This window comes from Euprymna scolopes, chromosome 38 (genome assembly GCF_053919585.1).
Source record: "Euprymna scolopes isolate OS-2025 chromosome 38, ASM5391958v1, whole genome shotgun sequence".
NCBI lineage: Eukaryota > Metazoa > Mollusca > Cephalopoda > Sepiida > Sepiolidae > Euprymna > Euprymna scolopes.
Window position 1 is genome coordinate 45,067,135 of NC_136519.1, and position 144,179 is coordinate 45,211,313.

The following is a 144,179-nucleotide window of genomic DNA, read 5'->3' on the forward strand; positions in this document are numbered from 1 at the left end:
AAGGCATTTGATAAGACATGACTAATCGTCCAAGGCTTTGATAAGAAGTGTTATTTACCATATGGTCTATTCACATAAAACCGTTTGATAAAGATATGACTAATCGTCCAAGGCATTTGATAAGATATGACTAATCGTCCAAGGCTTTGATAAGAAGTGTTATTTACCATATGGTCTATTCACATAAAACCGTTTGATAAAGATATGACTAATCGTCCAAGGCATTTGATAAGACATGACTAATCGTCCAAGGCTTTGATAAGAAGTGTTATTTACCATATGGTCTATTCACATAAAACCGTTTGATAAAGATATGACTAATCGTCCAAGGCATTTGATAAGATATGACTAATCGTCCAAGGCATTTGATAAGATATGACTAATCGTCCAAAGCTTTGATAAGAAGTGTTATTTACCATATGGTCTATTCACATAAAACCGTTTGATAAAGATATGACTAATCGTCCAAGGCATTTGATAAAGATATGACTAATCGTCCAAGGCATTTGATAAGATATGACTAATCGTCCAAGGCTTTGATAAGAAGTGTTATTTACCATATGGTCTATTCACATAAAACCGTTTGATAAAGATATGACTAATCGTCCAAGGCATTTGATAAAGATATGACTAATCGTCCAAGGCATTTGATAAGATATGACTAATCGTCCAAGGCTTTGATAAGAAGTGTTATTTACCATATGGTCTATTCACATAAAACCATCATGTGGTCTTTTATTGCTTTCGTAAAAGACAGTAAAAACATATTTTAATGTCATGCTACCATGCTCTCTGGCATTACATCCTCATTTTATGGGGATTATTCTTCCAAATAATAACCCCTTTTGAAAGGGAGCTGTATAATATATGTTCTCTCATAGTGATACCGATGGCGACATTAGAACACCATAGAATTCTGCATCTAGTCTGGTGCACTTCAGTATTTGCTGGGGCTATACAGCTCGAAGCTGGAATTGGCTCTCCAGACACAGGCTTGGTGAGATGATAAGGATATCTAGGTTGTCCTAGTTACCAGGGTCCCTCATCTCGGCGCTGCAGATAAAGCCATACGGAAAGACAAGCCAATACGGTCGGAGCTACCTGAGCATAGTACTATACTTGAATAATTGTCTTATCGTTTAGGAATCGAAGCGGTGGTGTACTTTCTGTTTTCTTATCATCGTTCCATCCTCGTGGGTATTAACTCCCTTTTTTAATTGATATGAGAGTCTGTTTGATACTATCTGCTAACGTTTTACTACCACGTTTATGATGTTATTATGTGTTCATTTACTGTGATGAGCTCTCAGGCTAACAAAAATATGCGAACGTAAATATATTCCATTGTATCATATAAATAATCTCTATATATAAAAGAAAAATGTGTGTGGTTGTGTGTTTGTATGTTTGTGTGTTTGTGTGTGTGCATTTTTCTGTACGTCCGGCAATTGCTTTTTTGTAGTGAGTTCTCCGAAGGATTACTATGACTTTGAACATTTTATAAATTCCTTAGATTATAATATCTACGATTTTCGAAACGACGTCGTAAATATCTTTTATTTTAGCAACTTTATCTTACAAAATTCGCGCTGTGAATTCGTCTTCTCTACTGCTACTACTGCTATGGCGTGATCTAGAAAACCATACGTTGACGTTCAACTGCTTGAGTTTTAAACGTTTATTTACGACGGTTCTCAAGTCCCTGAATTCGTGGCGTCATGTTATGTTACTAAACTATTAATTTCAAGTCCTAGGGTTCGAGCCTACGTCCTTTCTACAACTATTTACGCTGTTTTTTTGTTTTTTTTGTATTTGTTCGTTTTTTTTCCCAATATTTTAACAGGGTTATTACTTCGCTTATTATTTAGTTTCCATTTTGTTTTGATCTATCCCACCCCAAACACACACACACACACACACACACACACACCTGGTAACACCCGAGCAACGTCGGTGACACACGCTAGTTTGTTTATAAAACAAGCTTTAGAGAAAGTCAGTAGAGCTGTAAGTTGCTACAAAAGATAAAAGCGAGAACTGATAAATTAATGTCATCGTCAAACGTCCTGTGAAGTCATAATTGACAATGATGCCACGACAACACAAATACAGAATGACGGGTGTTGCGCATTGTCTGGATCTAAAAATATATTTATACAAAAAGCAGATAATTGTATCCAATATGAACAATACTAACTCTCTCTCTCTCTCTCTGCATATATATATATATATATATATATATATATATCTTCTCTATATAAATAAAATGAAGTCATTTTCACCCTCTGAGTTTTACCTTAATAGGATTAAAACTCAAGACATTTCATGCAAATGTAATATGCACAAAGGTGTGCTTTAGGCCTATTACCTCTACACTTGCTTGATAATCGTACATTCCTATATTTTTCTGGGGAGAGTTAACTGCCAAAACCTGTACGAATCAATGGAAGTTGTAAAATCTTTTCTCTCCATTTAATTCCTCCTTTTCCTGCTCCCCATTTACACCGCCGCTTCGTCGTTCACAAGGAGCTAATACAAAAGCACACCGGTTAAGGGATTTGTAGCTACATACAAAAACTGAACTGTATCCTACTACGGGAAATGCACGACGCATAATTATACATTGCTTATTAACAATTTATTTGGAAACATTATTACACTAGGATAAATAAACGTTTCTCTCCTTTTCTTTTTCATTCATTAACATATAATACATACATCATTTCCTTTGCATTCCGTTTCGTTTCGTTTCGTTCGCTGCTTTCTTTTTCTGTTTACTTTTTTTACTGCTTTACATATTAATTTTTCGGTTAACGCATTACAAAATGTAAGACGCCAATTTTTCTCTTACAGCAATTACGAACAAATTAATCTCGATTAGTAACAAATCAATTTAGGTGTGCTTTAACATATTTACCGACTCACATCGAGAATTACTACATTTAAAAATGTAAACAATGCATTTCTATATGAATCTTAAACACCGACGTTCCGGTTTACTGCGTATTGTATGTTTTCGTTTCGTTTCTTTTCATGATCCCATTTTTTCAGATTGCATTGCGGTTGTAAACATCGTTACGATATAACTCATACCAAAATGAATTTCACTACTTACGCTATTTTTAGCGCGAACAAGATGTTTTCTTTTTGGTAATATTTACTGCATTATATTATGAGTTGAACTTTCTAATTATATTTAAATTATACAAAGAATACTACAATTTATATCGAAATAAATTTGTATATTGCATTTACTTTAATTCAAAAATTAACTGAATTGGTAACCTCCCACAGAAATAAATTGTCATCATTTTCTTTCCCTCATGTGTACAATCACTTTCTTCCCTGGTGGAAATTACGTTGGATCCTTAATCTTCAAATTCCTATTTCCGTCACCTAAATTAATTAGTGTGAAAGGAGCTTAGGAATTTCAGCATAGAATGATATGCCGGTACTTTATTACATTACGACCAAACCATCGTTCACATCCACAAGTCAACTTCGATAGGTTTCCGGGTATGCTAACACCGTTACGGGTTATCTATTGCGAAAGCCTTTCTTAACAGGAGGAGTTCTGGGGATTCTATTTCGAGACCAGTTTTATTGGAAATGTTTCGCTTATTTAATGAGAACGAGAAAGTTTTACATAGAACATTTTTGGTTATTAAAAATAGACAATCACGTGATATATTCATTAGGGTTTAATATGGGCGAGCCCATCTGATAACCACAACAAACCCAAAACATTTATTGTATAAAAATTTATCAAAATATAAGTGGACAAACATTTAGTGTATAAACATTTATCAAAATATAATTGTGACAAACATTTATTGCATAAAAATTATCAAATTATAATTGGACAAACATTTATTGAATAAAAATAATCAAATTATAGTTGGACAAAAATTTATTGTATAAAAATTTATCAAAATATAATTGGACAAACATTTATTGTATAAATTTTATCAAATTATAATTGGACCAAAAGTTTATTGCATAAAAATTTATCAAAATATAATTGGACAAAAATTTAGTGAAAAATTTGCGTAAAAAATTAGACTTTTAATACAACAATTTCGTAATGAAAGCAACATCGGATTTTTATGAAATAGTTTCTTTTATTCTCGGACAAAAAAATATGACGAAAAGATTTTTTTTGAAATTAAACAACTATATAATTGAAAAAGAATCATTGAAAACTTTGCGTAAAACATTTAAACGTTTAATAAAACAATTTGGTAATGAAAGCAACATTGGACTTGTATGAAATAGTTTTCTCTTCTTTTTTTATTCCGACAAATAAATAATTGAAAACGTTATTTTGAATTAAAGCAACTTTGAAAGGTCAACAACAAATTCTTTTAAATGGTTGCTTTTTTTTTCTTTTTATAACGGGAAAGTGGTTTGTTTTCTTATAAATGTTTTTTTTTGTTTTAACGGCAATCGTACTACACTTTAAATTTCGGGTTTATAAAACAAAATTAAAACGGAGCAAAATTTAAGTTTCCCTTCCATTTTTACAACAACTGAACAAATAAGGGGAATTGATTTACTTGGGTGTTTGATTAGAAGCTGAGCACTTATTAAAATTATTTTAGTGTTGAATTTTTAGTATTTTCGTTACATTTGCTACTTGGCAATCGCTGGTAGTCCACTTCAAAAATTCAATACAATACGAAATTAAACAGAATGGTACTCATGCAGAATTCCCCCCCCGATTCAATTTCATTCAATCGAATCAAACTAAGCGTTGTTTAAATGCTTAAACACTAAATCAACATTTTATTTATTTATTTTGCATAATTAATTAATTAATTAATTAATGATGATGGAGTGTGTTTTCTGATTATTTTCTTTACATCTGTTGAGAAAAAAGTAATTTGTACATTATCTTGAAAAAACGTTTCACTACTTTCACCTAACTATTTACAATGTTCATATAAAGCATTTTTTCTTTATATAATAAAAATTCCGTTTGAAAAAAGAAACGTATACTATCAATTTTCTTTTTTAAAAAATGCATGTTTTCCTGCAAAAAACAATTTATGATAAAAAAGGAATCTTTTTCTGAGGAAAAAAAAATTGCAGAATATATCAAAAGTAAATAAACAATACAAAATGCAATTTTTCATGAGGAATGTGTCCCATTTTAACAAACTGAACCAAAGAAAAGCGTAGCTGGGTACGGCTAGTGTATTTATAAATTCTAGTTTATATGTAAAAATTTCAGTGTGTGGAGGTGCGTGTAAGTATGTTGGGTGAGCAAAAAAAAAAAAGAAGCAAAATTGCGGACAAAAAAAAATAAAAATAGTAGGAAAAGGAGGTTACCAGAATGAAACGGCCTTATCGATGCAACTTAACATCGCAATTGCGACGCCACAGGCGATCGAAACAATGTGTTTTATGCGACGTCTATGAAACGAGGTTTGAAGGACTTGCAAAAATGTCGACGGAAAAGTGGCCTCTCTTTGTAAAAAACGGCTGAGTTGGCGGTGAAGAAATTAATGTCTTTTGTCGATTATTCGATATATGTCGTGTGATACCCCGTGCTTAAAAACGATACCAATTTTGACACGGTCCGATGCTTCTGGCAAAAGTTTTGGACAAACATACAAACACATACATACACACTTACAAAAATTTTGCCCTTAAATGTAGAATAAAAATCCTCTTCTTGTATGAAAGTCAAATTTGTCGCCATTTGTATTGTGTCAAATTATACTGGAAAAAAATCTAATTCATATAGAAGATGTAAGATATCGACAATAAACACAGGACGACGCCAGTAATAAGTTGTAACATAAATTTACGTCAATCCAGATAGAAAGGATAAAGGGTTTTGTAAGAAAATGACTTACTTTCACTCATATTAATTAGGAGCAAAAGTGTAGTATATGTTCTGATCTTAAACTTAATTTTTACTGTCCTCGATCAGCGAAGAAGAATTGTTTTTTTAGATTTAGAATTTTAACCTGATTACAATACCTTATTTGAGTAAGCTTATGTGTTCCCGTATTAAAAACAAACCTCATGTTTAATCCAGCCCTCGTACTGTAACGTTTTTCAGGAACCAACACGTCGTATTGTTATATATTCGTTATCATCGAGGTTATCCTTGAGGGGGACCAAATTGAGCTTTCGTTACATTTGAATATGTTATATAGAGTTCTTCATTTAGGGCACTTTTTATGTTTGGGTGTATACACTATATAACATCAAAGATTCCGTGTGATTGTCTCTAATATAAATGGTTGTATGTTTGATTATCATAAAGGGAATCGTGTGTGAAGGAGATTCGTGTGACATGTAATTTCTGAACCTACCTCTGCTTCTCGCTGTTGAACCATCTGGAAATTTCTCATCCTGGAGGGAGACTTGATACCTGTTTAACGAAGATTTATCACTCCAAGACGATGAATGTGTTTTATAGTTTTTTTTAGTTCACTTTCCCCAGAGGTTCTGCAGAAGTGGAAGTGAAATCGGCTTTTGTGAGTTCTTCTTCACACACGTCAGCGTTCGTCTCCCCCCTCCCCAGTTAAGAGGGGGAGACCACGGAAAAACGTCCGTCTTCTTCAAAGCTCAAATCAAATCTCACAGATCTAGCCAACCACGTCATACGTAATTTGGTCAGCTGATCTTTGGTTCTGGTAAACGTGTCTACCTCCACGTTTACTCACCTCTCTCTCTCCCTCTCTCCTTCTCTATTCTCTTATAGAGACACATAGAGAGAAAACAGAAAGAGTAAGAAAGCCAGAGAGGGGGGGGGAGATGCTACTTTACAGTATGCTCAGTTAAAAAGGAGACAAAGAAATATGAAAGAACTTCAACTCGTTTTCCCTTGTAATCACGGTCTTTAATTTCTTTATTGTTACGACCGGGACATTGCCCACGTGATCCTCTTCTCGAAAGTTTTCTCAATCGTCATCCACGTCTCTAACGTAATCTTGAACCTTCTTCCGTCTCTAACGCAATCTCTTTTTTAAGTCTTTATTTTTCTCTATCAGTGACGTCATTCTGCAGGCCTTTGCGCCCGCGCGTCTGCGCTATGTAACAGTGCGAAGGTAATGAATAAAGACTGCTTTTTCAAATGGTTACATTATTATAGGATGGATTTTACACCAAACAAAGGTACGTGGATATTATCACCGCCCCTACACAAAGATGCCGACAGCGTATATTACCGCCATTAGGGCGTTACAAACCAATATATTTCTGTTTTCAATTATTTATGCAATGCATTCCTGTTTTAAATTGTTTTATTTTGTTTTTTTGCCGCTCTGCTTTTAACAACTTGTTCGCATTTTTCAAATTATAACACAAATTGAGACTGTCGTCTGTAATTCAACTGATGAAAGGGGAATAATATAATAAAAAACGAAACAAACACACAAAAGAGAAATAAAGAAAAAAACAAAAATGGTCAATTGACAAGAAAGCTGACAATTAGGTAAACAGAGAAGCCGTATTTGAAGATTGCTTGGTGATGTAATACAATCCAGTGCGCATGCGTGAAAAACACTTTGAATGATTTATTAGATAATGCCGTCTGTTTTCGCCTTTAATAAAACGTTGCCTTTGCATTTCCTTCATATATATATATATATATATATATATATATATATATATAGATATATAGATATATATATATAGATACATATATATATGATGAAAATAATGGAAATAGTATTCCGACAAAATAGAAAAAATAAAAAGGAACCAACCGTATTATGTGTTCATCAACGTTTCGTCTTTATTTCGTTGCCTAGGATGTAACGAGGATCAACGAATGTTACATGTTCTGGAGTCGATGAAATCGTCCATCTTTTCAATCAAATCTATTGATTGCCTGCTCTAGTTGGGGATCCGCCGCCGTGCACAAGGAGGAAGCCTCATATACTCTAATCCCGCAGTGATGTAATCCGCAATACTTTGTAATGTACATTGCACTATATAGTACGTACTGTTAATTTCATAAAATTATGTTTATATAATGTCTTGAATGAAAGTTTTAAATGCAAAAGTAATATATCAAATGGTCAATTGCGCTCTAAACAGAACAAGCATTTCGAACGCGCCCCTGTCATATAAAATGCGTTCATCTTCTGCTTGTGTGGTGTGAGAACTTCTAAAATTCATGTGCGTTGTAAGGCTGTATAAGGGCGTTAACTTTGGTAAAAATCAGATTCTTACTTTCTAACTGTATTATTCGATTATCGATTTTCGATTATTAGGGGACGCATTTATAAACAAAACTTATTTACAACAGTTGCAGACATGAAGGTACATCTGTGTGAGATAAAAAAAAATATCCGCCCAACCGTTTTGGAAATCATGCAGAACAAATTTAAATGAATATACACATAGAAAAAGTGCATATATATATATATATATATATATATATATATATATATATATATTTAGTAATGTGATTGATAATTTAAAAATCAAAATATAATTAAATTAAAAATCCGTTTCATAAGAAGGAACAACAACAAAATCAATTATTTGTATGATCGTTTCGGAAAACAGTGTTTTTATTGTGGTAAAAATCACTTTACGGACAATAATTATTACATATAGATTTTTTATCAAACAAGGTTTCCTCATCAGCAAATATTGGGAAGGGTTTTTATTAAATGTAAAAGACACCATAAATAAACCTAGCATTAAAAGTAAGGCAGATGTATCTGGAAAAAAATAAAATAAAGGTATGGATTTAAAATTGATAAGAAAATTAATATGGGTTAGAGATAGAACAGAAATAGAGTAATATTATAAATATAAATTTGGGTTAAGTACAATATTATACATACATATATACACAAATACATACATGCATATACATGAAAAGTACACACATATATACATATACATAGATATACATACATACATAAAAACATACGTACAAATATTTACCTTTTAATTTTTCGCCTTTTGAAATCAGGAACTATGGTTAAAGTACTCATATAGATGCTTGCTATAGCTTTTCAGCTTATGAATTATGAAAATGTAAAAGACTGCATATGAGTGCGAAGAAAAAAATCAGCAGCAACGAAGGATGGATGGCTAGCGAAGATATAACATGGAGAATATCGTACTGTTTACCAGTACATGAATATGGTTGTAGGGGGGGCAGTTCGGAACAACCAAGAAAATTTAATGGCGGTTATCGGTCAGTTTTACGCTGACGGGGTTGATGTGAGATTTCTGTATTTCCTGCCTCAACAGTGACACGCACATAAAGAAAGTAGAAAAAAAAGGAATAAAAAAATGCACTACTCCATGTCTCCAAAGAATACATGCGTCACGGGCCGCTATTCACGGGCCGCTATTCATGGGCGCTAGGTTGGCCACCCTCTCTCGAGCTCTCTCTCAATTTGTATAATTCATTGAGGGCCGCCGCAAAAAAAAAAAAGAAAAATTGACTCCAGATGTAATCTTGGATTTTTATTTATAAGATTAATTATTAAGTAAGTTCCGAATAATAGAAAATGTTATTTTTACAGTTATAAACAAGAGAAAAGGGGGAAATGTATGCAGTATTTATTTTTTGAACATGCATTCTGCTTCCACAAAAAATCAACAGGATCCTTTTTCGACAACTGATTGTATCTTCTCTTTTAATCGGGCGGTCAGTGAACGGAGGGGGGGGGGCGTAGCGTGTGGAGTGGACAGCCCCCAACTCAGCCTTATCTGGGATTTCCTACTCTCGACTGACGAAGTACCGCTCTGCGCATCATTTTCTTGGAAGATAGCCGCGTGGGGTTTGACGAGTCTTGGCTTCTCATCCAGCCAATCCATCTTAATTACGTAGAACTCGGATACGCCCTGATTTGTAAATCAGCTAATCTATTTCTGCATATCAATTACGCAACTTTCCACACATAAAGTTACTTTTCCACACACACCCGGTAAAATCCTGAAAGCCTTGCCCTTACAATCATATTCAAGACAAAACATTACTATTTGACACAATGTAACGATTATCGTCACAAAAGAATATTATTATTAATATTCTCGGAGTTATTTTTTTCTTTTTGAATTTTGCGTTCCCAATCAAAAAGTTTGGCTCAGCAAGACAACTTGGTTATAGCCCGGAATTGCTTACATAACAAAATCTCTCATTCCGCCCTAATTAATCCATTACTGGAATAATTTCCGATCATCACCGGTGGTTGGGTAAAAAAGAGATTAATCGCAGAACAGTGGGGGGGGGATAAAAAAGCGCATATGCAAATTAGGAAATCTGCCCGCGTAGAAAAAAGAAAAAAAAGGAGAAAAGTGCATCATGTGCTCGAGTCTAGCAAAGTGCACAGCGCAGTAAATGGACATGTAAAGCCGAAGACAAGAATGGACTTACTGTGGCAGGCATCCGGGCTGAGGAAAGAGAAACGCGCGTCAGGCTTGATTGACATGTGGCAGCGAGATATTTTTAAGTGGTGTCGAGACGGGAAAGTAACGTGTTATAAAAACTTTATTTTTACAAATGATTAAAAAGGAAAAAATGCTGACCCTGATTTTTAAATATTTATTTCCAGTTTTATTTTTATGAATGACTAAAATAAAGTGTAACGCAAATTTATGTTACATGACTAAACACATCTATCAAATAAAAGATGAGGAAAAAATTGTATATAACTCTATTATATCATCAAAAGAACAAGGAAAAATTAAAATATGAACAGTGGGAAAAAAGAAACCTCTTTAGGTTATTGCATTTCGAAGCTAGATGATTTTTATTAGAAGAGGAGCAGAGGTGGAATTATACACATGCAAATATATGTAAAAACTGGCTTCATAACATTTAGAAATATTAATGAAAGAATAAAACTATTTCCTAGCATATTAATTTGTTCTTCCACTCTATTTTCGTATCTAAATAGTATTATGCCAGTATTCATCTATATAGTTGGAGTATTGTTGGAGTTTGTATTATTCTGGAACCCCTCCTCTTCTGTTGGGATTGCTTTTTCTTAATTCCCACTTTTAACTTTATTGTTCCGATAATATAATCAGATTATATATAATTTTTAGACCTAATCTGTCATTTAATATATATATGTGTGTGTGTGTGTGTGTGTGTGTGTGTGTGTGTGTGTGTGTACGTGTGTGTAAGGGGAACGACGAGGGAGGGAGGGAGAGAAAGAGAAAGTTAAAGAGGGAAAGATAGAGGAGAGTGTTTAAGTCAAAACGTCATTAGTAATTCCGAATAGTTGAATTCAGGTTCGAAAAAATATTCAACCATAAAGTTTGTTAAACAGTTATTCTCGTAGCTTGATTTGGATTTTTAAGGCTATACCTTGCATGAATATTCTTTTTCTTTTTCGGACTGTTATTCTCATCACCATATTTTTTGTTGATTTACCACGTTTCGACGAACTTATCGTCCAGCCAGATTATAATTTGGTGGAAACATATGACACAATAACTATGCAGATGATGGTAACATAACGCAAAGAAATGAATACTCAGATTATGAACCCCACTACCAACGATTCTAAAAAATAATATATAATATAACTAGTAACTTTTGAAATAGTTTTTAATATACCTTATTCATCTTTAAAAATTCTAATTAATATAACGTTTTCATTATCTAGTTCTAATATTGAGTATGTAATAATGTACATTTTTACTGAGAATATTTATGTATTAATTTGTTTCACGAAACTTCTCTTGATTATATATATATATATATATATATATATATATATAGAGAGAGAGAGAGAGAGAGAGAGAGAGAGCGAGAGACAGAGAATATAAAATATATGCGCATACAAAAAAATAGATATTCAAATCGATGTCTATGTCTGGCAGTGTAGATAGACAATAACAAGATCCAATATATATATATATATATATATATATATATATATATATATATATATATATATATATATATATAGCGTGACTGCCTCAGGCAGCAGTACAGCTCCCATTAGAGGAGAATGAGACCACCTAAACACTGAGTAAGCCGAATAATTATGCTGATATTGTCTGTTAAGCAGTATTGGGTGTCCGGACAGCGGCGGGTAACCTAGCTGAAATGATGAATTTATTGTGTTTTTTTTTAAATAGTCATATACCTTACTGCTTGAGAAAAAGCAGATGTCATTTGAAAAGCCATGACAAAATATAATTTCGTTCTTGGCCTGACGAACTCCAACTCAATGATGTATCCCTTTTTACATACGAGAGGTTAGAGTGTCAACTTTTCTGGGTGTGTGAATGAATTTGAGTTGTGGTCCCAGATGCGCGGGACTATGAAGGTTTGCAGGGTTGCACACACCCAATGAACCGGGAATTCCCCGGATTCACGTATCCAGCGGTAATTGGTCTGTGGAACAGCCTACCCTAACCCATCAGCTTCCAATATAAGCACATGCCCATGTCAGAAAGGAGCAGATTGAAGTAGTGTCGCGACAAGAACACTAACCCAAAGAAAGCCGCCACCCTTCCGTCAGCGTCGCCACCGTAGAGAACGAAGAATAAGATTTCTGGTGCAATCCAACTGAACAATTGTATATAGGTAAAACCCCTGATACTTTCGTGAATTAACTTGTAGTAGACTAGACACCTCTGTGTTTGTTTCCTTTTTGCCTGCATGAGAAGCTAATTAAGTTTCAGCGGACGCCGGCATCGGGAAGTGACGACAAGGCCTACGACGCCGAAGAATTCTGTAAGAGCTCCCGGTAGCAAACATAGTGTAGTTTTTGACGTTCACTATACATATATATATATATATATATATATATATATATATATATATATATATATATATATATATATATATATAAACGGCATTATTTTTAACCAACCTAATGGAAACGCATTTACATTATAATGCCAATAAGTGTCACTGAAAGGAAGTAATGGAGAAACCTTTTTAAGCCATGATATTTCAAAGGTATTTTTTTATCAGTAGCAAAGGAGAAATAGACGACATTGTACAAAAATAACGGTAAAGAGACAACACCGACTTAAAAAAAAAACGTTCATATTTAAACGGAAATAATTACGGAGATAATATTCGAGAAACAAATTCATGAAGTAGAACAACAAGAAATAACAAGAAAAGCATTAATAATGTATATTACGAAATATATATTTTAAAAGACAAATTAAGTACCGAAGTAATAAGAAAAAATCAAGGGAAAGAAACGATGAGAAAATTAATATGTAAACCAATCATTTTGTTTTAATTAACGTGTACACTATGATACTTCAATTAAAAGTCAAATATGAACAGGTAAAATTATAAAGGAATAAAAGGCGCATCGAATAAGGTATAGGTTGTTTAAACAGTTACATTCAATTTAGCTTAAATTTGCAGTATTTGGAAAAAATACAAGTATGGACTTACACATCTATCGAGATTCGAAATCGGGTCCTCATGGTAAGAAGCCTAAACTAAAAGTGCATTTTCACCTAAACGAAGCACGTGTCAGTGCAAAATTATATTTAAAAAAAAAACAATATACATTCCTCTCTCCATTTGGGGGGGGTACCAAATTGGTAAAAGGGGAAATTATTCCCAACTCGCATTTAGGTAATAATGCACTTTCGTAAATATAATTGAACTAGTTCAAAAACGTATCGTAAAAAAAAAAACACAAATAAATATATCTACGTAAATCGCTATATATACAAACAGTCCTGCGAAATGGTCCAGTGCTAGGACTTTAGGCTTCTTACCATGAGGTCCCGATTTTGAATCTCGTTAGATTTTGCAACTTTGATGAGTCGTAGACGACGGAACACGTGTCAGTGGATAATTATATAAAATAACAAACGATGTACATGCCGGTCCCCATTTGGGAGCACCGAATATGTATTAGGGAAAAGAAGTCCCGATTCCTAATTTAGCTAAATTCAGCTGCTCTGATGAGTCGTAGATGACTAAATATGTGTCAGTTGATAATTATATTAGATATATATATATATATATATATATATATATATAGAGAGAGAGAGAGAGAGAGGGAGAGGGAGGGAGAGGGAGAGAATAAAATGATAACATGCATCTAATATAAATTATGTTATCTCATTTTCTATTCCATTTTTTTTAATTTATTTTTCCGTCTATTTTCTCTTAATAATATTTTCTTGTTTTTTATTAATATTTTCTTTTCTTTTAATTCGTCATTTTTATTTTCACCATGCTTTAGTTTTATTTTATTTCGCGCCGTTTCATATCTTTCTGTTTTTCTGTTCGCTCTCAATATTATTTTTATCTTTCGACTTTTTTTATATTTGTCGTTTTATTACTATCGACTAAATTGCTACAATCGGCGACACACTGTTTGCAAACAATAATTGAATGACTCTAAGTCAATTTTATTGTTTCTTCTTGATATTGATTCCAAAGAAAATACAATAAAATATGTGTCTTTTTTTACATCATTAATTTTCATAATTGGTATCGTTAAAAATGAAAGCAAACAAAACATTTCTCAGAATCTCAATGATTATTTTTTTTTTGCGAATACGGTAAATATGGCGCCTATTTTGCCAAAAAAGAACATATAAAAACTAACGAAAATTTTGCTAAAAAATACATAAAAACTAACGGAACATCTTCCAAAATAATGAACATTCGTGATAAAATTGTATAACTTAATCACTGTTTAATTGTGTTTCACCGAATGAAAGACAACGTACGAGGTGAGTTCTATAAGTCCAAGACGTTTTGTAAAGGCATTTACGAGAAAATTCAACATGTTATTGCAATACATGCAAGAAGATAACTGACTAATTTTTATGGTTGCAGGTTACAATGAACAGATACAGCAGGAATTGGAATACACCCTGCTAAAGCCTGATTATCACAACTGGTGAATTTTAAAAATTTTAATCTGGATATGAGTGTATTTAGAAGAATGATATGCAATAAATTTTTGTTTTAAACTTGTAAAAAATGCCAAAGAAAATATGGGATCCTTCATGCTGATTTTGGACCATCTTTCATGAATCGTGCATCAGTTTTTTTTTTTTTTTTTAATGGCATAAAAGATTCAAGGTGTAAGAGGTGACGAAAGTTGTGGGAGGAGTAAGGAAGTCAAAACACCAAACGTAATTGGTCAAATAAAAATATTCACATATATAAGGATCGGTGCGTGTCCATAGAGACAGCAATTACACAGTTTGATGTCAAAGTTGGAACTGTGCACAATATTATTCGCGACGACACTTAGGATTTGGAAGATTTGCGCAAAGTTGTCTCAAGATTGCCCAGAGAAGATAAGAAAGAAAGATGTAGTCATTACAGTAAAGAGGATGTTCGAGCTGATCAGTGCAGATTCCTATTGTTCATACCTTGCTCCCTGTGACTTCTGGTTATTCCCTAAGTTAAAGGGAAACCTTAGAGGCTGTTGTGATGAGATAATTGAACAAGTGAAAGAGGCTGTGGCCAGTGTCATTGACGCGTTCACACAAGTGGACTTTCATGGGGCCTTCGACAAGTTGTTGGAACGGCGCAATAATTGCATTGCAACCGGAGGAGATCATTTCGAAGGGGACTAGAGTTTCGTATGTGTACTATCAAGAAAATTTCCTATACGAATAAAGGCTGAAAACTTATTAAAGGCACCTAATATTAGACAATAAAATCATATGAACAAACGCAGGCATGAAATAAGTTAATGGACGACTAACAATAATCATTCATAGACGATGAAATGCCCTACTTTCTTTTCTTTCAGCCAACACTTGATAGCATATGAAGCAGAAGTAATAATTAAAACCATTCGCTCTTCATATTAATATTTAACACATTATTTTATAAGCACATATCCACATTAATAAGAAAATATTTATTCTATAAATAGTGATACGTATTCCTATTATTTGGATTCATGTACATGCAAAGTCGGGCTAAACTGCTAATATATATATATATATATATATATATGTATATATATATATATATATGTGTGTGTGTGTGTGGATTGAAATACATAATACCCGGGGTTCGAATCCTAACAACAGTCAAGCTACGCTTAAGAGGGTAGGGCCCCGAAACATGCGTGTATGTAGATTTCTGTTTTTAAAAAATAATAAAGAAATGAATAAAAAATACATCCAAATAAACAATGGGACACTTTCAAAGAAAACATCGGATCCCCAAGGTGGAGGCGTTAACCTTAATATCATTTAAAAATCCACAATATATACATTTATATATATATATATATATATATATATATATATATATATATACTAGCTGTACCCGGCCACGCATTGCTGTTGCTCAGTTTGTTAAAATGGAACACATGTGAAAGTAGAGAAAAGTTTGATTCTTTTTTTCAAGAGAATGTACAAATTATTTTTTTAACAGATGTTAAGAAAATAAACAGAAAAATACTTCCATCATTAATTATGCAAAAAAATAAATAAAATGTTTATTTAGTGTTTCAATATGCTTATAAATTACGATAAAACTTGCTGAGTATGCACTGTTTTACGGTTGTTGTAAAAATGGAACGGAAACTTAAATTTCGCTTCATTTTAATCTTTCTTAATTTTTTAATTGTGCCCCCCAAACGAATATAATCAAAAAGGTAACATTCAACAATTGTACTTTATGTATATAAAACAGAAAATATTTATTAAAATTTTTTTTTTTAAATTAATAAATAATTCCATTTTTAAACGAAAAAGTCAGTTTACCTAACTTACTGTATTAATGCTATTTTTCAAGCAAGAAAAAAAAAGGTAAATATCCAGATACGTTACTACAGAACACCGACCACTCTAATTTGTTTTTCTTATAGGTAATTGAGGTCGCTGACAACGAATCTGATAGTCAAACTTGGGGCAAATTTACCGTTTGCATGGTATTTACCCCTGAACCCACGAACTTATTTCCACCATTTTGCAGCTTCCGTTTATGCTACGCGTATGCACGCTGTAGCATAAACGACGGCTTCACCAAGCAAACTACGTTGAGGGGAGGGGATTTTTTTCCAGGACATAGAATTTTCTAATTTTCAAAAATACATTATAGCGCTTTTTGGGCGGAAAATTTAAAATTCGCTGAAAAAGAAATAAAATAAGAAAAGGAAAGCACACCAAGTTGGAGTAGGGGGTAATTTATCTGGGTTTTTTTTTTTGTTTTTTTTACCTGGAACATCGAATTTTCAAATTTTTCGTAAGTAACGCACCGACATTTACCAATTAGAACACCATTTAAGATTTTCCGAAGATTTTACTTTGTACATTGGGGGCGCGAGCGGGGGGGGGCGGATGTGATAGGTGGGCGCGCACACAAATTAGAGTGGTCGGTATTCTGTAGTAGCGTATCTGGATATTTACCCCAAAAAATATTTAGGTTTGGCTATAAATTCCTAAACTCATTTCACCCTAAATAATTTAGGTGACTGAAATAGGAATCTAATTGAATCTTTAATTTCCTGAATATTATGCTAGAATTCATTTTTCTTCGAGTTATATCGAATACATTAATACGGATTTTAGAGGCTTTTTTTCGTAATGTTACTGTAAAAATTATTTTTTATTGTTACAAATTACGATGCTTTAAAAAAAGAAAAAATAAATTCTTGCGTTCTTTATTTACTACTGAAAACCATAACTTTAGTAAAGGTATTTTTTGTTTAAACAAAATAAAACATGTTCACTAAGAGTTAAGTAAAAATAATTCGTTCATTTTATTCTGCGATCATTATTTGAAAAATACTGCAATTTTCATTAAAATTCGTTAATTTCCTGATTTTTGGTGAATTTTTAAGTAAAGGGAGGAGTCAAAATGTGTATACACTTTGAGCGTCGGCATTCATTTTGCGACCACGTGTGGTTAATTTAGATTAACGTCCAATCACATGGTTACATTATCAATAATCATGTAATTTAAACCCATTGAAAATTTACCGATATTGTAAACACATTCTGTTTACATTAAGCCTGTGGTGTTTTTTTTAGTGATGCAATGAGGAAAGATAGGTTACTTTTCTACCTAACTGGATATATTTTTCGTGTTTTTATTCAATGTAACATGTTTATTCAGCTCGAAAACCATACAGTGTTTACCGATGTATTGGAACATTCAAGATGGAGTCTGATTCTCTCTTTAACACGATAAGTTTTGGAAAAGATGTTATAAATAAAAAACCGGATAAAATACTGTTAAAAACTCGCTCAATACATGTTACTGTTAAATAGGTTGACATATATTCGGCGGGTTTTTAATAGTATTTTGTATAGTTTTTTATTTATAACACCTTTTTCCAAACTTACGGTGTTAAAGAGGGTGTGAGACGTCATCTTGAATTTTCAAATACATCAGTAAACACTGTATGTTTTTCGAGCTGAATAAATATGTTACATTGAAGAAAAACACGAAAAATATATCTAGTTTGGCAGAAAAGTAACTAACCTTACCTTTGATAACATTTATTTGTTATATATTTGTTTTTTGACAACTTTTTCGAATCTATGTGTACAGTAATACAAACCCCTTCGGAGGTTGGAATGCCCCCCCACCTAAAATGTACTTGGAAAAATCGATTTTATAGTGAGATTTAAGAATGGTTAGTCGAAAAAAAGGTGAACAAAAAAACAAATAATCAATAAATAATTGTTACCAAAGGCAATAAATGCTACTTTTTTTTTACTTACATGAATGAGTGTATTTTATGTTTTAAAGTATGTTCAATCGCTTTTCGGGTTTTCTTTATTTTTTAATAATCTAATTCGGGTGTGTGAGTGCCAAATATCTCCAGATTTTCTAGAATTCCCCGCTAGATTGCAAACGAAATCTCCAGATCTAGCAGGAAAACCGCTAAATTGTAACACTGGTCGCGTGACAGGAAGCGGTAATAAATAATTGTCCCTAAATAAAAAAAATGGCCTCTCGGTACAAAGAAAAACACCTATTAATCATAGAAAAATTAAGTATAATGTTATAATTAAAAAGAAATATATAAAAACACACATGGATATAGTAAACATATTATACCAAAACGTGGAAGCCATCCGTCCAGTGTTTTTTTTAGACAATTAATTCCGAACGAACCAACATTTACATTTTTATATATATAGATGTGTGTGTGTGTGTGTGTGTGTGTGTGTATAGAGAGAGAGAGAGCGAGAGAGAGAGAAAGGGGGGAAGAGCGAGGAAGGGAAAACGAGACAGAGAAAGACAGAAATATAATATTAAATAAGAAATGAAGAATGAAAGGTTTACATATAAGTTTATTATATTAGAGTAATTAGGAAAAGTAAAGCGGAAAATTTAGAAAAAAACTTTTGGGGCGTAGCCTTTCAAAGGTAGATGCTCCTGATTCAAAGCGGAGAAGAGTCAGAATTATACCAAATGCAAGTCTAAAAAAACTGTCTTAAGAAATATGGACATAATAATGCGAATAAGCGAATATGATTATATGGTAAATAGTAATAAAAAATAGAATATATATATATATATATATATATATATATATTCTATTTTTTATTACTATTTACCATATAATCATATTCGCTTATTCGCATTATTATGTCCATATTTCTTAAGACAGTTTTTTTAGATATATATATATATATATATATATATATATATATATATATATATATATATATATATATATTCCACGATTTAATAATGGGGAATTATTAAAGAAATCCAATAGTAAAAAGCAAAGGAAAAACATGGAAGATAGATGAAAATGTGGGGCCAGAAAAACGGGGATTGAAGCGTTAAATAGGGGATACGGAAGTACACACATGAATACATAATTATAAAACATAATACAATCTGAAAGTAATGAAAATGATATTAGAAAAATGATATGGAAAAAAAGTGTTCGAAAAAAGTTAACCAAAATAAAATAAAAATAAAATGGGGAAGTTCCATTGAAGTCTTCTGTTTGCGGCTTTGGAAAACGAAAAATATGGCAACTCTTTACAAATGCAACAAGGTACAAAAATTTGGATCATATAGTTTAGTACAATTCTCGTAAATTCTGACAGTATTTGTATAGTATAGCAAAAACCTTTGAATAAACGGTAGAATCTTGTGAATTCATGTGACAACTGAAAGATTCAGGTAGATATTCTCAAAACGGGAAGGTAACTACTGGAATTCCAAGAATTAGTAGGTTTCAATCCTGTCAATGTAAAAGTGTATCGTCGGATATGAAATTTGCTGTATCAGACAATAGGCATATATCAGACGTCTTCCAAAATACATATATCTGTGAGTGTGTTTATGCCTATTTAAACAGTATGCTTTCATTTATATTAACATTTTTGGTGCTTATAAAGCGAATTGGTGTTTGAGTGCTTGTCAGTTGGTCAATTTTTTTGAAATGTTACTTTAAGCAAAAACAACAATACTTACGAAATTAGCATGTTGAAAATAGCAATATATCTAAAAATTACGAAAATCCATTGAGTAGAACTGTTATTGTATTTGTAGTAAAAGAAAAATCCATCGCTATGGCCTTCAACAGTGTTCTAACCGTTAAAGTTAAGAAAAAAAGATATCTATGTCCCCTGTATTCGTAATCTTCAAGATGTTTACATCTAGGGAATATACAATTTCCCCCCAGTTTTCTGTAAAAATTACTTTTAACTATAAATGATATAAACTCGAAGAATTTCCTTCATTTCGGGTGTACTACTACCTGTATTCGACATGACAATTAATTAGTGTTTTTTTTGTTAAAAACCATATATTTGAACAATTATCTGACAACTCTATCTTAACAAGCACCCTATTTTTAAGTACAGCATGTTTATTCTCTTTAAGTATACAATTTATCTTCTCTTTATTCTTCTATTTTTTTAAATTTTGTTTTATTTTCGAAATTCAAAAAATAAATAAATATTCCATATACATTACGAGTTGTTTTGATTTTTTATTGTATTATACCACGAATGGAGAGGCGACTGAAAAAAAAGCAAATTTCAAATCAAGTAACATCGCATACGAATCTAGTAAAAATATTTGAAACTGTTTAACGTAAATGCAATTTATTCTGATACGCTAATTTCAGTGATGCCTTCAGGCAGAAATTGTAAAGCTCTTATCTGGAACTTACACTGGTTGATTGTTGATGTTGAACAAATTGCATCAATCGTTCTGAGTTTATTTTTTGCGTATTTGTTTTCTTTGCGGTCATTTTCTAGTCAGTTTCTTTTTTTAGGGGGGGGGTCTTCGAATTATCTTTTTCGTCCTTCCCCCTCTTTTCTTCATAGTTTACTTCTGTAGTTATAGTCAGCTTCGTAATCCTTCTCTAACTTTCCGCATCGCTGTTACCGATATCGCTGAGGAGGCAACATTTTTCCTTTGCTATTTTTTCCCACGTCTATATCTCCAACGTGCGAGTGCTATTTCTTTATTACGTTTTACTGAAAAGAGCTTTTTGCAATTATTTTTTATCAAGAATTATTGTAAACACCTTTTCAATCTTTTTTTTTAAAGAATTATTTAAAACACTTTTTTACAATATTTTTTTAAGGATAATTAAAAATGCTATTTTTCACTCTTTTTAAGAACTAGTTAAAACAGTTTTACTATATTTTTTATTAAGAAGTAGCTGATGTACCTGTCGTTGCCAAGTTGTTTTTGATATATTTGAATCTTCCGTCCCCCTACATAATTATCTTATTAATTAAACGAGACATTAATTCTAATGGCATCTTTTTAAACATACTCAGGTAGTAGGAGCAGCTGGTGCGTTTTATTTTCATAGAAGTCTCGCCAGTAGGCCTAATCGTCTGTTTTAGTTTAATTTTTTTTATATTTTAGGTTTTTTTTTTCATTAAAAGATAATGTAAAAATTGCAATTGTTATTTTATATATATTTTTTTATTATTATTACATTTTCACCTCAAACAAGGCACATTGCCACTTTGGTGTAGGGGGCTACTATCAGGGGAAACATCTACTGGGGTACTATGTAGGGATTGGGGCAGCGAGATGTTGGTTCACGTTGCACTTGAACTTATGCATGTCAGTACAGTTGGGGAAGCAGTGACCTGGAATGGAATTCCAAAGTCTAGCTGTTCTGGGGAAGAAACTACTGGAGTAGAAAGATCTTTTACATCTAGGGATCTCTACAGTGTGGGGGTGGGATTTTGCAGCCTGTCGGGTCTGTCGAGGGTGTTCACGTCGTGGGGGCACAAGTGCTTGCAGTTCTTCAGAGCATTCACCATTATAATACTTGTAGAACAGGCAGAGGGATGCAACGTTTCGACGATGGGACAGAGGCTGAAGTTTAGATGCCAGTTTAGGGCCTATCAGATTTGCGACTCTCTTTTGAACCCTGTCAAGGAGCGAAAGACTAGTAGCCGATGCACCGGCCCAAATATGACAGCAATACCCCATACATGGGCGAATAGTGGCCTTATAGAGGTACAGGATACTTTCGGGTGTTAGAAGTTTTCTAGCACGGTAGAGAGAGCCCACCTTCCTTGCACCGGCCCTTGCAATGCCCTCGATGTAATTGTTCCAACTCATGTTTCCTGTGAACGTTAGGCCAAGGAGCTTGAGAGACGTACTCTCAGATAAAGAGTCGTTGGCCATTGCTATAGGTGGTAGAGAAGGTTTCTTGTAATTATTGAAGGAAACCAGTTTTGTCTTGGTGGCATTGAACGTTACCATCCATTTTTGTCCCCATTCCACTACTGATTGGAGGTCATCCTCTAGTGTTTCTGCCATTACTTTAGATATAGGTTCATTTGTTTTCCTGTCGTGCCTGCTATAGAGTGTGGTGTCATCAGCATATATACCCATCTCAGAGGCAATTTTGTCGGGGAGGTCATTTATGAATATCAGGAACAGCAGAGGTCCAAGGATAGATCCCTGGGGCACTCCCGCATTTATATCATATTGTTTAGATGTACGACCGTCGAGGACAACCTGGATTTTTCTCTTATCTAAGAAGCGCATATGTGAAAATTGTAAAATCTGAGTTTGCTTTAACTATTTAATGCATGATATTTATTAAAATGGCTTTACTGAGCTATTCTATTAATGAAAAATAAAAATATAGTTTCTAGCTGTGCATATCCGAACACTGGTAAATATTCCTGTAGCATTAATGTCGATTAACCTCTACATAAACAAAATGTTTGGTGTCACCTCTAACAGGTTTGTAAATGTAGAATTTTCAGTTATTATAATGGCTTCCAGAACATTAGTTTTCACAGATATTGCTAACCGTGTGCAATTACACAGTATTTGTGGATAAATATTTCTTAATAATATAACTGGAGATCTTTCCTTCAGTATCAGTTTATGATGTTGTATTTCAGCCAGTTGTAGTGAATTCCACAGGAAATTCTACTGTCCGATCTTCATTAATAACACAATCAATGGATTGGTAATTCTTACAAAATATCATAATTGATTATCCCAGCAGAATATTTTCTAGGGGCTAAGCTAACTCTCTTACGAAGCAATCCTGCATTGTGAATTTTTAGGAACATGTGGGAAGACTTTAAAAATCAGATCACCAATTGAATTTACCGTCTGGACACATGGTAATTAGCGCATTGCAGATATTTATTCCACTAGTGTAAAAGAATTAGAGAATATTTATTGAGCCAGTGTTAAATAAAATGAAGTGATTTAAAAAAAAATAGCTGATCATATAAATAAATGTGTTCTCATAATAATATTCTCCAAACTGAAAACCAAAAGCGTGGTTACCAAGCAGTATTACAGAAGTGTCGGATTTTCATATCACATTTTAAATTGGAAAGAAATAATTAAGGACCGAATCCAACGTTCGATTTCCAAGGACATCAATATTTTGTTTGATAGATAAACCACTTATTGCAGACTATAACGTTTTGTTAGACCTATCACTCTTTTGACCATTCTAGGGGTAAATTATAGTAATGCCATGATTAAATATTAATCTTGTAAAGTTTGGGTTGGATGACTTCTTAATACGATGTAAAAAGAAGGGGATTATATTTACAATATTGTTATGACTTGGCAACTATCGCTAAGCACTTCTGCCAGCGCGGGGTGGATGAACAAAATAAATAAAATGTATTGTTTTTTAAACAAAATCAAATTTTATTGAATATCATTAAAATTAACCAGCAAGACAACTTTTATTCATTTTTTAATGATTTTTTCGTGTTAAACTTTAATCGGTTGATTTCAGTATCGTGGCGGTTTTTGGATTGTGAGTGTCGTCTTTTAAAGTTTTCCGAGTATACCAACAACGAATATTACAGTTAAATTTTAGGGTGACCTTCATTTACCAGATATGAAAACATGATATCCACCATAAAAGCTAATGCAGTCATTTTGTTTTTACAACCGAGTAGTAATGCGCATGAGTGTAACTGAAGCAAATGACAAAGCAAATATTTTTCTTTGCGGTCAATCTTTTGAACCTTGACCTCTTGGCAGGTAGAATTTTCTACACAAACCAAGCAAAAACTTGCCCTTTCTCTGAATAATCTTCAAATAAAATTTCAAATGTTTAGACTAAAAATTGACTGAGTAATTTGGTAGAGACCTCAGATGTCAATTTTTTTTTTTTTAATTTGACTCCAATTTTGATCCCTTTACATTTATTTTCTTGGGCTCAAATCAAATTATAAAGTTAGATCCATGTCCAAGTATCTACATTTAAAATTTCAAGTGTTTAGACCTTGCATAAGAGAAGGAGTTTGGTAGAGATTTCAAAGGTAAAATTAGTTGCACATTTATCCCTTAACAGTCAAATTCCCGGCAAAAACCGGTTCAAAACAATTTTTCCAAATCGCAATACTCCTTATTTAAAATATCGAGTCTGTAGACTTAAAATTGACAGCGTTATTTGGTAGCGAAGTGTACACAGACAGAGAGACAGACATTTTCATTTTATAGATATGCTAGCATGGGTGACCGGTGTTGCCCGGGTGTTTGGAGGTGTGTGTTAAGACAAAAAAAGTGGTAGTGGGAAGGGTCGCATTTTAAACGCTACTGATCTAGTGAAAATACGTCGCCTCTCTCGAAAGTATTAGGCAAACCTGCAAACAGACATACATAAATGTATATATTTGTAGCTGAAATTTTCGACCAAAATTGATTAAAAAGCTTGCCCTATCTCTGAATACGCTTTATGTAAAATTTCAAATGTGTAAACTACAAATTATCTTAGTAATTTGGTAAATCCCGCAGAAGTCAATTTTTTTTTTAATTTGACGCCACATATGACCCCTTAATATGTATTGTTTTAGGTTCAAATCAGGTTTTAAATTACATCCATGTCTAAGGAACCTATATCTAAAATTTCAAGTGTTTAGACTCAAAATTGGCGGAGAAGTTGTGTAGAGTTTTCAAGGGTCAACTCTTTGAACTTTGATCTCTTAACAGCAAAATTTCTGGCCGAAAACTAATTATGAATATTTTCCCAAATCTCACTATCCTGTGTATAAAAGTTCGAGTCTGTAGACTGAAAATTGACAGAGTTATTTCGTAGGGAAATGTACACAGACACACAGGACTTTTTTTTATTAATATTTAGTGAACGCATAAATATATAAATTCAAATAATAAAAGAAACACTTTTTATAACTTTGATATTAAAAGTGCATATAAAGACTACTTGTGTTATTTTGTATCTATGCATTTTTTTTTAATTTTCTTGTATACTTTTCAGTAATGTCATATATTATTTCGATAAATCTCTTCAAAATACAAAACCGGAATAACATAAAGAACGATGGAATTAATTTTATTCACGGCGAACTATTATCCTTATCATTTTCTCAGTTGTTTTCACGACATTTCGACCAGCTATTCCTCTCGCCTTCGTAAGGTGGTAACAGCGACGGGAGAGGAACTGACCCTCGTCAAAACAACCAAGGAAAAGATGAAGATAATAGTCCGCAATAAATAAAATTAATAAATAATACTCATCTTAATAATGAATTCCAATTAAAATAATACATAGCGATGGAATTGTTTTGCTTCTTTGCCGATTCTGGTATAATGCCGCAGAAAATTATGGAAGACGTTAGGTGATTATCATCGCATTATAATCGCATTATAATAGCTTATAATATATATAATTTTTTTTCTTTATGTTTCACAATTTATTTCGTTATCCGTTAACCCGTTTCTTTGTATTATATTTGTTTTAATTTATTCATTATTAATTATTCATTATTAATTATTTATTATTTATTATTCATTATTTATTATTTATTATTCATTATTTATTTTTCCTTATTCATTATTCATTATTTATTATTCATTACCTATTATTCAGTATTTATTATTTTTTACTTATTATTCATTACGTATTATTTATTATTTATTATTTATTATTACTCCTTAATTATTTATTATTCATTATTTATTTTTCATTATTCATTATTTATTATTCATTATTCATTATTCATTATTTATTATTCATTATTCATTATAATTATTTGTTATTCATTATTTATTATTCATTATTTATTATTTATTATTCATTATTTTTTTATTTATTATTTAATATTCATTATTAATTATTAATTATTTATTATTCAATATTCATTATTTATAATCCATAATTCATTATCTATTATTCATTATTTATTATTCATCATTTACTATTCATTATCTATTATTCATTTTTAATTACTAATTATTTATTTGTAATTATCAATTATTCTTTATTTATGATCTATTATTAATGATTTTTATTAATTTTCGATATACATTATTTATTAATCATTATTTATTTTTTATTTTTCATTATTCATTACTAATTATTCATTATCCATTAATCATTATCCATTATTTATTATTCATTAATTATTATTCATTATTTATTATTTATTATTTATTATTCATTATTCATTATTTTTAATAGTTGTTAATTATTCATTATTTATTATTCATTATTAATTATTCATCATTTATTATTCATTATTTATTAATCATTGATTAGTATTTATTATTAGTTATTTATTATTTATTATCCATTATTAATTATTCATTATTAACTATGCATTATTTATTATTCATTATTTATTTTTTATTATTCATTATTTATTATTCATTATTTATCATTTATTATTTATTATTTATTATTTATTATACATTATTTATTATTTATTATTCATTATTACTTATTTATTATTCATTATTTATTATTTATTATTCATTATTCATTATTTATTATTCATTATTTATTATTTATTATTTATTATTTATTATTAATTATTTATTATTTATTATTTATTATTTATCACTTATTATTTATTATTTATTATTCGTTATTTATTATTCATTATTTATTATTCATTATTTATATTTTATTATTTATTATTTGTTATTTATTATTTATTATTCATTATTTATTATTTATTATTCATTATTTATTAGTTATTATTCATTATTTATTATTTATTATTTATTATTTATTATTAATTATTAATTATTTATTATTTATGTTTTATTATTTATTATTCAAGATTCATTATTTATTATTAATTAATAATTATTTATTATTTATTATTAATTATTCATTATTTATTATTTATTATTTATTATTTATTATTTATTATTAATTATTAATTATTTAATATTTATTATTTATTATTTATTATTTATTATTCATTATTAATTATTTATTATTCATTATTTATTATTCATTATTCATTATTTATTATTTATTATTAATTATTTATTATTTATTATTCATTATTCATTATTTATTATTCATTATTTATTATTTATTATTTATTATGAATTATTAATTATTTATTATTTATTATTTATTATTTATTAGTTATTATTTATTATTTATTATTTATTATTAATTATTTATTATTTATTATTCATTATTTATTATTCATTATTTATAATTCATTATTTATTATTCATTACTTATTATTTATTATTTATTATTTATTATTCATTATTTATTATTTATTATTTATTATTCATTATTCATTATTTATTATTTATTATTTATTATTTATTAGTTATTATTTATTATTCATTATTCATGATTTATTATTCATTATTTATTATTAATTATTTATTATTTATTATTAAATAGTTATTATTTATTATTTATTATTTATCACTTATTATTTATTATTAATTATTAATTATTCATTACTTATTATTTATTATTTATTATTTATTATTCATTATTTATTATTTATTATTAATTATTAATTATTCATTATTTATTATTTATTATTCATTATTTATTATTTATTATTCATTATTTATTATTCATTTGTTTTTATTCATTATTTTTTATTGATTATTTATTATCCATTATTTATTATGTATTATTAATTATTTATTATCAATTATAAATTATCTATTATTCATTATTCAATATCTATTATTTATTATTTATCATTAATTATTAATTATTCATTATTTATTATTCCTTAGTTTTTATTCATTATTCATTATATCATTATTCATTATTTATTATTTATTATTCATTATTTATTATTTATTGTTAATTGTTATTATTTATTAATCCTTTATTCAGTATCTATTATTTATTATTTATTATACATTATTTATTATTTATTAATTATTATTCATTATTCATTATTCATTATTTATTATTAATTATTTATTATTAATTATTCATTCTTTATTATTTATTATTTATTATTCATTATAATTATTTGTTATTTATTATTTATTATTCATTATTTATTATTCATTAGTCATTTTTCATTATGTATTATTAATTATTTATTATTTATTATTGATCATTAATTATTCATTATTTATTATTTATTATTTATTATTTATTATTTGTTATTCATTATTAATTATTAATTATTTATTATTCATTATTTATTGTGTATTATTTATTATTAATTATTCATTATTTATTATTCATTATTTATTATTTATTATTCGTTATTTATTATTCATTATTCATTATTCTCTAATTATTATTCATTATTCATTATTCATTATTTATTATTAATTATTCATTATTTATTACTCATTATTAATTATTCATTATTTATTCCTCATTATTTATTATTCATTATTATTATTTATTATTATTATTTATTATTAATTATTTATTTTTCATTATTTATTATTCATTATAATCTATTATTCATTATTCATAATTCATTCTCCTCTCTGTTTGAGTTTACTTATTCTTATTCCTGTTCAAGCAACCTATATCTAAAATTTCAAGTGTTTTGACCCCAAATTGTCGGGGGATTTGGGTAGATTACTCAAGGGACAAATCGTTGAACTTTGACCCCTAAACAGACAAATTTTATGGCCGAAAACTGATCAAATAGATTTTCCCAAATCTCAGTACTCTATATCAAATTTCTAGTCTGTACAGTTATTGCGTATGGAAATGTACACAGATAGACACACAGACACACACAAAAGTTCAATTTTATAGATATACTAGTATGGGTACCGGCGTTTCCCGGGTGTTCGAGGTTTACGCTGAGCAAAAAAATAAAAAAAAGATACGGTTAATGTTTTAAATTTGACCTCCATTATGACCCCTTGAAATGTATTGTATTGGGCTTAAATCGAGTTATTAAGTTTCATCCATATCCAAGGAACCTACATAAACATTTTCAAGTGTTTAGATCCAAAATTGTCAGAGGGGTTTAGTAGAGTTCTCAACGGTGAAATAGTTGAACTTTGACCTGTTAACAGCGAAATGTCTGGTTGAAAACCGATCGCATCAATTTTCCCAAATCTCAGTACTAATATATCAAATTTCCAGTCTGTAGACTGAAAATTAACAGAGTTATTGCGAAAGAAAATGTATACAGACACACAGACACACAGACAGACACACACATAGAGACATGTTCACTTGTATAGATATAATAGCGTGGGTGCCCGGCGTTGCCCGGGTGTTTTGAGGTGTATGCTGAGCAAAAAAAAAGGTCATTTTTTTTTAATTTGACACCTATTATGAGCCTTAAAATTTACTGTTTAGGGCTCACCCTAAGTTATTAAGTTAGATCCATGTCCAATGAATCTATATCTAAAATTTCAAGGGTTTTTTTACCACAAATTGTAGGAGGATTTTGGTAGAGTTCTCAAAAATCAAATCGTTGAACTTTGACCTCTTAATCGCCAAATTTCTGGCCGAAACCAGATCATATCGATTTTCCATGTAGATCAAATTCTAGTCTGTGGACCTAAAATTGACAGAGTTATTGCGTAGGGAAATGTACACATAGACAAACTGACAGACAGACACTTTCACTTTTATAGATATATAGATAGATTAGCAGTTCGGTGCTTTGTTAATGGCATAAAGAGTGTCTCCGAGAAACATCGCACCCACTAATATTTTTCGCTCCGTATGTAGTACTCCCTGGGGTGAATGGTCATCCATTATTTATTAATTCTATTAATACGAAACTAAAATCATAAACAATTGAAATAGTTGGATGAGAAACTAAATCGATGACTCGATAATTTTAGTTTTATATAATTTCCAATGCATAAACTGAATTTATTCCAAATATGCTTCGGGTGATTTTATCCATTTTCGTTATCGCGGCATCGATTTTTTTTTTTGTATTTCTAGAATTCTTGCTTGTCTCTGAAATTTTAAGATTTTCGATTTACAGGATTTTTTTTTCAACTTTTAATTTCTCATTTTCATGTTTATGTTTGATTATTTTTTTTTTGTTCACTTTTGATATAAATTATGTTTCTACTAGATGAAGTAGACGACTATAACGGACTTCTCATGTTTTTCACTTCTGCATTTCAGTTGAAATAACAAAATATATTGAAATTTGATATTTTGGTTATATAGGGGTTTCATTAAAAGTGAGTCTTAGAAAGAGAGTCTTAGAGAGAGGTTAAGAGAGAGTCTTCAGACAGTCTTAGTGTAGATATGAGATGTAGAGTTCACATTGTAGATATGAGATGTGTATGTCAATACGTTTTATAACACAGATATATAGACATATAATAACAATTTTTCACTTTACCTTTCGGTAGAATCACAACACAAAGACGACGTTTATACAAACACATGATGGGTTTATTTCTTCTCACGACCGGCCGTGGTTTTCATCATCAAGAATTCAAAGCTTCATTCTAAGTTTCACAAGTTACCGTCTCGCTTCTAGACGTTCGAAAAGACAAACTGCAGACTATCGTCTGTCGTCCTCAAAACTCCCTCTCACTCTCCCCCAGTTTCTCCTTACTAAACTCTAAAGTTTTCTAACTATATCTAGAACTTCCCATTTTTCCATGACGTCATACACATGTAAAAACATGTGCCTTCTTACACGTGTTCTGGACATGCGTGTCCAAAACTTTTTCCTTTGTTTTACAAAAGGAATTTTAACCTATATTCTCAGTAACCTATATTTCCAATATGTTGAAAACATGTTTATTAAATTATCTTGTAGCTGCATTCTTTCAATTGAATGTTCATAACAAAATTGACAGTGCACATTCTTTTCTTGAAACTATTTTATCTCTATTCTAAACAATCGTTTGTTTTACATTCCATTTTCTAATTCTCACACGTAATCTATTTCTAAACCTAAATTACGAGGTTCGAATTTCGCCTATGCTATTTCATTTTCATTTTAACTAAATCTCTCTATTTTAATACTTACATGAAAAGGGGACAGCCCTTATCATGTAACATATTTTAATATCCTTATATCTATTATGATGATCGATATCGGTTAGGGATTACTGGAATTCTACAGCAACGCAATACAACCATTCACCCTTGAATTGAGTATTGTTAAGTACTAACATTTCAGCCCGGCGTTGCCCGGATGTTTTGAGGTGTATCTTGAGGAAAAAAAAAGCTGTCACTATTATGACACCTTAATATTTATTGTTTTGAGCTGAAATCAAGTTATTATGTTAGATCCATTTCTAAGGAACCTATATCTAAAATTTCAAGTGTTTAGACCCAAAATTGTCGGAGAAGTTTGGTAGAGTTCTCAATGTCAAATCGTTGAAATTTGACCTCTTTACAGCGAAATTTCTGACCGAAATCTGATCCCAACGATTTTCCCAAATCTCAGTACCCTGTATATCAAATTTCAAGTGTGTAGACTGAGAATTGACAGAGTTATTGCATAGGAAAATGTACACAGTCACACACAGAAACACACAGAGACACGTTCACAGTTATAGATATATAGATTGTTGCCACATCTGGTTTGTTGCATCAACCACCAGTCTTTCTCTCTCAAACATAGTTTCCCACCTAATAGCTTACGAAATGTCAAACAAGCTCCAATCTTTGCCGTATCGCTACATACCTGAGTCTGTTTTACATATGTAACGTTGCTGTTACATAAAAATAATATGATAGCAACCTTCTGTCTCTAGAGACAATGGCATTCCGCATCTAGTTTGGTTTACTACAGCGTCTGCTGTGGCTAACCAGGTGCATGCCTGGGCAGGTAATCGGAGAACCTTGGTTTGCTCATTTATAAGGGTCCTCCTCATCGCGTTGGAGTCAGATTCAAACGGAAAGGCAAGCCAATACAGTCGGTGCCAACTCGGCAGCAGGAGCTGACGAAAAGATATTACCGATCTTCGCCTATCCGAAACTCCAGATCGGATATTTATTTTCTTAGCCTTTGCTATTTTCAAGGCATCCACAAGGCAGTGGGGCTGTGTGCCCATAAAAAACAATAGGAAAGAAATAAATAAAAAGTTAAGTGGACATTTGTTTTTATTAACAAAAGTTTTTATTACACGTTACTCTTCCGTTTCGACACCACTTAAAATATCTCGCGCTGCCACATGCCCATCTAGAACGGTCGCGTTTCTCATTCTTTGATCGCATGTCGGCCACAGCCGGCCCATTATTGCCCTCGACTTTACACGTTCAGTTTCTTCGACGCGCACTTTACTGTTTCCTCGAGCGCGTGGTGCATTTTTTCCTTTTTTCTTTTTTTGCTTTTTCTCCGCACACTTTCGAATTTGCATATGTGCATTTTTCTGCTACTATTGCTGCTGCTAATCTCTTTCGCAGGCCAGCCAGACTTTGCTGCTGCTGACATATCCTCACGAGCCCATAGGCATTATGCTATACCAATACGTAAATAAAACGTGCCATAATCGTTTCACAGTACTAGTACTAGTGCACCTTTTGACGTAAATATCCTGACTAATTTAAAAAACGACTAAATCTGACTCAATAACTGCTGAGGTTCTTAGAAGCATTATATCCTTTTACTCTAATAGTTCCTCCCTCCTCCGCCTGCTATATTAAGAATTGCCTTTTCCCTGTTTCCGTAACATGCATAATTTAAAAAGGTAATGTTAAGAAATAACTCGTTTCGTAAGTGTCTACATAATCCCCTGTTATACATGATCCGAAATAGTATTCCCTTACGCCTAACTGTCAATATGTCTCGTTTTGGGTGTAATTAGAGTAAAAAGAATAACTTATTGTCTCATGTTATATCAAAAATATAAAAGAGGTTATAAAATACAAAAGTGTAAACGAACACTTATCTGTACGGACTGATTAAACGAAAATGTTGACATTTGTAACTCATTTATACAGTTTATAAATTCGGCGTATGGCTGCATAAGAATAGCTGTTTTACTTGCCATGTAAAGATGAAATATTTCGATTATTAAAAACTCCCAGCCTAACTCGATTGTCGCCCTTTAACTAAGAAGAGCGACCTAGCCACGTCACTTCCTAACGAACTCTCATTATTTCTATCACTTCTTCATGTATATTTATGTAAATAAATGGCATTTCTTTCGCTGATATATAACGGTATATTTCCGTCCTCAGTATGCGGCCTTTTGTCTTTTCAGTTCCTCTACCATTAAATACATCCACCATCATACACATGGGGACGGGGTCGTCTATCACACAGCAGACCATACTGTCCCCAACATCCGGTGACACCGACGTGATATTTCTTCAAATGGTGATCTAACGAACGCTGAACAATTTTCGTTCCCAAAAACATTTAAAACGTTCTCACTGTCGCAATGAAATTTACTGTTATACCGTTAAATAATCAGCGAAATATACTCAAAAAAGATATTAAAAAAAACAACTTTTTCGTCATATTTTAACCTTCACTCTCCAATACGTGCGTCAGTTATATATCGTCCGCCATCTTTCTTTTGCTGCTCGTGGACAATTAGATGTAGACAAAGCACCCTCGAAAGAAATGCAATTTATTTACATAAATGTACATGAAGAAGCGATAGAAAGAACGAGAGTTCGTTAGAATAAGAGTTCGTTACTTGCGCTTGGTAGCTGCGAAAGGCTTACTGGCTAGTCAGGGCGCTGTGGTAGCTTATGCCACCCGGAGCGGTGTTTGTTACATCTTGACTGCTTGAAGGTCCAGCGCAAAAGAGGAAGAAATATGGGGAACAGGAAGTGACATAGCTAGGTCGCTCTTCTGAGTTAATATGCGGCAATCGAGTTAGGCTGGGAGTTTTCAACTCCCACACTCTTTTGTTTTGAATTCTAACAAAGTTTGTCAAACACGTACTATGATTTCATTAATAAATTCTTCTGAATTATATTTATAGTAGTCTGGGTGGCTGGCGTTGCTCGGGTGTTTTAAGATGTGTATGGAGCAAAAAAACAAAACATTGTAATAAGCAGGCAGAATCGAATTTGTAACGCGAAGGCAGAAAAGAATGAGAAAGAAAATCTGACGCTTTGCCATTACTCCATGGCACGACAGGAAGTTCGGAACGTTAGAATTAGGCAAAAATACGATAACTTGCAAAAATAGATCGCAAAAAAATCGACCCCTCCTTGTAGAAAACTGCCCAGTTGAGGATGAAGCATTCAATGTTTTTCGATATTTGTCGTCCCTGACGTCGAGTTTCCAAATGATACCGTGCTCGTGAAAATCCTCGCCTCTGTCGAAATTTTAAGGCATACATACATACATAATACATATATACATACATGATGATTGCAACGTCTAATAATTACAATGTCTTGTCAGACGAGTGCCACTCCCTCAGACATTTAAAGTCCATGAGCCCAAAAATAACTTTTTTTAGTCCTACCGGTGAATTCACATGCTCAAGCAGTTAGTACACTGAAGACGGTCATTGAGATCAATTATTACATGCTTCCATCATTTCAAGCCTTCACGCGTCACAACTTTTCCATTGCCACAGTACCATTTTTATAGAAAAATGCCTGAGGGCGTATCTATGCACAGATGATGATACAGAGTCTTAGGTTTGTACGAAGTTTCTCTCTCGGTTCAAAATGTTCAGCTCCAGCAATAAGCAAGGGCGAGATAGCCAGCAACAAGTTAAAGTGCAGGCTAGCTTAATGCGGGTACTGGTATCCCGTTTATGGTGTTTTTAAATCAGAGAGGTCCTTCTCCTAGAAAGGTTGCCTTCACCACGGCTTATGGGAGCCCTCTCCACCCTAACACACACATACATACACACAAACACACACGGTGCTAATTGGCCGTTGACCCCGAAAAACGGTTTATTCGCCCTTTGGAAGGTCTTTTTTTAAATCCTTCAGGCAGACTAGCCACCCTCCTAACCAAACAAGTCTTCTTGGGTAACCAGTTTAGTCGCCGGTGACTCGAGCATGTGGCAGGTAGTACTGGGTTACATGGTACCAGTAGCATATGACATGACCTGACATACATGCATAAATACATACATTTAAACAAACAAGTCGGATATAAGAGGGTATTATATAAGAAAACGGATATAAGAGTAGTTGTAATCAAAAGGGGGCAACCATAGATATAGTATCAGTGATTGAATTAGAAAACAACTATAGATTTTTAAATGGAGATAACTCAGTTAGATGTGATTCCAAGAGGAGACATATCAATTAAAAGTGATAGCAAGAGGAGGTAAACTCGAGTAGATGTGATCGCAGGAATAGTTTAATCTAGTAATAGAGGACGTCAGGGAGGAATACAGGGAGTAACACTTAATGCAAAACGTCTCAACTGAAAATGATTTGAGGTGAACAAATTGTAGTAATGGCAGGGATCCAAGGACTGTGAATGTAATGAGACTTATATTTAATAAAATTTATCGCACGGGAACCCTTCTCAGATAGAAGAGTTTGAAGAAGAAAGCTCAAACATGTTTGCAGTGGGGAGACAAATAAATTACTAGTGATTACAAGAGAGAACGCCTCAAGAAGAAATGGTCACCCTGAGGCGATGTTGAACAGCATATTTTTCCTAGTCATTCTTGTTCACACCAAGAGACAGGAACAGGTGCGAGTGCGCCTATCTAATCTGTACTTTCATCGAGAAAATTTCCACTTTTAAATGAAGCGAGTTAGACCAAGAAAAATAAAATTGTATTATTTATGTTAAACTGCTAGGCAACTATATTTTTACTTTTACAAACATTTTTACTTTTTACAAGGAAGTCATCACTTACCAAGATCGGATGGGCACTCGAGGATAATATTTATTGAATGTAAGGTAATAATGTTCTAATCATTAATGGTGTACATTGGCTGAAACTTTTATTATTTAAGGGACGGCCCGACAAGAACTTGTTTACATTGGACTTGAAGGTTACCATATTGTATATTTATTTATTTGCGGACTGTTATCTTCATCTTTATAGTTGTTGTTTCGCAAGGTTTCGGCCAACTATTCTTCTGGCATTCGTGGCAGAGTGGATAGAGTCGTTTACGGTTCCAGGTGAGCATTGTCTGAAGATAGTGGTTTCCATTCTACCTAAAGCCGGTCAGAGGATTAGTTAGCCAAACTGTGATGAGACAACAGAAACAACTATGAAAGGATATAATTACTGAGAATACAGTCAAGAGACTCAGCATTCCTATCCGGCGCGGTTAACCACCTGGCGAAAGCCAGAGGAATAGTTGGTCGAAATGTGGTCAAACGACAACTATAAAGATGAGGATAATAGTCGTAAATAAATAAATATACGAATTACTTATCTTAAAGGATTCCAATTATAAAAGTATATATATATATATATATATATATATATATATATATATTGTAGTCGGCCGCGAAGCATGCGAGTGAAACAGTGTTCCACAGACAAGCACTTCTAGGAAAGAATATTTGTACATGGAAGCTTCGTTTACATTTAGGCAAAGATAGACAGTGGGAAAAATTGCTATAGTGATCGTAGCTAGATATTCAAATTCTGGTTTTCAGATTCCAATTGGGAGTTTCCCTTCACCAACGGAGCCAACAGAATCTAGTCTATTTTTAAATGGCCATTTTATTTGTCATTGTTTGAGGTTGTTGCTGGTTCAGTGCATTTCTAGGCGATCCACCATTCCGGTATAGTGTTTACTGCTTACTGCCAGAGACGTCCTTATTGCAGAATGCCAACGAAGCTTCCCAAGCAATATTTAATAGACCGGTGTTCCACTTTTAAGGTCGTGCATTGATTCTCTTTCCTCGTGAGACATTGGGTCGTATCTTCCTACGAGGGGAAGGGAGCAGATAAAAAAGAACGAACTTTCAAACATAAGCGGTCCAAACGAAAAGAATTTCAAACACATGTGTAAGAGTATGTGTGAACGTTTAAGTGACGCAGTGAGCCTTTTTTATAGACATTTAAACGCAAAAAATCGAAGGTCCGCGTTAAATCAACGATAATAGCGATAGAACATCTACTTAAAACGGACACGTGACGAAACGACTGACAGTCTCACAAAGGTCCGCAATGAAACAATACGATTAAACGTAACTTTAAGAGAGATAGAACTTGTAATAGGTATACGCTTTGTCTATTTTCTTTGAGAAAAGTCAATTCAGATAGAATAAATTTTCCAGGGCAATAAAAGGCTTCGCCAAGCCGCGTAAACTTCAAGGAAAAATCTAAAAGTTGACATTTATATCGTTGAGCAGAGAACATTAGCGGATAGCCGTTTCTGCAGATATTTCCACGTATTACATATGGTTATTGGCGGAGTTATCTTTCTTTTTATATATTTCTTCTTGTTTTACCTCTTTTTCTGGTATGTTTTTGTGTGCGGTCTTTCCCTCTTTCTCGTGATGTTTTGGTCGTCTTATTTTTTGTCATTGTTACGTAGACTTTGTATTTTCCTTGTTCATTTTTTTGTGTTTCTGTTCGTTATCTTTTCATTCAACTTTTTGTAGTTTCAGTTATTTTTATTTTTATGTTTATTGTTTACTCGTATTTCATCCCATTTACTTGTTCATGTTCCTTCCTGTTCTATATCCTTTACTAGTTCATCTAATGCATGTTTTTATTGTCATTCTTTTTTTTTTCTAATTCTGTTCTTTGTCCACTTCTATACAACTTCCTTCTCTGCTCTATCTCTTCCGGTTCTTGCTCTTGTTCGTCTTCAGGCTTTCTAAGTTATTTAACTTTTTTTATTTTTGTTTATATCCGCGTAGTTTGGTTCTCCTTCTCGCCTTTACAGTTTTGTTGCATTGTTTTTACTTCTGGAATGGCTGTGTACATTTTGTTTTCCGTGCACTTCTTGTTGTACACATTCATTTTTTTTTTTAAATTTGGATGTTCAGTTTATTCTTTTTGATGTTCGTCTTGTTCTAATCAACGTTAAAGTGCTGTTTATTCTTGTGAATTTTTTTTATCCTTCTCTCTGTACTTACTTTTGATATTGGTCTACTTCCTCGTATTATTAATAATATTTATTAGATTTATCCTGTGTCGTGGTATTATTCAATAACTTTCCTGTATACAAATATTGTAATCCGTCGACGTAGAAATACACACACATTCATTAGACTTCAATCATAACAACATACTGTATCAAACATATTTGATGTTTTCATATGTATATATGTTGATAAACCATTAATATAATAACAAGGCCTCCTTTATAAAAGACTACAGTTTTCATTAAATATCGGCAGTGTGAGCTACAAACAATGAAAAGATTAAAATTCAAACAAAATGAATCAAACAAACCTCCGCGTAAAAAGTAAAAACTTAACAAAATTCGCACATTGAAATGATGAGAGAAACGTAGAAAGTAACCTTTACAGAATAGAACCAGGAATAACTAATTAAACTGAAAGGTAATGGTGTCTAGTTGTTTACAATACGAACTGATAACCACAGTGTATTTTTTTTTAATTTGCACAGGTGTGATATATTCTTTTTTCTGGATCGGAGCCATATAAGATATCTTTTCGGGTCAACTTAACCGTATTTACAATGGCTTATATAGAAATTATTCCAGCATCTGACTGAAACTTTACGAATCTGGTAAAAGCGTTTCACTTGTTTAAACAAATTTAGAATTTTAGTTTATAATTAATAAAATCTAAGCAAAAAACAAGCAGATTATATTTTATTACAATTCAGTAAGAAATAACTAAACAGAAATCAACGTGCTCCCTAATAACGGGAGAAAACAATGGTGGTTCTCAGAATATTTTAATGCTCATGGAACAGATGGGAACCAAGTTCAACACACAAGCGAACACACGAACACAAGACTGGTACAATTATTGTTAACTTAATTATTGCCCTTCAATTCTGGCAATGCCATTCCTTGCCACAAGAGGGCAATACACATCACTTCCGTGTACAGTTTTGTTCCACTTCCTCCGTCCACAGAAAACACATTTGAACTTTCACAAAAGACCCTTGAGACAATGATTCAAGCGATGTTTACTTATACATCTTCACCAATGAACTGTTAAACATTACACTTGTATCCATTTTTGAAATAAATGTACATTGGCTGTAAATATAATTTTGGCGAATTTTGTGTATTCATTTCTTGGCTAAGAACACCATGCGGACATTCTCTAAAATCTATCTAATCCTCTACTTAACAATAAACTCCTTTAATCTACATAGAATGTTGGAATAACTCGTCTAAACTATAGGGAGAAATTTAATGAGCATTTGACTCAGTCGGTCACTAGCTTACAGAGAAATATGCTTTTACCGATATAGAGCAAGAACAAAGTATAACAAAACTTACCCCAATTACATGCTAATTGCAGACTTCCAGAAAGAGTTAGTTAAAAAGATAACTCTGGAAGAAGCACTTTTCATTAGTAAAAGGTATGACGCTTCTGACAACTATTTAGAACAACTTAGGCAGAAACACCAAGTAATAGGAATAGCAACACGTTCTAAAAACACAACCAAATACATGAAATGTTCTTGCCATAAAATTGTCGAGCATTTAGATCATGATGTAACACAGGTCGAAAAAACTACAAATAACAAATAAAAATAATGGCCTATATTACGAAGAAGTTAGAACAAAAAAGGCATGTCACAACATCAACAACGATATAAATGCGACTAACATTAGTAAAAGCAATCCATCCGAACGGTGCAGCATGTAACGGCACGCAAATAAAATGTTATGGTAGTACCAATATGCCACGTATATATTCTCAGCGGATTGGTTAGTGACAATGGACCACAATATTCTAGTAAAGCATTCTAAGAATTCGCTCAAGAATGGCAATTTGATCACATTACATCATCCCCAAAGTTTCCAAAATCGAATGGCTTTAATGGAAAGAGAAACACAAACAATAAAAAGGACATTAAAAAAGGAAGAGCGAGCAGGAGGGAATCCCAACTTATCAAACCTATGCTTGTGAACAACACCAATCAACCTAAATCTTTGAGATCAGACGAACTTTGTAACAACGACATAATAAGAGCAAACATAGTTTAAAATATTTCAATCTCAAGATTTTCTAATACTGATCATATACGTAAAAAACTAAAACACAAAGAGGATATAGAGAAAATGTATTGTGATAGAGCAACTCATTAACTTCCACGGCTAAATTTACGCATGTTGGCCAACCAAACAAGGAATTGAAAACTAGCAAAATATATAAAGAATATGTGCAGATCCGAGGTTATACATCCTTCAAGCACAAGATGAATCAGTCGTTACCTTAACATTTAACAGTAAAAAGACATTCTTTATAATTTGACCGATTGAGCTTCATCTTTATAAGCATCAAACTGCTAAACACAAGTAGACTTCCGAGGTTGCGAGTAGAAAATAATACAGGAACTTGAGGAAACGCACGACTTAAATTTAGATATCGAAGAATATTCTCATAGAAATTAAACACTGATGATTCTGCAACAAATAAGTACTAAGAAGCTGGTAGCATCTGACGGCACGCAAATAAAAGGTTTTAGTGGCATCAAGATGCCATGTAATATTACAATTAAAACTAATATAACAGCACTTTCTTTATTAGAGACGTACAAGGGCAAGCAATTCTAGAACTACCATAGCTAGAACAGTTTAAACGAATCACCCTTTGTTGCACAGTAAAAAAAGTGGATGCACACCAAACTTCTGCAACACCACTGATCATTGGAATCAAAAGTTGATGCGGATGTATCGATGCCGATTTGATAAAATTGGATCTAAACATTGTTCAAATAATTTGCTCAAAAATGGCAATTCGATCACAATCACATCATCACTTCAATTTCCAGAAATCAAATGCTTTTTCAGAAAACAAATCTATACAAGCACAAAAACATTGCTCAATGCAAAGCAAGCCGGAAAAATGTCCAACTTAGCAATGGTGTTACTGCAGACAACACTAATCAACAACAACCTTCCAAGTCTAGATGAACTGTTGAACGACCGCAAAATGCAAGTAAACAGAGTTGCAGAAATTCCAACCCCATGAATTTGCAACACCGACCACATCTGTGAAGAACAGAAAGATAGGATACGCAGAGAATGGATCATGAGAGAGCAGCTCATTATCTACCACCACTTGTCCCTGGACAAGATGTACTCATGTATGATAACCAAACAGGGAAATGAAAAACCATCAATAATTATACAAATACGTGCATATCCGAGTTCATATATCCTTCAAATCCCAGACTGGACATCAGAAAGAAGAAATGCATACCAAATAAGTGCAGCAGAATCACCCATTTATAAACATCTTCATTTCAATGACGGTATACCCTTATTTACAAGCATGTCATACTAACACAAGCAACATCCCATACAAAAGAAATATAGTCAACATATACTATAACAAGAAGTGACCGGGAAATCAATAGGGCAAAAATATATAATAAAGATTTCCAATTAAACAAACATCAGAACGATATTTTGTCTTTTCTATATAGTAATTAGGATGGACTGATATCAAATAATTACTTTCCTACACGTACTTATGTAACCCTTTGGTGTAGAAACACATGGACACATTACATTATTGAAACAGCCTGTCGGAATGAACATGTTTGAAGTTAGCTTGTATATAATGTTAATAAATAATTATTATTACAATAATGCTTCTGTTATAACAACCAAGCATTTTATTACATGTTATTAATGTACTTATTCTTTTTTGTACATGATATTCTTCAAATTCTTGTTCTATGTTATTGTTGTTCTTATTATTTTAACATTACTTGCTATTGAAGGTGGCCCACTTAAAAGTAGCCCATCAAATGTAGCACAGAGGAGGAACATTCTTTTATTTGAATTAACATTGTAGCATTGTTTAAATCATTTGTGGTTTCATAAAAAAAAGGCTGGAAGTGCTCCCTGTTGACATCTATGCATTTCTGGACACGTATAATAATGTTTGCAGATACCGTCCGCAGATCTCTGGTAATTCTCCTGATAGCGTTGATAATGTTCGCTTTTAGTTGGTCTAGATTGTGAGGATAATTTGCATAAACGTCTTGTTTTTAAGTCCCCCAAAGATTAAAAAAGCACATGACGACAAGTCCGGGGAACGTGGTGGTCATAAACCATTTCTTGGTGTTCTCTCTTCCGTCAATATATCATGAACTCGTGTCAGGGATCTGTGAGACATGTGGCATTGTGTGCTCTCTTATTTGAAAAAATGCATTTTGGCTGTTGGTGTCAGTCGTGTAAGGAAAGATTAGAGGGATTGGGCTATTTTTAATTGGACCCTTTAATCTGAAAAAAAAATAAATGAATAGGTATGGATCTTTTAAAGTGAGCCGTTTAGAATGATTAGAGAAAAAGTAGAGGAATCAGTCAATTTTAAGTGGGCCAACCCGTTGATCTTGTTGAGTTATTGCTTATTCTTATTTTTAATTTGTCTTTCTTTTAGTTTACTCTATCGTGTTAATGTTCTTGGTATAAATATCCTTTATCTGGCAGTTCTGATTTTTTTTAGATGAGAGTTGATTGTTTATATTACTTATTCTGATCAAACAAATGTTCTTATCTTGAGTGTTATTTGTGAAAAGTTTCGGTAGGTGTGGTCTTCAACCGTCGTCAAGCATGCGGGTTGTTTTCTTGGAAAAGAAAGGAGAAAATTTACTGCCTCCGCAAATATTTCCGTAGTCTTGGGGTTGGTCTCTGTTTTCACACATACGAAACCGCAGCCCCCCACCCCCAAAAAATGAGATCAACCCTAAGAATGAGAAAATATCTACAGAGCCAGTAACTTGTCTCGTTTCTTTGACAAACAACAACTAACATTCCTGACGACGGTCTAAAGCCACACCGATCGAAACGTTGCACAAATAACACGCAAGGTGAGAACAATAGTCCGGTCAAAAACAAGTAATATATTTTACTTCTTGTTATTGTTGTTCTTTTTCATTTTATTTACTTTGTTTCTTGTAACATTATAGTCCGTAATCTTTGACCATTTTTCTTATATTTATATTATAATAATACTTTTTTTTATTTTCGCTATTATTGTCTTGCACTCAATATTATTGACCTTTGTATTTGTTCTCATCTTGTTTTCAATCAGCCTATTTACTGAGAATTCTCTATACGTTCTTAATCAAGACAGGAGGCTCGACGCGTTTATGTCCAAATGCTTTGTATAAATTCTATAGGTGATATAGAACGCTTAAATTACCAAGCAGGAAGTCAGAGACTACATTAACCAACGGCTCAATAGTTTCCTACGATTTGATTTTATTGATGGGTGGCTACTTAAAATAAATGATCTGATTCAATTTTTACTACAATGGCAACTGGATTGCATAATAACATTTTTTTTTATTACATTTTCACCCCCAAACAAGGCACTTTGGTGCAGGAGGCTACTATCAGGGGATGCAACTACTGGGGCACTATGTAGGGATTTGGGCAGCAAGATGTCGGTTCACGTTGCTCTTCAACTTCTGCATGTCAGTACAGTTGGAAAAGCAGAGACCTGAAATGAAATTCCAGAGTCTAGCGCTTCTGGGGGAAAATACTGGAGTAGAAAGAGCTTCTACATCTAGGGATCTCTATTGCGTGGGAATGGGATTTAGCTGCCTGTCGGGTTTGTCGAGGGTGTCTACTTCGTGGGAGCACAAGTGCCTGCAGTTCGTCAGAGCATTAACCATTAAAATACTTGTAGAACAGGCAGAGGGATGCAAGGCTTCGTCGATGGGACAGAGGCTGAAGCTTAGATGCCAGTTCAGGGCCTATCAGATTGGCGACTCTCTTTTGAACCTTGTCTAGGAGCGAGAGACTAGCAGCTGATGCACGAGCGAAAATGTGCCAGCAATACTCCCTACATGGGGGAATGGTGGCTCAAAAGTACATGATACTTTCCGGTGTCCGTAGTTTTCTAGCACGATAGAGACGGCCTACCTTCTTCACAGCGGCCCTGGCAATGCTTTCAATGTAAATGTTCCAACTCATGTTTCCTGTGAACGTTAGGCCAAGCAGTTTGAAAGATGTACTCTCAGATAGGGGGTCACTGGCCATTGCTATTGGTGGCAGAGAATGTTTCTTGTAATTATTGAAGGAAACCAGTTTAGTCTTGGCAGCATTGAATGTGACGATCCATTTTTGTCCCCATTCCACTACAGATTGGAGGTCATCCTCCAGTGTTTTTTGCCATTTCTTTAGTTATGTGTTCATTCGTTTTCCTGCGATGCCTGCTATAGATTGTGGTGTTATGAGCATATATACCCATCTCAGAGGCAGTTTTGTATGGGAGGTCATTAATAAATATTAGGAACAATAGAGGTCCAAGGATAGACCCCTGAGGAACTCTCGTATTTATATCATATTGTTTAGATGTAGGACCGTCGAGGACAACCTGGATTTTTCTCTTATCAAAGAAGGATTTAATTATGTTAAGTATTCTTCCAGTGATACCGTATGCTTTTTTATTTTCCTGAGAAGACCTTCATGACATACCCTGTCGAAAGCCTTAGATATATCTAGAGCTACCGCTCTGCCCTCCCCCGCGTTGTCCAGTGAATGGTATATACATTCAGAGATTACAGTGAGGATGTCTGAGGTGGAACGGGCTTTTCTAAATCCATATTGTTTGTCAGTCAAAAGTTTAGCATCTGTAAGGTGACGGACTAGAGCATGGTTAATTATGGTCTCAAATATGTTGGCGAAAAGTGGGAGGAGGCTAATGGGGCGATAATTTGATGGGTCAGTTCTTTCGCGAGAATGGTTGAATAATGGTACCACAGAAGCAGTTTTCCAACAGCCCAGAAAGCAAGCTTCATTAAGGCATTTGTTGTAGGGTTGTGAGATAACTGGAGCTACTTCGGCTGAGCACTATTTAATAGCACAGCTGGGATGAGATCAGGTCAAAATGCTTTTGAAGTATCAAGGTTTTTTATGATAGCATGCACCTGAGCAGGGGTGATTTTTAGATCGTCTAGCGTGGCGTCCGTCCGCAAAGGAAAGTCACGCATGGCGTGGTTGGAAGCCTTGTCGGTTGCTGAGCAAACAACCTCGTGATTGTTGGTTAGTGGGGGAATTGTTGATTGCCCATTATTTACTACACTGTTGTAGATTTTCCAGAAGTCACGCGTTCCTAATTTTTGTGCTTCGGTGCGTTTTTTAGTTGTTTCAGTAAATTCTCTCTTAGCTGTAAGTTTAATCTGCGGTATGCATGTTAGCTTTTAGCAATGGCAGTTGGGCAAGTAGAAGTAAACCATTGGGGGGCGTGGGGCTTGCTATAGAATTTCCACATGGGAACATGTGCTTCAATTGCTGTTTTGGACCATCCAGTGTTCCCATTTGCGCACTGTTCAGCAGGAAGAGAAAAAATATTTTCCCATGGGGCATCTCTGATAAGATCTCTGATGGCTTCCCAGTCAGCCATTTTATAATATCTCGTGGTTTTGAGCACTGGCGCTTCAGTTTTGGGTCTAGACTTTAGGGCGATTTCGACCATTATCACTGCATGATCAGCGTTCCCGAGTGGGCTGTCAGCATTTGTTATACCATCCTTGGGAACTGTGGTCAGAAACAGATCTAGAAGTGATGGGTGTTTTCGTGCTGGGAAGGGGAACGGGTTGGAAACGAAACCATTTGTAGTAGGGAGTGAGATATAGCGAAGCTATATGTTGTGCTGTCCGCTGCATCTGTGTGAGTAGAGAATCTAAGCCAGTTTTGTGGTGAACATAAAAGTCACCAAATACATGTACTTAATCGCTAGTGTCGAGGGAGAGTGCTGTGTCTATGCTGTCAGAGACTTTGTTTATTATGGTGCAGTCCTGGATCGAGGTAGAGCGGTAGAGAAAATAAAAGTAGCTAATGTTATGTTGTGTGTGTAGTCTAAAGCACATAAAGGCTTAATCGTCCGTTTCTGGCTTTGTTTCTCTAGTAAGGGAGAGGGTGTTACGAATGTAGACTCCAAGTCCGTGCATATGCCTGCCAGAGTACTTACGGCAGAGTGGGAGATAGCCAGGCATGTTAAAGTAGATACACGGGATGGAGGAGTGTGGGTTAGTTTCGCTTAGTGCTAAGATATCCGGGGTATTGGTTAGGAGACATTCTTCAACATCAGCTAAATTAGTTCTAAGCCCACGGATGTTAGTGAATGCAAGCCTCAAGTTGGATTTGTTTGGCCTGGTTTAACTTATTTTTTATTGTACTCTCATCATGTTTTTAAAGAGTTTCAGTTAAGTAAGGGGGAGCTGAACAAGAGGTTATGCAGAGTATCAGACATGCAACACAAGGAGACCATTATCTTACCTTTCTTTAACTAGTACTGTGGCCTCAGGAAAGCCCATCCGGTATGAGTGCAGGGTCCCTTTCCATGCGCGACATGGCACTACAAACATCCCGATATTATATAAATTTTGATGGATCAGCCGCTCTAAGCCGTACCAAAGAGTTAGGGCAGATGCACTACCAGTCGGAAACAGCAGCCAGGAACTGTCAATCCGGTACCCGCAACCCATCAGAAGAAGGTCACCCTTATCTAATTGCACAGGCATGTGTGGTACTTAAGCACTCCCAAGTGCCCAGTTTTGAGGGGTGGGATGTGTCGGTGATGGGGAAACGGCATTCATTGCCCTAGACAAGAAACAAGATCTACCACTTAGTGTTTTGTCGAGTCGCTGTGATAGTGTCTCTGAGCCTGACTAATAGGCAAAAAAGGAGTATGGAAGCCGGGCGATAGACAAAGCCTATCTACTCCTTAATCAATTTAGGTTTGCAGACCGGTAATTTTTTGAGTTACCAGCTCTAGGAAGGTTGTCATCCAAGACTGGAGAGGCCTCTCTCCCCTTTGGTTTAGTTTAAGAGTTTTCCTTCCCCTAAACGGGTGATCTGGGAAGATCTACTGGGTCCATCAGCCCTGAGAGGGTTTGCTCCGCGCCTGGGTCCTAATCCAGGTATTTCTGCGACCCCGCGTGGTTAGTTAATGTTACAGGGTTAGTTTGTTGAGGTTATATATCTAATGGATAGTTACCCTCCTCAAAGTGATTTAAAGACATGCAGTGGAAGCAGTTATATGAGTAGGCTTATTAGAAAGACGTTAGTGCGGATTAAGACTTTTATGTTCAGATTTTTCCATTTTTTAACTTTATGTTAGTTTAGGTACAGGATAACGTTATAATGTGAGTAGGTATTGGGTTTTGAGCTAAGAATTTTGCCCAGTCACTGAATATTTAGATTTAGGATATCCGTATATATTTCTGTATTTGATTTAACATTGTATTGCATGTGAATAAAGTTTAGTAGTAGTAATATGAAAATATACTTATGACAAGGAGGCTATACAGAAATGCTCATGTTTCATTCTCGAAGAGAATTATGATCAGCAATTTTCGTGAATCATGGTTTACCTTTCTTTCATTCATGTGTTTTTGCTTAATTTAACTTCTGTACGTTTATGTGTATGGAATACTAGCATTTCAGCCCGGGTTTTTGGAGGTGTATGTTGAGCAAAAAAAAAACGGTCATTTTTTTTTAAATTTAACCAATATTATGACCCCTAACGATTTACTGTTTTGGGCTCATAGACAGTAACTACGTTAGGTCCATGTCGAAGGAACCTATATCTAAAATTTCAAGTTTTTAGACCCAAAATTGGCGGAGGAGTTTGGTAAAGTTCTCAAAGGTTAAATCATTGAACTTTGAACCTTTAACAGCTTAATTTCTGGTTGACAACGGATTACTAAGATTTTCCCAACTCGCCATAACCTGTATATCAAATTTCGAGTATGTAGGCTAAAAATTGGCAAAGATATTGTGTAGGGAAATGTACACAGACAGACAGACACACGCACACAGACACATTCACTTATATATATATATATATATATATATATATATATATATATATGTGTGTGTGTGTGTGTGTGTGTATTGTTAAAAAAACAAATCCACACAATTACTCCGGTTATTAACTTCTAATGAATGAAATTTAAACGTCCGAGTGTATCATACTTTACGTAATATATTTTAATACTTCTATCTAACGCGGGGGGAGGGAGCGCCCGACTTTGCCCGGTCGTAAAATACGCTTAAATATGGTATTCTAATAAGTCCAGATCTCGTATGTCTATAATCCTATAAATTTGGGGGGAGGGTGTATTCATATGCATATTAAAACTTTTTTCTCTATTTATATACAAATATAATACAACTTCGTTAGATATGGGTCGTGGAACTGTATTCATCTACAAAAGAGCTAGCAAATTTGCATATTCTTTTTAAACATTGATTTTATTTAATTTCATATTAGTTATTTTCAGCTTTCTTATAGGGTGATCATGTTTAGGTAACTATTACGTGTAATGCAGATATTCTACATGATTAATACTTGCGTAAAATTTATAGTAAATACTGACCTCATTCTGTATATTTTTATGCATGCGCATATATATTTGTAAAAAAAATCTTGTTTACCAAACTCTTCCGTCAGTTTTTTACCTACAGGCATGGAACTAAATATATATGGTATTCAGACCCAGATAAACTTTTATATTTTGAGTTTTAGTCGCGGAAAATCAGTGAAAAAGTGTGAAAATTAGCGAAATAGAATTTGTCCGGTGAAAGTCGAACGACGGCATTACAGAATATGCATGCGTAACGTAATGGCTATTGATCATTGTTTTATTGTTTAGCCTTGCAGCAAATACGTCTTCATAGCTCAGACATTAGAAAAAAGTAAATCGTAAGCTAAAGGTTTTGGTTTCGATTCTCAACGGTGGCGCACAAGTCATTTTTCCACCTTTTAAATCCTCACTATATATTGAGGCCAATATAATATAATAATAAATACGAAGTCTGCATTATTCAAAATATCATATTTAAGTGTATTTTACGATCGGGCAATGCCGGGTGGTTAGCTAGTATCATAATAGAGTCGTGATTTGCAAGGTATAAAAAATAAGTACTTTGGTGCCATCAGCTAGGATCAAAACCGAAAGTTTAAACATTCAAAGCAAGTGACGTTACCACTGTACCAGTGACACGTAGATAAACTCATTTAAATCAACTAAAATGAATGCAAAAAATGTTTAACGATTTTCATTTTGAATTATGACCCGTTTTTGATTTTTAAAACTATTTTAACCGGTTAAGGACTCATAAAAGAACGGCCTGTTAAAAATTCTAATATTTTGAGGCCCCTAGTCCCGCTTTGTCACTTTCAGTTTCGGAAAAGACAGAGTTTGAAAATATGGAGATAGACAGACAGACATAATGAGTTTTATAAATTAGATGTACGTTTATGTACATCTCTCTCTCTCTCTCTCTCTATATATATATATATATATATATATATATATATATATATATATGCATGTGGGTGTACGTGTGTGTGTATGTGTGTGTGTTTTTATAAATATAGCTATCCACAAAATCATCAGTTTGGCTAGACCTACTTGCGGCCCCAATGAATTTCATTTGGCGCTCAACAGTTAAAAATATAATATAATATATATATATATATATATATATATATTTATATATATATATATATATATATATATAAAGAAAGACAGGCAGACAGACAGAGACAGATACAGAAAAGGATAGACAGATGTTTTCAGGCTAAAGCCATACCCCCCCCCCCAAAAAAAAAACAAAAAAACACAGTCGTTTTATCCTATCAAAAAAAACAGTCATTTTATCATATCACCTACAGACGAGACGTTATAAAAACAAATAGTTTTATCAACATATAAATCTTCAGCTTTGAATAAAACACCGAAAATTAATCAGAAATTGTTTACAAGAAAAATGTTATTCTCGGTTTCATCTTTTTTCAGTTGTTTTATAAACAGAAAAGATAAAATTTAACACAATGGTAAAATATCCGCCATCTTTTGAAAAAATAATAACTGGACACAAAAAGTCGGGTTACACTGTATGTGTTCTATTCATAAAGAGATAAAAACTGAAGAAAATGTGCTCTCATGTAAATACTCGTCTAAATGAAGCAATTTTAGGAACAATATACATTCCTACAATGTATACAAGAATCCTACATGGCAAAGGGCCGGAGGATTTTTTTACAGACAATAACTGCCTGAACAATAACATCGAAGACATATATATATATATATATATATATATATATATATATATATATATATATATATAATGTAATTCATTTTAACAGACAAATTGATGAAAAAGAGTACCCGCAACTGAGAGGTACCAAAGTGGTGCCAGCTACGCTCGCATGTTTGTGCATGTTAGATACAAAATTAATTAGAAACTATCCGTTTAAACTCATCAATAACTGTAGAAATATGAATATATAATACCAAAGCGGATACAATAACAAAGTAACCAAACAATTACCACTACACAATGAAGTTCACCGTTGAATATTTTCATACATTACTACAATTCTTATATATATTAGTCGGATTTGTAAATAACACATCTACTTTCAATTAACCAATCAAAATTGCAAATTCATCAACAACTATGCTTAGTACTGTTTCAGTCTTCAAGATTTTATATATATATATATATATATATATATATATATATATATATATATATATATATATGGAGAGCCATGATGCAATATACTCTTTTGTTTTTAAATCCCCGAAACAGTGTTTCATAGTAAACAAATAAACACTATTAAAACTATTAAAAATAATTCTTATTTGTACTATAGTGAATTCGAGAGAGCAAGTGTATGCAGTGATTGCAGGTGATTGAATGACTTACTGACTAAATGGTTTTCTAACGAACGATAATTTTTTTTTGTATAGTTTTGAAGGTTAAAAACTTCCAAGACTATATATATATATATATATATATATATATATATATATATATATATGTCTTGGAAGTTATATATATATATATATATATATATATATATATATATATATATATATATATATATAAGCGGCCATAAATAACCTCCACAAATATCTATTTTAAACAAACATTCGTCCACTACTTTTATAGTGCTAGTATCGTTCAAAACTATATATATAAAGAAAGTCCGCACATGCCACTTTTTCAGAAAACGCACATTTAAGCTAAATTGAATGTAACTGTTTAAACAATCTATACCTAATTTAACTCGCCTTTATAATTTAATCTATACCTAAGTTAATTCGCCTCTATTATTTTACCTATTTATATTTACGCTTCATTATAGTATCCTAGTGTTCACGTCAATTTTTTAAAAATTCAAATCGAGAAGGCAAAAAGAAACTCCGCAGCAACAAATGAACTTAAAAGCAGCTTAAAATATCCACTTTTTAGCATCTCTAAGCGTAATCGTTTTTATTCCTAAGTTATATAGCGTAACATTTAGTCCATATACTTCGAGTCTTTTTTAGTGATCGTCAAAGGCTCATTAATCTCAACCTGGATGTAACTTTAGAACATTAACACAACAAAATACAAAAGAAACAAAATCGTCTTGTTGATATTGGGTACCATAGCCCATTCTGCTACGTGAAAGACTGGAATTTGGGGGACATACCTTGAATTAGACTATGGCAATACTCCGGTGAAAAGAACTTCCTACTTCTTTTTAATATTTTGTCAATGTCCTTCTAGATTGGAAATTTTATCATTGCCTAGCTCTTGCTGGATGTAATACGTTTTCGATAGGATTCAGGTGCGGGGACTGTATACGCCAATCAGCACACGGAATGCCAGGCTTTTCGGGGAACCTTTATACATTGCCAGCTGTGTGAATAATAGGATTTTCCTGAATTGAGATGGGATCATCATCCAAATTCCGGTCAAAGTAGATAAAAAATGTTCAGTCAACATTCTAATGTACTTGGTCGAATTAATTCAATCTTGCAAGCTAAATATAGGCCTGGAACATTGGCACCAATAACACCCCACAAACTTAAATGAACGTCCACCGCTTAGCAGTGTTGAAACTGTGTACCCAGAATAAAATTCGTTGCCTTTCCATCGACTGATGCGCTGCCTAACATCACTGTCTAACCTATTAAACTTGCTTTAATCGCTAAAAATCACTTTCGACTAATTTGAAGTGTCATGATCTTTAAAGCATCTGACAAAGTTCAGATGGCGATTTCTGTTTTTTTACAGAAACCATTGGTTTGCGTTCTGCAACTCACAAGTAAAATCCCCCCAATCAATTCTTAACTGTAGAAAGATAGCACTTTTTAACAAAGTTACCATAATGTTTGATTATGGGAACCGTTTCAAATCTGTTTTTGAGGCATCGGATTTTGTTAACATTGCCTTCCCTGTAAGTGGTAACTCTAAGTGGTTGGTGCTTTTGCACAATCATTTGTACCATTTTCTCATTACATTTCAATCTGCGGCCAAGTTCTCGCTTAGAAAAACCAGAAAGGTTAAGAGTAATGAGGTCCTGACGATCACTAAAAGAAAGTCGAGCCCTTTGGACTAAATGCTACGATCTAAAACTTGAAAGAACAACAATAACGATTAGAGATGCTTTGTTGACTAAAAGGAATGCTATTGTAAGCTGGTTTAAAACTCAATTCTTGTTGCAGAGTTTCCTTTTGTCTTTTTGATGTGCAGTTAATTTTTTTCATATAGACATGACAACTAGGATACTTCAATTAAAAGTCAAATATGAACATGGAAATTTACAGTGGAATAAAAAGCGAACAAAATACGGCATTGTTTGTTTAAACAGTTACATTCAATTTAGCTTAAATTTGCAATTTTTGAAAAAAAATCACAAGTTCGGACTTTATTTTTATTCTATTGGATATATAAGGTTAGTGCAAAAATAATTCCATTTTTTGACATTCATCTTCATGAAAAAAGAGGACATTATTTTTGAACCAGCCTAATATTAACACACACACACATACGCACACACAAACAAACACACTCACACACACACACTCGCTCACACACACACACACTCGCTCACACACACTCACACACACAAACTGCATCTTAATTAAAATATAATGAACGTGTTAACCATCAAGGAGAAACTATTTACTTCTTGATGGGATCTGAGATATATCGGCAGGAAGAAGGTTTGGCTAAGGGATCATCATTATCTTCGGTACGGGTCAATACTTGGATGATGGAATATTTTAAGGGAATGGAATCACCACTAAAGCCAACAATGTAGTTGCGATATATGGGTGATAGATTCATCAGGAGGATGTTCAAACATTACTAGACCATATGAACTCTGTTCGTCTAACTATACAGTTCACGATGGACAAAATACACAACAACAGATTACCCTTCCCAGATGTGTTAATACCTCGCACTGCACAGGGGTTTATGTAATCTGTATACCGAAAATTAACTTCAGTAGGCAGTACCTAAACTTCAACTCCCACCATCCATACATTGTGAAGAAATGAATCAGTCTTTGCATACAACACCGACCAAAGCAATATCTAGTAACAGTAACGCATATCAAGAGGAGATATTTTAACCCTAACCCTAACCCTAACCCTAACCCTAACCCTAACCCTCCACCGAAACAACTATCTAGAGAGCATGAAATTAATTTCAAGAAATCTAAACCAGACACCAAAAGACATCACTCAGAAACTCACCACATTTTGTATACAATACATGAAAGCTTTACGGAAAAAAAACCCAAAGAATATGTAATACATACGGCATTAGGACAGTATTAAGAAGCCATTCAACCCCTCAGAAGCAGCTAGTGTGAGTCCAGCTCTCTACAGAACAAAAAATCATGACTAAGAACTGTGTATATGAGATCCCGTGTAAATGTGGAAAACTATGAAAAGGTGTTACATGTCGTCCACTAAAAAGTGTGATATCTGGAGAGATTTAAAAAAAGGTTATGACTGACTATGTCTGGGATAAAGGAAACCATCTAAAATTATAGAATAATAGATGGGGATGATTGTGCTGAGTAACACCACTCAAAGAAGCATCATACACGCAGGACTACAATCAATTACTAAATAAACCTAGTTTAGAATTTAACACGATATGGAACCGTTAATTATAGATAATAGATAAACATACAGGGTACAATAAATAAACGATAATATATATATACATATATGTATATATATATATATATATATATATATATATATATATTACAATATGTAATAATAATTATTAGCAAGAAAATGTGATATTTACAAATATAATATATTAATAAATAAATATACTTTTAAGGGCCGAAAACTCGTACTAGGACTATTCACAGGGACTGTGGCGCCATGGTAACAGTAGTAAAAATCAATTATTAACGTGATATTCTCTTGGAGGTTGAAGGTTCAATTCTCAGCATTGATGACCGTAAAATACTATTGTGAATTACTTATCTACCTGCTGACGGAACAAGAACATGAAGTAAATAAAGTGTTCCGTTCGAAATTCCGTCCAAATTCCCAGAATCGACAGAAACATCTTAGAGTTTGACAAGATACACCTAAATAAAATCGAAGGTTATCGAAATCTAAATGTTGTAAAAATAAGACCAGTAGTCTGATGAATCCAAATAATAAAAAAGTAGGCTAATAATATTAATGTCAGAGTGATAAAAAATTAACTATATATATATATATATATATATATATGTATATATATATATATATATATATATATATATATATATATATTTCAAACATGGCAGTGTGTTAAGATATGGTAAACTGGCGGTTGTAGTTGTTTAAAACTGTTTTAACGCTTCACCGCTCACTAATTTTTCGATCACATTTAAAACAATTATTACAGTTTATAGATAAACTTCTTATCTATAGTGTGAGAAAAGAATTTCAATTGTTGTTCAGTAAAACAAAAGTCATGATGAATTTACTGGTGTACACAATCACAAAAAAGCGTAAGGAGGTTTCTGACGGTTTTATGGCTGGTTTCTATAACAATCACGTCGTTCAGCGACTGCTGTTTCTACTAATTCACCGCTATCGCGAAAAGAGAAGTAACAAGTGAAACAGAGAGAATTATCGAATGAAAGGGAGATAATTGGTTGGAATTTATTGAAAGAAAACGGGTGCCGTACATTGTTATTTCATATGTGCATGTTATGTTTATGAGGGTAAAAATAAGACTAATTTACTTAAATATATGTGGTTGGCTTCTAATTATCAAGATATACACTTTCCTGATACTCATTCTCTCGGAGTTCCTCACTTCAATTCTTATAAATCGACAATACATCGGAAATATCACTATTAAGTTATTAACCCAATTTTCCCTGTGGCGCACTGAATTTTTTCTATAGCGAATAATTTTTTGATTTTTCCTTTCTCTTCTATCAGAGAATGTATGCGGGATATCTCTGTTTTAAGAATCTTGGACGATCCCCAAAACAGAGATATCCTGCATACATTCCTCTCTCCAAAAATATAAAGTTATATATTTTCTTTCTATGAATTTACGGCATATTTTACATTTTCCCTCTTATTACTCTGAGTGATTTTCTTTTGGTATTGACTCTTTCTGTCCTCTATGTATCCTAAAGAGCTCTCGTGTCTTCCAACGTCTGCATTTTTCATTTATTACACCGAGACTTATCATTTTCCCGAAGCCGTTATTTGCAGCTAGCTTTAAAATTAAAAGCACACAACATCGCATATTCCATCTGTATTTTCTTACAGGTGCACACAGTGTTGGTCCCTGGCAAGTAACTTTCTTGATAAAAATGTTATGGACAAAAAGAAAAAAAAATAGAAACGTTCTCTGTTTTGACTCCTCCCATCCGAAAACTTCTGAAAATACCCGTTTATGTAATTTGTCTTCTGTCCCCCTCCCAAAAATTCTAGCTTACTTCTGGGCCAACTATTCGCATTTATCATCGTTTCATTTGTATTTTCTTATAACATGTGTTTTTCGTTTTAATTGGTATTTACTTAATCATGGCATAAATGTCCGTCGACAAATACAATTCATTATACATACATTTAAAAAAATTTACAACAATATTTGTTCAAGCATCAAAAGATCATATAACATGGTCTTTTCCAAAAAGGGTACACCATTACACAGGTAAACTAAATCCAGGTGTTTAGATCCAAAATTTGCGGAGGAGTTTGGTAGAACCTTTTAAGATAAACTTTTAAAGTTGGACCTATTCGAAGTTAAATTTTCGCCCAAAAATTGATTAAAAGCTTGTTCCATGTCAAAATACCCATTATGTAAATTTCAAATGTTTAAACACAAGATATGCCCATTAATTTGTTAGAGACCGCAAAGTTCAAATCTTTTGACCTTTAACCCCTTGGTAGTAAAATATTTCGGTCATAATCTGATTACAAAGCTTGCGCTATATATGCATACAGTTTATGTAAGATTTAAAATGTTATGAACCAAATGTTGAGAGGTCATTTTTTTTATTTTGACCCCAGTTTTGCACCCTTAATATTTTTTGTTTTGGGCTCAAATCTAGTTTTGAAAAATTGACCATGAGAACCTATATCTCAAAGTTCCTGTGTTTAGACCCAACATTGGCGGAAGGGTATGGTAGAGTTTTCACAGGTCAAATTTTTGAACTTTGACCCTGCGACAGCTAAATCTCTTGCTTGATTCCCAAATGTCAATACCCCTTATGTTAAATCTCGGGTCTGTAAACTGAAAATTGACAAAATACTTTGGTAAAGAAATGTACACACAGACAATTTCACTTATATAGATATACAGATTCGCTAGTGGTGTTTCTTGAAGTTCAAGTGCTCGTTAGGAAAATATTGAGCGTCGCACGAATTCCCAGATCCAATTTATTTCAACGATTGCATTTGTTTTCATGTATAATATTAATATTAAACATATAATCACAACCATAATTGTGCAGGCTTTTTTTCATTTACTTTAAATTTTACCCAAGAAATAAATGTATATATATCAGTCAAACACAACCGTGTTTACAGATAGGGTTACTAAATTTCAAACAATTATTACAGTTTATAAATCGCCTTCTATAGTGTGAAAAATATTTCAATTTTTGTTCTGTACGACAAAAGTCATAATGAATTTAGTAGTGTTCAAAATCGTAAAAATATGTAAGAAGGTGGACGAGGAGAAATCATGGATTACAATTGAAAAATGCGAGCACGGAAAGTAATATGCTTAAGTTGAAACATGGAAAATAAAGGACTAGTCGTTAAAACTGAAAAATAAACAGGCAAGATATTGTAGTAATAAAACATAATATATTTTAAACTTAAAATTTTGCAGCAATAACTTTTTTTTTAATTCAATTCATAACATTATATAATTAATTCTTAATGCTTCAATATTTTAAGTTATAAATTTATTATATTTTATTGCGAGAATATCTTGTCCTTTTCTTTTTTACTGTTAACGACTAGTCCTTTACTTTTCCATGTTTAAGCTATAGCTTTTTTTTCAATAAAATAAAAAGCTATAGCAAACATCTAAATGACTACTTTAAACAAAGTTCCTGATTTCAAACAAAGAAAAACTAAAAGATTCATCTGCCTTACTTTTAATGCTAGGTTTATTTATGGTGTCTTTTAAATTCAATAAAAATCCTCCTAAATTTGCTGATGAGGAGACCGTGCTTACCAAAAAAACTATATATAATTATTCTACATAACTTCATGTATACCACAAATAAAAAGCACGGATTTCCGAAACGATCGTACAGATAATTGACTTTGTTGTTGTTCCTTCTTATGAAACTGATTTTTAATTTAATTAAAATTTGATTTTTAAATTTTTAAATTTTTTTAAATTTTTAAATTGAAAATCACTTTACTTAATATATATATATATATATATGTGTGTGTGTGTGTGTGTGTGTGTGTGTGTGTATGCTAGTTGGGCGCGCCTGGCTAAAATACGCTTAAATATGATATTTTCATTTGTTCCGATTTCGTATATATTATTATAGAGTCTTGACTTGTAAGGTTAAAATATGTGGGAGTGATCAGCTATAATCGAAAGCGAAACAGTAGCTGGTGACGTTACCACTCAATCAATGTGACACGCCTTTGAACTGATTAAAAATAAAAAAAAAATAAAAGTAAACTAAGATAGATGTAGAAAATGTAAAATACTTGTTTTTTTCATTTTTTTACTTATTTTTAACTCCTTAAAAATATTTAACCGGTTAAACATACATAAAAAGAACGGTCGGTAAAAAGTCCAATCATTTGAGGGCCCCTGATCACGCTGTGTGACTTTTAATTTCAGAGCTGATGGAGTTTTAAAATCTGGAAACCGGCTGTCAGACATACAGTCAGACAGATGTACAGACATATATTTTATATATTATACTGGTTGGGGAATAAATACTGTTATAAAATAAAGAAAACATTATTTATCCAAACAACATTATTTATTATAAAATCCAATTACTGAAACCTATTAGCGAATACGGCAGGAAAAACAGGGCATAAGTATTATTCGAAATGCTTCCCTCGAGCGATCATTACACTATGAAGTGTGTGTATATATATATGTATATATATATATATATATTCGTGGCTTAATTTTAAATTCTGAAAAAAATATAGAAGCATATGTTCGATTTAAGAATTTATTGCTTGACAAGGGAATATATAGAAAGGATTATTTTAATTTCCTTTATCCATGGATTTTCAACAATGGCTCATATCATCGGAGGAAATGAAATGCAGTTAGCAAAATGTTCAGTTGCTAATGGACGCTATTTTACTTTTCAGCACAATTATTGAAAATATTTTTTATCTCACTCATATATATATATATATATATATATATATATATATATATATATATATATATACAGGGTGAACAGAAAGTCCTTGGACCAATTCAAAAGTGGTTTATTAATAGAAAATTACAAAAATATAAATTAAACATGAATGAAAATTATAAGTTAGGAAACCAAGAATAAATTCAAATTATTTATTTTCAATGTGATGTCCCTTCCTTTCGATTAGACGTTCAATTCTCTGTCTGAAGTAACCTACCGAGGCACGCAACGTTTCCTGAGGTATTTTAGCCCATTCATTCAGAAGAGATGTCTTCAAAGCCTCAACACTTGGATGAGCAACAGAACAGACCTTTGCCTCCAACAAAGATCACACCGAAAAATCCATGGAATTCAAATCAGGCGATGCAGGAGGCCACATCTCCTTACTCCAGAATCTTGGAAAATGACGTTGGCACCAGTCCTGAGTTTTTCTGGAGTTTCAGGTTACGATAATCCTTTTGCTTTATGAACATTCTGTTTTGTTTTTTTGTTTTTTTTTTGTATTTTTTAGGTGTTTCTCTAAGTTGAATATTCTGGTGGATGCAGCCCCTTTTCATACTTCCCCAAAAGAACTTCTGTTAAAAATTAGTGTCTTTTTGTTTCAGAACATGAACAAAAAAAAATGGCCCAGGAAAGAAATTTACAATTTATTGCACAAAAAGCTGCATTACACAAAATGCAATATAAAGAGCAAGATATTTACTTTAATAAAAACTTAGTATGGAATGGAATTGCCCTTAGATCTTTTTAAAAGATCAATTCTTTTTATCATGCTCTCAACCAACTTGGAGCACTGTGAAGAGGAGATGTTATTCCATTCTCTTTGTACTGCTTCCCATAATTTGTCTTTGTTGGAAAAAGTTTTTCTAACTAATGCACGAGATATTATAGCCCAAATATTTTCCATTGGGTTTAAATCTGGGCTTTGGCCAGGCCAAAACATCACATCAATTGAATTATCAGTAAGCCACTTCTTTGTGACTTTAGCTGTGTGTGCAGGGGTATTATCATGTTGAAAAATAATGTCATTGTTCATTTCTAACTTCTGGATGTTTCGTAATAGACCTCTTTCTAATATTTGAATGTATTCTTTGGCATTAATTGACGCATCACATCTGATAATTTTCCCAACTCCTGCAGCAGAAAAGGTCCCCCATACCATTATTCCTCCGTTTCCATGTTTTACTGTGGTTTTTATGCAATTCGGTGAAAATCTTTCTCCGGATCTTCGGATGCAACGTTCAGGGGCATCACTGGTAAGGCAAAATCTTGATTCGTCCGACCAGAAAACATTTCTAAACCAATCCGCATCTTTCGTACCATAACATGATGCAAATGTCTTTCTGTCGTTGATGTTCTTCTTAGTTAACAAAGGCTTTTTTGCACATCTTTTTGATGAAAATTCCATTTCCTTCATCCTTCTGGATATTGTCACTCTAGAAAGAGAATTTCCTTTTGCTTTTTCGAATTGTTTGCTATGGTCAACATAAGTTTTTTTTGCGATCCTTCAAAACGGTCATTTTAAGCCTGTGATCGTCCTTCATTGTGGATGCCCTGGGGCGACCAGAACCAACTTTCCTGCTCACTGTGCCTTCAATTTCGAACCTTTGCCCAATTCTCTTCACAGCTGAAAGAGATGTTGCCACCTTTTCTTCTTTCAAAATGTTGAAAATCTGCTTGTAAGTCAAATTTGCCTGTCGTAATCCTGCAATTCGGTTTTTAATTTTTTCGTCAAGATGTCGTCTTACTTTTCTTGGACTCATCTTTAATACTAATAATCTGAAAAATACTAAATAACAGCTAATTATTAGCAAACAAGCGATAAAAATTTTAAAAATTGTTTTCTTTCCAATTTCAATCATGGCCCATTTTTTTTTGTTCCAATTTTAATCATGGCCCATTTTTATTGTTCACGAGTGTATGAGCGTGACACTTGTGACGTAAAGAAAATAGTTTTTTTTTTTTTTTGACATAACAGAAATATTTCTATGAAAGTATATTAAAATGAAAAATCACGCACGGATCACTCAAACATGAAAAAAAAATCCCCCTATTCGTGTAAAGTTACATATGTTTCCAAATAATCGCTCAGAAATCCAAAATTAAACATGATTTTCCTACGAATCGAACGCCGACGAAAGTCATTTAGCAGCAAAAACGGACGTGGACCTACCGATGAGAAATATAAGAATGAAAATCCCATATTTGAATCCTTCAACCAAGTTATAAAAACTTAAAATCTAAAAAAAAAATAATTTATAAAACCTGTAGTAAAAACATAAAATAAATCCTAAATAAATGAAATAAAATAAAATTAGTATTGAAACAGATTAGTAAATGTGTCAACAAATTCACCGTTCTCACACAACTATTTTTTATCTAGAAATGTAAACAAAAAAACAAAAAAGAAGGAAGGAAGGAAGAAAGGAAAAGGGACAAATAGAGAGTAGTAGTATTAGCAGTAGTAGTAGTAGTCTTGGATTAACTACAATTGTCTTTATGTTTCTCAACGGGTTAAAGTTGTTTAGTTGTAAGAAAACAGCGACAGTATAGTTGTAATAAAGAATAGTTGCAAAACACCCCCACTCTTCCCATGTTAAATAATAATTTCGGAATACTAACGTTAATATTTCAGTGCGTAGGTCAAAATCTGCAAAAGAAGCGATTTGAGTTTATTTGTTTACGTTGTTATGGGTTAATGTTTATGCGCGCATACGCAACCGGATTTTGTAAACCGGAACGTGTGTTACATCACTCGTTATAAGGTCATTTGAGTTTTATAATTATATATATATATATATATATATATATATATATATATATATATATATATATATATATATATACTAAAATATTTTACCTGTTCAGCTAGTTAAATTCCTTTTTAGATGATTGGTCTACAGTGACGTGTTGGAAAAGTCCCAATGCAGATAAAGAAGATAATCTGATCTGCCTCGGTTTTTATCGCTAACTAACATTTTTTCCTTTTAGATTGATTGAAGTTAATACCAGCTTTTTATGATATTAACCGAATATTTGGGTACTGAGTTGGACCATATTTATCGGATTACGACACGTCGTATTTTTGTTTATACGTAAGACAGAAAAGTAACGCGACTTATTGATTGGCCAAAGCTCTTAAGAAGAAAACGCACCCAAGCTTAGATAGACACGTGGTTTTTAAGGAAATTCTGGCCAAAATCCAAATTAAAGGAATTCGAGCAAAGACACAATGTAACTTACGATATAGCAAACTGATACTTGATCAAGACAGTAAAATAAATTCACACACACACACACACACATAAAAAGAGAGAATCTCTCACACACACACGCACAGAGAGAGAGACACACACATACACACACACACACACATATATATATATGTATATAAGTTAGAATATGTGTGTGAGTATGTTATGACACTTCTCAACCTATATGTTAAACGAAGTTTTGTCCTATAGACTTTAAATTTGATATATAGGATATTCAGATATCTGAAAAAATGTCATTGTTTTCATCCGGAAAAAAGGGGCGTTGCAGGATCAACATTAAAATCTTGATACGAGGCAGTGACTGAATATTTTCTATTTGCTAACTATTTAATGACTGCACACACATGCACACACATACACACACATATATATATATATGTGTGTGTGTGTGTGTGTGTGTGTGTGTGTGTGTGTGTGTGTGTGTGTATGTGTGTGAAAAAATACTACCTTAAATTTACTTTTTAATCTTAAATTTAGGCGTGTACTCAATGATAATCGCCGGAAGAAATTACAACAAAGTAAAATGGAAACTTTTAAAGGTTACAGGAGTCATTGTTCAGTGCATTTTTTTTCGTTCCCCGTGAAACAATGTTCTCTTCGGAATAAATGAACTGCGTTAAAATTAATTTTTAGTTCATTCTTTTATTTACATTATAAGTTACAAGCGGGCGGTAACAACTGCTAATAGGCTAGACTTACCTTTTTTTATTTGACATGTAAGGTGAAAAAACAGAATAATCACAGCCATAATCAAACCCCCATGTTAACAGATACTTACGTTTTTACGCTGGCACGGTACATTAATTTTGGCTACGGCTATTTACTGTGACGGCAGTGGCTCCCTACTAATAATCGTACTTTATGTTTTGTGCGTTTTTTTTTGTGTTCAAAGACATAATTCCACAGGGCAACGCCGATACACTAGATCCTTCTAGTATGTATATATATATATATATATATATATATATATATATATATATACATTTTTAACACGAAGGTCACCACATATTATTATTAGTAGTAGCATTATTATTATTATTATTAGTAGTAGTAGTAGTAGTAGTAGTAGTAGTTTGTCCATTGATTGCTATAAGTTTATTTAGACCGAAATCCGTTTCCCGGCCTCATGTCATTTTCGTTGTGTGTAGATTTTATTGTCTTACTATCAATGTCGGCTATTTTTCAATCCACCCATTTTGCAATAGTTCATTTTAGGCCTTTTTCGCCTCAATACACAATTCGAGGACATCTCGTCTGGAGACATTTTTCTGATCGTCTCTCTACCTTGAGTGTTAATAACTCTTAGGCCTTTTATGTATTCCCTAATACATCGATCCCACCGATCGCTATAGAGCATTTACTCTCATTATGCCTGTGGACCAAAACATATAACCCCTATTCTTAACCCATTTCTTAAGTTTTCAGCCCCCAATTACGTAAAATACCTGTTCTATTATACTGATTAACTCGGGCCCCCAAGTAATGGATTCTCAGCCAACTTTACACAGAACATTTGAAAAACGTCACGCATGTTCTAACTATAGTCCTCATTTGTAAGCATCTGCTTCAGCTGCGCAAAAATCGTTCTACCTAGCCAATTAGCTATCGTTTCGCGAGGAAGTATCAGTTTGCTCAAGAATACAAAACTTGCATATATGTCAAAGAATGTTAATGTTTATCTTGTTATCACGTCAAGTTATCTTGTGTAGAGAATTTTCACTACAGTTCTCATTGGAGACCGCATTTTACTTATTAACTTTATTACGTGTCGGCGGCATTCTATCTTATCCTCCCTTTTATAATCTTCCTTTGGATTGATTCATAACATATACCATGTTTGCCACGATAACTGTTTGTGTCCTGTGCGGGTGCGTGCCAAGTACATGCATGCCTAATGCAGATAACAGATCATGGAAGTAGTCATTCTACGATGACGAACAGTATTTTTTTTTGTCTTTTTTACATATGAGTCGTCACGTAGGCCACTAGAGGATAAGAATAAACGAGTGTAATTAGGCTGGTGCGAAAGCGGCTCAGTGATAGTTTTTGGTGGGGATTGGACAGAATTTGATTATTTAAGCGGACGGGATAGCAAATCTAGTGTTTATTGCATTTGAAGACGATCATATTGTAAAGTTCCACAGGCGTTCAGTTTTAGGAAAGAAGCTTTGTTTATAGAATTTGCGTTTATATTTGAACACTGATAAAGAATACGGAAACTTGTTGGCATCGATTGTTGCTTGAGGAAGGTTTTTGTGTGAAAGTTTTAGGAGGGACCAACGAATATAGCCCAGAAAAGCATTTGCACTGAAAATAACGGTAAGACAGTGATATACTCGCGTTGTCTCTTAAGTCGGGAAGAGGTTGTAAGGAGGAGAACAGGTTATCGCCCAACAGATTTCTTTTACAACAATACGCATATGAGTGTGAAACATTCTTTTACAAACATATATAATATTCCTCGTCTGCGTGGCAAAGGAAGGAATATCCTATTAAATTTCCTCCCTATTCTCTTGCCGTTGTCACTCTGTAAATGAAGACATTAAGTAACAAAGAGGATTACGTTATTAACACTTCCCTCGGAGTTTGCTAACGTTTATCTTATTCTCTACATTTCTTCTTATTAAGTTGGTTGCTTCTTCCATGGGCAGCAATAAATGGAATCAACTCCAGTCTCGAAATTCCAGTTAATTTGTTGGTTATACCTTACATAACATGTCAATCCTAAGTCAATGTATCTTTGTTATTGTTAACTTCCTTAACGTTTGTTCACGCAAACGTTTCAACTGTTTATAACTTAATTACCATCCTATATTATTATCGCAGAACCCTGGTACTATTATTGGTTTAAATATTTATCCCAGTTTATTTGTCTTCCATTGAAAATATCCATTTTAATAGAATTGTGAGCATTGTAAAATCCTGCAGCATCATATTCGGTGTATTTGTTCTATTGGGTAATGTGCGCTGCCTGGCATAACAATATGAGACACGCACTCACACGAACACATACACGTACAAACACGCACAACATATACGTTTATGTATATTACATACATAACGAGTCCATATATAAGCCCCAATTACACACACGCGCGTGCACGCACACACACACACACACACACACATATATATATATATATATATATATATATATATATATATATATATATATATATATATATGCGTGTGAACAAATCGAGCTTAGGTATTCGGACGGGGACAAAACATCGTTAATTCACTACCCGCACAGCAGCTGCCGTTTATCGTAATGGTTAGAAGCCTTGATTTTCGTACGGGCGGTCGGGTTTCGATCCTGGCTTCAATTAGTTTTCTGTTAGCCGCACTGCTAAGCTGTGATATAGCGAAACAGTAATGTATGTGGATGGCTATAATGCCCCTTATCCTAAGTTGAGCATACTGGGAAATGATACACGATATTATAAGCTTATTAAACGATGCTCTTTGTGCTAACAAATCGAGCTATTCGAGGTATTCGGACGAAGTCAAGACATTGTTAATTCACTACCCACAGAGCAGGTGCCGTTTAGTGTAATGGTTAGAAGCCTTGATTATCGTATGGGCAGTCGGGTTTCGATCCTGGCTTCAGGTAGTTGCCTGTCTAGCGACACTGATGAGTCGTGATACAGCGAAACAATACTCTATGTTGATGACTATATATATATATATATATATATATATATATATATATATATATATATGTAGTGAGAGAGTATCCTTTAAAATATAATTTTAAAGATAGTTGATGAGATATCTAAACCAACCGGATTTCTTATTCTATGAAGTGTTTATCGAAGGATTTATTAAAGTTTTCTCGAAGGTTTTATTATTAATGTAATATTGAAAATCTTTTCATAGAAGAAAAAATAAAAGTGAAAAGATATATGTAAACAATTATGTGCCTATTCCTTAGCTGATAACAAAAAAAAAACGTTTGCAAATTATATATATATATAAATATATAAATATATATATATATATATATATATATATATATATAGCCAGTAGAGTTTAGTTTCCTAGGAGTACATCCAATGAAACAACATGTGTCTACCAAAGAGTGCTCAATGAGTGAACAGAGCAGGTATATTAAATGTATTTATACAAACATTAATGGCTACATATGTGCATACATGTTTCTGTAATCACCCGCGTTGGGGGAGTACGTCTTCAGGCCAAGAATTCCCGTCGAGAACTGATATTTCAAACAAAAACCTTCTTCTATTTCGTTTATAAATTTAGAATGTAATACTCTGATTTCTGACATATGTTATTATATATTATTATTGTATCGTTATACACCTTATGTATATCTGCGTCACCATCGAAAGAGTGCTTGCTTAATATGAGGATAGGCCTATGAAGTTCAAGCTGAATTCACTATAAATTTTTACGTAGTATAAATTTTTACGTAGTAAAAAAAACTACAACTTAGAAAAAGGTAGCAAGCGGGTGGGGCCGGGTAATATAACTATGCGTGTGGAGTTTGATAGAAATAGAGAATTATGTAGTAAATGAGTTCATGTCTATTTCTATTTTAAATGTATCATTTGGCGGCAGTGAACATATATATATATGCCTGTATTTTGTGTAAATATGTTGGTATAAGTGTATTTATGTATGCGTGTATGTTTGTGTATGTTTATATGCGTGTGTATGTGTATGTATGTGTATGTATATGGATGTATATGTATATATGTATGTATATATGTATATATATGCATATATATTTCTGAACTATTAAAATAGGCTGTCTCGTATATGATAGTTGTAGCAATGTATATTACAAGAATGTATGGGTGTATGAGTGTATATGTATGTTATATATGTATATATACACCCGTGTGGACTTTAGTGGCATACTGTTTCATATATAAAGGGGTCACCACACTACTGAAGTAAAAAGGCACCTTATTATTATTGAAAAAGGTATTTGCATTTGTGCATGTAGTGCTGTGTTTTCCTGCGTTGTGAGTTAGCGAGTTTCTATGTGTCCCTGCGCGGGTGTGTGTATGTGGGTGTATGCGTGGGTCTGTGTTGGTATCTATATGTGTATGTGTCTCGTATATGTCTGTGGAGATTTGGAGACACGAGTGGATGGGGATGTTGTCTGCGCCTGCAGATGGTCTGAATGTGTGTATGTATTGTGTGTATGCTGGTGCGCGTGTGCGTGTGTGTATATGTATGTGTGTATGTATATGTGTATATACGTGTATATATGTGTGTGTGCTTATATATATAGATGTGTGTACGTGTGTATGTATGTGTATGTATGTATATATATATGTATATGTGTGTGTCTATGTGTGTATATATATATATATGTATATGTGTGTGTCTATGTGTGTGATATATATATGGGTTGATTTGTGGGGACGTGTATCCAGTTGGGGTCCACGGGTTTTGGGGTTCCCAATCGTACAGGCTTATTATTGTTATTAATATTGATATTGGTGGTGCCATTAATATTATTAATATTACAAGAATTATTATTATAAGGATTATTAGTGGGATTAATATGAGTTTTGATATAATAACAGTCATGATGTATGGTACCCAAGTGTGTACATGGATGTCTGGGTTTGAGATTCCGCGTATGGATATTACTACGTATGTAGGTATAGATGTAAACATGTTATAACTGTATGTGGCCATTATATGTCTATGTATGTGTGTATGTGTGTATATATGCGAGGGTGTAGCAAAGTGTACGTATATACGTATATTAATATATATGTGTACATGTGTAGTTTTGATAACTTTCGAGGTTTTATGTTTATTTTTATTTTGTTTGTTTATTTGTTTTTGTTTTGTTTTTATTTTGTTTTGTTTTTTGGCTTTATTTATTTGTTTTATTTACCTTATTTTAATTTTATTCTTGCGTAGTTATAGTTATTGCCTAGTTTGAGTGCGTGTGTGGAAGTAAAATAAAACGAACAGCATATATTCGCTTCTGAATATCTGTATTAACGCGCGCGCGTGTGTGTATGTGTGTATGTGTCTGTGTGTGTGCATGTATGTGTGTGGATGGGTGTAGATTGAAAGACACCGGTCAGTACTCAGTGACCATAGGAAATGTTTTTAATTTACGAACTGCAAAACAAACATGCTACATTCTCAAGTGTCTTATGCCATAAAAACCAAAAGATGGGATAGATAAAAAGAAAGGGAAATGAAAAAGAAGATGTTTATTAACTTCAAAGACCTCACATGTCCTCTCCCCGCTTATGACTCCCACCCAGATTACATTCTAACTTTATAAACGAAATAGGAAAATGTTTTTGTTTGAAATATCAGTTCTCAACGGTAATTCTTGGCCTGAAGACGTAGTCCCGCAACGCGGGTGATTACAGAAACATGTATGCACATATGTAGCCATTAATGTTTGTATAAATAAGTTTAATATATATATACATATATATATATTATTGTTCATTTTCTCTGGCGATGGTAGTAGCATGGGAACGCTGTTGTTTTATCCAATTCACTTGCTGTTATTGATTTTTCCTCTTTTCCGTGCAAATACTTGCATAAATACACGTTTTATGACCTGGCGTATTCTTATACACACACATCCACATATATATATAGAAATATATATTTATAAACACGAATACATATATGCGTGTCTGCATGTATGTATATGCATATACAATATATGTATATATAAATATACATATATTGTATAAATTCTTTGAAAGTACGCTCGTGTTTATAAACCTCGCTTGATTAAGAATGAGAAGTCAAATTTTACTAATACGTATTTTTCCAACTTTCGAAAATAAAAAAAACAGGATTTATGCCCATGGTAAATATATATCTCTTCTTTAATATAAAGTTGAATGTCTATGTTTGTGTGTATGTGTGTGTGTTTGTGTGTGTCTGGTCACGAATAGACTCCTCTATGGTTAACTATTTTAAAAAGCTGATTACATATAATGATAGAAGATGTGTCGAGACACAGGAATGGGTATGTTTGATCTGGCAGAACGATGGTTCATTAAAATTGTGGGGTCTGAGTTCGCGCCTTGTCCACAAAGTATGGAAATAACAAATTAAAAAATATTTTTAAAAAGTTTACAAAGTTTTTTGATATAGATGTACATAATAATAATTTAATAAGCATGTTTTAACTTAAATAGGGATGGTATGATAAAATTGTAGTGTCTGCGTTCGCGCCTGGCCTCCATAGAATGGATATATGCACAAACTTTAATAAAGACTTTTCATATCTATCTGCGTATGCATACTTTGATAATTATGTTTCAGTTTGCAGAAATGTGGTATAATAAAATTATGGGGGGTTCGTTCGCACTTGACCCCCATAGAATGAGAATATGTCACAAAGTTTAACAAGTGTTTTTTTCATAGATCCACAGAATATTGTGATAAGTGTCTCAGTGTGAACAGGTATGGTATAATAAATTATGCGGTTTATCTATTTTATTTTTACTTTCATCATATTTTGCTTTGGTTTTGATACCTCCAAATTAAACCCAAATTTACAACCCTTCCTTTTCATAACCTATCATACTGTAATAAATCAGAGTCCATTTTCTGTAGGCTGTTTTTTAACCCAGTCAACGACGGGTACTTTTGCTAGTATATATATATATATATATATATATATATATATATATATATATATATATATAACTTTAGAAAAGCATTAAATTAAATTAGAAAACATAGACATAGGTATATACGAAGCATATTTTTTTAAACTATACAATCAAAAAATAAAATGATTCGAATATGAAATTATTAAATTTATGAATTTGGAATGTTCTCCAACATCGATCATACGTAGAAATAAAACAAAATACTTAAATAAAATACTTAAACAAAATACTATAGTCTTGATTATGCATGTACATACTCGTATACACTTTAAAAAGTACACTATATATATACACGTGTAAAAAAAAAAGAGTGACAACAGATTTATTGCATTTGTGATATGAAAGTTTAAAGAGTAATCTCCCTTGAGGGATATCGATATTTGAAATTTAATACGAAAATCGTTAAATTCAAAGAAATGGAAACATATACTGAAATTCAGAATTTTAACCAACCTATACACTGTAAGTACCACCAAAAACAATAAATAAATAAAATACGTCATCATCATTATTATTATTATTATTATTAGTAGTAGTAGTAGTATTATAATTATTATTATTATTATTATTATTATTATAATAATAATAATAATAATAATAATAATAATAATATGTTAATGTGGAGAAAAAAGAAAAGAAGAAAATCGAAAATCACTAAAACTTGGAAAGGGAGATTATAAGAGTGTGGAAGTTCAAGAAAGTAAACATTGTACCCATTGTGACGGGAGCTTTGTACCTATTGCTGCGAGTGTAAAAAACGGATTTCATGAGGGTATTAAGAAAATTGGGATCCATAGCAATGTTGGAGTATTTTAAAAGACAGCCTTGTTGAGAATCGCCAGAATCTTGCGGAAACGTCTGGAAGACAGAGAAAAATAAATGGTGATTGCCTATGTTCATTTGTTATGATCCGCCTATCAGTATAAACGAGCAATCAATAGCAAGCAGCTTTTGCGATAATAAAAATTTATTTGCAAATGGTATCGAAAGAGGTAGAGAGTATTGTAAAATCCGGGGAGACTTGTTGTCGATCAGCTTCCAGGGAACACCACAGGCTGCATTCAATGAGATCTTTGATAGATAACCTGTGTGAAAGCTCCTTCTAAACTCATAATAATAAACTAAATGAATTGAGATTCGAACAAAAAAGTGTGGTCCCCGATTCCGGTATGGAGATATATAAACAGTGGCTGAACAGAATTCGTTATTTTTCGACAGGAAACTTGTTCCTTTATATTGGATTTAAAACCGACGGTGCGGGTGTTTTCTGTAAAATTCATTATATATATATATATACATATACACACACACACACACACACACACACACACACACACACATATATATATATATATATATATATATATATATATATATGCGTGTGTGTGTATAATGAGAAACATTTTTTAAGTGATCAGCTTGTCATAAAAATAATCAGTCTGGATGATGATTGTTGTGCTGGTCACATGATTTTCGTCCCAGGTGAAGAATGCACATGCACCCCTAGACGTTTGCATCTTATATGACATCTACTCTGAAAGTGATAGAATTTAGGTCAATTTATTTATTTCCAAGCGGACATGTAGGGAATCTGTTGTAAACAATGTACAACGAATCGCTCGGACGGAAAATCGTATTATGCATGAAATATAGCAACATTTATAATGTCAGTGTGAACGTATCAGTTCTATGCAACATGAAATGAGATAATAGCTGGGCGGCGGGAATTACATGCAAATTGATGTTGTGTTTTTTTTTTATCTGTACGGCGAAGACAATCATATCTGTTTATGGAAGTGCGAATAAACATCAAAACGGCGTTAGCGCTATTTTCTTTCCTCCATCTTGTGCTCAGCAAAGAAGTGTCTTGTCTCCACCTTGTACCAACGAGTTCTCCATATATTCTGATTGCATATCCACATATATAATTACCTAAAGGAATTACGAATATATTAAAAGTAAACAGATAAGATTTAGCTTATCTTTACGTTCCAAAAATCAGCCGGATGACGTAACAGACTGATATGTTTGAATTTCTACATAGGAACAAAGCTATCTGACTTTAGTCAGAAATACAGAGTAACCGACTTAAAATAAGTTCGATCTCTCTAAACTTTCTCTTAACGACTAACTGACACCACAAAACAAAATGCAATTGGTTTTCCTACAAGATGGCACTACATGCCACACGTCTCGCCGATCACTCACACGAGTTTACGACATGTTTACGGAAGAGACAACAATAAGCAAAGGGTTATGGCCACCACGTTACCCGGATTTGTCATATATCTTTGGGGGACTTTTAACAAGAAAGTTTATGCAAATAATGTGCACAATCTAGACTAACTAAAGGCGAACATTACCAACGCTACCAGGAGAATCACCGGAGAAGATCTACAGGCAATGTCTGCAGGCGTTGTTAAACCTGCCCAGAAATACGGATAGCACTTTCGACAGATCTTATAACACTGCAGGTACCTTAAACAATCCTTTTTTCTTTTGTTCTCGGCCTTCGAGCCGGGATCATAGTGTAGTATCTTGTTCTGCAGATGCTGCACTTAAGATAATTTGTATCAGTCAATGGAGGGGAAACCCTCTATACTGGAACAATTATTTGTTTTGGTAACCTACTTTTAGGGGAGCTGGTTGTTACCCCACATTAAAAACGGCCTTGAGCCTAATTTGCTTTGGTGGGGAAGCAAATAAATACATTAAACAATAAAAGAATGTTCCTTGTCTCTATTGCATTTTTTTGTTGGCTACTTTAAACTGGGCTACCCTGTATAATTGCTGTTTGTTTTCCGATTAATTTTGAAGTTTTCTTCGATAGACTTTCAAAGCGAATGTATCTCAATGCATAAGATACCTAATTTTATCTTCAAGAAATATGTCCGGCTACTATACTTCATATTTTCTGTTGTCAGTCACAGTTCTTATGGACTAACGAATTTAACTTTGTCGTAATTTAATGCGACTCTTTTGCGGGAAATATATTTACCGCAACATAACAAACTGGAATTCTTATTTAACTCTTTTCTCATACAGAGGAGGCAAATTTAGACTGATTTCCACCCATAAGAGTTACAGTTAAAAAAAAATTAAGAAGACGAATGTAAAAGAGTCGTAAATTGAATAAAAGTTATAAACGTAGAGATGTTACTTCAATGTAAGATCTTTGTAACTCGATCTTAAGTGGTTTTCACATCCATTTAATATTATATAAAATTAACTTTGTCTGTGTGTGAGTTCGTTCCCTATGGACTCCGAAACTGCAGGGTCGAAGTTTTATGGTTATGTCATTCAAATGTACTTCATGTATCTGGCATTGTTCTTAGATAGGTTTTGAATCGGATTATCTTTCCTACTTATTTATACGTAAATGATCACGTGGATCCTGTAAAATATCGTGGAAACAGGGGAAATATTCTTAATTAATTTCAACTAATAACAAGTAAAACAAAAAAAAACATAATTGAATCACATCGATTTGAGATCTGATTGATTATTCTTAGGGATGGGATAAAAAAATCATTATTAGTTAGAAAAGGGATATGAAGGATGTTTATTTCATGGACGTCGCTCCAGACAATGTATGGAACCACTTGATTCAAGTAACTAAATAAGGAGAAAGCTTATCGTAATGATAAGACACGCCTACTAATCGCCGTTTTTAAAAGATGTGAGCACAAAAGTGTATTAAGCAACTGATAGTATCGCTTCAAATGTGTTTGTATCACGTGACTAAAACAACCAATCGGGTATTTACTCTAATGTCGAGTGGAAAGTGAATATGCGGGAATGTCTTGTATTCATTTGCTAACTTAAATCTTTATTAGAGTTTAAACACCTGCTACAATTAAATGGAAAGTTACAATAAAAATAGTCCTTTAATAAGAAAGACAAAATTATAAAGGACAATAGCCACATTGAAAACAATAAGTGCATGTAGCTTGCTTTCTGGGAATGAGCATTCATAATTTTTATTATTGCACATCAAAAATCAGTTTTTTAAAGGACACCTTTCTAGATATGCGGATTATATTAAGAATACAATTTCGAATTACTTAAGATATTAAATTACGTCCATGATTAAATAATTTATTTTGAAATTCCGTACAGATTCCTGAGTTCGATATGAAGAATCTTTGATTCGGCGAAAGGGCTTTAGTTGATTGGCCCGTTGATTTTTAGTATTTCATCTATATCATCAGATAATTCTTTACCGTCACAAGTTGTCACCCAACAGTAAATAAAAACAGAATTAAATCTGAGTTATCATTTAGTTGCCTTCTACAGCATACCAACCGTTTTAGACCGATTAAATTCTGAAAACATTACCTGCAATTCATTAGGCATGAATTGCTATTTTTACTCATTACTTTAGTAAATATTTCAATCCGCATTTTCCGCAGTTTTAGTGAAGAAGTGAATGCAGTCGATCCAATAGGATTAGAACCCAACCTCAGTCAATCTATCAGTCGATCGATTCTGATTTATGTGTCAGACAATAGCGATGCGCTTAATTTTCAGCGTTTCATACAAATTATCTCCCTTTATAAATTGTATTCATTTACAGACCGAATACAGTTAATTTTTGTGTATTATAACCAACTTCGATACTAACACTCTTCAAGTAAAGGTCACACAGACAGCATGTGTGATGTAAGTGTATATTACGAGTGTTGTGTCAAAATGGAAAAGCTTTAGTGATAGTTTAAATCTCTAAACTGAATTCAGAAGGAAATCGATAGAATCCCATACTTCCCTGTGATTAGATCATTTCTATTCTTCTGGCAATATTTCAAGCAGGATTGGCGTAACAAAACGAACTATCAATCCGTCGGTATTTCTATCTCACGCGCGTATGTAAGTAACCCGTTCTCGGACGTTTTCTCTGCATATTCTGCGCTTTGTCATAAACATTGATTTTCTCGTGGTTTTATATTAAATGCCAAGCGAGTGGTTTGTGTATACAATGTTAGAACGCGTGCATATGGGATTATATACACATCAGTAAATTATAACAAGAGCCCACTGCCAGGTTGGGAAAATAGCGAGGTCTATCCTTCTCTCGAGTGTAGATAGGCCTCTCCTAATCAGTGATAGGCAACCCATCTAATAATGGCGTCACGATAGAAAATAACCTTGATAGCCTTAGCGAAGCATCAAGTATTCAGCTAAGGGCAAGATTTTAATTACACTAAAAACTATCCAATCTATGCACCCCTCGCCAAACTTTCAACACTTAAGACTGGCCTAACTGAAAACTCTCAATCATTACCCCCACTCTTTATCTGTGCCTAAACTTAACTGTAGACTCCATAAAAAAATTTCTTTCTTAGATCTGCACGCTTGTGGAACTGTCTACCGTTTGACTGCTTCCCAGCTGACTACAATATGGTAATCTTTAAGTCCAATGAAAACAAGTTCTTGATGAGTCGTTCCACTTAAGTTAACAGATTTACTGAATTTCCATTACTAACGATTATTATATTGCCCAATTGATTACTGTACACTCTTTAATCCTAATCCTCGAGTGGCCTCTGGACTTTGATAAGTGATGATGCCTATCTAAAGGAAAATGTCGTGTAGTGAGTTCAATCTCGGCTGCGGCCGCATGTTACATTAAATAAGAACTCATGTAAAAGGCAAAAGGTCTTATATCTAATGATATAAAAATATTATACTGCCTGAATATTTGTTTAAAGCGATTTTAAGCCAAATGATCGTATTATCACGTACTCCTCTGGCAAGCTATTATAAAGAGTAGAAACAGACAAGGAGTGCTTCTTTTTTTCTGTCCTAACGAAATAAACAATAGTATATCTTATATGGATGTCCGCGAAGACAGGGTTACGCTAGCAAATTTAGATCTGCGTTGATAATCCATGCGAAAATCAATTCTTCTTAGATACCTTACTCATCCCGTGAGAGCATCGTTTGTTTTGAAGTCGTAATTTGTAGGTTAGGGTTGAGAATCCCCTTACCATCTTATTTTCATCTATAGATTCTATGAATACAATATGTTTGTGATGATATGTATTTGCTGTTTGCATGACATACTCCAGGATTGACTGCATCAGAGTTATGTATAACGGACAAATAGTATCTACAGTTTTTTTTGTAGAGGTATTCAATGTAGGTGTGTAAAATCGTGGGAAAATGGTCATTTTCCACGGAGCATTAGACTAGACAGAGATGAACAAATTTTCCTTAGGAGTTAAAAGGTCAGATTTAAGGCTAAGTGTGAATATATAACTTTGTTGATAGGCAGTCCGAAGTGATCGTGGTGATGAAGAGAAATGTATTGTTTTCTTGGGAGAACAGCTAATTGTATTCAGACGCCTAAATAGGCTGTAAAGATAACCTTAAATTAGGTATCTTTTCGTTTTATTATGGAAAAAGATAAACCATCAAATATGATGACAGTATTTAGCAAGTATTAGTGGTTTATTTATTTATATTATTATTATTATTATTATTATTATTATTATTATTATTATTATTATTATTACAATGAAACAGAAGCAAATTGTAGTTATCATAAAAGCGATCAAAAGAAAAAGACCGCAGAAACCAATACGAATATAAAAACAAGACCTCACTACGCATCGAGTCAATAGCCAGAAACATAAAAAACGTCAGTAAATGAAATGGCGGTTATATCATTAAATGCTAATATGGTCTTACCTGACTTCATAGTCAATATATATATTTATTGTGCTCATTTCTGCATTCGTGTCGTATGAACCAGATCATCATCATCTTCTTGTTATTGGTTTGGTCTGTATTTTTCATGTAAGAGCTTTTCTAGAAAAACATCGAGTACTTACGGTAAGAATGACGTGAAGCTTGAAAACATCTTGAACTAGATTCGAACCTGACACAGACAGATCGTCAGTCCGGTTTGCTAACAATTTTAGCAACTGTAATCTCCATCGACTAATAAATAATATCAAATCAGTGTATATATATATATATATATATATATATATATATATATATATATATATATATATATATATATACGCGAAAACAAATAACATATAGAAAAAGCAACAGATAAAAGTCTATTTAACAACAAAATTGCCCCTGGCGACACTGAAGGATCAAAAGCACTCGAGGAAAATAGCTAACGAAGAATTACTCGGCAACCTAATACACGACTTACCAAGTGAAACGAGTAAAATGCTCGGCAGATTGAAAAAGTCAACAGGATCATAAAGCAAAAAGAATCTCTGCGTATTTAATCAAACGTGCCTTGATAACTACTTGCTGCCAATATATATATATATATATATATATATATATATATATATATATATATATATATATATAAATGTTTAGAGGCACAGAATTTATATACAGTTTTGAAAATAATAAATGGAAGTTTCTCAAGAGCTCTTTCAGCTATCATCTCATCAGGAGAAAATCGATAGCGTACAAAATAATATTATGTCAAAAATAAAGAGTTCTATTGGGGAACTTATTAAGTGTGGCAAAAGTACGGGGACACTAAAATAAATCTATTAATGTTTAAAAACGATTAAAATATTGGAACAACGAGGGAGAAAATAAAACGGGAGGAAAGATTCAAAGTTCTCCAAAGAGAAACAATGCGTTAGATGTTTCCTTTTGCTGCACAAAGAAGGTTGACGCACCGCAATAGAGACAGACGCCAACATCTTTAAATGGTTTTTGGAGTCCGCTCTATGTAGCACCTCGAACCATGCTATTTTATATCTATCGGCACAGCACGGATTGTCAACCAAATGCTGGCCAATAGCAGAGTCCAAGGCTGCAGAAGGAGGGAGACCACCAGACCCCATCCTCCCTTGTCTGATCTTCGATGGAACATGCTGGTTTATACGAGTCAAAAGGTGCAAGGATGTTCGCCCAACATAACCAGTATCGCACTGGCATTTAAATTGATATACAGTATTGCTATTTTGGATGTAAGGCAAACTCTCCTTGCGAAAAGAAGGAAAAGCAGGTCTCGTAGTATATACCAAACGCAAGGACACAGAATAATAGCAGTCGTAAATACTTCTGCGAATCTGTTTGGAAAGTCTGTTACTCTTTTCCCCAATCCACGGTAATTTTAAATCAACCGGGCATTTAAAGGGTCCAAACTTTTTAGGAGATTTAAAATCCGCAACCTTTTTGAAAATGTAATCATCAATAAGGTCAACATGATAACCATTATTGATGAATATTTCCCTGATCTTATCGAGTTCGGCGTCTAATCTGTTAGGCGAACAAATCATGAGGGCTCTATGTACCAAAGTATTGATTAGGCCGGCTTTACGTTATTTTGGTACAAAAGACAACCATATATGTATGTGGGTGTGTTTCTGTATATATATATATATATATATATATATATATATATATATATATATATATATATAAAGAGAGAAAGAGCGACAGAGAAAGAGAAAGAGAGTGATAGAGAGAGAGAGAGAGCACTTACTACAAACAGCGTATCTATCTCCAATATTGTTAGGAATGATGCAATAATTTGCATTCCGATACTAATAGGAATATATGATCGTATATTTCCAACAATAAACTTTATTCAATTAAATTTCGCGTGAGTAACGAGATAATCATCCTTAAATATATAGGAGTAAAGGGGGATTAATCGCAAAAGTCAGTACACAATTCTTTTACTCTGAATCAACTGGGGTAGATTCTACATGAAAAAAAATTACAAAGAGTATATATAACTTAATATATTCAAATCTGACCCCAAGGGATTGCAAATCATTCACGTGTATAACAAAGTAATTTCCTATTAAAAGAGAAAGATGGCGAGAGCGAGAAAGACGGAAGCATATAATGAACTAGAATATAAATACATAGATGTAACAAAACTAAACTTATGTTTCTAGAATCCTTATTCTAAATTTAATGATAAATCATGGAACGAATTTGATTCTCAGAAATGGATTGAATTAAGGTTTAAGCTAAATGTTGCTTGAAAAGTTATTACATTAAGATAATCTGGTTAATTGATGCATAAGGATTATAGAGAAAATTTCTGCTAGATGTATATATATATATATATATATATATATATATATATATATATATATACTAACAGTTCAGTTCCGCTTTGCTCGGGCCCGATGTACTCTTCATAAATTTATGTGCATATGTATACATTAAAAAGTGAAATATGCACGGTAATGTCTTTCTATATAAAGAGGCTTCCTTAACTACCATATAGAAAAGTTCGTAGAGACAACAGAGGTCAATGTTTTTAAAACTTTGACCCAATTTGGACACCTTAACAGTTATTGTCTTGGGCTCAAATCAAACTAAAAATTTTGACCAATGTCTAAGTCACCTACATCTAAAATGTTAAGTGTTTAGACAAAAAATTAGCAAAAGAGTTTGGTAGACTGCATAGGTCAACACTGAACTTTGACCTCTTGGCAGCCAAATTTTCGCTCAAAACCTGATGTAAAAGCTTGCAGCTTTCTGTATACACTTTTTGTAAAATTTCAAATGTTTAGACCAAAATTGGTGTAATAGTTTGCTAGAGACCGCAAAGAGAAGATCTTTTTAACTTTGACCACTTGGAAGCCAAGTTTTCGGTAAATAAACGAGTAAAAAGCTTGTCCTATGTCTCAATACAATTTATGTAAAATTTCAAATATTCAGACCAAAAAGTAATTTGGTAGAGATCGCGGAGGTCAGTTTTTATTTAAACTTTTGACCACAATTATGACCCTTTAATATTTATTGTTTTGTGCTAAAATCAAATTATAAAGTTGGATCAATGTCCAGGTAACCTATATCTTAAATTTAAAGTGTCTAGACTCAAAATTAGTGGAGGAGTTTAGTAGAGTTCTTAAAAGTAAAATATTTGACCTTTTAACAGCCACATTTCTGTCTGAAAACTGATTAAAAAGATTTTCCCAAATCTCAATACACTTTATGTCAAATATCGAGTCTGTAGACCGAGAATTTACAGAGTTATTTGGTAGGGAAATGTATACAGAGAGACATACAGACAGACACACGCACGCAGACATTTTCACTATTAGATATATAGAGTGTTGTAGATGGATCATGTCATAATTATATGCTAAATCAACTTTAAATACTTCAATAGAAACTAAAATCAGAAGATTTATTGATTGATATCTATAAATTTGCGAAATTAGAAGTGAGCTTAAATTTAACAAACTCAGAAAAAAACCTAATTAGCTGAATTTTAATGAACTTAGAATTAGAAGTAAGTGCCATTTTTACAGACTCGAAAATAACAGTTTGTATACATTTTAACGAACTCAGAAAAAACTAGAATTTCGCTGAATTTAAGCCAACTCAAAAATAAAAGTTAGTTACGTTTTAACGAACTCAAAAACAGAAGTAGGCTGAATTTTAACAAAATTGAAAATAATGGTTAATGGAATTTTTGAGAACTAAAAAATAGTAGTAAGTTGAATTTAAACGAACAAAAAAGTAAACGTTACCTGAATTCTAACAGACTCAAAAATAGTAGTTAGTTAAACTTTTACAAACTCAAAAATAAAAGTTAGCTGAATTTTAACGACTTCAAAAATAATAGTTTGTTGAACTTAAACTAACTCAAAATAGAAGTAAGTTACGTTTTAACGAACTAAAATATAGAAAGTTTGCTTAATTTAAACGACTTCAACAATAATAGTTAGTTGAAGTTAAACTAACTCAAAATACAGGTAAGTAATGTTTTAACGAACTAAAATATAGAAAGTTAGGTGAGCTTTTACGAACTCAAAAATAGAAGTTTGATAAATTTATACTTAATCAAAAATACTAGTTAGTTGAATTTTTATGAGCTCAATTATAGCATTGAATTGAATTTAAACGAAATCTTTAATAGAAGTTAGTTACGTTTTGAATAAATTTAATTTAAACAAAGTCAAAATTAGCAGTTAGCAGTATTTAAATAAATTCAAAAATAATAGTTAGTTGAACTTTAACGAACTCAAAACAACAAATTAAGTGTATTTTAATAAACTGAAAATGAAAGTTACTTACGTTTCAAGGAACTAAAAAAAGAAGTTAATTGTATTTAATGAAAATAAAAATAGAAGTTACCTGAATTTTAAAAACTTAAAAATATATGTGTTTTACCGAATTCAAAATTAGAAGTAAGTTACGTTTAAACGAACTGGAGAATGGAAGTAAGCTGAATTTAAACAAAATCAAAAATAGAAATTAGCTATGTTTTTACGAATATTGTTATACCCTGTTCCGCTTCATACTAAATTAAACTAAATATATCGCATATTGTCTAGCATTAAAACTACTTCTCACGTTCCAATAATTGGCTAATTCCTTTTAAAGCGAATTATATATATATATATATATATATATAGAGAGAGAGAGAGAGAGAGAGAGAGAGAGATAGATAAGTGAACGTGTCTGTGTGTCTATCTGTGTGTCTCTGTGTGTGTACATTTCCCTACGCAATAACTCCGTCAATTGTAAGCCTACAGGCTTGTAATCTGATATACAGGGTACTGAGATTTCGGAAAATCTATGTGATCGGTTTTCGGCCAGACATTTGGTTGTTAAGGGGGTCAAAAATCAACGATTTGACCTTTGAGAACTCTACCAAACTCCTCCGAAAATGTGGGGTCTAAACACTTTAAATTTTAGATATAGGTTCCATACACACGGATCTAACTTAATAACTGTCTTTGAACCCAAAACTATAAATGTTAAGGGTTATAATAAGGGTCAAAGTTTAAAGAAATGACGTTTTTTTTTGTTTTTTGTTGTTTTTTTTCTCAGCATACACCTACAAACATCCGGGAAACGTCGGGTACCCATGCTAGTATATATATATATATATATATATATATATATATATATATATATATATATATATATATATATATATATATATATGATAGAAGGTGAGAGATAGAAACCGAGAGAATAAGAAGGAAATTAAGATAAAAACGATATCAATCTATAACCACATGAGCATGCATTACTTATGCAAATATCATCTAACGTCAATGCAACGGAAAAATGTTTATTTTAAAACATTGCAACCATAGTTAAACTATTAGGTTGGTGCAAAATTAATGCCGTTTTTCACACACACACACACACACACGCACACACACACACACACACATATATATATATATATATATATATATATATATATATATATATATATATATATATATATATGACATTATTTTTGCACAAATGTAATATTAAGGGAGATTACAATAACCGTTCACTTAGTATAATAAATTGTCAAACAATATATTATGACAATTCACCTCAAAACATAAATTTTTAAATTTGTGTCTATGTATTTTATGATTTAAAATGGTTCGGTTCATTTGATATAATGATCAATAATGCGTTAATTATTTAATTAAAATTTGCAAAAATAATTATTTACAACTGATATTCGTTATTCAGATATATTTTCAAAAAATGTATACATTTTCTTACAGGGGATTAATAAAAGTACAATATAGAACGCGAAAAAAAAAACTGAAGCAGACATAAATGCATGTGAAAATTAAATATCAGAATTTTTTTCGATCGAATTATTTCTCACAAAACAATAGTTAAAAGAAAGGACAAAATTCGAGAAGAAAGAAATAGACAAATGTTGAAGTAAAAATAAAGTAGAGTGTCATCATTTATTAATCTGATGCTGTAATGTTTACATAATGACGCTTGCGTTTAGTAATTTTCTATTATAAAAGTTTATTGATTAAAACATATTTTTACTAATATTATTTCTTCTTTGAATTTGATAGATTAATAAATATTGTAAGTTATTGAATTTTATTGTTAATCATGTATTTCGCGTATTTCTTTCATTGCTTTATCATTTATATCGATCTTTTATTATTTTTATTATAATATTAAAGAGAACACATATGTACATATTTATAATTTTTGTTATTATATATGTAAATCTATGCCGAAAATTATATTCATACAAACATCTATGTGTCATTTTGTAAATATATCTGCATAAGTAAAAGTCTTATTATGAATAAAAATCTCTTTTTTATATTGAGAGGTATTATATAAAACAGTAGTGTTTCACCGAACACTTTACATTGTAAATACAAACATATAGATAGATAGATAGATAGATATATTTGACACACACACGCACACACACACAGATATATATATATATATATATATATATATATCACATTCAGGAAATATATATGCGTGTGTGTGTGCGTGTGCGTGCGTATATATATATATATATATATATATATATATATATATATATATATATAAAGAGAAAGACAGAGAGACAAAAATAAATTGGTTGGTTTGTTTTCGTTTTACGGCATCTCAACCCTTTTAGGCCATTTACTGCCGAATCCAGTGATTTTGAAGAAAAAGTATTTGACAGAATGTTTGTTTGTTTGTTTGTTTTTTCCAGAAAGTTTCTATGTAACCCATAGTTGGGACCCTAACAGGTACTACCACTCCGGCTCAGAGTGAACCTGGGAGCTATGGCAATTTAAAGGTGGCTCCACACTCCCCAAAGGCCGCAAGTGTTAAATCAACGATTCCATGGGGCAATGTTGGTAAAAGTTGTCGTTTACGCGCTACGTCAAACATTTAAACACGTTGTTTTTATAGTAGGCTAATGGGTTCTACTATAGGATGCTTTGAAAATTTTTAACTTTTAAAGTTACTTTTGTGTGATACAGTTTTTGCATTATCTACGAGGATTGATTTTAGGTTGAAGGGAGGACAGTTATGTTCTTTTATTAAATGTTGGGATAATGTTCCGATGTTGTTTAAATGCATAATAAGTTGGCGATGGAGTGGGTAAGTTGCCGGGTCAATGTTGGCGTTGTATGTATAATGTATGTATTATTCTTCACGTTTTTTTGGGGGAGTTACATTGGTTTGCTCTAATGTTTTCATAGATGGGGAGGAATTGTTTTCAGCCACAATGTTTTGAGTTCGAAACTTATAGTAAATTATAAATTTAATCCTATAGTGTCTATCAACAGAAGATAAGTATATATGACTGATGCTTTTGTTCGACTTTAAAATTTGGTTGAATTTGGTTTTGGCAAAATATATTAATATTGTCAAGATACATAGGTTTAGTTTTCCTTTCCGACATATCATAAACCAGCTTTAAATTGCCGTCTTTCTTATAACAAAAAAATTAAGCGAACTTATTAGCCCGTATATTCCAAACAATTAAAGAGTAAAGTCCGCTTATAAACTTATATAAGTATTAAAAACGATACAAGCGGAAAGCAAAATCATTGTTTGTCTCAGTGTAGAAAGTTTATTTACTAATGTAACAGAATCCTCCTCCTCCACCTCCTCCTCCTACTACTACTACGACTGCTACTACTGCTACTACTTATACTGATACTACCGTAGAAAATGTTAATCATATTGCCTTTGATAATGCTAATACGAAAACCATTAACAGAAACAATTGATATAATTATTAAAAGCATTTGGAACAATTCGTCACTCCATTCATTTAAAATTTATAAAAAATAAAAATGAAAAAATATTAATCTGCTTTATCTGTACTTTCTATGAATCTGTACTATTTATCTGTGTTTTCTATGATTCCAATGGTAACATATATGCCCAAATATATGGAGTTGCACTGGGATCTGTCCTCGGAGTGCCTCTAAATGAAATCTAAACGTCAAATTTACAGAATACAATATTAAAAGATAGTGTAAAGTGTGATAGTCATAAAAGAAGCAAAGGCTCTCGGTTTTTTACCTTGTGTGGCTGTACGTAAAAACGACAACAATAACGAACTTACCTTACGGCGGGGTATGAAAGAGAGGCGCCATAAAGATTGACTGAGCTTTTATACCAAACCCAAGTCATATACTTAGAGGGTATGTGTTATGTTTGACGTTCATCTTCGTCGCCAACTGTTATGTTTGCAGCTTGAACCAAATAACGTATAAGGCAATACCAATGAAGATTCAGCAAACAAAGGTAGATCAATAAGAAGTGTAGTAGAAAAAGTATATTCACATTATATTTACATAATGGTTGTCAGGTAAGAGAGTCTTGGCTGGAGAACATATCTGCTTTCGGCTCGGCCCTCTGTTTCTTCTGGTTAACACACACTCAGACTAACCGAGTCTTGCTATTTATGTGTAATATTATCCACATATGTAAATGAGTGGGTGCCACCACAATAGTATGTAATAGGGAGAAAATGGATACAAACGGTGTAAGAAGTTGAAGAGGGTGAGAAGGACAGTAATGAAGTCAACAGGCATTTTTTTAAAATCACTATCAGGAAGTAACTGTTGCAAGAACACATTTATTCATTTTTTTTTAAGAAATAATCGGCAATTGAAATTATTTCAACATGTATATTCATACACTTCGTAAACGACATACTTATTTTAGCGGAAAATCATAAAGTGATATAAAAACTACATGACCTCCTTCAAAAAAAAACTCAATCCACAGTTGAATTGAATTAGAACATAGAATTTATTTTCCTTGACGTCCTTATAGATACGTCCAATAATATTTTAAACATATCTGTATACAAAAAACAACAAATTCCAGCCATCTAAAATTAATTAAAAAAATGTGCAAAAGTGGTCTCATGCACTAGAGAAGCATTATTAACGAAATAAAAAATAGAAAGCAGGTACTCATCAATAATCACTTTCCCAACTGTAATGTTGGTTAACAACTAAATTTACGCTACAATGCCTACAAAACCCAGTACTGATATTAATCAGTACCAGAATGCAAACTCCATTAATCTATTTTTCCCAAACCAAATGCGACCAATTTATTGAGTTAAAGAAAAGGCAATTAAAAGCATCGTCCATAGATACTTAACTTCTGTTGGTAATCACTGTAGAATAAAATGTATTATTTGCTATAAATTTAGAACTCAAAAACCTTGTGGTTAAAAGCAACTCCTCACTAGCTATAAAATCATTAGAGCAAACTAATGTGTATAACTTCAAATACCCTCTACGAGAATGTAACTCCTAAAATAAACATAAGAATATTACATACATTGGACATACAACGACACCGGTTTCCCAACGACTTACTATGCATTTAATAATACGAGCACCATATACCAACATTTAATCATAAATATAATTGTGCAGACTCCAATCTGGTAAATACCTTGTTGATAAAATATATAATTATACAACATGAAAACAAGTTTAAAAGTTAATAATCCTCGTAGCATCTTACATTAGAACTCATCACTCTACTATAAATAACATCGCATTCGAGAAGAGTAACAACGTGTCAAAATGTCTGGTGTAGGGCAGAAATGACGGGCTTTGTTTATATTATCCCATGGATTCGTTGATTTAAAACTCAGATTGTTAATCGAGTTAGATTTCAATTGACTTTCAATCAACCATCTTATATACTTTGACCCCGCCACCATTCGATACAATTTATTGTGTAGTTTACTATTTACTTTTCTACTGCCCATTTCGTTCCTACTAATTAACACCTGAAGATGATTCGAAGTGGAATCGAACGAGTTTGTGATTACTATGAAACTTTTGTTAACATTTTAGATTTTAATTTAAAAAGATTCCACAAAAAATCGAAAAAATAAAAAAGAATCATTAAGCAAAGTATATCCGGTGTAATTAATAATATCTGCTTGAATATATGTTTATGCGCATATGTAAGTATATATGTATTTTTGTGTATGTATGTATATGCATATATATATATATAGATGTATGTATGCATATGTATGCATGTATGTATATATAAGTATACACTCGTGAGAACAAAAATGGGCTAAACAAATTGTACACATTTTATTACACTGAAAGCTATATTGAAAAAAGAACAATTGAAGAAGGAAACCTAAACCAGGCTAATAACACAGAAAAAGACATTTACTTTAATAAATGCTTAGGATAGAATCGTATTTCCTTTTGATTTTTTTAAAAAGATCGATCCTTTTAGACATGCTCTCAACCAAAGTGGAACACTCTAAAGAGACGTTATTCCATTCGCTTTGCACAGCTTCCCACATGTTGTCATTGTCCAAAAATGTTCTTCCGGCCAATGCACGAAATATTATGAACCAAATATTCTCGATTAGGTTCAAATCGGGGCTTTGACCTGGCTAAAATATCACATTAATTGAATTATCAGAAAAACACTTTTCTGTGACTTTAGCAGTGTGTGCATGGGTATTATCATGTTGAAAAATAATGTTCTGGGATTTTCCCAGCTTCTGAATTCTTAGTAACAGTTCCGTTTCTAATATTCGAATGCATTCCTTTGCATTGATTGACTTTTCACATCTAATAAGTTCCCAACTCCTGCCGCAGTAAAAGTTCCCCATATCATTATCCCTGTATTCCTATGTGTAACTGTCGTTTTTATGCAACTTGGCGAAAATCTTTCTCCAGTTCTTCGATTGCACCGTTCCGGAGCATCGGGAGCATCACTAACAAGTCAAAATCTTGATTCATCTAACCAGAAAATATTAATTAACCAGTCTGTATCTTTCTTGCCAGAACATGAGAAAAATCTTTTTCTATAATTGTTCTTCTTCTAAGATAAAAATGGCTTATTTGCATACCTTTTAGAAGAAAATTTCATTTCTTTCATTCGTCTAGATATATCAAGAAAGAGAATGCCCAGTCCCTGTTTTTAATTCTTTGCTATGGTCGACATAAGTTTTCTTTCGATCCTTCAAAACAGTTAATCTAAAACTGTGGTCGTCTTTCAAAGAGGATGCTCTAGGGCGACCAGATCCAGATTTCCATTTTACCAAGCGTTCGACTTCAAACATTTGACTAATTCGCTTCACTGCAGAAAAAGATGTTTTCACATTTTCTGTATTTAAAATATCTCAAATCTGCTTGTAAGTCATTTTGAACTGCAATTCGGTTTTTTATATCCTCGCCAAAATGCGGTCTTACCAATCTTAGGATTAATTTTTTCACTCATTATAATATGGTATAATTATAATGATCTGCAAAATAGAACTTTTCAGTTAAAATTAACAAAAATACATGGAAAAATATTGAAAAATCGATTTCTTCCTTATTTCACATTTTTTTGCTCATGATTGTGTATTCAATGAATATATATATATATATATATATACGTGTGTGTTTGTGTGTGTGCGTGTGCGTGTGTGTGTGTGTGTGTGTGTAATACGCGAATAGTAATTGTTCTATTCCCTTTTCGGAGGTCAATCCCCACAGGATACCCGTTCTTTCTTACGAAGGGGTATTGAATTTCTAATCGCCTGGTACGCCCTTACCAGGGAATTCTCACAGTCAGTTCAGACATGTTTTGTAAAACAGAAAGCACTCGCAACTCAAAATCACAAATGTTGCAAAGAGCAGGACAGCTATATTGATAAATAGATGCAGATATTTTATTATTGAGAGAATAAAGAAATATTGCAAAACTTTTTTGCGGGGACGCAAATTAGTACGCAGTCAAAGATTTACATCTACTTACATAACGCGCCATAGCCAGTCCATCCTAATAAGCACACGTACACACACATACACACACACACACACACACACACACATATATATATATATATATATATATATATATATATATATATATATATACTAGTAGTTCAGCCCGGCTGTGCCCAGGCTCTTTGTAGTGTTCATAACTTTGTTTGCATATATATATATATATATATATATATATATATATATATATATATATATATATATATATATATATATAAAGTTTGACTTATGTCCAGGTAATCTATACCTAAAATCTCAAGTGTTTAGACGCAAAATTGGGGGAAGATTTTTATAGAGTCAGCAAGCGGCAACTCTGTTAAATTTGCCCTCTATTTTCGCCCCAAAACTGTTTACAACTCTTGCTGAATGTTTGAATAACCATTATGTAAAATTTCAAATGTTTACACCCAAAATTAGCTTAATAGTTTGCTAGAGACCGCAAAGGTACGAACTTTTGAACTTTAACCCTTTGACATAAAAAAGATGGCCTATGTTTTAATATACTTTATGTAAAATCTCAAATGTTTAGACCAAAAATTGGTTAAGTAATTCGATAGAGGTCGCAGAGGTCAGGATTTTTTAAACTCAGACCCCAATTATGACTCCTTAATATTAATTGTGTTGGGTTTAAATCAAATTAGAAGGATAGATCTATGTCCAATAACTTATATCTAACATTTCAAGCGTTTAAATTGTCCGAGAAGTTTGGTATAGTTTTCAAAGAGCAACATGTTGGAATTTGACCATTTGACAGCCAAATTTCTTGCGGAAAACCAATTTAAAGATTTTCCGAGATGTCAATCCTCCTTATGTCAAATCTTGAGTCTGTAGAGTTAAAATTGACAGAGTAGTGTGGTAGGGAAATGTGCACACACAGACACACACACAACGCCAGACAATTTCACTTTTATATAAATACTAGCATTTCACTCCGGCGTTGCCCGGGTGTTTGGATGTGTAGGTTGGGCAAAAAAAAACGGTCAATTCTTTTAACTTTGACCCCTTAACATTTATTGTCTTGCGCTCTAATCAAGTTATTAAGTCTGATCCATGTCCAAGGAACCTATATAAAAAAATTTCAAGTGTGTATACTCAAAATTCTCGGAGGAGTTTGGTAGAGTTCTCAAAGGTCAAATCGTTGAACTTTGACACCTTAACAACCAAATATTTGGCGGAACACAGATTAGAAAGATTTTCCCAAATCTCAGTACCCTGTATATCAAATTTCGAGTCTGTAGACAGAACATTGACAGAGTTATTCCGTAGGAAAATGTACACAGACACACACATTCACTTATATATATATATATATATATATATATATATATATATAGAGAGAGAGAGAGAGAGAGAGAGAGACGCTGAGAAATAGATAAATAGGTTGATAAATAGATAGATATATTAGCGTGTATATAGAATGAAATACTAGTAACATTCTTCAAATTGCATGTAAATAATTACAAACAAGGAAACAAGTCATTCTTATATACTTCTAGTCGACTAAAATAACAAAAGAAAGCTGAGAGTGAGTGAAAAAAGTAGAATGTGCCAGAGAATTCTCCTCGTTTAATAAATCGAGCAAAGTATGAGTCAGTGCTCGTTGGTTGAATAAAGTCTTGTAAACAAACCGAAATGATAAATCCCGCTGCAGCCAGCCGGAAAATAGGATATGGGAATGTTGCTTTTGGAACAACTTCAGCGATCCGAAAATAACACCGGGCCGGCACTCGCATCGAGTTCGCTTAAATCAATCTAAAGAAACCCACAAACGCCAGAAAGTGGAATTCTTGGCAGGCATCTTTAATCTGGAACAAAGAATTAGACAAAAAGCGAATCAGCCTGACCGGTCTTGTATGAGTAGGAACCAAACTCAAAATTAATGCACCCTTGTCGGATTTTAGACAGACATAGCTATGCTTAATGAACAATTTTGTCGCATTTTATTTTGTAAATTTCGAAGTTTTCAGTACAACGCTGTAACCTAAAATCCAAAGTGCTCTACCCGGCAATGTCCATACATGGGATCATCAAGACATTTTAAACCCTGTTCCGCAATCCAACAGTATTTGGTACGAATACACTTCTGTTTATACTTGATTGCCGACTAAGTTCTAGTCACGCACGTTTAACAATCGTTAGTTTATCCTATTTTCACTTGATATAATGAGCTAAAAAGAATAAATGGTGATTAACGTAAATACAGCATAATCATGTTGACACACTGGTTCTAGTTAGATCACCGAAATTCAGGAACGTTGAGCCTGGCCAGTTGACCGATTTGGAAATTCCAGGTGCTGTATGCAAGAGGACGTCGACACCGCCCTGCAAGAATTACAAAAAAACTAACGTCGTCATCTCCCTTAACGGGGATATACATGCGACTAGGAACCGCTTGTGAATTCTGTACGTCATTGGAACTCCAGCATTTGTAGGAAGCTGGTAAAACCCGCAAGGGAAATACAATTGGTATCCTTTAAGATTAGTTCCGAAAAAGTGCAAGATAACAGCGAACAGAAACAGTTGCGGAAAAAAATGCAGTTCTTGAAAAGAATCTACTTGTAAAGGAAAATGCTGTGCAAAAAAGTATATTAACAGCAAATTTATCAAAATCACTAAACCTGCGAAGAGAAAGAGCTGGAAAAAAGAAGCAGGAAATAAATCAGACAATTTTGAAGAGAATGTGTCGTTATAATACCTACAGTAAATACATGAGACCAGCAATATCGCGACACTTCCAGAGAGATACCGAAGAATACGCAATAGTTTCATCCCATAAGTATGTCATTACTTTTATGATGTAATCACCTCTACACGGAAATTAATAATATAGCAAAAAAGAAACACATTCGTTTAGTAACAAATAAATATTAAATAATTTACGTTAAACGAAACGTCGCCCTATAGTCTTCATAAACGCGTACTTGCACATGTATTTTCTCGCCCGTTGGATAGCAGGAAAACAACAGACTTATGGCTTTATGCATGTATGCAATGCTTCTAGTTTTTCATTTTCTTAATCACCGCTTTTCCATGTGTGGATCACGATCCTCTCGTTGTTGTTGACAGCCTTCTGTTTAGGTAAGTGTAGAAAACTACTTACATATGAAACTATGTATTGGATGGTGGCTGGATTGTGGAATCGTATAACTTTGGAAAATATCGGATGCTACTCTCACACACACACACAAACACACACACACACACACATATATATATATATATATATATATATATATATATATATATAGATCCGGGCAATGCCGGGTAATCAAGTTCGATTGCTGACCAGAATGATGAAAACGTGAGTGCAAGAAAGCCAGTTCGTTTCCATATGTAAACGAAGAAGCAAGCCACATTTTGATCTGTTATCTCTTTGACCAAAATAGGAGACAATGGAAATTTGGTCAATGTAAACATACAAACAACAGAAGAATACATTGCCAAACACTTCAACCAATGACTAGACGAATATTTTCCCCTGGTAACTGTAACATTGGCTCCGTTGTATCGGTATTCAAGAATCTTGGCGAATCAACTGAATCGATCAATTATCGTTTCATCAGTTCCTTCTCCATCTCTCACTAAAATCTTAAAGACATTAATCATCAAGCATAAGTACACAAAATAATAAGTTTTTTTTTCCTAACCAACACTACGCATTTAGCAAAAGTAATCTCTGAACGTATATATCATGCATTTGATAAGATAAAAGAAGCTAGAGATATATCTAAGTGGTTGGCAATGTCTGAAATGAAGGGCGTCTTTTGAAAATTAAATCATATGATCTTTCTGGACTAATACTCATTATAAACAGATTATTTCTAAGCAATAAAGATCGATAACCGTACGTTTAAACAACATTATATTAACTTAGGTGTACTCCAGAGATCGATTCTAGGACCTTATTATTCCTGATATTAATAAATGACGACTTTGATAAAATTGTGGCTGGAATGGGAATATTTGCTGATGACACCACGCTCTGTTATAGAAAAGAGGGAAAAAAGAATGTACATATATAAGGCAATGACAGAAAACTTTGAAAACGAATATCAATCTGTATTGCAATGATGCCGTAAATCGTTTGTAACAATGAATACTAGTGTGATTAAGATTCTTTTTTTAACTACAAAAATGCCTTCTAAACTAACGATTGCTATGACAAAATATACAATACTTGAGCCAATTTTTCAAACTCCTCGGCTTAACATTCACGGGCAACATGACTTGGAACAAATAACTTGAGGACAAAGCTTGATTCAAATAAAGTCCTCAACCGTGCTAGAAAACCGCCTATATCTTTTGAAAGCTACAATTTGTCCATACATGGATTATTGCTGCTACATATAGGATGAGCCATGTAATGCCAGTATTTCATTCTTAGACAGGGGCTAAAAGAAAGTCTCAAATCTAATAAGTGTCGCAGATTTGGTCAAGTTTAACCATCTGTTTCAATACTGCAGTGTAAAACCCTTGTGCATGTTTTACAAATACTTTCATGGAATGTGTTCTGATGAATTCATAGAGCTTTTATCTCCTGGACATACATACACCAGACAAACACAACAAGCAGCAAAATCTCACCCTTTAACTGTTGAGGACGCTAGATTATGGAAAGCCTTACACACTAATAGTTGATTATTTTTGGACTTATAGACTTTGGAATTCCGTCCATGTTACCGCCTTCTTTGACTGAAATAAACTGTAGAAGTTTGAATATAATGCGGATTAACATCTCGTTTCTTAACTACCCACAGTGCATTGTTAGATATAATTCTTAATAATAGCACCTTATATTCTAAGTGGCAACCTACCTTATTTGATGTGAAAGATAGCGAAAAAAATATTGTCACACTTAAATTAGAAATAGCATGTTATAAAGTTTTCTGTTAGTTTGTTAAACGTTATGTCAGGTTGAAGTTTCAAATGTAATTTTACTGGTTTTCAAGAACTAACATTTTACATAGGTTATGACATTTTTTTATCAAGTAATGCATCTTCCTCTATTTTGGTTCATCTATTTAGAACTAAATTTTAGTTTGAAATAAAATGTTCTCGATATACGCGTAATTTATATAGACGCATCCAAGACTATACATTCTTGTTCTATTCTGTCTGGAAAACTTTAAGCAAATTTGACGTAAACATTCTTATCTCTTTCGAGCGCAAACAGAAGAACTAATGGAATTGTCGCCATTTTAAATTGATTAATGGAAATTCGATTCCTGAATATGTCGCCTTGCAAACTTAACAAGTCAAAAGCAGTTTTTGAATCACCAAAGTTAGGCAACGTACATCCAGGACAGTATTTGAATGAGCCCCAATCTGTTTTTGTGTGTGTGTTTTTTATATAAAATATTATGGTCGAATTCTATTCGAAAATATAAGGTAATCAGAATGAAATGATTGTCATTTCATAGATGGAGATAACTATGAAATAACTAGCATTGCGGAATTAACTTAGTACTTTTTTACGAAGGGGTCACCACATATCAAGGCTCCGATGCCACTCAAAGATAAAGGTCAATGTGTGTACGGTAGTTAATGGGGCATTAGCGTAGTAATCGTTAATAGTGGAAATTTGGTATGATTTGAGAATTTAAGAAGATGTTTTATTAAAAACGTGTTTCTGTTTGATGTGAAGACTACGATATTGTAATCAGCTGTAAGGCAGACTAGCGGAACAGAGTTTCACAGACGGGCACTTCTAGTAAAGAAGCTTTTTTCATGGAATCCCCGTTTATGTTTAGGCACTGAGAGAGGGTGAGGGAAATTTTTTAAAGTAGTTTTGACTAGACGCAACTTTTTTTATGAACGATTGGCAAGGGGACCATAGATTGGAGTTCAGTCGAGCACTTATAAACCGGTTTTAAACAAGTTCCTATTTGAAATGCCTACCCGTTAAACAGAGTTAGACACCAGGTTCGTTGTTTTAATGTGAAGTTACTGTAAATATTGTGGTTGAAGATAACTAGATTATTATAAGGAGGGAATCAATCTTACATTAATAAGGTCCACACGTAGAACGTCTTTTCAATATCTATAACAATAAGGCCTGAAGTTAGAAATCTGGAAGTAGAAATGTGTATCTTTTTTTTGGCTGAGATAACAATGTGTTCTTATCTCAGTAATCTTGGCATTTTACAATGAAGACAAAATCTTGAAACGTAGTTTACCACATTAATAAAGGTCGTGTGGCGATGTTTGTACATGCAATAGTGTCATGTGTATGTTTAGATATGTCATAAGTTGAAGCATACTCTGTCTGTAATGATGTGTTTGTTTGATGTCGAGAGTAATGATATGGGCTATGACAATAGCATATTCTTTTCCTTGTTTTGACTCGAGTATATAATCGAGTTAGACACAGTTAATCAACCTAGAACCACATCACTCTATATAAAAGCATATTTACGAATACACACTCGAAAGCCAAAACAATGACAAGAATATGCTGTTGTCCTAGCTCTAATAATGATTGAGCGGACTGAATTGTGACAAGCTGGAGTGATCTGATATCACGAACCTCAACTTGTTATCTCCTTACGGCTGCCAACACAAACGCGGAAAAATGTTATTGATCAAGATGTTGTCCGACCTAACCAATATAAATGAGATTAACGATGTAAGATAGTTCTGATGAAAACAAACTTTATAATTGTCAAGTTGAGATTTCGAAACTAAAATGAAAATGGATTGTAATAAAGCTGTTGATAGGATTTCTTTATTCGAATTATAGTGGTTGATATCGCTAATTTTTGTATTTGCCAGAAAACATTCAATGCAAGAATTAGTCTTGCTGGCAACACTACAAATTACGTTCTCTATGTTATGCAAATTCAAACGGGACTCAAATAAAGTTTATTCTAAAAGACTTTATGTGGAATTCGTATTTTGTTATTGTCGTTTTCTAGTCTAATATGATATTATGAATAAATAGATGTCGAGCCGCTCTAGGAAGCAATTAACTATTTTGCACTTTGTCAACCGTTCTCAATATTTTCCTAGTACTTTTTTCCATCAATATACGTAGAAATCATATTAACCCTTATTTATAGAGTGTATTTTGCTATTGTACGTGTTGAATAATTATAAAAGACACGAGTCCATACTTCTTATCAGTGTGGCTCTAGTAGGCTGAATAGGAATTGGTTTCACATGGGTTATAAAGGCTTAATAATGAGATGTTAATTCTGTAAATACACTTTGCAATTATGAAGAAAATCAACAAATACTTTTTAAAATGATATACTCGAAGAAGCCAGTCTGCTTTCTTATTTTTTTTTTTATTTTCGAAATAACGTTTGCTACTGGAACAGTAGAAGTAACGCGGTATAAAACAAGCTCATAACAGAAGATACCGTGTGTAAAAACGGTTTTCTTAGAGGCTTGTTCATCTCGTGACCCGTCTGGTTTCTTTTCTATAATATAAATCTTACCTGTTTGTTTAAATGTATGTATGTTTCTATGCAACTGTTTTTGAAAAATGTAAAATGTCAGAGCAGATAAAATATGGAGAGTACAAATATAAAAAACATCAGATGTTAGATGAGCATTTGATTTTAAAGATTGTCTTCTTTGAGACACGGAAAAGTCCTTATCTTTTGAAGATTTATACGAAATTATTTAGCATTTTACAGTTTTAATCATAATAAGTAGTGTGTTTATTTATGTAAATAAACTATATAATGACTGATATTCTAAAAATTTAAAAAAAACTATAATTGTTCCCCCCGAAATATTTTTCAAATGCAACATTTTACTTTATTGCATTAAAACTGTAACAGTTCTTTTTACTGTCAATGAAAAAAAAGAAATGTTTTAATTATGTTTGGAGAAAAAGGTTTTATATAAATTAAAACAAATTGTTTACCTTCCTCTAGGAAGTTGTCTATGCTTGTATAAAACACAGAATTGTCAAGTACGAAATAAAGCTCTTTTCCTAACATAATGTAAAAACACTCCCTACAATACACATTTTGAAGCAAATAAATAGCTTTAAGTCATGGCATAAAACTTTAGCAATTATATGCATATTTCTTGCTCCAAGTCCATAGACTGACTGGCAGGACCCGGGTGTTAATTTTACGGCCCTTTCGACACTATGTGAATGGGCAGGCAAATCAGATAACGCTGGCTTTCTGCCGCTCATCATTAATTCCTGAAGTTCCTGATCTGATAATTCTTCAGTCAATGCTGGCTCTAACACTCCACTTTGAGAAAGGTCTATCAAATGTAACAAATGTAAAGCGTCACGATTTATTGTTGAATTCTTTAAAACGCTTTTTAGCTGGTTCCCCATTCCTTAAAAAGAAAAGAGAAATCAAATTATTTTATTGAATTGAACAAATGAACACAACTTTTATTTATTTATTTTATTAAAATACTAGTTTAAAATAGACGTATAAACTGACGTAAACAATTTGATCAGTTTTATATAAATAAATGTTTTCTTATATTATTAAATTCTTTTTATAGCCTCTTCTCTCACTCCCATTTCCTCTGATTTTAACATTGAAAAACCAAATATTTTCAGGCAAAATGGCTGACGCATTAAATCGAAGATTTCTTAAAGCAATTTCCTGAATTTTTGGAGACTGCCATTATAACATGCAATTGGCAGGTCACACGAACAAGATGAAATGTCAAATAATTTGTCAATTTTTTTTACAAGAATATTTTTGGCAAATGTAGATAAGTATTTTCTATTTCTTTGCTTAATTTTTTTAAATGCAGGTATCCTGCAATTTGTGTACAATATACAGTTCAGTTAATAGGGGAAATGGGGATTTACTGCCTTCCTAATATCTATAATGTTATTTGGCATCAATTTTAAAAGAACACATTTATTAAAATTTGGATGAGAATTCTTCATATAATAACTATATTTGATAACTTTTGGCGGAAAGTAGGAGATTCTGTTGTATTTAATGGAGAAAGTGGACCCGCAAATTTTGTAGAATAAGTACTGCGTGCAGAAATAGTTCGTTTAGAAAAAATATCTCCAAAACATAAATTTTATGATATTGTTAGAAATTAAACAAAGGAAATTATGAATTAAAAATGAAATTAGGAAAAAAGATAACCATCCTAAAAATAAACAAAAATTATTGTTTTACATACAAAACAGTATAAAACACGAGTCAAATAATTCTCAGAGAAATAGCATTGCAAAGAAAAATGTTCTGTTTTTTTAATAAAGAATTATTAAATAGCACACAGATTTAAAATATAACTTTTTTTTTCTTAATGATTAAAGTTTGTTAAGACATAAAATGCAAAATGTAATTATTTTTATTTTTGAATTATACCGGTCAACGCAGTAAAAACACACGTGAGTCACTGGGTAAACATGAAAATAAAACCGATTACGTGACGGTGTATAAGGAAAAATTAAAGGCCCGGGTTATTGTTTTTTAATTTATTTCAAATGAAATATTTTTAAGGATTTCTTTTTTTATCGACCCTCATTTAGTTTTCTGAAAAAATACATAGATATTACAAGCTAAAACAAATAGTGCTTCCACTATCTTCATTTTCTTCTACAAAACCGGCATTAATATGGCATGCTTATTATTTTATTTAATATCGGTGTCTGATGACATAGCGACGTAATATTGACTTTTTTCAATCTTTTAATTTAATTTAATTTATAGAGTTTTGGAAAAAATATTTCGTGTGGTTATTCTTAATGTTATTTAACAAGTTTCTCTGCATAGACATAGTAGCAATATAAAAATCGACCTCACCTACTATGCATGCATGCATGTCTGTATGTATGTATTTATCTATGTCTGCCTATAACTTTCGACAGATGCGACAGACTTTCACGACATTGGAATAGTTTTGAAGCCCAACCCTTCGGACGACAAATATCGAACAATTGGCCAAAAACATTAATTCCTTCACCCCTAACTAGATACTTTTCTACAGGGAGGACTCGCTTTTTTCGCTGATACTTTCGAAATTCAGAGCCTCTGTTCGATTTTCTAGCCTTAATTTAAACCTACATCACTTCCCGTTTGGGGATGGGCGCAGCAGTTCACGCGTCACGTTTTTTTCTTTCACTTCCTTTTCCTCCTTCGCGATACTGCCTACTACCATATTTTTTTTCTACACTCGCAATTTTCCATTCTTTTTTCTTTTCTTTTTCTTAACCAACACCCTTTACACACACACCCACTTTCTTTTCCGTCTTCGCGTCATGGCTTAGAGCCTCCCTGCCTACTACAACTTTTTTTTTTGCTCAACACACTTAAAAAGGCTTGGACAACGACGGGCATCCAGATTAGTTGTTTGTAAATAAAATAGTTGTTTAAAGTTCTTTTTTTGTTTAAAAGTAAGAGTTATTAAAACAGTTCATTTCATACAGTTCTATATTGTTTAAAAGAAAATACTTTTTAACTAAAGTAATTATTCGTTTGCATAAAGTTAACAAGAAAAAGGAAATGAACCTATTGAATCTAAGCATATTACCGTAACCTTTGTAAAAAAAAAAAAAAGAAACACAAAAAAATGTTATTAGTATTTGTGTATCTGCGAGTTATGTAAGAGTTATATCCCCTTCTTACTGTTTTTCTGTCTAAAGTATACATCTGCCGTTTTGTTTTCGTGACCGAGAGATATGTTTCGAAATTAATCTATAGTTTAGTCAAGTAAATTCTTCATGCTAAAGATAAAAGATGATGAACTGTCTTAGTGTTTCTAAAACGACAAAACTTTCGCTAATTCTGAAAGCAGAAAAAAGTAAATGAAAGAATAAAAAATAAGGTCAAAAACTTCTAACTTTCAGCGATGTTTATGGGATAGAACGATTAAATTGTCGCCCTAAAGAAAACAACACTACAGCTTTATTTCAAACTTTTATTTTAAAAAGAATCAATTCAGGTAAGTTGATTTTGTAGTAAAGCTGTAATCTGTTCAATGTAGCCGCCTTCAGCCTAAATCACCGCCTCGGTGCTGGTCCTGAACTGGAAGGACGCATTTTCTACAAACACCCACGGGAGCTCGGCGAATACTCGGCGGCTGGTGGTGAGTAAGTTTGTTTTGGTGCTGGTGGTGGTCGAGCTAATGATGTTCTCGACGTTTGACCAAACTAAGTAGTCCAGAGTAAAGTTCAAAGTCATAACACATCTTCTAAAACGAAGCCTGCCTCTCTTTTAGATTGGAAAGCTGGCGCCGTGTCCTGTTCCCACACACAGCGTCTGCCAGCGGCAACCTGATTGCCGCAGGGATTCACTACACTTTTAGGCACAGCCAGGTAAACTTTTGTGTTTACCTTCAAGCCGACTTACAAAATGTGAGGTTGCCTGGTGTGACCCTCACATGAAATCACACCAAAAACAATAGCCCTAACTCTAACCAATGCGTTAATCTGTGCCATCATGCGTTGAACAGTCCGAATTTGCATTTTGTAGGCGCTGGCAAATAGTCCTATTTTCAGAACTTGGATCGGTAGAGAGAATTATTTGTACAGTGGCACATGTCCGATCTCGCACATTTAACATTGTGTAACTTTCAGATATGATAGAAGCCTCCTATCGCTCATGGGATTTGTCAACTAGTAGACGGGATGCAACAAAAAAATTGGTTTTCATTAAACGGAAATTGAACCATGTTGTCTTTTCTACGGCGACAATTTTAATGTTCCATCCTGTACTTAGGCAGCGTAAGATCCTTTTTTTTCTTTTTCATGATTCGCTCGTTTTTTTTTTTTTTTTTGTTTTTTAGCCCAAACAGCTGTGGTATTTTCCTTTTCCAACTGACACCAACCTCGCGTGAATAAGATAATGCCCTTGTCACGAAAAAACAAACAAACAAACAAACAAACAAAACAAAGAAAAACAAAGAACAAAACAAAGTCTTTTTATGCTTCCACCTCGAACTCGGATGTCTTCTAATTTCCTATATTATGTTTTGTATCGGACGAGTTCCCGTTTTGAAACAAGTGCTTCTCTAGAAAGAGTATACGCCAACAGTGCGCTAATTGGTGTTCTTCTCCAAACCTTATTACATGTAGATTTTTTTAAAAAAATAATTGATCTCCTTCTTATATCGAAAGTAGCATATTATTTTCTTTTCTACTACTTGCATTTCTGATTCATACAATATTCGGGCGAGTGAAGTAAAACCTGGTGACTATGACAACAGCATATTCTTATCATTGTTTTAACTCTCGAGTATATATCACACACAGTTAAACAATTAATCAACCGAAAGCTACCTCACTCTCTATAAAAGCATAAGATATCAACGAATACACACTTGATAGTCAAAATAATGAAAAGAATATATTGTTGTCCTAGTCCCAGTGATTATCCACGAATATCAGGTCACGTGATTTAGAAGTCGTTTTGTATGATACTTATTTTGATTGCCATTTACAAACACATATAGTACCCTCTAGTCATGGGTTAATACTGTAACAGAGCGCAGACGTGCGTATGCAAATGCCGGACAGTAGGAGAAATAAGGTAACGCTAATGAAAAATGCAAATACTTCATTTTTTTACATAGGAGTCACCACTTATCAAGGCCCAGAGGCCACTCGAGGATAGGAGTTAAAGAGCGTACAGTAGTCAATAGGACAATATCATAAGAATCGTTAATAGTGTAAATTTGGTAAATTGTATTACTTAAGGGGGACGGCTCATCAAGAACTTGTTTACATTCGACTTTAAGACGATCATCAGCTGTAATCGGCTGAAAGCGGAAGACTGTTCTACAAGTGTGCAGTTCTAACAAAGAAGCTTTGTTCATGGAATCTAAGCTTAGGTTTAAGACTAAAAAGGAAGCGTGTGCACAGACAGATGAGCGCGTTCGGGAGCAAGTTTGAGAGCACGTTCGGGAGCACGGTAGAAACGCTGTTCAGTAAGACAGAGATCAGTGAGAAGGAGCACGATCCAGTTTTATCCGGAAATACTCGTGTAACAACACAAACAACTTGATCGAGTTATTACTTGTCTTCTCTTCCTTGCGACGCACCTAACGTGTTGGGTCCCGGCCGAGTACATGTTAACGCGTGTGTAAAGGTATACAACTTTACAATACAACAAACTTACAATGAGAATAAGAGCTGAATAAGGGAACATCGCTCTCTGTATCAATGCTGATAAACTTCAAAATACGTTTTCTGGTACGCATCAGCTACCATCAGCCATTTGTAGCGACTGAAAAGAAATAGAAATTTCAGTTTTGATTTCGGTTTCGATTATGGCTGAAGGAACTAAAATTAAAATGCGAAGCTCGTTGTTTGTTTACGAACAGACGATTTAAGCACTTAAGGTGGTGGCGGGTGTCTATTTAAATAGACATTCCGACGAGTTATATACGGGCGTCAATTCCATAGTCGAGTGGGAGAACAGCCGACTGTCAACACGACGATTTTAGGTTCAATCCTTGGCTTGGGAGAGATGCTAGTCTAGCGGCACTAATGACTTGTGATACAACGAAACAGGACTGTATGTCGATGACTACAAATATATATATATATATATATATATATATATATATACACACACATTTTTTCATATGTTTTTTTTTTATTTTTGTTTCGATACAAGGTAATGCACCAAAATCATAAGGATATATATTTTTTTATTTTTTAAATTGCAATATTATAATATATAAAAATCGATAGAAAATTAACTCTATAATAATATATAAGCAATCTTCAATAATTAAAATATCATATTTAGCGTACATTACGACCGAGCTTTGCCGGGCGTTACCGCTAGATTAGATAAATACTTTTGTAGTTTTAACAAAAAAGCTACAATAATATCAGAGCGTCTCTATTTACACTGAACATCTACAGAATGCCAACATCAATATATCGCATATGAATGCTTCCCGCGCGGAATTTCCACAGGTCCAGCTAGTTAAAGTAAAGTTAAAATAATATATAAATGAATGATTGGTTGGTTGTTTTGTTTTACGGCATATCAACCCTTTTCAGGTTATTTAATGCCGAATCTGGTGATTTTGAAGAACGATTTTTTTAATATAGTATATTTGTTTTTTAAGTCGTATTTTATTTAACCCATAGTTGGAACCCTTACAGGTACAACCTCTCCAGGTCAGAGTGGACCTGGGAGCAATGGCAATTAAAGGGTGGCTCCACACTCCCTAAGGCCTGCAAGGCTGGGGTCTCACCATCAGATATAGTTTAAGGTCACATCCAGGACCATAAATGAATGTATCGCTTTTAAAATATATAGTAAAAATAGTTACAAAAGTAAAAGAACGAAATTAAAAAAAAAAAAAACATGATGATTTATGTAAGAAATTGTTGGAAAAATGAAAAATAAAAATGAAATGTACGAACACCTTCTAGAGGATTTTCGTAAAAACATAGTTTGAAAAAAAAAGACGCAAAAAATATCGGGATTATTTATTTCTTTATTTTCATGTATTTATTGTATTTTTGTGTACAAGAAATATCAAAACGCATTCCGTTTCTATATCCGCATTTCCCAATTTTAAATTACTACATCATGTCAGCATTGGTAGGCCATGCTGGCTATTCAACTTACAAAAGTCTATATAGCCAATTCTTTTTTTTCTAAAATTACTAGATTAGGCATTAATTCTCGTAAGGGTTGATAGTCCGTAAACAAAACAACCAAACCGAACTAAACACCATGAATATATATTTAAACGTAGTGAAAATTGTGGATAAAGGACTTGGTAAAATTTCTTTTGTAAGTTACTCTTCTGGACGTTAATAGTTCAATCCTCAGTAAAGGTGATACTAGAAATACAATTGCGAATTACTTAAAACTTCTACCCAGTAATGGCTGACTAAATAAGTGTATGAAACGGTTGTGAGTTAAACAAAGTATTCTGTTAAGAACTCTTATGCCGATTCACGAGTTCGAGAGTAAGACTCCAGAGTTCGCGGGTAAGATTCCCGAGTTCGCGGGTAAGATTTCCGAGTTCGCGGGTAAGATTCCCGAGTTCGACAGTAACATTCCCGAGTTTGAGTGTAAGGTTCCTGAATTCGACAGTAAGATTCCTGAGTCCGAGAGTAAGATTCCCGACATCAAGAGTAAGATTTCTCAGTTCGAGAGTAAGATTCTTCGTTCAAAAGTAAGATTCCCGAATTTGAGAGTAAGATTTCTGAGTTCGAGTGTAAGATTCCAGAGTTCGAGTGTAAGATTCCGAGTTTAAGAATAAGATACCCGAGTTCGACAGTAAGATTCCCGAGTTCGAGAGTAAGATTCCCGAGTTTGAGAGTAAAATTTGCGAGTTCGAGGGTAAGATTTCCAATTTTCAAGAGTAATAATTTTTGTTCAAAAATACGATTCCGGAGTTCAAGGATAAGATTTCTAACTTCTACAAGATAAATATGAAGAAGGTTTTAGATTACTTCGACGGAAAAGATGTGTAAATAACATTTAGGATAAAAATAATTACTCAAATTATACAAATTAATATTTGAATATATAAAGATGTGAAACATATTTTGTTTATTACGAGAGTCGTCATAAAATAACACGAAAATGGCTGGTGCACACTAAATCTGAAAAAAAAATGAAATCAAATGTTTGATTGTATATAAACAGTAAACGAGAACAAGTAAACATGATTGGTAGAGTGCTATTCTAATATACATTTAATCGCGACTTTACATGGCTTACTGCTAATGACATCTGACCTCTTTTTAACTTTTATAGACCGGAACATTCTACACATATTGAAGTTATTTAGTTCTCTCTCATTGCAAGAACAGCAAGGTTGGGTTGTGGTATTGAGAATCAGCACATTCAGGGAGGGAAATCTTACCTGCAAAAAAAATGTCTGGACAGCACCATCGGCATTCCTCGATGATGGCGCCTCAAGCGATTAGCAATAAACTACAAACTTCTCAAAGAGCGAAGGCAAAGGTGAACCTCCTAGAACTGTACATAAGTAGAATAATACCGCAACACACAGGGCAAACGTGAGTACAGGAATAGTCTAATCTCTGTCGTTTTAGAGCACAAGGATAAAAATCCAAAGCCCGATATATTGAAGCTGTCGACTAAAGCATCAATTTTACATAAATTACGTCGACAACTAATGTAAAATAATGAATCCAGTTTTCGTCGCTTTTGCTTTTAATGTTAAACCTTTCGATTTCCGTTTATATCAATTCTTGGCAATGAACTCTTACCTATTCCTAATCCCCTCCTACTGCCTACATCCACGCAACATTCTTTCTTCCATAGGTCAAAAGGTTATTCAATTATTCAGTTAAGCTACAAGATAAAGAGAGAGAAACTGAGAGGAGGAATATATTTCTCTTGATTTTTCCAACTCGGAAAGTTTGGTGCTGCTTCGCCTTTCGTCGATTTCTCTAGATTTCTCCGCTTGAAAACATCTACAAAGCAAATTGGAAACTATCAGCTCGCGAAAGACAGATAGGGTTGGAAACGATGGTTGGAATTCCATTATAGTTCGAATATCGCCAATGTCACCGTTCAAAACGCCAGTTTGAATAAATAATCGACCGTCGCGTTAACCTCTGATCCGGCAGTTCGCTGTGTGTAAATGACGACTGGTAATGCCAGTTCCACGTGTGCCATTCATTTCCTTATTTTTTAACCTCTGTCAAGGAGGTTATATTTTACCCATCTTTGGTTTGTTTGCTTATGATGCAAGGCCTTTTTTTTTGTTTTGTTTGTCCCTTTGCCGTTATATTATGCTAATACCAAATCGTTTTTGTAAACAATCTTTTGGATTAAATATATATACACATATATATATATATATAAATATATATATATATATATATATATATATATATACTTCATTTACTCACATAAAATTAATATACGAAAGTATAAATTTATGCGTAAACTTTAAGTAGTTACTTCAAAAGTGTTCAATACGTAGGTAGAGCTAGTTAGTAAGTTATAAAATATATATGGCGATTAAGCTACACTGAATATTCCTCGTTTCGTCCACTCTACGACTCTTCAGGCTTATGCGCGAATTTTGTGGTTGTCTGTCGTTTTTATATACGCACCTTCTATTGAGATTTTAGTTAGCCAGTCAGCTTTCTAGCATCCACTGCGCCTTCTAGTATCGACCGCGCCCTTCCTATCAGCCAATGAACATGCACTTATCGGACAATATATATATATATATATATATATATATATATATATATATATATATATATATATATATATATATATAATTATATATATATATATATATATATATGTGTATGTGTCTGTGTGTGTGTGTGTGTGTTTCTGTGGAAATATATTCTATTTTCTCATAATATTTTCTTATAATATATACCAATCGTACGTTTTGGAGTTTTTGAGACGAGGATTGGTTTTATATATATATATATATATATATATATATATATATATATATATATATATATATATATATATATAATGTATATGTATTATATATATGTATACAGACACTTTTGTGTAGGTAATAAGATAATAATAAGATGAGATGAGTCCGATGAATAATAATACATACCAATCCTTATTTAAGGAGCTCAATGTAATTACAGAGCAATATAGTTAATAAATAACAAAAAAAACGATATTCCAAAAATACCTTGCGCTACTAAACAGATACTGTCAAGAATTGTAAATGTCAACTGAATTAAAGAAATAAATTACAAGATGATCAACATCAAAAATTTTGGAATATAGATTTTCTTTATTTATTACCTAAATTGCTCTGTATATATATATATATATATATATATATATATATATATATATATATATATATATATATATATATATCGAGAGAGAGAGAGAGAGAGAGAGAGAAAGAGAGATTTTATTTTCATTCAGCAAAAATAAGACATTATCACTAAGGCGTAATGGCTCCATGTGAATTAGGAGCAATAGGAAATTCCTAAGTGAGGATCTGTGGTGTTTGCAACGTTTGTTAATTTTTGAGATGAGGATTGCTAATTCGTATAATTTGGAATCTTCGGACTATAGTTTTATCTAATGTGGCATTTCCTTCATTTTTCCGTTGCTGTAACCTCCGATGTTCTTTAAGTGTATTTATTTTGAACTCGGAAATGCTTCTGCTGAACTTTAGCATCTGGACGAGATTTTGAACGAGATCCTAGATGGACATCCTGTATATTTCACACTTGTACTTTTCGGTTCCCCAAACTGAAGATTAAACGTCCAACCTTCATGGGAATAGCAGTTTAGAATTGATTTTTTAAGTACTCTACCCACTGCGCCACGGGCCTTAATTACATTAAAAATTTTGCATATTAGTACAATCATTTTAAGGCTAACATTTTGAGGGCATAGGACTATTGTAAAAGACAACTTTTTGAATCTAGAGCACTCTAGAGAAATAGGATTTGGTGACTTGTGTTAGTACGGGTTATTTACATGGTACGGGCCCCGTGACTTGTGTTAGTCCGCGTTATTTACATGGTACGGGCCCCATTGCCGCGATTTAATAGAAGCAGATTCATTTAAATGCTTTATAAAACAAGCATACATATGCAACACTCCTGCGATGAGATAGAGATTAGAAATTCGTTTACAAGATATAGATTGAACAATTAATTGAACAAAAGTTTCCATTTTATAATCAGTCAGTATGAATTGGATATTGGTTCTGTCTTCTGTGTTTAGATCTATCAGAATTTTCTTTTTCTGCTTATGTAGTGCGAAACTAAGTCTTTTTAGTAACAGTAGAAACAAAGTAAAAAAAAATAGACTTCGTGGCTTAGTGGGGATGCCCATTTCTCTTGCATGCAACCTCTCTCCCACAGAAGAGACGTTGCGTGCCTGTCTTCGTTTTATCGTTATTTCCATGGGAAGTGCGCGTCCGAGTTCCAATCTCTGGTCCCCCCTCGCCAATCCTTCACGAAAAACACCCGTCTAGCTAAAACCACTGTCAGTAATTTCCCCCACTTTATATATGTGCCTAAATCAAAACGTAGATTCCATGAACAAGGTTTCTTTCTAAGAAGTGCACGCATGTGGAACTCTCTTCCCTTTACCTATTTCCTACCTGACTATAACTTGGATGTCTTCGCCTCCTTAAGTAAGACACTTTATCAGGTCTCCAATAGTAACGATTTCTGCGATATTATCCCATTGATTACTGTACACGCAATAACCCTTCTCTCCGAGTGATTCCAGGTCTTGATAAGTCGTGACCCCTATGTAAAAAAAAAACAGTATTTTGGGCGTTTTCATTTTCAATCGACACAGTTATCGTACTTTCGTTTGAAGATGATATGCAACAGCGATGTATATTTCCCTATCCTCTAGATTTAGACGCTTTCTTTATCCATAGAGCTCCAGGATGAGCGACAGGTGTCTGTGTGTTTGTATGTTTATATGTCTAGTAATTTTTTTTTAATTCTAAGCTATCTACACAAAGTTGATTCTGCTTTGACCAGCATTGTTTTTGGTATATAATAGCAAAAATTTAGAAAAATATTTTTTGTGGGGGTCAACTGTGTCGGGTTTCATCATGGTATCAGTATTTCACACATTTCTAATGTTATCTGTTGTATTGATGACAGATGAATGGCTAAGATGGAAAAATGGATTGAATGGAAGAAAAGAAAGTGTGGGGAAAAGGGGGCAATTAAAAGTAGAAAACATAGAAAGACGAACTGAGAGCGTAATGAAAACATCTTTTAACCGCTTCCATATTTTGGTGTCTTTATTTCTTAAAAAACGCTGGATAGCTTGTTAGTAATTAAATAATAAAAACAAAAATTAACTGTTGAATTGACGTTTTTATTTCTTATTATAATTATACGTATACTGAGCTATCCGTGACTCGTTGGGTCAGTATATTATATTAGCTATGGAATTCATGTATGAGCGTGACACTTGTGTCGTAAAGGAAATAGGTGTTTTTTGACATAATAGAAGCATTTCTATGAAAGTACATTAGAATGAAAATTCACGGACGGATTACTCAAACATACAAACTAATCCACCCTATTCGTGTAAAGTTAGCTATTTTTTCGAATAATCGATCAAACATCGAAAATTAAACATGATTTTCCTACGAAGCGAACGCCGACGAAAGTTATTTAACAGCAAAAACGCACATTAACCCGCCGATGAGAAATATAAGAATGAAAAACCCATATTGGAATCCTTCAACCAAGTTATAAAAACTTAAAACCTAAAAAAAATAATTGATAAAACCTAAAGCAAAAAAAAAAACCTAAATAAATAAAACTAATATTGAAACAGATTAGTAAATGTGTCAAAAAATTCACCGTTGTGACACAACTATTTTGTATCTAGAAATGTAAACAAAAAATAACAAAAAAGGAATGAAGGAAGTAAGGAAAAGGGACGGATAGAGAGTATTATTGGTAGTAGTAGTAGTAGTAGTAGTAGTAGTAGTAGTAGTCTTGACTTTACTACAATTGTTCTTATGTTTGTCAACGGGTTAAACTTGTTTAATTGTAAGAAAATAGCGGCAGTATAGTTGTAATAAGAATAGTTGCAAACAACTTCCCATTCTTCCCATGTTAACGTAAATATTTCAGCGCGCAGGTACAAAATCTGCAGAAGAAGCGATTTGTGTTTATTTGTTTACGTTTTTTTTTTAGTTAATGTTTATGCGCCTACGCGCAACAGGATGTCGTAAACCGGAACGTGGGTTACATCACTTGTTACAAGGTCATTTGAGTTTCATAATTATATTGATTACACAAAAATGACACACCCAAATCGACAGACGGATAGGGATGTAATACGGAAACCGATTCCTCTGCCGATTCAGGGAAAATGAAAATAAAATCTGCGCTGCACAATCGACTTGTCGTATTACCAACTTCCTGTTTGCAACGTAACAACTAATACATGTAGCTTCCGTTTCATTTTAATGATCATTACTTAATTTTACCATTACTACAGGCATTTCCTATTCTCATCTTAGATCTGTACACCTGGATATTATCTAATTCTAAATATTATCAAAACTGTGCAAAAATGTATTGTTTCAATAGATAACAAAGCTTGTTTTATGATATGAAATAATGTAAATTCTTACGTATTTAATCTGCCATTGCAGACTAATAATAGAAGTCAACAGTCTCACGCTATTCTTCGATGGACGGTTTTTTTAAAGTAGGTATTCGTTTTGTCGAAATCCTCTGTAAAATCAAAATATGAATTGAATTTTGCATACCATCTGTAATTTATATAAATATATATATATATATATATATATATATATATATGTATATATATATATATATATATATATATATATATATGTCATCCACATACAGTACTGATTCGCTGTTTCACAGCTCATCAGTGCTGCTAGACATGCAACTAGCTTAAGCAAGGATTGAACCCGACTGCCTGTACGGCTGCTCGGCGAGTCGTGTGTTTAACGATGTTCTCACATCTATATATAGCTTCATAGTTATTATTTTAAAAGTAAAGCAAGCAATGAGGTTTTTACGAGGTAAAGGCAAGAGTTTTCAATACCGACGTAAGATAAGGTATGCTTTTATGTGTTTTATAAATTTCTGGACTAAACTTTTTTATAAGAAATATCGTCTAAAAATGTTACTAGTTACTTGTAACTGGCTCATGGAAACATGCTCATGAATGTGAAGCAACGCATTAATGCTTATGTAAAACAAATAAAACGAATATATATATATATATATATATATATATATATATATATATATATATATATATATATATACATATTCCCAAAGGTAATGAAACGCGGACAATTCTGTGTACCTTAACTGCTATATATTTTCATAAGTTAATATATATATATATATATATATATATATATATATATATATGAACAAATGATTAATAAAACATGTTAAAAGATATCTTGGAAAAGAGTAAAAACATTTAATTTTAAAAAAGGAAACACAAGATAAGTGGATAGTCCTTAATCCGCGGAGTTTCGAAGAAATACTCTCCTTCTCATCAGAGGGCAGGAATTAGCAAAATGCAGGATCAGATTTTGCATATAAAAGTATTTAATGAAACTACAAGTAAGTCACAGATCTTACTTGGTTAAAAAAAAGGGTGAGGTAAGGGGAACAGAAGGCAAAAGAAAAACAATAAAAAGATTTCACATGAATGGTTAGTCCGGTGAAGGGTAAAAATCCCAAAATGGTAATATCCAAAACGGTCGAATTTAAAATTTCAATCCAATGGGTAAATTCCAAATGGTCCAAAATAATCCAAAAGGCAGAGTTCCTTGGAAAAAAGCGCAAATGGAATGAATTCCAAATCATTAAAAGAAAAGTACTGGAGAGAATAGTTAAAAACACGTCTGTCAAGGCTGGATGAATCAAAAAAATTATATATATATATATATATATATATATATATATATATAAACATCTGGATGATCACGTGCCGAACAGAGTTCATAGTCAAGAGTTTACAACCGTGCGTGCAACTATTACCGGCACATATCCTTGATAGAGGGTAGCATATTTTACCTACGGTTACAAAAACCACAGAAATCATCTTTCATTTCCGATGATGGATATTTTACGATACGAGAACAATAAGATACCTTTCAGTTATAAAAGGAGAAAATCGAAAAGGAGAAACATATATTTAAAAGAGAATAGTTTTTTTTTTAATAAAATCAATACACCTTCAAGTAATTTTAAAACCATTTGTCTGCTTGTTTTCTAAAAAATATACATATAGACAAATTCAAAATTTACCGATTTAAAGCATCAAAAACAAGTGCATTTTTTTTTTAATAAATGCATTTATTTATTTAGCAAAGAAAATTTAAATTGATAAATTGTCTTTCGTCACGGTAATGCAATGCATTTGTACGTGCAATGCTGTAGGTGTTAATACTTGGGGCGTCTTCAGATATTGTTGAAGAAAGGTTTTTAAGATTTGTTGGTGAATTACTATCGATTCAATTTAAGAGAAATCGTCTTAAATGTGTGTGTTCTTTTATAGAAAACCGTGTCTAGATCATGCCCTTTTTATTAATTGGTGTGCAATACTCATTGTTAAAATTTAAATGAATGTGGCTAGACCTGATTTTTCTACGAAGGGATTTCCCGCATTATTCTCTTTGTATAAAACTTAATGAATCTAAATATTTCCAACATTTGAATTCATTATCTCTGGCAGCTGTGTTCTACAACTGATTCGTTAGCTAGTTCAGCAACAATTATTGTCATATACATAAACACACGCACACAAACACACACGCATATATGTGTGTGTATGTGTGTGTACATATGTGTACATATATGTGTGTGAAAGAGAAAAAGCGTTATTGTGTGTTCGTGTGCGTTGACGTTCAACGGGCTGGCATACATTTTCCCTATCTTTTCTTGATTTTTTTCAGATGATGATGATGTTACGAAGAATCGGAAATGCTCGTGATACATGTTGAATATGTACTCTTTTGAAATTTGGAACCATATTTTAAGATTATTAGTAAAATCGAAAAATAATAATGGAATAATCTAGTAAGAGGACTTTGCTATGATTAATAGTGCTTGCTATAATAGAAGGGTTGTTGCACACTATTTCTCCTCTTTTCATCTCACCTTCTCTCTCTTTCTCGCTAGAGAAAGAAAATGGTTATCTTCATTTTATTCCACAATACAAATGTTTTTGTTTGTTTTTGTTTTTTTTTTGTTTTTTTTGTTGTTTTTTTTGCGTTTTGACTTTTGTCGATTCTTCGTAAACCTTCCGGCCCAAAACTTCGCACAACGAATGGAAGCTATTAGTTCTAGGGGGACAGTTCGAGCGCGACGATATCTATGGATTTCTTCATTGTTCGAATATCGGAAACTGTCACCGCCGGGATGTCAGTTTGAATACATAATCGATTCGCGCTATCGACCTCTGCTCTGTGAATTATTGTGCGTCTCTGCGACTAATGACAATACCAGCTTTTCGTACGGCCTTCATTTCACTGTAATATTTTGACCTCTTTGACAGAGGTCATCGATTATACAAAACTTGTTCAATTTGTTTTTTGTTAGATACGCCCAACTAGTCAGTTGGTCCGTCACGATTAATTTGTAAATTAAAATTTAAGCTGCGTCTTGTTCACATATTTTTTAAAAGGAGATTTTCCCGCATGTTCGTTTGTTTTGAAATATTAAAGGTGTTGATTGTGTTACTCAACATAGCACATTGATATATTTAAGCTTAAATACACATAAGCAAAATAATGACATCGTAGTAAAGTGTTCTTTCTTACTACCGCTTTTGGCATTTGGCGCGATTATATATGTATACAAAAGAATAAAGATGACTTATGTATCCGGGCTGTTGTAAAACTGCCTCTGTGGTACCAATATTCAAGAAGTCTGGCGAAAGAACTGACCCATCAAATTATCGCCCCATTAACCTCCTTCCACTTTTCGCCAAATTATTTGAGACCATAATTAACCATGCTCTAGTCCGGCACCTTACAGATGCTAAACTTGTGACTGACAAAAAATATGGATTTTGACATGCCCGTTCCACAGCTGACATCCTCACTGTAATCTATGAACGTATATACCATTCACTGGACAAAGCGGGGGAGGGCAGAGCGGTAGCTCTAGATATATCTAAGGCTTTTGACAGGGTATGGCAGAAGGGTCTCCTATGGAAAATTAAATCATACGGTATCACTGGTAGAATACTTAACATAATTAAATCCTTCTTAGATAAGAGAAAAATCCAGGTTATCCTCGACGGTCGTACGTCTAAACAGTGTGATATAAATGCGGGAGTGCCTCAGGGGTCTATCCTTGGACCTCTATTGTTCCTAATATTTATTAATGACCTCCCCGACAAAACTGCCTCTGAGTTGGGTATATATTCTGATGACACTACACTCTATAACAGGCATGACAGGAAAACAAAGCCACGCATATCTACAGAAATGGCAAAAACACTAGAGGATGACCTCCAATCTGTAGTGGAATGGGAACATAAATGGATGGTCACATTCAATGCTGCCAAGACTAAACTGGTTTCCTTCAATAATTACAAGAAACCTTCTCTGCCACCAATAGCAATGGCCAGTGACTCCCTGTCTGAGAGTACATATTTCAAACTGCTTGGCCTAACGTTCACAGGAAACATGAGTCGGAGCAATTATATTGAAAACATTGCCAGGGCCGCTGCGAAAAAGGTAGGCTCTCTACCGTGCTTGAAAACTGCTGACACCTGAAAGTATCATGTACCTCTATAAGGCCACCATTCGCCCATGTATTATTATTGTCACATTTGGGCCGGTGCATCTGCTACTAGTCTCTCGCTCCTAGACAAGGTTCAAAAGAGAGTCGCCAATCAGATAGGCCCTGAACTGGCATCTAAGCTTCAACCTCTGTCCACTCGTCAAAACGTTGCATCCCTCTGCCTGTTCTACAAGTATCTTAATGGTGAATGCTCTGACGAACTGCAGACACTTGTGCCCCACGACGTAGACATCCTCGACAAACCCGAGAGGCAGCTAAATCCCACCCCCATACAGTAGCGATCCCTAGATGTAAAAGATCTTTCTACTCCAGTAGTTTCTTCCCCATAACCGCTAGACTCTGGAATTCCATTCCAAGTTCCTGCTTCATCTACTGTACTGACATGCAGAAGTTCAAGTGCAACGTGAACCGACATCTTGCTGCCCAAATCCAAACATAGTGCCTCAATAGTTGCTGCCCCTGATAGTAGCCCCCTACACCAAAGTGGCAATTCGCCTTGTTTGGGGTGAAAATGTAATTAAAAAAAAAATGTATACTTTATATGTGCTAATATTATTCAGCCATCGCGTGAAATTCTGCAGATGTTAAAATCCCAGAAATCCCCAAGTTATGTGAGATATAATAGATCTGAAACATAGCGCAGACGACTGTAGTCAAATGCATGCAAAATGACGTTACCGGTAGGGAAAATTAATGATTTTCAAAAAGAAAACACGTTAGTGTCAGAGATCACGTTTGATATCACTTGCGAGACGTAAAAAACGGTCGAGATCATGTAGCTGCAGTCATGGCCGTAACAATGAAAAATAAATGTCGCTGTTAGAAAGAAAAAGCGAGTTGAAGGTATTTTTTATTCTTTATTTACTTTGCGACTGAGGCCACTACGTGTTGGTTTCTAGGCATCGTTGCAGAATGGATAAATATATTTTTATACAATTCTAAAAAAAGATTTAATAGTTTCATAGACTTTGGAGTGTGAGGTAATTTTTGGACACAAAAGAATGATTAAAAAAAGAAATAACTAAAGAAATATAAAATAAAAAGGATAATTATAAAATTGTGAACATTAATAGTTTTTTCGCCATCAGACATTGGTAGCATTCTGTTTAAGGGTGGTAGCAAAATTATTTTCTTTCCTCAAATATTAGATCTAACTGTGTTTATATTATTCCTATTTTATTTAATGTCGGCATTTTATATCCGCTATTTTTAGCGCGTTGTTATAAATATTTTTGCATATATTGAATATTTCCTAATTAGAGTAGTGGTTATTTATTTTACGTTCGACTGAGTTAGGTGTGTGCTTAATAATAGAGGGTTGGCGGTTGGAGTGTAGGTGGATGTATGTGAGGGTTTGTGTTTCCGTAGTGTATGGTGTTTAGCTATTAGTAGCTAAATCAAAGATGACGTCCAGCATGTTTACTTGCTTAATGTTGCTAGTAATTTCCATTTTCAGGCCAAAAATTCTTTATAATCTTGTGTATTGTTCCTCTGAATCCGTTATATTTTATACCTGTGGCGTTTAATTATCATTAGGCCGTTGTCCTTGATTTTTGTGCTGTTATCTCGGGTCATGCTAGGCAGTATGAATAATCAAATAAGGTCAGTGGCTTCTGCCGAGTCAAGGAGCCGATCGCTTAATCAAAAAAACTATTTTGGCTATTTTTTGCCGATGATTATATCGATATCACTTCATCAGAGCTTCGTGATCAACCGGTTGTAATCCATGATGTCAAATTGCACGAAGGCGCATTTTTTTATTATTCGTGATGTTGGTGAATAATTTGATTGGGTCCAAAATGTTGGTCAATTGGTTGAAGTTGTATTTTTAAATAATTTTTTAGGTTGATTTTTTTTTTAGGATTAAAAAATTTGGTTTATTTCCCAATTTCTATTCTAGTGGAGTTAATTAATTCGGTTGTGTTTTTTTTTATTTGCGAAGTTGGCTTTGTGATCCTTGAGTAAGATATATGCTTAATTTTCATTAAGTTTACTAACTCTGCTGCCGATTTTCCGTAATTTCCCTGCTTTCATTGTTGATGATTTCTACTAGGTTTGTGTTGTTCGCTTTTTGGTAATGTTTTGTTAAGTTCTTCATCATCAGGTCTGTATAATGTTGCTGGTTGGGGTTATAAAGTAACTCGTTTTATCAATTTATGCTAAAGAGATTTTTCATTTCATTATGCTTTTAACGATATTATACTTCTTCCTATACAATCCATTGTTTCTACTAAGGCTTTAAAGGTCATTTTTAAACAGTGCTAGTTGGGGGACTATAGGTAGCGGGTACATTCTTTTGAATACACACTTTTTGGCAACAATTACATTAAGGTGAGTACACGTCACATACTTAATAATCAAACATGCGAATACGTGCAACTAGAATTGTCTATAGGGCTTGCACGCCTTTAATTAATCTGATAGGTACGTATAGGTATTATAAAAAAACAACGCTACATAAGGCAACCAACCACATAATTAACCCCGAATGATAAATCAATACTCTAACAAGGGAATTATATGAACTGAACACCTCACAAAAATGAATAAATATATGCTATTTATGCCCATATTTACATATCCATAGTTTAAAGACTAAGCGCCTAGAAATAAACATATAAACCTATCAAATATATGCATATTATGGCATTAGAGGATAAATAAACTACCCGAATAAATAAAAAAATGGCAATCATCGAAAATAAGTTTAGATATATACATATAAAAATCTTGCTACGATAATTACCCCAAACATAAGTATAAGTGAACATATGTAACTACCGATACACTACACTTGTTTAAATCCTATTAATAGACCGATGTGTCTATTTAAAATAACTACTTACCCGATTATAAAGACATATATCTTATATATAAATAAACAAATAAGTTACGTAAATATGGAACCTATTTTGTTTCCACAAATAACACAAATAAGTGGCTATTTAAAATAACTACTTAGTCGACCATAAAGACATATATATTTTATATAAATCAACAAATAAGTTAAATTTATATGGAACCCAAAAATAAAACAAATAAAAGAATGTAAAATATAAAAGAATAGAAAACTAAATTAATATATGAGAATATAAACAAATAAAATAAAAATAAAAACACTTGCCAAGAGGAAGTCAGCAGCAATAACGAAAAGACAACCATAAAACAACGACTATAGGATTATAAAAGTAGATCAATGCAAGAAAAGTAGATTAATAGAATTACAATACCTCCTGAATATCAACATTTTAACCACATGAAACCTCATTTCCCCCTTCCCTTCTCTGAAAACTAGAAAACTAAAATAATTGGCGCATAAATAACGAGAGATAAAAAAATTAAAAAATAAATTAATTAATACAAATAACACTTGTCAAAAGAAAATTAAAGTGCCTAATAATAAAAGATCTATAACCATTAAAACATCCTTACATATAGGGGGATTTTAAATCAAGGGTAATAAAATACCGCCAATATAAAAGAATTTATCATTACCTCCCTACTAATGAAAGTCTACATACGAGATACAGCATTCCCTCTTTCGCTCACCACACCCCCATAAAACCCTACTGCTCACATTCACAAAGCAAACATCCCAATTTTACCCTGAAATGTAAATCGCACACAAATATCTTATAAAAACATATTTAATCTTGACACCTGTTTCAATATCAATTCCTTTTTGGTCTGATGAAGTGTAGTCCCTGATTAGGACTCAACATAAACAGATAAGCAATAATGGGTGTATAGTAAACAGACAATATACCAGCTCTGTCCTGCACTGAGCACTATTTAGTTATCACATTTTAATTAAAAAAAACGGAGATAAAACTTTTTGTAAACCGTAATGGGCTACCGTATCTTGAAAAAAGTCCTACGTAAAACGACACTTGCAGATATAATTAATACTTATAATTTTTACACCCTATTTTTTTGTTGTGTTTTATTTGATTTTTTGTATCGATTCTTTAAACATTTTTTATGTACAGACAGATGCAAAGTTTACACATTCTAAGATTAAATTTTCATTTATTTTTATAGATTTAAAAGTATGCCTATTTTAGCGTTTCTGTAAAAACAAAATATGTATTTATCCTCATCTGAAAGATAATAATTATTGATAATATTTTCAATGAATCTTACACTTCAAAACGCAAAAGATAAAAAAAATTAAACACATAAAAATTTCGAATTTCAATTTTCGATATCGAAGGAACCCTGATATATTTTTTGTTTGTTTTTTGTTTGTTTGTTTGTTTGTTTTTCTACACTCGTTTACCCTCCTACCATAAAACTAGTCTGTGCTTAGTGGATCGTTTGAAATGTAATGGGACGAACAGGAGAAAATTGAGGAAGGGGGTATGATCTTCCTAAAATATATTTATACAATTAATATGAAAAAAATACACGCATACAAAAGAATCCTTTACTTATTAATCGGTGAAAATCTTATATTGATTATATAATTACCTGACTTTTTGGTAGATTGTTAAAGACAGGCTCTGTAACGAAAATCAAAAATACTCCATACATTTGGCAGTCACTATATGTTAGCACACAAGCCGAAACGCCCGACATATAAAATCAATAGTAAGTTTTGGGAGTCTGTCCGAAATTAATGTTTCTATTTAAAACAAATTTGCACTATGATACTTGATTTTCCTATTTTAAACTTTAATGCAAGCCATTATCATCGTACAAACAGTGAGGCCAAGCATGTAAAATCAAAAGTAGGGGGTTTGATATGACAGGAACGCGGTGGAAATGAATGTTTCTGTTTAGTGCACAATTGAAGCATGATACTTGGCTTTTCCATTTTAAACCATTATATAAAAATAACATCATAAAATCAACAGTAGATGTTCTACTATACAACGTAGATTACAAGTTACTGCGGGGCGTTATGTAAAGTTCCGTCCCGGTTCATTTCGATGGGTCCTCAACTAGACCAGGCAATCAATTGATTTGATTAAAAATTGGCGGTTTCACCGATTTCGATTACAATAACAAATATGAACGTGCGAGGTATTCTTTAATCATCATTTAATCTCGAACAAGGTCGGCGCTCCCTGCTAGTATAACGATGTAGTAGGTATTTATTTGCTTCCCCACGAAAGCAAATTAGACACAATGTCGTTTTTAATATGGAGAAAACCAGTCCCCCCAAAAAAAAGGGTGCACTGGAAGTCTCTAAAAAAATAGTAATTATCTCAGTATGAAGGGCTTCCCCTACCTTGACTAAGGACCAAGTAACTTAATTTAAGTGTAGCATCAGAACAGGTACTCTGAACCTGGCCTGTAGGCTAAGAACAATACTTTGCCGAGGGAGAGAGAGAGAGAGAGAGAGAGAGAGAGAGAGCTGAACAACATTTCTTTAGTGTTTGTATGAAGGGAAAGACACGCGAAATCTCCAACGGTTCTGGATATGACCTTAAACTATATCCAGTGGTGAGCCCCCAGCTTACGGGCTTTAGGGAGTGTGGGGCCACCCTTTAATTGCCCTTGCTACTAGGTCCACTCTGACCCGGAGTGGTAGTACCTGTTAGGGTCTCAACTATGGGTTAAATAGAAACCGACTTGAAAACAACAAATATATTCTATTAAAAATCTTTTCTTCGAAATCTTTGGATTCGGCATTAAATAAACTGAAAGGGTTGATATGCCGTAAAACAAAACCAATAAACCAAACCAAGCGACATCTTTAATGATTCTGTGATGTCACGTTTGTACTGTAAAGTTATGAAAGATTTCTCCGAGCGTAACTATGATAGGAGTTGTCTTGTGAGCATGGGTCTGGCTCCTAATGAGATTTTCAATGAGATTGGATAATGAAAAACAATGATAGAATTTTAAACTTTAGATCGAGTTTAATTATTTATGAGCACAGCTCCAAAATTATTTATTTACACTGGAGTTAAAAACAGCTATGTGCTGTTATCATAAGTGCTATCAATGCAGAATATTCTTATCATTGTTTTGACTCTCGAGTATATATCCGACACAGTTAGACACACGTAATCAATCGAAACCCGCATCAATCTATCTAAACACATAAAAATATTAACTGATATATACTAGAGAGTCAAAATAATGAAAAGAATATTCTCTTGTCATCATTGTACATAGTTCCACAGATTTATAAATAAAACTTTGTCCATAGAAGGTCACTTTAGTTTCTGGTACAGTTGAAAAGAAACAAAATTTATTTGCTAGAACTAGTTTTACCTAGAACCGATAAGTTGGCTCTATTTATTTAATCTTCTAGCGCCTTGGGCATCAAATGAAACTATCCGCTACAGAAAAATATTGTATTGCCATAAAATGTTTACTCCGTAAATACACTCAAACTGAATTAACTATTTTATTTTAAATTACGTTTTTACCCCAAACAAGGCAGTAGCTCCCTACATCTACTAGCATTGATATATGTTGCAGGGATATGAGCAACAAGATGTTTGTTCACATTATACTTGAACTTCTGCATGCCAGTAGAGTTGGGGAAGCAGGAACCCGGAATAGAACTTAAGAGCTAGTCTTTATTACAATTATTCTATCCACGGACGCATCCACATATTCTTCAAAACTCAGACTATAATAAAAAGAAAGATAATTCAGACAGTTTGCTGACAAATATGTTATTCGATTCAATACAAAATTATAGCGACATTCTCTCGGTATGATTATTCTCCCCCGTAATCGGATTACCTCGCCAACTGGCATGACAGAGCAGCTATTATGCTGCGGGCGGCATCGATAATGAAATTAGCACCAGATATCCCTTTCCTAAAGCAGGGATTCATCGAGACTAATTCCGCTTATGGAAATCGCTATTAATTAGCTAGACGTCGCAATTCTATTCAACATGGCATATGCAAACAAGTAATACGAGAGGCGTGCAATAAATAATGCCCCTGACCCAGTTCCCAGAGTAGTAGAGCAACGAAACTTGGCACAGTTACTAGTCTTTCTCTACATAAGAACTACCCAGAGTTATGCATTTCTCTCATCGTTTGATGCAGCTCTGGAAACCTTTTTTGTAGAACATACCAGGTTGGTCCACCAACCACGACGTGACTTCAGAAATCAAGGCTCCATAATCTGAGAAACGCTTTCCTTTCAAAAACAACTTCATGGCTTTGAAGAGGTGAAAGTCAGAGGGTGCAAGGTCAGGAGACTAAGGAGGATGGGGAAGGAATCTGATCTGGCGACATGCGAGTTGTAGACCGGACCGTTGTCTTGCAGGAGGAGGGTACCTTTGCTGATCTTGACCTGCCTCTTGATTTTGATAGCTTTCCTTAATTTCCTCAAAAGTGAAGCATAATAGGTTCCTGTAATTGTGGTACCCTTTGCTAGGAAATCTGTCATCACTACTCCGTCCCGGTCCCAGAAGATTGTGAGCAAGCCCTTACAAGCGGAGAGCTGCACCCTTGCCTTCTTTGGAGGTTGTGAGTCCAAGTGCTTCCAATGCATTGACTGGGCTTTGGTCTCTGGATCATAGTGATGGACCCATGTGTCATTCTGTGTAATCAGTCTTTTGAGAAACTTTGACTCATCTTCTTGGCACATCTCCAAATTCATCCTCGAGCACTCGACGCGTTCTCGCTTCTGGAATGGTGTGGGCAACCTGGGAATTTATCTGTTAGACACCTTATGCTTATGCAAATGGTCATGAATGATAGTTTCCACATACCCTGTACTAATCTAGACATCTTGGGCTATTTGGCGAATAGTAATGCGCCGATCTTCCAAAATGGCAGCCTCAACTTGACATCAATGGCAGAAGGGGGGGCAACCAGGTCTGGGAGTTGTTTCCACAGACTTCCGGCCATGTTTGACTTCACGATTCCAGCGTTTTACAAGGTCATATGATGGGGCATTTCATCAAAAGTATTCTGTGGTGTGCGTCCTTTCAAATACAAAAACCGGATTACTGCTCGACATTCAACAGTCTCCATTTCACACCTGACTCAGTTCAAACAAATGTAAAACAGAAACCACAAGTAGTTCTGAGCTGTAATTTGCCGCATAACCCATAGAGATATAAATCATTGCACCTGCAAAATTTCAGCTGGATCAGACAACTGAAAGTTGGTCAGGGGCATTACTTATTGCACGCCCCTCGTATGTAGTCGGTAAAACGAATATTTCAGGGCAAGATAATTATAAATAAATAAATACTATGTTTACTACTACTACTACTACTACTACTACTACTACTACTACTACTATAATATAAAAAAGGCTATATAGCTGCCTGTCTTAATGTTCGTGTGTCTTTCTGTCTGTCTGTCTGTCTTTCTGTCTCCATATTTTCAAACTCACTCTCTCTTCCGAATCTAAAAGTTGCAGAGCGACGTTAGGGACCTCAACTGATTGAATCCTTTATGGATCTTTGTTTTCATGGGTCTTTAGCCGGTTAAACTAGTTTTAAATGGGCAAAAATTGAAAAATCGTAAGGATTTTGTACATTCATCTTATTTTATCTTTAAGTTTGAATTTTTATCAATTCGTATGTGTGGCACGTTTGTACGGTGGTGAAGTCACAAGCTGCTAGCATCCAAATGTGTTCTTTTTTTCACTTTTGAAATCAGGATTCTATAATAAAACCGGATCACTGCTCAACAAATTAAAATATCATATTTAAGTGTATTTTACGAACTGGTGTCTCAACCCCGCGAATAATAATAATAATAATTATAATAATAATAATAATAATAATAATAATAATAACTAGGAAGACCCGTGAAAATTCCACAGAATGTATAATATATTAAATCAACAGATATGTTTCGATAAAGCTGATATGTCTCTTCGGTCAGAAAAAACAAACAATAACACGCTGCAAATATACTGCCCATTATATAAAACTGATTCCAAAGAGACGAAGCAATAATATGCTAATAAATACTGAGAAAGTAATAGTGTGTTACATAGTTCAACACAAATCATAGAATTTTATTTACTTTTTCAGTAAAGGACCTTTAGGTTGACAATGTGTCTTTTCCTTTTTTAGCCTGTTTCTTTCGAATGTTCCCTTTTTATGTAAAGTCTCGCAAACTATTTCCTTCAATGAAAAACCTCTGCATGTCGAATTTACTACGATTCCACTTCTCACGCGATGAAAACGAAGAAAAAGTATTATGTCTAAGATATTGGAAAACGAGAGTACATTAAATTGAAGTCACTCTCATACCCTTGTCCGTGGTTGCCATTTTTTTTTGCCTTTGTGAAGCCAAATCTCGTTAATTTGATCTTTTTTTAAACATCTTTGCGTTTTTCAAAGCGTAATGTACGGACTAACTGAGGAAGAAGCAAACAGAATATAATAATAATAATAATAATAATAATAATAATAATTAACCAGAAGGTAATAAAGTTCAAATTTAATGACTTTTGCCGTCCCAGTAACCACAGGGTGACGATCAAAGAGACAAAAAACGAAAGAAACTAAAAAGAATATGGAACCTGAAGAAAAGCAATATCATACCAATAATTGTAGAAGTACTAGGAATAGTCCACAAAAAAAAAAAAAAAAAAAAAAACTTGGAAAAAAGATTAAGAGAAATCGGGATCGACGGGCCGACTGACGTCATGCAATGAACGATAATGCTGAAAACAGCGTAAACTTGAAGGAAACCCCTTGCGTGCAGAAACTAGTCGACATGAGTGACAAATGCTTACCGGGTATGAATAAACTGCAGGCGAAATGAGACAAAAAGACGCAACAAAAGAACTGAGACATCAAAATTGAGAAGTGCATTTTCTCACTTCCCCCTCCCTTTCCGTCTTCCTTTTCTCCTCCTCCCCCATATTCATTCCATTTTCCTCAATTTTCCCCTTTATACCCCCCCCAAACAACTGGGTCAGCACAACTTGAACCGCACCAAATAGTCGAAGAGTTAAGGAGAATAGAAAGACTGAGGAAAGAAAGTAGTAACCAGGCCTCCACTGGATGAGTACGAAGAGAACCACGGAGAGCTTTATTGCCACTGAAATTCTAGTAAAATCTAATGTCTATAACCAACGAGAAATCAATAGTTAAACGGTTATTGCGATAACGCAAATTAATTTTTAAATGGTATCGAAAGATGTAGAGATTAATGGAAATTAAGGGAGACTTGTTGTCACTCAGAATCCAGGGAACATTACAAGTTCTTAAAAAGTTATTTTTAGATGATGGCTTGTGTGAAATCTTTTTTGTGAGAATGATGATTACGATTGCATTAATAAATCGTCCTGAACATGTTAGGATGTATTATTGTTACATCTAAGATTAACTTTTTTCGTATTATATGAAGTATTACCAGAATTATGCCAAAAAACGAGGGTAGTACAAAAATTGAGGGTATACTGCTGCCATATCTGGGCAGGAGCTGCTAAAAACAGTCTATCCTGACTTGACGGACTACAAAATAGACTTCGTAGCCTAGTGAGTGGTGTCATTTTAAGCTCCTTGCAACCTCTCTCCCAAAGAAGGGACGTTGCGAGCCTGTCGTTTTTTTATCGTTATTTCCATGGGGAATGCTCGTCTGAGCTCTGATCTCTGTCCCCCCTCGCCAATCTTTCACAAAAAACACCCGTCTAGCTGAAACCACTGTAAGTAATTTTCTCCATTCTATATCTGTGCCTAAATCAAAACGTAGATCCCATGAACAAAGATTCTTTCTTAGAAGTGCACGCCTGTGGAACTCTCTTCCGTTTACCTGTTTCCCACCTGACTACAACTTGGATGTCTTCAAGTCCAACATAAACAAGTTCCTGATAAACCGCCCCCTAAAGTAAGACACTTTACCAGATCTCCATTACTAACGATGTCTACGATATTGTCCCATTGATTACTGTACACGTAATAATCCTTATCCCCGAGTGGCTTCCGGGCCTTTATGAGTGGTGACTTCGTTGTAAAAAAAGACTCTAAATCTGACACATCTGGAATTTTGCTTTCTGTTATCAAAATGTGTTATATCAACACATGAAATTTTGAAAAGTCAGAATTCCATACCATAAAATCCTGAGTGTCCTAATAAGGTCATAATCAGAACTGTATAAAATGTTGGATCTCATAAGGCACAGTATAAGCAACGTAGCTTATCTATACGATTTTTAAAAAGTGTGGCAATTTTTCACGGCTTTTGCCATAAATATTCTAAAAGCAAATCAGTTATAAATAAGAACATTACTCAAAGTTTTACAAACTTGGTGACGATTGACCAAGCAATGTAAACGGTAACAATACTAAACTGTATATATATATATATATATATATATATATATATATATATATATATATATATATATATATATATCGGGTATTGTGCTTGCCACTTGATGTTTAACATACGTCTCACGCATTTTTGATGAAATGGTTTTAGCCATTTAATGTGCCTTTGATGAAATGTTCATGTCTCCGATGAATACAACAGTGTGGTTAGCACACAGGTGTTGTAAACACAGATCTTAGTCCTGTCTGTGATGTCACGATCAGACGGCATTCGATTCTCCAGCCTTTCAAATCTACAGATGCCTTCTGAATTAGTCTACGGATTCTAGTGTCGAGACAGCCATCCCTCGACAGAGAACAACCAGGGTACCCAAAGTAATCAACTACTCCTAGTCTAGCACAACAGACAATGATGTTCGGTTCCACGTATGACTGGCCCGGTGCAAGAGTAGAACATCACCTTTGTTTTAGACAGACTGACACTCAGGCCAAAGGCAGTAAGGGGCCAGCAAAGCTATTCATTATATGCTGCACATCAGAATCAGTGTGCGACAAAAAAAAACACTATCGTCTGCATACAGTAACTCCCTGACTAAGACATGATGCAGCTTGGTTCTGGCATTAAATTTTCTAAGATTAAAAATGCGACTTATGGTTCGAAACTTTAACATGATACCCCTATAGCAATCTCAAAACGCATGAGCAAGTAGAGCAGCAAAATATATAGAGAAAAGAGTAGGGACAGGAATATCATCTTGTTTGACATCATTGTCAATTGGTGTTTCATCAGAACAAATTTTTGTTAAAAGAAACTTGAGCTTTCGTGTCTCTGTGCAGTTCCTTGAATATTCTAACAAAGGTTGGAGGACACCCTACTTTCTCTAAGATTCACCAGAGAGCATCCCTGTTAACGGTGTCAAATGCTTTGGTTAGCTCCACAAACACTTCATATAGCGGTATCTGTTGTTCAATGCATTTCTGGACTTGCAGGCTGAAAAAATCATATCCATAGTTCCTCTGCCAGTCCAAAAGCAACTTAGTGACTCTGGAATAGCATTAGGACAAACATCACCCAGTAACCTGTTTTATAGAATTCGTGGAGAACTTTCCTAGCAGCTTCCAAAAGCATACCCCCACGGTAATGGTCACAAACAATCTTCTGTCTATTTCTTTAAACAATGTCACCAAGACACCATCAATCCAATCCTGTGGAACAGGATCACTTTCCCAAATTTCCTTAACAAAACCAAGGATAGCATTAGCAATATTCACACATCAACTCTTAAGAAGTTTAACCGGCACATCATCCAAACCAGGTGCCTTGCCACTGCTGACTTGTGCGATAACCAACTGCATCTCAACCAAACTAGGCTAACGATCTATTATGAATATATTACATTGTGGTAGGCTAGATTGTTAAACAGAAAACTGATACTAAAGTCCTTGTGAGAGCGTGTTGCTCAAGTGCTGAGAGCCTTGTAATTAGATCTCACATGCGTTGGGTTGGCCACCTGATTCGAATGAAAAATTGTAGGCTGCCAAAACAAATTTTTTTACAGGGAGCTGGTAAATGGCAAGCGCTCTCAACACAAGCCTATGAAGAGGTTCAGGAACTCTACAAATAATAATTTTTAAGTCTTACAAATCGACATCGACACATGGGAAGAACTTACTCTGCAAAGGCCGAAGTGGCGAAAGCTTGTACGTGAAAGTTGTGATGCTCAAGAGAAAAGAAAGCAGGCCCCCACAGTCTGAAGCGACAGCTTCGCAAAGGTTTAATTAATGGTGTTGACCATGACACACAGAGCTGGAAATGCGACACTTGTGAATGAGTGCTTTTGTCAAAAGCTGGTTACGTCAATCACCTTAAGTCGCACAAAACTCCTGTTAAGGTAAACTTTGAATATATTAGTCCAAAGCAAACGATCTGTTTAATATGCAGCAAGGTTTGCAAGTCTACAGAGGAATTCAACTCAGTGGAAATTGCTCAATGTGTATGTCACATCTGCCTAAAGATGTACAAATCTCTGGTGGGAGTGCAGAGTCATATGATATAGCATGGACGACGAGATTGGAAGAACTCAATGTGACGGCGATCATCTCGAAAGATGCTGCAATCATCATATATATATATATATATATATATATATATATATTATATATATATGTATGTGTGTATATATATATGTGTGTGTGCGTTTGCGAGTGCATATACTACTATAATTATTTGTGTGTGTATTGATATTCATATTAAAAAACTTTTTTCTATTAATTTAAAAAAATACAACTTTATTATATATAGATCATTGAATTGCAAATGATCTAGCTAATTTGCATATTTTTAAAAACTTTTATTGTAATTAATTTTTTATTAGTTTGTCGGTTTTCTTATGGAATGGTTATCTTTAGAAATACATTACGTGTAATTATATGCATGCGGATATTCTACAAGGTTTATACTTGCGTAATATTTGCGTAAGAAGATTATATCAAACAAAATTCTTTGCATATAAATTTATGTATACTTGTATATATTTGTTTTAAAAATTTGCCTACAAAAATTCTCTGTCATTTTTTAGTCTACAAACATTAAACTTTACATGAAGAGTATTCAAAGTAATGCGAATGTTTATATTTTAGTTTTACTTGAAAGTCTTTAAAAAGTGTAAAATTTTTTTTTTAAATGGAATTTGCATGTGAAGGTCGAACGACGGCATTACAAATATGCATGCCTAACATAATAGCTATTAGCTCATGTTTTAAATATTTTAGCCTCGCAGTGAATATATCTTCATAGCTCAGGAATACACCTCAAAGAATAAGTAAATCGTTTTGGTTTCGATTTTTCAGTGGTGACGCACGAGTCATTTTTTTTTTAACGTTTTAAATCTTTACTTTACACTTGAACCAATATTAACTATTTATCTATCTATCTATCTATTTATCAATCTATCTATATATATATATATATGTATATATATATATATATATATATATAAGTGAACGTGTGTGTGTGTGTGTCTGTGTACATTTCACTACGCAAGTACTCTGTCAATTTTTAGCCTACAGACTCGAAATTTGATATACAAGGTACTGAGATTTGGGAAAATCGATGTAATCGATTTTTGGGCAGAATTTTGGGGATGAAAGGTTCAAAGTTCAACGATTTGAACTTTGAGAACTCTACCAAACTCCTCCGAAAATAGTCTGGATCGTTAATAAGCTGGACCAAAGAAGGCCTAAGGAATCTCGACCAGAAGACTAAGAAACTCATGACGACTCACAACGCTGTACACCCGAAGGATAATACTGAGCGACTATATGTGAAAAGAAAAGAAGATGGAAGAGGGCTGGTCTGTATAGAAGACTGTAAAAACCACACCAAAAAGTATTAGAAAAAATACATAATGCACAACACCTAAAGAATAACTGCTGCACAAGAGACAACGAAGAAACAAACAAGATTAAAATACACAAGGAATCAGACGAGAAAAGAAAAATGGGAAGAGAAACAGCTTCATGAACGATTCATAAAATTTAAAAAGGAACGCACTTCGAAAATGGCTACAAATAGCAAACCTTATCTAAGAAACTGAATCATTAATATTAGCTGTACAAGATAATACAATTAGAACCAATTACATCAAAGCAAGGATCGACAAGAAACAAAAAAAAACAGCTAATGCAGACTCTGCACACCAAATGCGGAAACAATAAATTACATAATAATTGAATGTAGAAAACTAGTCAAAAACGATATAAACGTAGACACAATCATTTGTAATTATGCAAACAATAGCATCTTGAACACACAGACAAATCGTGCAAACACAACCCGACATCAGTACGGGAAAATAGAAGTCACAAGATCCTATAGAACATGAATATACAAACGGTTAAATCCATCCAAGCAAGAAGACCGCATGCCATAATAGTTAACAAGAAGGTAAACTCCTGCTACATTGTGAATTTCGCCGTTCCAGCAGACACAGAGTGAAGATTAAGAAAACACAGAAGCAGAAAAACTCAAAGCAGTCTGGAATATGAAGAACGTAAAAAAAAACTCAAAGCAGTCTGGAATATGAAGAACGTAAAAAAAAAAAACTCAAAGCAGTCTGGAATATGAAGAACGTAAAAAAAAAACACCACTAATAGCAGCAGCACTAGGGACGATACCGAAAAACTTTAGAATAAAGCATGTGATACATTGAAATCAGAAGGATGGCAGAGAAGATACAACGGATTTCTGTAATAAAAACTGAAAAAACATTAAGGAAACACTTGAATGTGGGGATTAACACCACACAGAACGCAAAAATGGATACATAAACGGCTACAGGCGCAAAACATAATGGAACATCACATGGAACCATGAAAACTGAAACTGTATAACTAAAAAATACCAACCCCACCTTTTTTGAGTGTTACCATAAATGAGCACCACACCAGATAAGAGCCAAGGAGGATTGAAAAAACCGAGGAAAGAGAGAACTAGCCAGACCTCCGCTGGATGAGTTCAAAGATGACTGGGACCTTGGGAAAGCTTATTGACACCCAAATTCCAGTGAATACAAATGGTTGCCTCCAATGAGAAATCAATGGTAAGCTGCTGTTGCGATAACACAAATTCTTTTGCAAAAATTGTCGAAAGAGGTGGCGAGTACTGGAAATCTGGAGAGACTTGTTTTCTCTCAGACTCCAGGAAACACTACAAGTTGTCCTTAAATAGCAATGTTTTATGGCTTGTGTGACTATTCTTAGTGAGTAAATAAGTGTAACGAAAAACACAAGATCCTATGGGACACCGGCGTTCAAACAGATAAGCTTATCCAAGCCAGAAGACCGGGTGCGACAATAGTTAGCAAGAAGGAAATATCCTGATAAATCGTAGACATCGCACAGGGTGAAAATAAAGGAAACTGAGACGCTGGGCAAATAGATAAAGCTGGTCAGAGAGCTGAACGTGAATATGGAAGATAAAGAGAATCAGGATAACAAAATAGGAGTACAAAGAACATTTTTGAGAAAAGAAAATTGGAGAGAGTGAAATCAGTGCAATGGCTGCGAAATTACAACGGATAATAATAATTTATTTGGGCCACCGGAATCAATCGGATTATAGAAACTGATATAGAATTGAAACGCAGGAAATACCACATGGGATCAAGACAATGGAAACCGTGTAATTGTAAAGTTCTCACCCCCTCCCTACAACAAAGCATCGGTATAAACTGATTTCACACCAAATAATTGTCAATAGGCAAAGGGGATAGAATTTAGAGGCTGGAAACAAGTTTTATCTTGACTGAAATGTTTATTTGATCAGAATGAATGTATTGTAAGTGTAGAACATTCATTGATCATCATTCAAGCCTGGGCATTGTCAGATTCCCTGCTAGTGTGTAACTAATTCTAAACAACGAACATGGTACATTCAAGTTTTGGTTTTATTACAAAAAAACAACTGGCATCTATAAAATACGATGCAGAGTCAGAAAACAACTTTTTATGACTTTAATCCAATGAAATAACCGTGAAAGTTGAGTCCATTTCTCTCATTGACGCTAAAGTAAAACCGTCCTATTTTAAGTTTACACGACAGACGCACACTCTTTTTTTTATATAGCGCTTACGTATATGCAATATAAGTCACAAATCTTACTAACTTGCATGTTGTTTTTGGAAAAATGTATTTCATTAATTAATTTGGAACGACACTAACCCTGTGCGAATGTAACCGGCTTCCTCAAAAGGAAGAATGTCTATGAGAGTGTATAGGTCCAAAGTCGCAGGTATATCTCCCTTACGGGAGATGTTAAGATTTTGAAACTCTTGTAGCAAGTGTCGACGTCCTCCTACCCTACAGCGCCTATAATTCCCGAATTTTTCACCCATCTGGTATTGACCAGGCTGAACGTTACTTAAATTCGGTGATCTATCGTTAACCGGTGTGTCAACGTGATTTTACCGTTATTAATTAACGAATAGTTTTTATTACTTTTTTTTTTAATTTAATGCCGGCTTTGGATTTAATCTAACAAATTCTTACGTTTCTTAATATTGATTTATTTTCCCGTACAAAAGTTTTGCATTTCTGTTCAAATGTCATCTTGATTAGGACTGGCTTGACTTTTCACAAATTATGTTCTACTTCTTAATAAAATGTAAAAATTTTAGATATGATATAGGTTTCTTCGACATGGATATTACTTTATAATTTGATTTGAGCCCAAAACAATAAATTTTAAGGGGTCATAATAGGGGTCACCATTCTAAAAAAAAAATGACCGCTTTTTTTAGGGGGGGGGCTCAACATACACCTCCAAATACCCAGGCAACGCCGAGCACCCATGCTAATATACATGTATAAAAACAGTAAAATACATAAAATAAAATATGGCATAAGAGTATCGGGGAGGAGAATATGTCAGAAAAATTATAGAAATATATAACATAAGTGGAATACGTAAAGAGGCAGGATATTAGGAAGAAGAGGGGTGTGCCACATGAATAAGTAGGTGAATTGGTTACATAATTAATTTACGAATATTCTGGAGGATATTAGGCTATATTCCCCTACCCAAAGTCTTACGCATCTTACACTCTTCTCTTCTTTTCCACTTTCTCTCTCTCTCCCATCCCTTTACTCCGATCTGTGCATGGTTGAATATTTTACACTTCACTTAAACCCCTTTCCAATGATTATTTAATTTTTAAATCTTAAATTAAATCAGAACTGAAATTCCGTCCCCTTTTTGCTTGCTTCTTCTAATGTCGTTTTTCCAATCATAATAACCGTTTCCTTTTAAGTCTGATGAAGTTACTTTGTCGTTGATACGACCCTTTAACCGAAACATGTGTAACTAAGCAGATAAATTGGTAATAAATGAATAAATATATTGTTGGAGACGCCCCTCCATGTGATTAAAGATACGTCACTTCCTGTATAAAGTACTGGTTCCCGGGAGTCTGAAGCAGGTCATGCGCGACGACGCAGGCCATGCGCAAACGCACACAGTTGAGAAATTATATTCTCAACTCGCTTTGCCTGTAATCTATATGAATACATGTTCGTTTCCTAAAAGTCCTGTGTTTCCTTTCGTTTATCATCATTTTATCCATATATATATATATATATATATATATATATATATATATATATATATATATATACTTGTTTATTGTTATATAAACATGCTCACATCCCGCTGCTACAAACAGCCACTTGTTTCAATCAAACAACAGATATCATCAGGCAGCGACTTGACTATTCAACTTTTCAATGATTGAATAGTCAAGTCGCTGCCTGATGATATCTGTTGTTTGGTTGAAACAAGTGGCTGTTTGTAGCAGCGGGATGTAAGCATGTTTATATAACAATAAACAAGTATTATCAGCTCTTTTTGTTGAGCACTATCTTACAACCTCGTTGAATCACTAGTCCATTACTTTTGAATAAAAATAAACCGAGTATATATATATATATATATATATATATATATATATATATATTCTTATTCTTATTATTGTTTTTATTATTATTGTTATTGTTGTTGTTGTTATTATTATATGAAGATAATAATACGCAATAAATAAAATTTAAAAAAGTAGGTTCAGTATTTATTTAAATTGTAAGAATTCAATGCTTATAAAAATCCATGCCATTCTGTACAAATCATCGCAAGCTTAAAATTCTTCAAGTAATTTTTAATCAAAATCCCACCAGACAAAACATGGAGCTATTTGATACAAGCAGCTAAAAATACAACTTCAAAGTCAAAAAACTATTAACCGATAAATGTTATCTGGGTTTATTTTTATTCAGAAAACAGCAATTATTCCCTCATTGTCGGAAACAGTTCTCGTTGTATGTAAACAGTAAATGTCAAAATTAATTATACTATATCAAAAAGAAAGATATTAAACAGATGTGTTTTCTTATAAATGGTACTGTTTCTGTCCATTAGATAATTTAATATTTGTTCAACTTATTTGAAAATCTGTAAAGACACAATTTATTTACTTTTAATTTAATTTTTTTTAATCATTTTTTTTTTATGCTAGGGATGAGCAATCTAACATATGAAAGTCCTTCATCTACTATCACATGGATTCAAATCGAGAGATATTTAAATATATTGGACCATCTCTTCAAGTGCAATTGTTTGTCCCCCGACAAAAGGAGGGTGGTCCTCCAAATTCACCCTTGTTCGTTCGTCTGTCCACACTTTTCTCAATACCTACGGCTAGCAATTGTTTTGAAGTTTTGCAAGAACATTTAATATGATACGAGTAAAAAAGTAACGGAACGGATTTTCCGGGAAAACTTCTGTTGCCTCCCACCCTCTAGGGGTTCTTTTCCGGTTAAAATTGCTAAAATTGAGATTTTTTTTCTTTTTAAAAACAATTGATGCCCTTGGATATTTATTAAACTTTCTGAAAAGTTGAAAAATCTGATTTCTATTTAATTTTATTTGTCTATACTTCGCGATAACTCTTGGATGTGCCCCACGGGCTCTTTTAGGGCTAATAAAAGCACTCAATTTTTGGGACTGTTTTACCATATTTGTCAAACAATTTCGGTGTATGTCTATTTAGCAGTTTTGCATGGTGCTGAATTCACATTTAAATATATTAAGGCCTTGGAGACTTTTGCGGCTACATGAGGTGGTGGGGAGCAAATGTGGAGTTTGTTATTTTCTTTTCTTTTTTTTGCATGTTGCAGAACTTAAGTGTACATGTGTGAAGGCCTGACACTGCAATGTTTGTTCATTTTCACGAGGGTTTGACTCCCTTTGGAACTTTTAGAGCTAAGGTGTAAACAAATGCTGAATTTTATCCCTCGTTCACTGTGATTTCACGGGGGACCATGCGTACTTCACTTGCTTCTATCTCTCTTGCACTTGGTTAAACGAGTATATTTCCCAGATAATTTAAAAAAAAAATATTTTTCGTGAGTTTATTTGAATGGTGGGTATCTTCTTAAGATTCTAGGTTTTGAATAAGGCTTTTTTATGCTTAGCGAAAATCTATCCTAATCGTGCAATGGCATTTTTTTTAAGCTGTGAAATTCGATAACTTGCATCCGAATATAAAACGCTTTCTCAGATTATATTGTAGCTCATCATCATGTAAAATAATCGGGTACTGCCACGGATGGAACTTATTTTCAAACTCACGAGTTGTTCAATACTTCTCACTTCAGGCTTTATCTGCGTTTGCGCATAACACAGAAAAAATGTGCTGATAAAAGGAACGAAAAATAAAATCCTTTTTTTTTCATTTTAAAGTCTTAAAAGATGTTTTATGCGTTTTAAACTATCAATATGCACGGAGTGTCGGTTTAAATGCTTCTAATCTGATTTTCGATACGTTCTGATCGATAATCTATCAGTTCGATATTTACCAAGATGGTTTATAAATCGAGGCACGAGTTCTGAATTAAATTATATCTGCAATCGTTTATGTATCGAAAGTTTTACAGCGATATTCTTGCATATTTCTACGACAATCATCATGTCGTAGGAATGCAAAGATTACATCATTGGCATTGGATTCCCCGATACTTTTTAGCCAGAATTCTTTCGATAAAAATATCACGTATTTACGGGAGGGGGCACGAGAAAGTTTCCAACATCTGAAGTGATAGTTATTTTTTGTGGAAATGTAAGACGCGACTGGTTGGAATCTATGGGAACGTTACGTACTGTGTTAGCGATAGTTAGTGTATGTTGTGGTGTATCAACTATACCAATAATGATGAACGCTTCCACTTAGTATGAAGTCTGTGAGAGTATGTTACACACGTTCTACACATTCCATGCTCACTTGGTAGTCGGACTGACGTATATTCGCACTCTAAATTTGTTGCATTTATTTTATTCAACAAATTATTTGTTTCCACTAATTATAGAATTGTGTCTCTCTGCCAGGTCATTACGAGACCACAGCAGTTTTTTTTTGGGGGGGGAGTTCTCATGCCATTCACGAAATATTATAAAAAAATAACGAGCTTTTGTTAGAATCTTCTATGATGCAAACTATATCCTTCATGGTGCAAACAATTAGCTTGTGCGTTTAACTGGCCGACAATACACTAACATCTACTTATACTGGGCACAGAAACGGATTTCTAGCCTGATAGATCCCTTTCTGTTTGCAGGGCGACGGCCCCTGTTTCATAAGAAATACAAAAAAAGAAATGTTTCATCCAATACCAGTAGGTGCAGGTGAAACGTGAACAAATTCCGCTGAATCTTTCGCGTTTTTTTCTAATTGCTAGAAATACTTGATGCTCCGCCAAGGCTGTCAAGGGTATTTTTTTATCATGACGTCATCACTAGATTGGTTGCCTACTACAGTTTTAGAGAATTCCATCGACCCTCGAATGAAGGATACGCAGCGCCAGTTTCCATACCTGCCATTTTTACCTCACGGTACATACAGCGCCTCGCCTTCCCAAATGGTCACCCATCCTGTACTGACAAGGCATACCGTTGCTTAACGTCGGTGATCTGGCGAGAACCTATGTGTCGACGTGATTGTGCTCTATGTTGCATAACCGCACTGTTATATTCCTGTAGGAAAAGTGGTATAAAAAAACAGAACAAATAACGGCAAGATAAATTATAATAATATGGATTGTAGTTTAAAAAAAAATATTTTAAGACGAGAAATCAGGATGAAAAATGTATAGCCACGAAGTTATAAATATTCGGAGAATAACCTGAACTACTAACCCAAGCTTTGTTTCAAACGTAACTATTCAATAATTCATAGGTTACTGAATTATTCATAGCAGAATATCTCTTGATAGAAGAATATTTTAGAAACATTATTTTCCTTTCCATATAATTTCACCGTGTGATAATTCGTTGTAAGGTGCGTCCATCAATCTATGTTAGCGGTTTAGTCCGTTGCTCTATCGGTCTGTCCGTCTGTCACAATTTAATTTACAATTGCATTTTCATTGTAAAATGCTCAAACTAAATCAGCTTTATTTATTTTAAATACATATATGCACATATATAAGAAGCTCTTTGACAAAGGCTTTAAATTTATTTTTAATTGACACCTACTACGGTGTATGCACCTATATTAAACATAGAATATATATTTATTTGCATGTTGAAATAGAATTTAAATCCGGTTGCCACATTAAAGATTGAAATAAAATGTAGGTTGGTCTGTCAAAGTTAAATTCATTCATCTATATATTAATACGATATCGTGTGTGATATTTTCTATGGCAGGCTTACATCTGGATTGTTTAATTGTTATGTACTTCAATTTCTTGTAATAAATAATTTTACCAAGACTTCTTGATAAGCTCATAAGTCATTAATTTTTTTATAAATTATTTTACTAAGAATTCTTTATTATTTTGGTTTCGGTTTCGATTATAGCTGATGGCAGAATTTCTCATAAGTTTTGGTTTCGGTCTTGAATATAGCTAATGGCACTCCTATAATCAATTTTATAAAATTCATTTTATCAAGAATTCTTCAGCAGTTTTATATATATATATGTATATATATATATATATAAAGAGCGAGAGAGAGAGAGAGAGAGAGATGGGATTCGGTATCGATTCAAGCTGATGAACTTAAGTGATGCATATATACTTCTTTACTTTTAAAATCGCAACTGAAAAATCGATAGAACATTAACTCTATAATGATATATACGAAATCTGCAAGAATTAAAATATTATATTCAAGCGTACTTTAAAACCTGGCTACGCTTGGCATCCCTGCTAGTTTGGAAAAACACTTTTGCAGTTTTAACAAAATAGCTACAATAAAATGAGAGCGTCTTCATTTACGCTGAATATCTACAGAATGCCAACATCAATATATTACATATGAATCAGTCCCCTGTTGAATTTCCATAGGTCCCGCTAGTTCATTCATTAATTGATTAATTCATGCATTCCTTTCTTCGATCATTAATTCATTCATCTGTGATGACTGAAATAAATCTATTATTAGCACTGGTTTTCTCTTATCTTGTTCCATTTAGAGTTCGGTCCAGAAACGCATCGGTTACTTACAGGAGTATTCACGTAAAGTTGGCAACATCCTAAATAACAGTTTTTTCTTGTTTTATTTTGTGGAATGAACTAGCATCGAATTCGGCACACTGAGGTTATCAGTCCATGTCGTTCACCATTCAGGTCACCCTTCACAATTGCTAAATATATCATTTAGCATTAGTGTGTCAGCTTTACATGGTCCAAAATCAACTGCGAAATCGTGTGGGCTTTGTCTCTCTTCACCTTCCTGTTACGCCTCTATAACAGAAGATACATATCGAACCTATTATCACTCTATTATTGTTGTAATGACAGGTGCTCGACTCAGCTTCAATCTATAGTCCCCTCCTGGAAAACATTCATGGCAAACACTCGTTTTGCTTCATTAACTCTTATTATTAAATTTCTTCTGGGCCTTTATAGGCGGTGACTATATAGTAAAAACACTATTATCAATTTCCGTTGTTCTCTATCTGTGCCTAAAATTAAGCGTAAATTACGAGTAGTTTTTTTTTCTCTAGAACTGTTGTCTGTGAACAAACCACAGCGGAGGCGTTTCAATGTTAACTACAGTATACACGTTTTTTACGTCAAACGTAAAACGCTTTTGTTGATCGTCATCTTTAATAATTAAATTCTACCCAATAGACACCATCACTGATCGTCACATTTTAATACATGAAACCCATTAACTCTTATCCTTTAGCAGCATCCAGGTCTTGCAAATGTATAATATAAAATAATATCGTTTTGTCAGTATTAAAATTGAAATAACATTTGTTTTAGAATGCGATTTCTTTGTTTGAAATAGATATGTAGTTGGCAAAAACGTTCTTTCCGTCTTAAACTTTTCAATTCAGATGTACATCGGTGAAAAAATAATGAGTACGTTGTCGAGATGATTGATAACGTGGTAGTTGGTATGTCGATAGAGTATGGTGCATTAGACAGTGTTTTGTAGCTAAATTAGTAAGATTTCTTCAGCTTCAGTCAAGCAACGTGTGGTCGGGCTTGTTGTAAAGAAGAACCTACTTTTAACCGCACGTTAAAACCCGATCAAGAAACGCGTCGTTTTTGTTGCATAAAAAAAGAGAAGATGACAATTCATAATGGCGTTTCTTTTGGTTATCGTTTAATTTATAAAGCACGCATTTATCAAGTTTGTTTTGTTTTTCCAATCTTTATCAAGACATTGGAAATCGTCATATACGTCACATCTTATTCAAAAATTAATGTTAGTAAAAATATGCGTTGATACGCTTAAAGTAAGGCTCTTAATTGATCGTTGTCAACACTGATGCCCAACCACTAGGCCCATTATTTTCAAGTTCTTGTCACCACCATGAAATTTCTTAAATCTCCATAATGCTGTGCAATCAGTAGTAGTTCTTTAGCTAAACGCTTTGGTGATATTACGAACTGTTTCTGTAGCTTTTTGGCCTAGCTTGAATAGAAATAAGAAGATTGTACGGATTTGTTGTTTTTTTATCTTGTTTCGACGTTATGAAAATAAGACATACTTGGTTCATAACGACTGTAACGTAAACGATTAGATAGGGTCAAACACGCTCTTTAAATTATATATAAAGTAAAAGTATTGTAACGAAAACTTATTTGAAAATACATCATTTGAAATGAACATTAAAAATTCTGCAAGTATATTCTTTTTTAACCTACTAAATAGGAACTAAGCGCTTGCCCTCAAATAATATTTATATAACTTGCTATTTGATTGTTTAAATACCTTTGAATTCCGTTCATGTTTTGAACAGACACTAAGTATGCTGACATATTTGTATAATAAACTGAAAGTTTACGCTGGACTTAATCTGTTAATAGATTTTTTATTTACTACTTTTTTAGACGCGTAATAATTGTGAAAGTTAATACACGAACAGTGTACACAGACATGCCAGAAAAGAATAGACATATAATTTATGAAAAAAAAAATAAATAAAATAAATGGTCACTAATTTAGTAACTAATATTTGGTCGACATATCTCTTTGCTGTTTTTAATGCTAGGACTCGTCTAAGCATGGCATTGATCAGTTGACGAATATCATCTTGAAAAATGTCTTGCCATGTCTGACGCAATAATGCTAAAAATTCAGGCTTAAAAAGATGGGTTCTTTTTCTTTTTGTGAAAGTCCCAGTTTAACCTGCTCCAAAGGTGTTCAATTCGATTCATATCCGGAGACTGCATTGGCTGTGGAAGTTTATTAACCCTATTTTGGCTGAACCAATGAGGTGTCAACTTTGATGAGTGACAAGAAGCTCTGTTTTGCATAAATAAGGAGTTAACTTGGTTCATTTTATCATTAGAGAATATTGGTAGGAGTCCTTCATGTAATATGGAAGCATATATAGCAGAATCATCATGGTTCAGTGTTGGCTGAAGTTTTTTTTTTAAGTTAAACTCTTGCTGAGGGTACCTCCATACCGATACTATTCCACTGTCTGAAAATAATGCAAATCGTAATTCATCAAAGAAAATGATTGGTCCAACCGGTCATATCTTTCTCCACGACCTCACGAGCCCAATCTTTTCTGCGCTTGATATTGGCAAGACAAGGAAGAGATTTCCTTCTAGCAGTTCATCTATAGTAAACGAGCTTGGGAAGATACCTGACAGCGGTTCTGAAACCGAAAACATGTTGAATGTCAGAGGCTTTGCACCAAAGATCCTCTTCAAAATTTCTTCTCACAAGACGCAAGGTTTTTTAAGAGAGATCTAAGCAACCTGGATGAGGTTTGTGCACCATTTCCCCGCTGTTGTGAATTGTTAGGTCACTCAATAAACAGGAGAAAGGGATATTGAAAGATTCCTTGCTATTTTGCGTTGACTAAAACCGCTTTTATGTTGACCAACGATTCGTCCTAAAAGAAATTAATGATAGGAAAAATAGTTATCTCAGTGTCTAATCATTTCTCTCATAGCTGTGTACTTAGAATGAACACTTAACTTTACAATTCGGTTTATTTGTTTTAAAACAAGAGTACACATTTTACAATATGTATATTTCGACACTTAAATCTAATATATAAAAAACGAAATATGTGTGTGTTTGTATGCATCGCAAAAAAATTTTGACGGGCGCATAAAATAATGAAAAAAATGGTATTTTTTAAGCTCGATGTCTCGGACGACAAATGCCGAAGAATTCGCCAAAAACATTATTTCTTTCACCGTCAACTGGGCCGTTTTTTAAAAGGATGAGTCACTTTTTTCTTCCAGATTTTTACAAGGCATTCAACCCTAGCATCCACGACATCGCATAAAAGACGTTATTTTGATCGCCTGTCACAATTGCGTTGGGCGCATCGATAAGACCGTTTGTTTTTTTTTACCTCCTTTTCTCCTGCGCGTTCTAGGTTCGATCCTGCCTTCTACGCCTATTTTTTCTCAACCAACACCTTTACACACACCTCCAAATAACTGCGCAACGCCGGGCAACGTCGGGCAATGCCGGGCAACGCCGGGCAACGCCGGGCAACGCCGGGCAACGCCGGACAATTCCTATAATTTTCCAGAATGGTTCCTAAATCTTTCCCAAATTGATATTTATCCCAGAGTTGCTTAATTTCCTTAAATGGTATGTAATATAAAAAAAGTGATTTCTAATGTTTTTAATTTATTTTATGTTGTTTGGAATCTTGTGATCGTCGATGTTATTTTATCCGGTGTCGTTGCCAGCATTGAAAACCCGTATATGTGGTTATCAAATATGTGAGGAAAATAAACTTTTAACAGCTTCAAAGTCTTTATGTCAGATGAATTAGGTATTACGTGAATTCACAATTTCCGCACCTATACACGACAACATGGTTTGGTGTCATTTCTTATTTGATACTGGTTTATGTGGCTGTACTGGTTGGAAAACCAAAATTTATAAATATATTAAAGGTGTTGAATAGAAATGCAATGATTGCAAACTAATATTTTTGGTAAGCAATTGATGGTTTCCAACCGCTTAAGAGAGATTGTAAAGTAAAAATCAATACCATAAATAGGTACCTCATAAATTTGACAACAATCTTAAGAAACGCAGTTATAATTTATAATCTCTCTTTCTTTTACGCAACAAGAACAACCCGTTTCTCGACCGGGTTGTTGTTGTTGTTGCGATAAAAAGTGTTTTCTTTACAAACATCGGCGACGTATAGCTCATTGGTTAAACGCCGACGAAGCCCAACGACATCTCACGACACCAGGTTTACACCAAAAGAAGGTAAGGCTGACTGCGTGGTGATCTGCGACCAGTCTTATCAATCACAATTTTGTAATGCAGGCGAAGCCATTACGACGGATCAGTACTCTCAACAAATGGATGAAATGCATCAGAAACTTCGACAACAACACCCAGCATTAGCCAAAAAAAGGTTCAATTATCCTCCTCAACAATGCCAGACAACACGTTGCTAAACCATATTAAGCTACAAAATTATGTCTCATCTACCATACTCTCCCGCCCTCTCACCTGCCGACTACCACTTTATCACGAATCGATACAACTTTCTGCCTGAGAAATGCTTAAACAACATAAACGATATCAAACACGCATCAACGACTGCATCGCAACCAGACCGCAATATTTTTGTGTTATTAGCATAAATACACTTGTTTTGTGTTGACAAACGTGTGTTGGTTCTGATTGTTGTTATTTCAAAGAATGAATTTTGTTTGAGCCGAGATATGTTTATCTGAATTTGAAACTTAAAAACCGCAAGAACCTTCTGGGCAACTTGATAAAATGTATCCCCGTATAAAACTATCCCAAATTCAATATCCATCTTATATTTATTTCATAGTTGCTGAATATTTGTGCAATCCCCAAATCATGTAATTTGCTCATGCTAATTCAGCGGAGTCCCATTTCCGTTGCATTATTTTCCAGGCACCATTTATTCATCAATGATATTTGAAAGTCTTTTCTTGACAAAAGTATTCTATTTATTTTTTAAGCTTTTGTAACATTGGAAGTCAAATGTATTCTTTCTATGTTTACATACTTGTTTTTCTAATACAAGTTAAATAAATGTAAGTTATTTTTAAATGGTTTTATGACATTAGTTTTAGTAATAAACCAAAACCAATAAATATTTTACATGAATACCAATATTAAAGTAAATAATTTAAAAAGTTGTTTAAAAAGTTGTTTAAAAAAATTGGTTTAAAAAAAAGTTGTTTAAAAAAATTTTAAAGTTGTTTAAAAAGTTTAAGTTGTTTAGAATTCTGATCCCCACAATAGTTCCCATTTTCCCGATACATGATTTGATCATTTGTTCCAACTTATATATATATATATATATATATATATATATAATTATAAAACTTAAATGACTTTGTAACGGGTGTTGTAATCCAACATTCGATGTACGACTTCTTGTTGCGCATGCGTACATAAACAAATAATCAACGCGACAATAAAACGTATTGTGTTACTGAGTACGTTTCCAGCGTCCCAATTGTTTTCCCCCGTTTAAATTATCCAAATAAACAATTGTTAATACTTTCTGCATTTTTTTACATTGTTCATTTCCGTATTACGTTTAAGTTATTTTAACGCAATTTTCTTACAAATGAATCTACTTTAACCCATTGAAAACCATAAAAGCATTTTACAACAAGGATTTACCCACCGCCTTTATTTTTATAATTTATTCTCCATTTATAATACACCTTTCTTCAAGAAACATTCATACATTTTCTTCTACACTACCAACATAAATAAATTATCCCGAAAATATGTTTTTTCTTTAATTTGCCTTACAAATAAATAATCAAACCGACAATAAAACGGATTCTTTTACTGTGCCCGTTTACAGAGTCCCAATTGTTTTTTTCGCGTTTAAATAAAATATATATTAAAATTTTAATTTAACGTTAAGTATTATGGTATATGTTCACTGCACATTTACCTAAGAGTATGGTAAACCACTTACAATTTAATGGCTGTGAGTTTTTTTTTTCGAAAATAAACAATTTTAAACCGAAGGACTCATAGAAATCTATCTATGTTTTTTTTCCTTTTAATATACTTTCATAGAAATTTTTCTGTTATGTCACAAAAACTATTTGGTTACGTTACAAGTGTCACGCTCATACATTAATTCCAAAACTAATATAATATGCTGACCCAACGGGTCACAGATAGTCTAGTGTATATATATATATATATATATATATGTGTGTGTGTGTGTGTGTGTGTGTGTGTGTGTGTGTGTGTGTGTGTGTGCGTGTGTGTGCGTGTGTGTGTGGCGGTTGCTTGTGTGTGGATGTGTATTATATGTGTGTATATATGTGTATATGGATGTATAATATATATATATATATATATATATATATATATATATATATATATATATATATATACACTCATGAGCAAAAAAAAAAAATGGGCCGAGATTGAAAGAAGGAATAAATCGATTTATCAATATTTTTCATGAAATTTTTGTTAATTTTAATTGAAATTTTCTATTTTGCAGATCATCATTATTATAGCATATAATAATAAGTGAAAAAATTAATTCTAAAAATGGTAACACCGCATCTTCGCGAAGATATAAAAACCGAATTGCAGGATTAAGGCAGTCCAAAATGACCTACAAGCTATTGTTTTTATATTTTAAGAAAAGAAAATGTGAAAACATCTTTTTCTGAGGTGAAGCGAATTGGTCAAAGGTTTGAATTCGAACGCTTGGAAAAAGGGAAATCTGGATCTAGTCGCCCTAGAGCATCTACGCTTAAATTAACTGTTTTGAAGGATCGAAAGAAAACTTATTCTGACGATAGCAAAGAATTCAAAAGAGGGGCTGGAAATTCTCTTTCTAGATATATAATATCTAGACGAATGAAAGGAATGCGATTTTCTTCTAAAAGGGGTGCAAAGAAGACATGGTATCTAAGAAGAACATAAATGATAGAAAGAGATTGTTCTCATGTTTTGGCGAGAAAGATACAGACTGGTTCAATAATGTTTTCTGGTAAGATGAATCAAA